This window comes from Cupressus sempervirens, chromosome 10 (genome assembly GCF_028749045.1).
Source record: "Cupressus sempervirens isolate cs-2001-9-10 chromosome 10, ASM2874904v1, whole genome shotgun sequence".
Classification (NCBI taxonomy): domain Eukaryota; kingdom Viridiplantae; phylum Streptophyta; class Pinopsida; order Cupressales; family Cupressaceae; genus Cupressus; species Cupressus sempervirens.
In genome coordinates this window covers 690,232,264-690,376,442 of record NC_143127.1, presented here as the reverse complement: position 1 = coordinate 690,376,442, position 144,179 = coordinate 690,232,264, and the positions used below count along the sequence as shown (strand labels likewise).

The following is a 144,179-nucleotide window of genomic DNA, read 5'->3' as shown; positions in this document are numbered from 1 at the left end:
TGTACCAATCATCATCTTCCAATGCATCTTTTACTATCTTAGGTTCCTTCATGCTTAGTAAACATGATTCACCTCTCAATCTATTTCTTGTCATTGATCTTGCATCTTTGTCTCCAATGATTTTATTTGCAGGATGGTGTCTTTTAACATATTTGGACAATCTAAGCTCAGTTCTTATGGTTGCATTCTGTCTCTTAGTTTTGTTATCACTATGTGCATCTCTATTAGGTATTTCAACATCTCTTCCATCTGTGCTAATCTTAGAGTCAAATTGTGCATTCTCCTCATTCTGCAACTCAGCATCTGAATGTAACTCAACATTCATATGATGTGATTCGACAATTGTTGAATCTTGCTGTTGATTTGCTACATGATTTGTGACATCTTATTTAGTAGGCATTCCTTCATAGTAGTATGCAAATTTGTCTTTTAATCTTCTAGTTCTTTGGTAGATTCATCTTCATGTGCTTCTATAAACTCATCAAAATTCAAATTTTCACTTTCCACAATTTTGCTAGTGTTAGTAATTAAACACTTGTAAGCTTTACTTCTTGTGGAGTAACCAAGGAATACACCTTCTTCACTTTTTGCATCAAACTTTCCACTCCTAACATCTTTGAGAATATAGCATTTGCTTCCAAATACCTTAAAATATTTTACTTTAGGAGGATGACCATACCATAGTTCAAAAGGTGTTGAGTGAGTACCTTTATTTACTTGCACATGGTTCAAAGTGTTTACTATAGTACTTATAGCTTCTCTCCAATATTTTAGGGCAAAATTTTTCTCCATCATTAGTGTTCTGGTATAGTCCATTACAGATCTATTTCTTCTTTCACCAATTCCATTTTGTGGGGGAGTCCTTGGTGTTGATGTCTATCTTTTAATTCCTCTGTCATTGTAGAACACTTCAAATTCATGTTGTGAGGCCTCACCTTGACCCATCATAGCATAGATATTGATTTCCATTTTGTTACCTAGGACTGGATATCTCGACATATACTCTGATACATGATGGATAGTAAATTTTGCTACATAATCGATGATATTTACCTTGTGATTTTCCATTATGATATGTATTATGACATAATTGGCATAGTCAATGAATTAATGGATATTTATTCAATACTTCATTATTATCTTAGAAATGGGTTTTAATGTGATTCTAATGCTAAATGTAATCTTGTTAAGGAAGTTAGTAATGTATAGTTTTTGAAGGCTAATGATTAAATGTTATATGTAAATATAGAAATAGGAAGTTAATTATAAAAACGTGTTATACACAAATTGTATGGTAATGAAAATTTCATGTATCTTTATTTCATTATGTGAGACACACACACACACACACACACACACACACACACACACACACACACACACACACACGACTTTTCATTGGACTACTGATGCTTGAGTTTAGTGTGTAGGAAAGGAACCATGGAAACATTATGGGGAAACAAGGTACAACCACATGTTAAAATGATACTGCCAAGGTGAATCTTTATAGGATTCGTAAACCTCATCATGATGCCTTTATTTTGTAAACGTGAGATGTATGTGTGTAGTATGTATTTCATGTGTAGATTCTAAACATGTCATGTGTGATGTATAGTGAATTTTGTGTGTGTCACTTGACACTTGTACTCATTATGTGAAAATGACATGTTCTTTGATGATGGATCATTTGGCCACCTTATCCTAAGTTAAATACCTTAATTGAGAAATTTGACTTATTGCCTTAAATTTGTAAAGAGAACAAGGTTACCATCATAGGAAATTTGAAATTTGAACTTACCTAGCATTGTGAGGGCCATAAAGTAGCTCTAAGGTAAATTTGTGATGAAAATAAAGCCTACCCATGTTAATACTTTAAGTTGGGGGGCCAGTAATGACCACTAGGGTGCCTAGAAGACCTGGGAGACCCCAAAAAGAATGTATTTTACATTCAGTCCGAAAATGAGAGTGATATATAGAGGCATGACCAAATTAGAAACTCACTTGGCCACTCTCTATCTTTAGAGACAACTAAGCTTTGGAGGAAGAGGATAAGGAGCTCTACTACAACTTTTCATTGCCATTGTTTGGAGTGAGGTTGGTACCCATGATCCATGGTGTTCTTCATTTGCATGTAGAGTTGATATAGTGTTCTTCATCTCGTGGTAAATTTGGTGTATTGTAGATGTGGTTGTGAAAAAGGATCTTTTGTTTGAGTGTTTCATGTGAGAATTTTATGTGATTTCATTCCTAAATCTTGTTTTGTTTCATGTTGTGTGTTTGTGAAATGGGTGTAAAGCATCACTCACCCTTGGGAGGGAAGATATGCTTGGGTGAAAGGGTTAGTTGGGCTTACTCATGTAGTTGAGGAACTCTCCCATGTGTGGAGATGATTTTTATGTGTTCAATGGAATGTGGACTTCTTGTTACTTGCATTTTGGGAGGTATAAGGAGGTGCGTGCAGAGGGAAGTCATTGTAAGCCTCGAAAGGGCATGTTGATAATGAGAATATGTGCATATTTGTGAATCATAGTTTAGAAATCCTCCTCATGGAGAGAGCCCACCTTCACCCTATAATTTGATTCAATTGTTGAATCTTTGTGCAAGCCTTGGGTTGGGTTGTCTTGTAATGTATTGTGTAGTGTTTTTTTATATGGCTGTGATCATATTTGTTATGCAGATGTGAAGATGTGAAACCAGTTGTGCCTTATTTTTCCAAGCTCGGTGGGTGGCCTCCTTGAGGCCTAGGTTGGGAGGTGAGCCTCCATGGTTCTACATATTGTCTCTTATTTGCAAGTTTTTTCTTGAGGTCTTGGACATTTGGGAATTGTGAAGTTTCACCTTTGTTTAAGAAGAGAGAACACTATTGTTTGAGTGGAGAATGGAGAAACAAGCTCCATCTTGTTAAGTGAATCATTATGCATTGTAAGGATGATGTTATTGTTTATTTGTTAGTATAAATATTGTGAATCATCTGCGTGTTGTAGAATGTCTCTCCATTTGCATATCTTGATATGGAGATCTCACCACCCTATGTGAGTATACTTGATAAATGGTTGAATGTAAGCTTGAGAAGAGCTTGATGGAAAGTTTCATTGTATTGATGTCATTGATATGTAATCTTGGATATGAATGCATTGAACAAAGGATTGAGTGTCATGGTAAACATTAGAAAATTAATTAAAAGATTATCATTTTATTATTCCTATTTCCTCAAGTTTCATATGAATAATTTAGATGTGTTGTTGTTCATTCTTGTTTCATACATAAATGTAGAATATGCAATTGATAGTTAATGGATTCATAGATAGTTTTATTGATGAAATGGAAATCATGTTAGAATTAAAATACTTGATGTTTCATGGGTTTACTAGAAAGTAAAGATGTCATTTGTGTTCATATTGGAATATCTTATGATTTAGATTGATAGAATTATGTTAGTTACTTTGTGTAATACATTAGATTGCAACATTTGGTAGGTCATATAATGCATTATACAATGTTTAGACTTATCAACCCAAGTATAAATGAATTTAGGGGATGTATGAAGAAACTTGTCAAAACTTTTAACTTCATAAGTAACCTATAGGTGCATATTTGTTTGCTGGAAAATGTATGAAAAACAAACTAAATCACTTTCAAAAAAATTATAGTCATTAAAATAATGATATTTGAATAAAATATTCATATTTATCTATTAGAAATATAAAAATATATAAGTCAAATGACATATTAAGAAAGCTACCCATGAAGTGTGCGAAATAATAATAAATAATAGTTATGTGGTAGTACCCTGTTAGCTAACAATAATAAAATAACTAAAATATTAAATTAAATAAAATTAGAAATTTGCACCCCATCCTTAAGAGGCAACTTGGTCACTACCAATGTCAATATGGTCTCAAAGAAAATTTAAAAAAGAATGCATATGGGGAAGAAAGGACACACCTCTGCCCCCAAAATCTTGGCAGCCTTACCTTCAAAAAGGGGCATTAAATATGAGTTAAAGCACCTAAGGAAGCACACATACCACTCCCTTCTCTCATACAATGTGGGAAGAGAGAGGGAAGGGGGGGCGGTTGCAAGTTGGGAGGGGAGTAGGTTTAGGGGGTAGGGGTAGGTAGGATATGTTTGAAGTTTTAATTTTTTTAAAATTTATTCATAAAGTAAAAGGGTAGTATGTTAGGTAGGGTCTTAGGATATTTGTTAAAAGGGTTAAGTTAGTATTATAATAAGTATAATTAAAAGATGTTTAGTATTATATTAAGCATAATTAAAGATGTTAAGTTAGTATTATAATAAGTATAAATAAAGGTGTTTAGTATTATATTAAGCATAATTAAAGGATGTTAAGTTTAGTATTAAATTAAGTATATTTAAAGGATGATTAAGTTTTAGAGAGTTAAAAAAATTATTACGAAAGAGTTAAATTAAAAAAAAAAAGGTTAAATGTTATTCTACGGGAATGAGAGTTTTAGTTTCATAGTAATAATAGATGGGTGAGACTTAGAAATAGTTAGTAATGTAAATTTTTCTTTCAACAAACATATATATTGGTATTATTAATTTGTGTTGATACTTCAAGTATGGGTAGATGGGGTAGGATGAAATGGTTATATATATATATATATATATATATATATATATATATATATATATAGGGATTTTTATATTTTGATTTTAGTTATTTTGATTATATTTTGATTTTAGGGATTTGTGTAATTATAATTATAGTTTATTTTGATTATATTTTGCTTATAGTTAATTAGATGATTTAAAGGGTAATAGATGTATCTTAATTTAAAGATATTTTTATTATAGTATATTTGATTATAGATATTTTGGGAGTGTAATAGTTATGTATACTATATTGAAAAGGTAGTATAGAATTTGGATGGTAGTTTTATCCTATAATCGATTGAATATTATTAACAATTATAGCAATTTTAACTTAATATTAAATAATAATGTTAGTAAATAGAGTAAAAGATGTATAATAAAAATGGTAGGCACAGGTGATTATTAAGTAATAATAATAAGAACAATTAAATAATCACATTAATATATTAATAATAATATATTATGTAAGATGGGACATGCAAGAGATTGTTTTAATATGTATATTATACGATGAAATTTTAAGTACATGCAAAACAAATTTATCAGGGTTATCCGAGAGTAACACTTAATAATAACTTGAGACATAAATATTTTTCGATAGAATGAAAGGCCTAGTCAGAGACATCAAATTGGTTGAGGATAATTATAATAATCTTAATATTAGTAGAAATAAAATGATTACTTAATAAACCATCTCCGTGTTGCAATCCTAGAGCTTTTACCACTACATTAACATGAATTTGAATCTCACTTGCAAATCTGAGCGTCTCAATTTGGGTGCAAAAGATTAAGGGCTTATAACCATAACACCTCAACATAGTTTTACATTTAGTATCTAGTAATCTGGTGACCATCTCAGAGGGAACTTGAAAATCCAAAATTCTGAGTGAAACAATTTTGTCCATCATCATACTTCATCACCTTCAAGTTTAAGTATAGGTTATATATCTTAACTTTAGTTTTCTCTCTTAAAAAAAAATTAGTTGTGTTTTAGCCTTGTAGAATTTTGGGCATGACCCATGTGAAGTGAATTCACCTCCTCTATCTAATCTCAAGCATTTGAAGCTCTTACCTATTTCTTTCTCAACTCTTGCCAAGTACCATTTAAGTATTTGAAAAGCATCTGATTTTTATCTTAGAAACATGATAGTCATCATTCTAGAGTAATCATCAACAAGTAGCATTATATACCTATCTCCTTTGTAGCTTTGCACTTCAATAGGTCCGCACAAGTCAGTATGAACAATTTCAAGTATTTCCTTAGAGGTATTTGCTTTACTTTTAAAGCTTGACTTTTTCATCTTGCCTAGCTGACATTGTTTGCACATTATATTTTTTGGTTTCTTCAACTTAGGCAAACCTCTAACTCTTTTCATGTTACTTATATCTCTTGTGCCAAAGCCATACATCATCAAATTTTGCAATAAGACAAGTAACATCCTCTATATCCAAATAGAACATATTACTCCTAGTTTGATCATGGTTTCCAATTAGATTTCCATTTGTATCATATATCTTGGCTAATTTGTTTTCAAATTCAACTTTGCACCCCAAATTGTTCACTTAATAAATTATAATTCAATCCTTCAACATAATAAGCATTGTTACATGAAATCTTATCTATAAGTTTAATAGACCCCTTTCCTTTGATTGAACATGGTGCATCATTACCAAATCTTATAGTATTTCCATCATAACTAGTTAAGGTAATGAACTTACTTTTGTCTCTAGTCATGTGATGTGAGCATCCGTTGTTAATGATCCATGTGTCATTCTTGTTCATACAAGTCATAAGTGAAATAGTCTCATCCTCATCTAATTCATCCTTCATTGCAACATATACCACTTCATCATCATTTTCATCAGAGTTGTTTTCATCAACAATATAGCATGACTTCTTGCTTTTATCTCTGTAGTCTCTTCCATCATCTTCTCTTCTGTTTCTCTACTTGTTCCCTTCTTTGGAGTTCTTCTTCTATGTTAATCCTTCTACAATATGACCAACTTCATTGCAATTAAAAAAAATGATAGGCAACTTACCTTTGAATTTACCTTTTCCTTTATGAAATCTTCTTGCCAAAAATGCTTCCAATTGTTCAACATCTTCCTCATCTACACTATTGTCATTGGATGCATCCTTTATCTTTATTTCTTCTTCTTGGGCTTTACTTCCTTAGAATCCTTCAGTAACATTTGGCTTTGAAAGCTAATTCAATACTCTTTGGTCTATAGTTGTTAAAATTAGATAGATCAAATGTAGTGAGTCTACCTACTATAACTTCAAGGGTTAGATCATTTCCTGGCATACATCTTAACTCTTGAATTGCAGACACTCTAATGGCATATATAGGCAACAATGTTCTCAAGACTTTACTCATCACAATATCATCATCTATTTTACTAGTTGCACTTTTTATAGCACTAAAAACTTCTTTTATTCTTTATTATAGCAACATATTGAGCAATATTTTCACCTTCTTCCATTCTCATGTCATTAAACTTACCTTTGAGGCCCTCTGACTTGGCTCTTTGAACATTTTTGTCTCTTCCATAGATGGTGCTCATGGAATCCCACATCCACTTTGCACTTTCGAGATCTTTGATATCATCAAACTCAACATAGCTTAGGGTAGAGGCAATCTCCAACATTGCTTGATTGTGCTCTTTCTTTTTCTTCAAATATTTAGTAGTTAGAGCTCCTACTAGATCAACATGTTTTTCTATAATGCAAGTTTGTGCATAGTCTCCAAGTCGTCCAAGGTGAAGCTTCATAAAACTTTTCCATGCAAGAAAGTTATCTCTATTTAGCTTGGGTGCCTCTCTCTTTGACATCTTGATGTTTATGCTTCTAGTACCTTGAAACTAATCATTTTTAGCAATTGCACTCTAATAACAATTGTTGGAATTCTTTAGAATAACTAAGAGGGGGGAGGGATGGGGGGGAGGGGGGGGGGCTGAATCAGTTACTCAAGGTCTAGATTTCCAAATAAAACTTTTATAATTTAGTGAACCCATAGAACTTTCTTAACCATGCATGCAATCATTTTGAGTTAACCAAAACTGATATGTTACTATTAAACTATCATGTAGAAATGTAAAGCATGACACATTTATTAGTACACATGACACAATGATTTAACAAGGAAACCCAATTTGGGAAAAACCACCAATAACATGCTACTCCTTTCTCACTCTTTTGAAGTGATGCCCTGTTAAAGGTTACAACACACATTATTAATGTGATCTGATTAAGGGATTTCAATCACCCTATTAAAAGTGAGCCTTGTTAGAGGAATTTAGGTCATTCACTTGGAATGCCACCCTATTAATGGATTTTCCAATGACTATTAAGTTAACCCTTCACCAAAGGATTTACCCTAATTTGATACAATTTTTAGAGAGTAACAATAGAGTTTGATTTGATACAACTTACAACCTTACTTACAGATTATAGATCACTATTCATTCCTCAACTCTACTTGGCTTCCAATCTTTGCAATTTTGACAGCTTGTTCACCCTTCAAGCATTTATCTTCATTAAGCTTTCTTGCTTAGTTTTCCATTGCAGACTTCTTCACTTAGATCACTTGATGAAGCAAACCCTTCTTCCTTCTCCTTGTTAGATTTTTCACATCCAAAAACTTTCTGACCTCTCTCTCAAAACTGTGCTTCATGACTAGGCATCCCTAGATATAGGGAATTAGAACTCTTTTTCCCACTCATTATCCTTCTTCACAATTAGGGTTTTTAGTGGATTAGGTAGGATACAATGTATCTGCCCCATATCTTGTCTTTTCTAGAAATTTCTCCTAGAATACATTTGAATTCTCCTAAAAATGGTTTACATAAGATTCTGTGCCTCGAGCTCATTAATCTTATCTTGCTCCTGATTCACAAGTTCCAAGAAAATAAACTTATTGACTTTTATTTAATGAATCTTTGATCTTTTTTGTAATCCAACAACTCAACATTATCAATTTACTGATGCTTGGCACATACTGTATTACTTGACATCTATTGTAAAATCACTCGGCATTAACTAGATTTTACTGGTGCTTGACACATACTTAAAATTACTTGGCACCTGTTAGTTTGCTCGACATCCACTAGAAAATCTTTCACTCAGCTCCAACTAACTTTTTTCTCAGCTTGCACTATCTTTACTCAGCACCTTCTATCAACTTGGTCAATCTTAGCAAATGAACTTTGTTCAACCTTTTTCATCTAAACTTTCTAAGTGTAGCCAAACATTTTGTAACCCCAAGTAGACCATCAATACATTTTGTTATAATTGTCTTAACTGATTCTTGCACTTCAATACATAATCATAACTCAACCTTTCCGATAGGTAATTTTGTTACATTTTGTTGATCAAATCCTCTTCATCAATCAACTAAGTGATTGTGCTTGAAACATATAAGCATTTTTCTTACTAACATATAGTAGGTTTGACATCAGTGACAAAACAATGATTGAAAACACTACTTACAACAATGTTTTGACTGAAATGATCTTTTCAATAATATATCAACATAACACATTCATGAAATAAGCCTAAAATAATTTTTCAATTAGAACAAAAAAGAAAACTACCAGAGGGCAGTACATGTCATCAGGCTCTGATATAGATTATGTAAAGGAAAGACACCAACTAGAGATTCATGTGTTGGTGTTTCAAAAACTATAGGTTCTAACAACCAATACCAAGATGCAAAAGATAAATAATAGCATAAGGATTAGCTAGTTCCCATATTCAATAGAAATTATTTTAAATCTGGACCAACTTCAACAAAGAACACAAGGGCTTTCTACTCTTTAGGCTCTACAAGGCAAAGGCGGGTGCACCTAGGGATTTATTGGCTTCTTCTTTGATTTTCTTCTACAATAGTTATTCACTAATATTATTCTTCTCAAATTTATATCTTATAGCATAAAAATGGTCAAAAGACCTCTTGAAATGTAATCAAATTGTTGATTTATATCAGCTTACTATAAATTCAAAGAAAGTTATCCTTATAAGAGAATGACTAACAATTCAGTTCTTTATTACAGAAATGGAAAAATGTTTTAGATTTAGAAATGTATTGTTCAACCACATGACTATATCAACTTGCATCTGAATTAATGACTAGTGCCTTATCCATTGTATACAAAGTCAAAGCAATAACCCTAGACCTTATTTAATTGACTTGCAATTAAATGTATAAGTTGTTAACCTTGAATTTCAGTCTTATGATATCACTCCCAAATACCTAGAAAACCTATCAATTCAAGTAAGCATTTATTTAGTTCCTTGAATTAAAAGAAATAATGAAATGATATACGACTCATCCAAGTTGCATTAAATGGAAAGATCTTTTCTCATTTCAATCTCAAACTAACATATACATGAAAATGGAGACAGAACTCATAGACACAAATATGTAAAACTCTCTTTTTGTATTAATTTTCTTTGAAAGTAATACAATACTGGTATACAACTCAAGATATAACTCAAAACATGGGAAACTTAGTCATTCAATGTTTACTATATTCTCATATTTGCAAATATAAAACAACATACAATTTGACACAAAACTTTGGACTGACTTTAATTAGCATAAATAATAAAAATCTATAGGACTCGAACCCTCACTCCACATCTTGGAAATCATTTTATGGATAAGGATTGCAACAAGCTTTAGATGGGAGGACACATGCTGAAAAATAATTTGGAATCAAAATAGAAAGATATTTCTACATGTTACTTTTACAAAAAATTCTCTACATTAGTTCAAAATTTGGGAAAGCAATTGCAAAATTGGTAGGTGGCACTTTCTTTAGATGTCTTCAGCTTGAATCTATTTATACTTTAACTATCTATAGCTTTCCTTTCCTTTTCTCTCTATTTTGTCTCTTCTACCTCTAACTATGACTTTAACCACTCAATTACTATCCCTTGACGGTATAGCCTTTATTCCTAGTATAATCTCCCAAATGGCTATGTTAGTGTCCACATCTAGTTAGGTGGCATTTTAAGACCATTCAGTTCCTCAAGGCATTTGTTCCATTTAGAATTAGTTATAGCTTTAACCTCTGTAGTTATCTTTCCCATTTCCAACTCTAGTTTATATAATGTATCTATTAAATCATACAATACTACAATGTCAACTTCACCATTATAGTATGCCAAAATTCTAGAGTAATTCAGGATGTTATCAAAGGGGGATGACCATTCTAGCCATTCCTTGACTCCTCCATCATTATCCAAAATGGTGGGTACAAAATTAGGTGTTCCTGTGACAATTGTTTTTATCTTATTTTGAATTAACTACAAATTTCCTACTAAGAAACCATTTAACTCTTTTACCTTGTGAATTAATTTTCTAATAGTAACAACTTGCCCCTTTGGTAAGTCCCTTTTGGGAAGCATGGGCACAATGCTCTCAAAGAATTGGGTGAATGGACCCCATGTGGTGAATAAAGGATATAACAAGGCAATTGCCTTCGAACATTTATATTCTGCCCCTTGCAAAACAAGGTAAGCACTATGCACATTTTGAGAAACTGATTCCAATGCATTTACCTTGTGAGTTAGAAAGTTCTTGATGGTTTTGATTTCAATATCCTTGCTGGACTCCAACTCCTCTTCATCCACTGCCATGGATTGACCTATCATATCCTCTGTTTGAGGTGCATGGCCCTCTACCCCTATGCCCTTGTATTCAATTTTAGTGGTGGACCTTGTTGTATTTTTCAATAGCACTATCTCATACTCTAATTTGAGATTTCTCTATTCTAGCACATAGGTCTTCTTCATTTCTTCTTCATAATGGCTCCTAGTTTTAATGTACTGCTCATTGGCTCCTTCCAACTGTTCTTCCAAGACATCTATCTTATTTTTTCCTAACAATGATGCAATATTCAACAATCCAAAAATTTAACTACTAGAGATAGAGTGCACATTCCAAAATATTACATTTCCCATAAGGGACTCTTTAATCTCCATGAGAGTGGGCTTTTGGTGTTTTGGAGCAAAAATTCATATTGCTATTGTTTGGGCATCAATGTTATACCCAAATCTTCTTACTTGCCCTAGCTGATCCTCATCTTTGAATGAGAGAGTATTTTCCTACCTTCTCATTTGATCTAGAAAAAATGAGGAACATTGTCCCAACTTGCAAATACAATCATACCACTCCTTTGTATTAGCTCCCTGGCCTCTTTTACAATGAGGGTTTCACTTGTGGGGTCATACTCTTGTAGTTTTTTAACCATTTCAACAACTACTTCATCTGAGTCCCCTTACTTAATTTGTAGTGACAACTCACTCTACTTTATCTTAAACAAGAAACTCTTGAATTCCTCTATTTTAATGAAGTTTTCATTAATCATTAACTATTTCTTGAATTAATTTGCAAGGCTTTTTCCATAGCATTATGTGGAATTTCCACCATTTTTTGCTTCTTGCTCCTTTGTTAAGCCCATTCTAAACTTTTTTCTTGGTCTTCATCATCATCATCATCATTGACCTCTACAACAATATCATACTCAAAAGACTCAAAATCCACCTTCTTTCTTATCTCTTTTGGCACTTGAGATGATATCTCATCACAGTTCTTAATGGATATACTTTTTTCTTCTCCCATCCGAAACTCAGAACATCTCTAAATTTTATCATCCTTTCTCCATTATCATCTAAAAATAAGCAATGACATCCTCCTCCCATTAACACTTTGTTGGAGGAAAATTATATCCCCTCATTTGCTTTAATGCATTTCTAACTGCATTGTAGGGGTCATAGGTTCTAGCAGGGGCAATTGGAAAGTTGTAATTTCTTAGGAAAGCATTAGTCTCCTCAATTGCATTCTTCCATGTATCGAAATCACCTATTTTTGTATATCTACACAAAAATGTTCCCTTCTTGATAGTTTGGCCTAAATATTCTCTATTTAATGAGATTAGCAACCAAAAAACCTCTATAAATCATAATCTTTTAGTAACATACTTTAGTAGGAGGTGAGATGGCCAACGACATCCATAAACCCTTATGAAAATGTAATCTTCAAAAAGAAACACACTTCCCCAATCATGCCTTAACTATTTCTTGCATCAAAAATAAAGTTAGGCTTAACCTCCTTTCTAACATTCCTAGGTATTTTTTCATTAACAACTTCTATCATATTTAGAATAGGGTGCACAAAGTCATTATAAAAATAAATAGCATTAGAATATGTCTAGAATCTTTGCCATACCCTTGTCCATCTTTTTATAGGTAGTCTCTCTCCCCATTCCTCTATACACTCAATGAATTGCACATTTCTGAATATAATCAGATGCATGATCAAGGAGTAATGATGGAACTTGAAATTCTCCATTCTTCACTCATGTGCAACAACAATTTCATCTGGATCTTGGTGATTATGTATGTGAAAAAATCATACACCACATTTTGTGTGGGTCTTGGATATTCAATGCCATGATGTAATGCCCACCAAGAGCATTCATTGTTCCATATGAATCTGGGCCTTTGTTTAGACCAAAGACAATGTTCTACATATACCTCTAAAAAAATTCAAGAGGCACGAGGTCTTCCACCTCATTCTTCTTTGGTATTTATCCTTTTTCTTTCCTTTATATTGAGATGTACCTTGTCATTGTTTAACCCATGTAGAAGCTCTTCTGATTTTTAAATTTTTTATTCAATTTGTCCATGTCAATTGGTAATGACATTGGAACTTCCAAATCAAAGGCTTCTATGAATGTATCCTTATCCAATGCCAAGAATATGCTTCTCTCTTTCCCATGGAAGGACTTGCTAACTAGATTGTAAGACTTTATTAATGCCTCAACTAGGTCAACATCCACAAAGACCTTAGACATGATTCCTTTTCCCAAGCTTCTAGTTCAATGGTTTGAAATTGGAACCTTCTCTATTCTATTCTTGTAGAAAAACCATAATAATTCACTTTCATTCCTATCCAGAATCTTTGCATTTCTGCAATATACGTAGGGATCTCTAAATACACGATCATTTGTAGATTGGAGATTAGAAGAACTAGATAGAATTTGCATCCATTCATCTATGAATAGACTAGGGATTTTTGTTTTTGAAGTATACTCTTCAATCTGTGCTTGTGTAATTAGTTCTCCTTCCTTCTATGTCATTGCTTTCAAATTATCTCAATAACCTTGAACTGTGTTATGTTGGAAATTTTCTTTGCAACTTTGAAATCTTTCTAACACTTCAAGATCCATGTAACTAGTAATAAAAATATCTATTCTTAGAATTTATCTTTTTATAATGCAAAATGGAGCATGGCATTAATGCCATTAAAATTGGAATGCTTGAAATCCTCTTTTTTCTTGAAAAGATGGTGATATCTTCACATTTTCACTATTCATACTTCCAGCACACATTTATTTTTTTAAATTAGACATGGCCATTTTAAATCTATTTTATGCTTTTAAAACTGAAAGTCATAAAATTGTGATTTCCTTCTATCTCTACTTCGTACTGGTTTACCATTCTTCTTTAGTTCTAGCTGCAACCATGTGAAATGGGCTATCTTCAATGTTTCATGGCTTTGTTATCCTTTTTTCTAACTGCCAGATCAACATTGTGATGTTGCGATTCATACCAATCACTACATTGCAACCCTATTTTCTTAGTCACTACGTGGGCTTGTGAAACAATGATCTCTTTATTTAAACCTCTATCACAACCTTGCAATATTGAGACAAAATTCCTATAGACACCATGAACAGTAGAAAAAACATGTTTCTTAACTGTCTCGTGACCTCACAATGACTTAACCTTTTTCTTTATTAATTGCAATGACCAAGAAAAAATTGCACACTAATCATGATCACGTCTTCACAATGTTGAAACAAACTATCTATCAATGCCTTGTGAAATGGTGAAAAGCATTGAACTTGACCATCTCATAGCTTCATGACCTTTTATCCTTTTATTTATTTACCATATCAAACTAGCAAAACAACTATTAGACATCTTATCAAAACATCGATTAATCACATTCTTAACTGTCACTTCAAACCTATGAAACAATGAAACCTTGGTTTTTGACTGCATCACCACTTCACAACTATTTATGACTTAACATTTTTATCTCTTGCAAGGATCTAATGATTAAAACTTTGATCTTTATCACTTCTTTGAAATTGTTAATCATATAACACTCTTAAGCCATGTGATATTGTGATAGCTATTTCAATGCTAACTATCACCCTACTTTGTGGCTTTGCAACTTAGAACTTTAACTCATGATTAAACCTCATGATGGTGTAATGACCATATATTTCTACTTCACCACCTTAACCATGTATCATTCTTAATTTCAAGCAATAAAGTGATAACCTTGAACTTAACTGCTACTATTGCCCTTTGTACCTTCACAACTAAGATATCACTATCTATCTTGCTACCCACGATGTCACAATCACCTTTTTGGACTTAATTGTTGTTATCTTTTGTGGTTTTGCAACTACAAATTTTAACTTGCCTCTTAAACCTAGAAAACTATGATCACAAGCTTTTGCTACTTTGTAATTGTAATCTAAGGTTACTCTTAACTACCCATGAAGTTGTGATGACTTTCAAACTTGACCACCATGGTTATCTCCTACAAAATCACAACTTAAAATCCTTTAAGCCAAAAGTAGGCCATAATCATGTGATCTTTGGTGAATCACTCCTTCATAAACCATCCTTGAAGGTTAGCACTAACACCTGCAATGTTGTGATGAACTTTATCCTGACTACTTTGCATCTTCCAAAATATTTAGTGATCATAGCATAGAGATGGGGAGATCAAAACAATATTATGACATCGCAACTTAAAGAATTTTTAGGGACATGTCTTACAATATATAAAAATTATCAATAGACTTAGGGATATAAAATTAGTGTATAACCTAAGCTTTTCATGTATTCCTATTTTATATTTGCATGTCAATTTATGACTAATTTATGAAAACATAAGACACAATTATTTTCTAGAGTTTTTTCATGAGGAAGATGACATTTTTAGAAACCCTAAGTAGCTAAACAAAAATTCTTCTTGATTTTCACAAGGATATCACAAAATTTTGCAAGGTGAAAATTTAGGCCATCACCATATAAGAAGATATAAACCTGAATGCATTACCCATTTTACCTTAAAAATAAGAATGTGTTTCATTATAACATTAGTGACCTATGTCATTAAAGTTGTAATGTAATATTTAATTAGGAATCAAACATTATGTTTGCAGGAAAATGGGAAGATTAAAAGGTAAAAGAGAAATCACAAATCTTTTAAAAATTCAGCTGTTAAAATTGAAAAATTCTCATGGAGGGAGAGGAGATAAATATTTAAAACAAAGAAGAGTTAGGGGTTCTAGATTTCACCTTTTTGGTTGGAGACTTTGTGCTGCAGGGAGGAAAGATTTATTTCTATTTTTTTGCAATGCATAGATAGAGGGCATGTTTAGCGTTCATGCAAATTGTTATGGAAGGCTTGAGCCTATGAGATCACTTTATTTGATATTGAATTAAAAAAAGAGGTATTTTTTGGATTATATTGAATTATGTCTTGAATATAATTACTCCCAATGCCACCAGTAATATAAGTTTGGTTAATTTATCTCTTAGTTGTAATTTATGAATGTGAGAGAATGATATGTATTTCAGTTTCTTGCATTTATTTATCTTTGTATTTAGGTATTTCACATCTATTTTGTTTTTAAAATAGATGTCTATCTGCCTTTATTGCTTTTGGGTTAAAAGAATTCATGCTTGTAATTTAGTAAATTCATTGGAAATATCACATGGGGAGCTGTACCTAGGAAAATTTATAGGGAAGATAATTATTCCATATATTACCCAACTATTAGTTCCAAATTGTGTCCTCTTGATTATGCATTCAAGAGTTAGTTTGTAAAGTTTTTGTTAAAAGACAAATCTATTCACTAACACTCTCATGTGTTTCTCTTGTTAGATGTGGTATGTACATACAAGATTCATGGATGATTTATGTCCTCAATGACTTGGTTTAATGGTACGAATTCTAATTTGAATTATTTTGACTATTCCTTGATATAATAACTTCATCACCATTAAGCACAATAATGAGTCTACTTCTACCCACTTTGTAAAGTGATAGTCATGAGTATCTTGCTTTATGCTTCCTTTGTTGACTCAAAAAAATCATCCTATATGGTCACTAATAGATCTAACTTCCTTTCCTAGTTGACATCCTTTTGTATATTCTCTCTTCACTTATCACAATTCCATATAAGTGGATATCCCCTATTATAAACAATATTTTGGACTTGTACTTCATATTTCTGTATTCATCTTTATGAATTTGAGTCATACATACAAGATTAATGGGCCTTGCCAGTGATTTCTCCCTATCGGTCTTGGTTCCATCTTGTGACTTGACACCAATGATAAAATTATTATAAATGAGTCTACTAGTCACTTTAACAATTAATCTTCAAGCTTTGGGATAGTTATATGAACAATCACCCCCTTTTGCATTGATGGCAACACTTCAACACTTTTTAGCATTCCGCTACCTTTCTTTTTTCTTCTCCCTTCAACATCTTTCCTTGGGATGATGCATCAAAATTATTTGACCATTATTATTCTTTTATGGATTTATTTAGATTTGACTCCTTTTGGTGTTCATCTTTTACTCTTCTCATCATTTCTTTGGTCTTTCTTTTCTCATCTCAACTTTTCCCTTTCTTGTCAACTTCTCTTGTCTGCCCCCCCCTGCTCCCCCACTTTTTATTTTCTTGTTATCATCTCAACTTCTTCCGCTTTGCAAAAAATTTCAAAGGATCTCACCTTTTACTTCTATGATTACTACATATTTGGATTAGTCCCTTTTTTTCATCAATACAACATTTGATTTCTCCACTTTGAGATCATGGATTCATGATTGATAGGGCCAAGACCCCTAACTTGTCTATCACATACTCAAATGTATCATTTTCAAAAGGATTTGTGAAGATATCAACCATTTTATCATTGGTTGGTATATATTCCATGCTTACCTCCTTTATCTACACTTTTTCTCTTAGAAAATGGTACTTGAGTGATATGTGCTTTATCTTTGAGAGCATTACCAAGTTTTTGGATATGTTGATTGTACTAGTGTTATCGCAATTGATAACCATTGGTTCCTCCATTTTCTCTTGAATTCCTATGTAGGAGCATCTTGCATCACAAAATAACAGGGGATGTTAAAGAAACTATTTAAAAAAAAATTGGAGGAGAGAGAAAGTGATGAAAATTAGAGGAAAAATAATAAAATTTTTTAAAAAGAAAGAAAAAGAGAAAAAGAGGAATTTCTATTTTCAAGGTGCATAGGTGGCATAAATAGAAAAATAAATAAAAATGGTTGTCATTCCATTTATCAATTTGTGTAGGTGGAAATCTAAAAGTTTGTGCAAATTTCCTTATATCATGCATTTAATATTCGTTGGGCTACATAGTGGTGCTTAGTTGTATTTGGGTGGGAATTAAATATTTTTTGTAAGGTATTTGTATTTACCTTTTATCCCACATTAGTTATGTTTGTAAAATCTTGGGTGGTAAGTACCTATTTAAGAAAGGCATATGAGCATTTGTAATCAAGCTTCAAGGTGTGATCTCTTCTTGGTAGAAGCTTGGAGAGAAGGAGATAGCACAAGAGAAACTTTTTCTAGAGTGTGTGGATAGAGCGAGAAGTGCAAGATATTTTACACTTGGATCTTGGATAAAGTTTGAGAAGAGCTAGTGGATATGGTTCAAAAACAAGGAGATTGCTTTGTGGGCTTATGAGCACAAGTTTAGATCTTCCTTGGAGGTTTCTACCAAAGTGTGGATCTAGACTAGCTAGTGTTTTAGTTGGATCTTGAGGTATCTTGTAGAACTATTATTGTAATTGTGATTGTATTTGGCCATAATGAGGAAGGCCTTATAGTTTGACACATTGTATGTACATAGTTATTTTATGAATAAATAGTTACATTTGGTATGAGATTGTGTATCTTGTGTTGTGTGGTTATTTGCTGGGGGCTAGGACATCTTCTTTTGGGATTCTCCTACCTTGCACAATGTTAAGTGGTATAAGAGTGAAGGTTGTTCATGAGCATGTAGATAGATTATTGAAGTTGAGGTAGTTTTCCATAGGACCTTGGGAGGACATGTAGATGGATCTATGGTTGCGGAGATGGAAAGTTGATCTTGTTTGGGAAGATTGATCTATTGGTGATTTATTGTAGAGGGTTTGCAAATATCTTTGAAGATGGCTTTGAGAGGATTGGACCCTAAGGTGATTGTGAATCTTCATAACATGGTGGAAAATAGGTTTTTAGAGATGTCTACTTAATTTAAAGCTAGTTTGGTTGATCAAGTTAAGGAAGGGCTGGTTGAATTTCATAGAGATTTTTGGAGCTAGAGTCTATTGATCTAGAAGAGATCTCTTTGGTTGGTTTAAAGACTTTTTTGAGAGAGAACATGGCATAACAAGGTTGAGGTGGAAGAGGTTGGTTTTGTTGATTAGTTTGTGGAGTTTGATACAAAACTTGTAGAGAAATTAGAGGTTGTTGATGATGATATTCCTAACCTTGTTGATACTAGGATGAAGATTGGATTTCATGATCGATTGGCTAAGTATGACATGGAGATTGTAGAATCAGTCATGGATGATCTAGTTGTTGTTGGTGGTGACTTGTACATTGTAGTGAGACCATTGGTGTTGAGAGTTTGGCATATGTTGATGAAGAACTATGTATTGTTGGTGATGTGGAGTTATTGTTGGTGTGGATTCACTAGTTGCTATTGTGGGTGTGGATTTACTGATAAAGAATTATTTTGAGTTTGTTCTTGGGAGTGAGCATGCTGATTGTATAGTTGAGATTATAGTGTTTGATAGAGTACTAATGCAGATGTGGATGATTTGCATGTTGGTTTTCTTGTCCCTATTGGAGTAGAAGCCTTTGTTGAAGATGAAGATGGTTGTAGATCTTTCAATTGGCATTAAAGTGTGGGACAAACTTTTCTATTGACTTGGGGAGTCTAATGTAGGAGCATCTTGCATCATGAAATAAAATGGGGTGTTAAAAAAAATTGGAGAAGAGAGAAATTGACAAAAATTAGAGGAATTTTTTTTTTCTTTTCAGGAAAAAAGTAGAAAAACACGAATTTCTATTTTCAAGGTGCATAGGTGGAATAAATAGAAAATAAATAAAAATGGTTGTCATTCCATTTATCGAGGTGTGTAGGTAGAATTCTAGAAGTTTATACAAATTTACTTGAATCATGCATTTAATATTTGTTGGGCCACATGGTGGTGCTTAGTTGTATTTGGGTGAGAATTAAATATTTGTTGTAGGGTATTTGTATTTACCTTTTCTCTCACATTTTTTGTATTTGTAACATCTTGGATGGTAAGTTCCTTTTTAGGCAAGGCATATTAGCATTTGTAATCAAGTTTCAAGGTGTGATATCTTCTTCTTAGAATCTTGGAGAGAAAGAGGAAGTAGTGAAGCAAAGTGTTTTTTAGAGTGTGTGGATAGATTGCCGAATGTGAGGTAGTTTACACTTGGATCTTTAAAATAAAGTTTGAGAAGAGCTAGTGGCTATGGTTTAGAAGTAAGGAGATTGCTTGGTGGGTTGCAAGTACAAGTTTAGATCTTCCTTGGAAGTTTCTACCAGAGTGTGGATTTGGACTAGCTAGTGTTTGGGTTGGATCTTAAGGGATCTTGTAGAACTTTTATTGTAATTGCTATTATATTTGGTTGTAATTGGGAAGGCCTTATAGTCTAACACATTGCATGTGAACAATTATTGTATGAATAAAGAGTTGCATTTGGTATTAGATTGTGTACCTTGTGTTGTGTTTCCACTGTGTGGTTATTTGTTGGGGGCTAGGACATCTCCTTTTGGGATTCTCCTACCTTGCACTGCCTCAATTCCAATCTTACCTCATTTACTTACACTTCTTTGAAAAAATGGTACTTGATTGATATGCACTTTGTCTTTGAGTGCATTGCCAAGTTTTTTGGATATGTTGGTTGCACTAGTGTTATCACAGTTAATAACCATTAGTTCTTCAATTTTATTTCATGTATTATATTTATTCAATTCTTATTGTTATGTTTAGGTTTTTTTTTGTCTCTCAAACTTACTTTCTTAGCTAGTAGCCTTTCTTTTTTTGTCTTGTTAATCTGTGTGCAATTGATTTCTCCTTTTCTCTTGTTATTTTTCTATTTTAAGCTCAAAATTTTCTCGATCTATGTGCACCTCTTCCCTTTGCTTCATGCTTTCATTTTTCTTGGTCTAGAATCTTACCATTTTTTTCTTCTTTATCTCTCTCATCCCAATGATGGATCACATAGAGTGATCTAAAACATAGATGCAAAAATAGGAACATAATCGATCCAAAAAACACCAAAAATAATTTTAATGGATTGTGGAAAACTACTATCTTCAATTCCTTAAAGTATTTATTTTATCTAAACAACTTGAGTGCACTTTATTGCTTTAGCAACATACTTTGGTTCAATTATTGACTATGATATGCAGGTTTTCTCCTTGGTTGCCCATGCAACTAGTCTGCCTCCAAGAAAGAGTACACTACCTATCATGCTCTTTTTGTCATCTATGTTCCTTGCGCAAGTAGAATCAGTAAAGGTATAGAGCTTAAATTTTCCTTGTGAGGATACCATAGGCCATACTCTTCGGTAACCTTTAAATATCTAAGTATTCTATTCCAAACTACCATGTGTGACTCCTTTAAGTTGGTAGAGAATTTAGATATTATTCCAACCACATTTATTATGTCTAATATGTTATGCACAAGAAACTACATTTTATGAATGATTGATAAATTTTATCATTCACTTCAAATGTTTCATCTTCCTTTGATATATTGTATTTAGTCACCATTGGGGTGCCCACTGGTTTTGTTTTCTTCACACTAAAGGTCCTGTTGTGGTTTCACAATGCACACCCCATTTTTCTTAGAAATGAGGACCCCCTACTTTATTTTTTAGCTTTCTAGATCCCTATTCTAGGGTTTGAGTCTTTTTAGGGTTTTGCGTCAGGGTCTCTACCTAGAAACCTAGATTCCTGGAAACCATGTTCTGAAGGAGAAAAGTCATTATTTTTGCATATAAAGATGCAGACTAGTGTACCTAATGCACCTCACTAGGTGTGTTATGTGCTAGGTTACCTAAGGCCCAAAGGGAAAGCACTTCCTTCTTAGAAGAGGGCAGCTACGCACCTATGCACCTCCAAGAAGTGCACTAAGCCCTAGGCCTATAAAGCCCATAACCCCCACCTCTTTTCTCATCACTTTTTCCTCTCACTCTAGTCTTCCACATCTGTGCATCTCCTGGGGTGCACCACTATGCCACACCACCTCCATCACCTACACACACACACAACACAAATGCAACAAATTAACCTAGTAAAAGGTATGCACCATGCGCACCCTCAAGGTGTGCAAAGTGTGCACCTTTTCTTAGCAGTAAAATCCTTAATAAAAATATAGTAAAAAAGATCACACAAGGTAGAGGTGCATAGGTAAACTTGTCTAAGGTGCACCACTGCATATGTTTACTATTACTTAGCCTTTCCCCCAAGTGTATTTGTGCACCCCATAAGGTGTGCTAAGTGCACACCCTTCCTTTCACACTAAGCATACTTTGGCACCATAAGGGTGAACATCTAGTGCACATTAGAGGTGCACAAGGTGATGTATTTATTTTTTTTGTCTTTCAAGGTTAGAAAATAAGTTTTTAGATATTTTTAACAGTTTTTGAGAGTCAAGGTTTTTGGGTTGTATTTTGGTCATTATTAGAGTTTATGTCAATTTATTTTTCTTCACTTCTAGACTAACAGATCTTGATTTTGTGTAGATTCAATGGCTTCTTCATCATCTTCCCTCAATGCAAAGATGGTCCTAAAACCAAAAGTTTTCAAGTTTCAAGGTGTTCTAGCAAAGTTATGCTTCTAAGATGAGTATTCAGAGATCTGAGACACTGAATGCTACCATATCAATTGGAACACATTCCTAGCTCTATGAATCAAACCTACCAAGAGGTCCCTAATGATATCTACTCTTATTAGATTAGGGTTAGTCAATGTAGCATCTCACCTGATATCAGTACAATCATTACAATTCATCAAGGCACTAGTAGATAACTATGTCTTAGAATAAAGGGTTATAAAAAGTATAACTAGAGAGATCATATTAGATCTAAGACCTAAAAATATAGGGAAGGTATTCCATCTTCTAAGAGTGTACTAGTAAATCAGATTGGCATATCATCAACCATAAAGGTTGTATAGAGAACATGAAGGGGAAGCATCTAAAACCATTCAATCCTCGTACCTTATTGAGAAGACTCCTCTTGGACTCAAAGTAGGAAAAGTAGATATGATAAGAGACTATATGAAAGATGATATTGGATATTCCATAATAATTTTTAGTAGAGTCACGGGGTTACTAGCATTAGGACACTTGAATATATGGATGGTACACTTCATTGAGACAACCAAAATAGCAAAGATGCTAATTGATTGGGCTTCAATTCTCAATGATAATTTGGATGAGCTACTAGTGGTAGTCAAGGGAAACCATAAGTTCTATATGATATCTTATTTTGTGTACCCATTAGTTGCAAGAGTGATGGACTATTTGGAACTATTAAAAAGGGTAGCATGCAAGATGCAAATGCATGACCCTATGTGGTTTACCCCTAGCTAGTGAAGAAATATTTTTTAGAGCATATAAAAGAATACAAAATAGTGAATGATGCTTTCATTTTTGCAATCACTCGAAGGGATTATGTGAAAAAGATGTCAGATGAGGCAGTGGCAAAGACTATAGAAATTGGCACCTACTACATCCAATATAAGACATTCATTTATTTGAGGGTAGTGGGTACGACTATCAATCCCAAGAAGTTCCCTAGTTATCCATGTGATAGACTCATATTGATGAAGAATGCATGAAAACTCTTGTCTGCATATGACAGAGTAAGGAAGAAATGCAAGAAAACCTAGGTATGGCCGATAATTAGAGGTCCATTTAGTGCTTTCCAAAAACATGATATTTTGATTTTTGAGTTTGGGTGGGATTAGTATCCCTTGGAGGAATATAAACCTCCTTGTCCCTATTTTGATAACATCAGAAGAGTGTAGTACTTAGTGGGGAAATAGTTCCAACATGAAGATGTCATAGATGCCCATTGGATGAATGCACTAGATGACTATGAAATTCGTATAAGTGATTATTGTAGGACAACTCTTTGTCTAGTAGATAGTGCCTTAAAGATAAAGGTTCCTTTAAAGATAGCACAAAAAAATATTGAAAAGGTCCTGGATCCATTTTACAATAGAGATAATCTTTTTGATTGACCTATTATGAATGTAGAGATTGATAAGGAGGAAAATTTAAATATTAATCATGAGGGTAGGCACATCATTTAATTGACTAAAGATTGGATCAAAAGACCTTTCAAGTTGGATCTGATTCCTCAAGTGATAGTTTTCCAAGCTATAAGCCACCCAAAAAAAAGTAGAGGAGCAAAGGTAATAGTGCCCACTTTCATAGCTCAGTCCCTAGAGAGGCCAAAAATAGTGCACCAACTTGACAGAGAAGTTGGATACTATGTGCTTAGAAGGGTAAGAGTAAGGGGAAAAGAAATTTTCCCCAACATGCTAAGCTGGAAGAAGGAAAAATTCAAGCACCACCACAACAAGGGGCAGAGAATCTATAAGGGTCAGAGAATGTAGACGTCACACAAACTTGAGATAATCCTCAAGTGCCACTACCATAACTAGGGCAAGGAGTTGAAAAAAAAATATAAGAATTGTCTCCACCTCAACAAGAATTACAGACCTCCCCATCATCTCCTAAGAGAAGAAAGATAAAAATTCTAGTGAAGAGGAGACAAAAGGTGATTAGAAAAGTCATTCCTTTTCCATCAGTACTAGAGGTCATTCTAGAAGAGGATGATGAAGACAAAAAAGATAACCTCCCTTTGAGTTAGAGAACTCGTCTTGCTAAAGTGACAGAGTTAGAATGGATAAGAAGCTCCACCATTACACTACTATCCAATCTTACATAGCCTCTTCAGTCTACAACTTTAGAAGATGAGTTGCAACAATGGATTGATGAGTAGGAGGATGAAGGAGCTGATGTCTTTTGGATGCTAGATTTTGATTTCATGCTAGTAGTTAGTAAGTTGGTAGGCAATAAAATAAGGGATACTCCAACAAATCAACCTTCAGAAGAGAATTGGATTCAATTTCCACCTTAGCCACAGGACTTTTAAGTGCTCCACCATCATCAAGTCAAGATTTATCTTGTGTGGATAAAGCTTTAGCTACTCCTCTCCCTCTAGATAATGAAGAACATGTGCAAGATAAATAGGACGAAGAGCCACAAAAAGTACACACCAATGAAGTGTCAGAGGAAGGAAAAATATTTGAGACAGAGAGGTGAGGATCATGGACTCAATAGATTCAAAGATGCCCAATATGTATCTCTCACAAAAGGAGAAGACTCCAAAGAGGAGTGATAAAGGAAAAAGCCTAGTAGAAAAAACTCCTTCTTTTAAAGGTAAATCTCTGATGGTAAATACTCTAAGATGGTTGAGGAAAGAAGTGATGGTTAGAAACCAAAGGCTATTCTACTGAGGAAGAGGGAATGAAATAATTAATTGAAACTCTTAAGAAGCCCAAGTCACCTATAGATGATGCACATACACTAGCCTTTCTAATGAGTGAATAGAATAAGGAGTTGTTTGCCCATGTTGTTATCCCTCCTTGGCATCTAGATATTAAGGACTTAACTCCAAAATATTATCAAATTAGGGAGGTTGTGCTTGGAAAACCAATGATGGACACTACCAAATTAATGGTGACGATGAGAACTAAAGAAGTGTTTAGGCACTTAGAATTGGATAAGACTAAATTGCTATCTCTTTGGAAGTAGAATGAGATCATGAAGGGATACATACATGAAGTACTTGGTCCATTAGATCCTAAAAATCCCAAGGAGACTTTGAATACAACACTTGAGAAGAGGGTTAATGAGAATGTGTAGCCAGATCCATTTTTGAAGTCTTATTGGCAATGGTGAGAAAGTTTTGAATAGAAAGATGTGCATATTATACAAGGAAATCTTAAACTACTACACCATATGAAGAATAATGTGGATAAGCTAGTTGCTATCTTAAACTAAGATTTTGGGTTATTGGACAAAGTCCATACCTAGGGCAAAGACCTGCAAGCATTACACTCAATCAAGGGTCAAAGGTATTAAATGTGAACAGATGTATATAACAGATGAGTTAGAGAAAATAGATGATTTGATAGAGAAGATTGAGAATGGAAATAAAGTAATAGAAACATTACATGCAAATATTCATAAGCTCAAGGATCAAACCCAAGAGAAAATTTTGGAGGCAGAGAAACATTACAATGATGCTTGCTTAGACATTTTTGAAGATGATTCACGAGATAAAATGATGACTATAGAAGCAATTGTTGAATAGTTTTGGAAGATTTTTGAAGAAGCTACCACTAATGAGGATATCAGATAAGCATTTAAGACAAAAGAGGCATTGTTAGATTTGGATGTGAAACTAGGAGATTTTATATAAACTAGCATTGAGGTAGGCAACTATAGGCAAAAAGTAAAGGAAAAATATGAAGCTTTAGATTTTCCAGATGTAGCTCAGGTCACTAATATTATAGTAAAATTAAAGATCAAATACCAAGAAATAGCTTTGGTATGAAGTGGAAGAAAAATAAGAAGATAGAATTTCAACTTTGACACTTGGTAAAATTTTGCATTTTTTGGACTTGTTTCTAAGGTGTACTAGCTTCCAAGGTGTGTAGGTGCACCAGGTGTGCTAGGTACACTACTTTTGAGGTGCACTTATTTCAAGGCACACTAGAATTTTTTTGAAGAAGTTAGAGGTGTGTTGAAAAATTAACTAAAATTTCACAATTTATAGCTTCCCATGCATCCAAAATGCATTCTAATGGTAGTTTAACTCCTACAAACATCTAGTGAATGTGGAGCTTCTTTTTTTGGCACTTCCATAAATTTCTACATCATCTAATTTCTTTCTTCTTCTTATTTTCTCATACTTTCTTTGTTTTAAGACATATAAATGCTCATGCATCCATTTAATGATATAAATATGGATGGAGTCCTACTAAGCTCTAGTTAGAGAGTTTGTATATAAATAGATTTTTTTTTATTAGTTTAGAAGCATATGTTTGCATAAAGATATCTCTCACTTTCAACAAAAATTGAGGAGAAGATTTCTTATAAATTTAGGAATGTAATATGCATTCCAAGCCATTATTTTGATGCAATAATATATGTTGTTGGTGGTCGCATTTAGAGCATAGTGATTCTTTCCTAAGTGTGTTATATTTTATGAATGTATGTTCATGAAGTGTAATGGAGCCAATAGTTTTATTTTGCTATTTTGATTGAGAAATATTTTAATTTTGGTTTTTGATATGGGTTTACAAATTTTGTTGATGTACCTAGTTCAAGAAGAGATCACCTCATTGTTCCCACATATCTTTTTGTCTCATATGAGCAACTTTCTATGGCCTTACGATCTGATGAAAAGTTAAACATCTTATGGTTATTGAATTCTCATTGATGATTGCATCAGTTGAATCAAGGAAGCACTACTCCTATTTTCATTGGTTATCTACTAATCTTTGCAAAGGCTTAATTTGCAGACATGTTGTTTTTGTAGCTTATGTCTATTAAGGATTTACTTTCCAAGTCATATGCTTAAACTTCTTGTTACCCTATCTTCATTATTTTATTTTACAAACACTTGGTTAATTTAGGAATTTATATACTTGCATTGTTTGATTGCATTCATTAAAAAATAGAAAAATAGAAAAATATATTTCTTTTTGTGTGATTATTCTTTTGAGATAGCAAGTAGATTCAAAATCTTATCCAAAATAGGCCAAAACTAGCAAAAGCCTCCCTATGAACAAATACATTTATCTTCAACTAAGCAGATTCTAGTAGGTCGCAAGATCACCTAGAACCTTGGAGTTAATCCCATATCAGCTTTTCAAGAGAGGAGTTTGAAAGGATTCTTGTCAGTAACATCAAGAAAAAGGAGAGCTCAACATATCTTTAGGATCCCCTATATCTATTTTATTTTCCTTATTAATATTCTTCCTTTCACTAGTAAATTTGAACTCAATTTTTGATGAATATTGGTTAAAATTTTGAAATAGGTTGGTCAAAATTTTGACCAAGCAGTTCATGGTAATTTTTCTCATTGAATTTTTCACCAACCAATGTTTGGTCAAAATTTTGACCAATACATTTGTCGAAATTTTTTAATTTTTGCTAGCTTTGATTTTTCAGTGTAGGTAAAAATTTCCATCAATGTTTGCTTGAATTTTTTTTTGAATTGGTAGAAATTTCGACCAATTCTTGGTGAAAAACTACCAAGAATTGGTCAAAATTTTGACCAATGTTTGGTCAATTTTTTTTAATAATTGGTGGAAATTTTGACCAAGTCTTGGTAGAAAAATTTCAAGAATTGGTCAAATTTCCACCAATGTTTGGTCAATTTTTTTTATAATTGGTGGAAATTTCAACCAAGTCTTGGTAGAAAACTATCAAGAATTGGTCAAAATTTCCACCAATGTTTGGTCAATTATTTAAAAAAAAATGCTATATCAAGAAATTGTTTCTTATCCAAGCCATTTAATTTGTAACCTTTTAATTCTATGCAAAGATAAAGTTGAAGCAGGGGAGAATTTTTCTTCTCAAAGGTATCCTCTAATTGTAAAATGTCCATTCCATTATCTATTGAACTAGATATGTCTTGTTTGTTGAATAGATAATGGAGTGGACACTTTACAATCAGAGGACACCTTTGAGAAGAAAAATTCTGTTGCTCCAACTTTATCTTTACATAGATTTAAAAGGTTGCAAATTAAATAGCTTGGATAAGAAACAATTCCTTGATACAACATGGAACAAATGGACATTTATGCATAGGGCACCATCAATTATGTGAGTGATGCAAATGTAGCCAATTTTTTTGGGGTCAAAGCCAATAATTAATATAAGGTTTCTAATCTCCACGATGTCAACATTGTAGTTGTAAGGGCTATGCAGAGGCCACCATAGTTGTGGTTATCATGAATTTTATCATGAATAGGGAACTTCTCTTCACATTTCAATGCCTGGAAAAATCTTGGGGTCTTCAATCCTATTGTATCCCATAATAGCTATGTAGCTATACTTAATTATCCAAAGGCCAAGAATCAGATTAAGTTCAGATTGAAAGAAATTCTAAAAGCACCATGTTGCTAAGCACATCAAAGGTACATGAACAAATTCACTTTACCACATCATCTATATGTGGAATTTATAATACCACCCTTCAAAAGGTTTGCCTTTGAAATCACCCCATATGTAACATCAACTATTTTAAAACCTTATGTTTGAAGTTAGCTCGTGCATTAAGGTATGGCCCAAGGAGACATGTCAAAACCTCTCTATCTCTATTCACTTCATTATTCATGTTTCTTCATGTTATTTTCTCATTTAATTATTTATTCAAGGATTTTGGAGTACTTGTAGATGTCCCCTTTCTCAGTTTTCTCTTAAACAACTCCACATAAAAGGGGTGTAACTTTCTTCTTTATTATGGGCTTTGTTTGAGCATCAGGAGACTATATCAAATGGTTCATCGTTGTGTTGTTTATGATTGTAGAGATTGCCTTGTTCTCCCTGACATGCAATAAGGTTCAATGAGAAGCACATCCAAAGCTCAATTTTTTTGAGCTCTATCATCAAAAAGGGCTGCTTGGGTGGTATCTCAAAAAGAAGATGGCTTCTTGTGGTTAACTATTCCTTTGAGAAAGATAAAATGAAGAATGACAGATGGGCTGGACTTGCGTCTAACATTTCTAATGATCAATAGGACATCACCAAAGGAAAATGAATGGTTGATTCTATCTTTCAGGGGGTTGTGGGAATGGGAACCCAAATAGTTTTCATGAGTAGCTATGTTTACATCAGTTTTGCTTAGCACATGTATGTGTGTTTGCTTCTATTTAGTTTTCCTTAGACCATATTTCATTTATGAATCTATTGAATTAGGCCATCTTTGTTTTTTCACTCAATCCTATTGATTATGACTAGGTATTCTTATGATAACACTACATCATATGGTTTTTACATAGCTCCCACCTTCATGGATAAGCTAGTCCTCCACATAGCTAAGAATTTCATGGGATTCCCTAAAATTAAGGTATGCAATAGTCTATTTTCTCTTTCAAAGGTTTATTCATATTGGTAGAAGACGTAAAGAAAGCATGGAAATATTATTGGTCTATCCATTTTTAGTCAATGCTCAATTGGGTAATGCAAGTAGTGTGAGGTAATGCAAACCATGTAATGCACTTAGGTATTGTTCATAAGGATAGGATAATTCCTTCTCTGATTTAATAGAATACCCAGGGTTGTCTAGATGATCTAAAATCTAGCCATTGTGAGACACCCCTCTATTAGGCAATTTTTCTACAACCTACCTGTGAATGCAGATGTCATGAGTTTAACCAACTTGGGTTTGTTTGAGAACCTAAGATTAATAGCTTAAACTAGTACAACTAACCCCATTCCACATAAATGAATTTTATGAGCTATGCATTTGATTGTTCATGTTATGATGATAACAAAGGGTTCATTTAAATGTTGTTATGCAATTCATTGTTTATGTTAAGTTGATAACAAAGGGTTGTTTTACATGTTCCTAGGCATTGGACTAACCATTAGGTATTCTAACCCAAGAGAAACTCTAAGGGATGTACATTTTTCTAATAATGTTTGAGAAGACCATGTAATTTTCTCATCGTATAGGTTTAGGGGAGGGTGGCTAATTTAGGTGGTTTTGCAATGTTCAAACAAAACTAATCTAATGTTTGGAGAAATTGATCAATGAACCAATTGAAATATCAAAAAAGTTGAAAACAATAGAACAGATGGTAAAATAGTAAATACATACAATAAAGCTTTCTTTCTATGCTGTGAAAATTTGGAATTGGATTGTGAGCTATTGATCACCATTTGACTGATGATGTTATTGGGCATGCCAACTCTCCTCTTGTTTGGAAAATCCAAGTATAGATCCTAATTTTTTTTGACATGTTGTCTAGAATTAAACATACTAATGTTCTTGGTTAAACCTCTTGGTTATAATTCACTAATCTATAACTACAAGAATAAGTGTTTCTACTACAAAAGCAATTTTATTGTTTACTTGCTTATAAATAACAGAAGTTATCAGTTATTCTTGTGACTTATTTCAATCATTTTGGCTTTCCTTGAATAATAGGTGCCTCTTATTTTTGGGGTTTGGGGTCAAAGGACAAGGAAAATAATTTTAGTGTGAGCTTGTTTTTGCAAAGCTAGGGATCAATTAAGTGAGACATTCTTTTGAAGACAAAGACTTTCCTCAAAGCAAGTCATTCTGAATTGAGTATCTTTGTTAGTCAAATGCTATTGCCCACTCAGAACATATTCAATTGCAAAACTAAAGTTGAATTGATTTTCTTTATTTGAATTGATTTTCTTTATTAGATCTTTTTATTGTAAATGCAATCCTTAGTTCAATTTCTCTAATTCTAGCAAGGATGCTAGGCAGAGGTGATGAATGCAATTAATTAATTTCTTTTTGAAAATATGCATTCCACCATTACTAGTCTTGTAGAGAGTACAACATTACCATGAAAATGTCACTCTCTGAACTAGAATCCTTCAAATGGACTAGACCTAATTGGAAAGAAATACCACATGCACAAATGTACTCTACAATTAGGGCCACAAGTTTTGAAAATTATTTAGTAGAAGGGCATTATTAGGGTTGAATAATTTCAAAACTAGCATCTAATGAGGGCCACAAGTTCTAAAAAATATTCGATAGGAGGGCATTATTGGGGTTGAATTCAATTTCAAAACTTTTCTTATCTAAAAAAGACTTATTTTTTTGTTCAATACAGTCCCATTATGATGAGTGTAGGAGAATTGGAGAGTGGAAATGTAGGTGAACTTGCCAAACTTATCTGGTAGAGATACAAGGAGGCTTTTGATATAATAAAGAAAGGAAAGATGTGTGCCCTCTTTATAAACGATCTTGATGTAGGTGCTAGTAGAATGGGTGGAACTACATAGTACATGGTCAACAATCAAATGGTGAATGCAACTCTCATGAACATTGTAGAAAATCCTACAAATGTTCAACTATCATACCAATATAAAAAAGTTGAAAATCCTCAAGTACTAATTATTGTTACAAGAAATTACTTTTCTACTTTATATGCACCTTTGATTAGAGATGGATGGATGGAAAAGTTCTATTGGGCACCTACTTGAGACAAACTCATTGGCATTTGTAGAGGAATTTTTAGTGTAGATAACGTGCAACTTAATGTGATAGCTAATTTAGTAGATATGTTCCTTGGTCAGCCAATAGGTAAGAACCACCTAAAAATCTTACTATTTGTAATAATTTTAAGCTTGTCTCACCTTTCGTCTTTTGGTTAGGGATCTGTATTTACAAGAATGAAGTTAAGACATTGGTTCTAGCCTAATTAGCAAAAAATTACTAGTATAACTAGCAAAAATAATTTATCTAGTTGGGCAATTACATCCACAAGAAGTGAAATCTCCTACATTTTTAAAGAAGCACACAAAGAGAAGAAAATTGAGACACATATTTAAAGTATGTTTTTTGTTAGGTTAGTGCCATGAGGCTCTTTCGGGCATATTTTGAAAATAACTGCATTGAGGTTGGTAAATAGAAAAGAAAATAGAACTAGAATTAACAAACATACCTATGGGGCAGCTTCATAAATAAAATTGGTCACATTCAACAAAAAGCATTGTTCCTCATCTAAAAGCTCTTTGAACTTTAGATCTAAACACTTTACATTCTGCACAACTTTTGTTAAATCACTGCTTAGATTAACATTTTCTATTTTCATCCACGGGATGTTAGTTTCACCATTTTCTTTATCATCCTTGATAGATTGTGTACTAAAAAGTAATGGTCTCATTGTTTTAAGGATGTTAACTTCAAAGTATTCTACATCTACTGTTCAGATAACCAATCCACTTGCACCTGCTTTTCTCAACCTAGAAATTAAGCCAACCACAATGCTCAACTTAATTGAGTTAAGCATGAAAAATACTTGTATGGTAATGACTTGACAAACACTATCAACCATTGTATTTTCATCCTCTTTGTTCTCAATGACAAGCACTATGAAATCAACACCATCAATTGAACTTGCACTTTGAGCAAAATTAACACTTCTTGTAGTTCTAGCCACCAATGGAAGAAATGTAGAATCTAATCCAACACTCTAGATCATTTTGTTTGCAATGATAGCAGACATCCCTAAAGTGAAGAATATGGGATAAGTTATAGAATCTAGAAGAGATATTCTCATTTCACATTAAAACTAAAGAGGTTTTAAATAATTTAGGAGTTGTCACTTGCCAATCATTGAAGCTCTTCCAATATTTCATTTGAATGAGATATAGTCATGTAGACACCCAACAATTAGGAAACATTAATAAGAGATTTTCTGGATTTGATTATGTCTATATTTTTTTAGCATCAACATTTTAGATCACACATAATGATCCATCATTAGGATGAAGAGCAAGAGAATAAAAAATAAGTGTGTGTGATCCTGATGATGGATCACTCTATGTGATCCGAAACATTGATGCTAAAAAAATATAGACACAATCAAATCCAGAAAATCTTTGATTATTGTTAATGGATTGTGGAAATCAAATGTCACTAATTAGGAAACATATTCAACTTCACCTATTTGATAAAATACACTATATAAAGCTAGTATTGACTCAAGTTAAATTTGACACATTTGAAAGTAGATAAATATAAAATTTGCAATAAAGAAATGTCATTTGAAGAGCCACCAATTTATTATAATTCATATATGTACTATAATGTTAAAAAAAGATTCCTAAAGTTTAGTAGTTTGAGGAAGAACTAAACTAGTAGGGTGAAATTTTTCTACCAATTATTTCCTTTAGCATAAATCTTGAGCCTCCAAGAACATAACAATTTAAGAAAGCTATTAGCAACACTAGCAAGTGGAAACCACCTACCTAGATGTTGGTATTGATCCACCATGGGAGAAAGTGAAATCCTCAAAAGTCCGTCAAGATTTCTACAATTTGCATTTCTCACCAACACAATTCTTGTCCACTCTTTACTTTTATGCAATACGAAATGTATTTGTAAACTTGTTAATGTTCTCTATACCTAACAACTAGTTGAAATTGTTGTGATTGGTCACAAGAAGTGACATGAACCACAAAGGATGTGTTCAAAGAAATTCTTGTAGATTTTATACTAAAATAATTCTGAATTCTAAATTCAAATTCTCTCAAAAAACAAAAAATAATAAATATGAGAACTCTAATAAAGTAGAATGGAAAACTAATGAAATAAAACACTATCCAATTCTACCAGTGTTTCAAGGGAGCACATTTCCTGGATTAGAATGATGTCCCAAACATCTTGGGTCTTGTAAGGACTTAAAGAGGTTGTTTCCTGTATGGGTCTATCCTATTTTGTCCCACCTTATTTGAAGTTTTTACAGTTGTATAGATGTATGTATGTATATATGTATATGATGCTCTCAGCAACAATATTAAGATTTAACTTATATTTCAGTACTGAAAGATGATGCAAATACAACATATCTATGAATGCTCAATCAATAATACATCCATGGTGAAAATTAATGGCCTCAAACAATGATAAAAATGAGTTGCCTATCAATATTGCTGCCTAGATCTTAGGCTCAGAACTATTTTAGCTCCTAATAGATGCATATAGCACATGTTGGATACCTATGATCTAGTACATCACCCATACTTGAGAACCTACAAGAATTTTTATAGGAGCCACCTATATTCAACCAAAAAGAGCATGCCCATAATTCAAGATGGCATTGCTAGCAAGACACTGAATTATCAATAAGATTTTCTATTATTTGCATAACCTTACATGAATTTGGTTACATACTTTTCTACATTGAGTTTATAAGAGATATTGCTACAAAGCCTTAAAGATATTTGATGCCAAAAATATAAACTCAGTCAAATGAATATTATTATGTAGGTACAATTATCACTTCTTAGAGTTTAAAAATATTCCTTTCCCAAGTACGCAACATCATACATATTTTCCAAGAGAAGCTCCTATTTTTTTTGATGATGAAGGTTATGCTATTGCAGTAGTTGGCAAAGGATGCATCATTGAATGTGGTGGCATTGGTAGAGATGGAAACACTTGAGCTATTTTCTATTTCTTCCATGATGCTAAAATAGTTGGACTGGGGGATGGATCATGGATCTACAATAGCTTAAGGCACTATGACAAGTACATAAGTGGAAAATTAGAAATAAGAGGGGAAATCAAATCTATTGCACATAAAACTCAATTTAATGAATGGCCCAACACCACCTCACTTACAATACTATTCTAACAAGCTAGGTAGATTTGGTTAGCTTAAAAAATTGATCCTAACTATAATGCTAACTAATGATAAATGAAATAACTCAATGACACAAGATGGTAAAGATATTTAGGGTATATAAATGGAAAGAGAAAACAACTAAGACTAACTAGTAGGCTAAGTGAGCTCTTTATCCAAGACACCTGCATGACTCAAAGGACTAAAATGTAGATTTAGGTTGCCAATTCAGCACATGTCCATCTTGTATGGATAGGCTATAGATGGTTGTATGAGAAGGTACAATAAGGTCATCTAAGATAGTTGTAAGAGCCATTCAAATATATTTAGTTAAATAAGACAGTGCTTGCAGGCCGAATGTGCAGGATCATTTAGAAATTAGAAAGTACAAGGATATGAATCAGGCATTGGGAATTAGATTAATGTGAAGGGTCTATCATGAAAAATATAAATTTTGAAGTCAAGTAATATAGACTAAATATTTGATGAACAATGTTGACAATTTGTTCACTTGTAAGTTGCCTAGAGGTTCAAGTATTTAAAATTTTCTACAAAACTATTGGAATTTCTTGAGTTTGGATATGAAATGGAGATGGGGAAGAGGTGACAAGACTAAATTTTAGAGGCCCAATGGATAGAAGATAGGGCTTCCAATGAGAAAAAATGTTTTTTCCTCCTGATGACACATTTTGAGGAAGTTGAGGGGACTCGGGTTGAGGAGTCCATTGTAAGGCTCCCTCCAAACATGTATTGGAAAAGGTTGAAAGTAGCTATTGCTAAGTTACAATTTGCATGTGATGAGATTCATGAGAGATTGGCCAAGTGGCCTTTGGTGGGGGAGGTGAATGAGGATAGTGGTATGGAGATGATCAAGGACACTTTATCAAATATTTCTCTAATGCTGGCTCCAAAGGAAATCTAATGATCTGGAAAAAGTTCTGCAAAACCAATATAATTTTTTTTTTTATGGATGGCTTGGAAAAGAAGAGCCCTAAATTGGGATAGACTTTAGGTATTGGGCAAGACAAGCCCTTCTAGATGTATTGTGTAAATTTTAAGAGGAAAAAAGTGATCACCTTTTCCTTCATTGCAAGGTCACATGGAAAATTTGGAGCCATTTTTGGGCTAAATGGGCATTTAAGTGGGGTGATTCATAAAAATGTGGCAAGAATTTTGGAGTTTTGGGGTACCAATTCTACTAGTTTGGGCCTAAAAATAATGTAGAATGTGGCTGCAGCAATCATTGTGGGGAATCTTTGGCTTGAAAGGAACTCAATTAAGGCAAAAAAAGTGAATTTTGGTAGGATATGGGATAGGGTGGTTAACACCATTAAAGAATTTTGAGAGATTCATAAGAAAGATGATTATAATGTAGAGGAAGGAGAATTGGGCTAGGAAGACTCGTGGACCAATTTTATGGGCTTCACGATGGCTCCCTCTTTGACCAAAGGTAGCAATAAGACATATAAGCAGGAAAAGTTGGAGCACAGGTGGGTGAAGCTAAAATTCAATGGAGCTACTAAAGGGAATCCTAGAAAAGTTGGAGGTGGTTGAGTTTTAAAGATGCATGGGGGAAGCCACTAGTACTATATGCTTAGGAATTTAGAATAGACACTAAGAACTTGGTTGAGGCTAGGGCCCTAGCTGCTGTGGGGATTAATGATACTAGATAAAATAGGTGGAGAAAGATTTGGATTAATTGGAATTCCAAATTAGTCATTGGGGCCTTAAAAGGGGGTGCAATTAAAAAATGGATATTGTAAATGATCTTAGATGGTTGTACAAGAAGGTACATAATCATTCATAAAATTACCTTCTCATTCAATGATCTCACTCAAACCAATACATGACATCGAGAATGCATAGTTTCCCTTTTAACCATCTACCTTAGGGTGTTAAAATGTAATCTCCTTGATCTCCTCTACATTGCTAGTGTTATAACGTCCTATAATACACCATTCCAGACCCATTCCACAAGCTAGAATAGTTGTCACATAAAGTAGAATGTTTCATATCCACATGACAACCTTCAAACTGTGAAGAAACTATCAGATATAACAATCTACAAGAATAGTTAAGGTGAACTAAACATAATGGTTTTAATAAACTTCAAACCATACTAAATGAATGTTAGAACAATATTCTACTATGTCCAATATGATTTCAATCAGAAAGAAGATTTGCAACCACCACTTTGCAGAGAAAATCTTGCATTATTAGATTTGTTTTCTTATAACCCAAATCCTTCCACACCATCTTTTTGGGCATGTACATGAGTGTTTAAATACATTCTAAGATTTCCCAATTGCTCTCAAACAAAATTTAGCTAAAATTACCCATTGGTGAAAATTTGTCAAAAAAAGTTACTAAGTAACTTGACAACTTTTGAGTAACTTTTTGCATTTTACTCTTTCAACCATTCTATTAATCCATAATGGTTACATTTTTTTTTAAACTTCAAATGTGACTTAGAAACATGAATTTTCCCTTGATAACATGCATTTTCTCAATTTGACAAATGGGGATCCAATTGCTGGGGTAATGCCACCTAGTAAAAATTGTATTAGAATCCCTAATGAAACTAGAAGCAACAAGTACATCTCTAACATATAGTAGATTAGGCAAGTATTCCTCTAAACAACAAATACCATCCATTCTTAGAGATTCAATATTAAACTTTTCAATGGCAAAAAATATACTCTACATGAGACATGCTCTAGATTTCATTGGGAAAAAAATCAAGCCAATGAAAAAATATCACATACCATGAAGATTTGAACTTATTTATCTTAACTAATTTGGGCTAGAAAAATATTCTTGGAAAGGAAAATCAAGAACAAACACTAGACTTGGATGTTCACCTTTATCAATATTGATTTCTGGGACATGGTTCTCAAATACAAGAAATTTCTCTATTGGACTATAAAGGTGAACGAAATTCAAGTTGCACTACTGATGAATTGCCTAGAGTCACATTAAACCAATTCCAATGGCTAATATTAGAAACCATAGAAAATGAACATGAATTATGTTTGAGTAAGACCATTCTATTGATTTCTATAAACATATATGAAAACCTAGAAGGGTATTATTGTGTAATGTCGTCATATGAACATGAAACTACTTTTATTGTGTAATGTTCTCTTATGGACTAAAGTGTCCAAGGTTCAATAATGTTTCAAGAAGTATAGAAGGGGCATGGGATAGGTCTAGCTATTAGACAAAAGGTTAAGTATCAAAATAAAGCCATTTTCGTTATTTAAAATTTTAATATTTAAAAAATGTAATGACTAGTTTAGGGATTGAGAAGTTTCGGGTTGTATGCTTAACATTCAACTCAAAAAATATAAGTTAGTTGAGTCAATTTCTTAAGTAGTTATAAGGGGGTCTTTTATATGAGAGAATAAGTCTCTATTGCGACAGGGGGAGAAGAAGGATCATGTTATGTATTGGTGAACAAAAAACAACAAATGCAAAATATTTCTATTTTCTGAAAATCAACTCCATTTTGGATCCCAATTTGATTGGATCTCCATATGTTTTGATTGAGTCACTTCATCATTTGCTATGTTTTGCTGTTCAATTTCATATTATAGTAAGTTACTATCACACTAGTTATAATTCAATCAGTTGCTTTTTATTAAAACTTGTTGTTACTATAATGGCTTAGGGAGAATGAAGGTCATTCCATGAATGTAGAGGCCTAACATTCATGGAATGACGTTACTTAACATGATTCATAAAACTCTAACTATGCATATGTAGATTCATGTTTGATAGAAATGATCGCAGTTATGAAATAGTGTGAAGATATAATTGAATGTTGTGTGTGGTAGTGAATGAGCTTCTCGAGAAGGATGGATTTTATGCTTGGGAACATTTCAACAGAGTAAAGTGAAGGTGAATCCATCACCAATTGGATGTAGGATTAGGTGGAGACTGAACATTGAGGAAGCCCTAGCAAAATTGGGTTTGGAGTCAAGAATTAGGGATCAGAAGTTGCAGAACTCTTGGGACTAATTCCTTTTGGAATTGACCATTTGATGGTATAAGAAATTTTTTTCCAATAGTAGGAAGTATCAAGTGGATTTTTTCATGTAGTTCCTTTGTTAACATGTCAACATTTATGCATAAAAATAGGGCACTAGTCAAGGTTAATTGTGTTAGTCCAAAACAAACATAAGGAAGTCTATGATGTGTTTTAGTACACCAAATAGGGCATGAGTAAGCATCATTAAATTATCAATTTTCTTGAAAAGGTAGAATTATTTACATTCTAAGTATGCAACAGGACTAATAGGCATAGTATTGGGCTTTTAGGTTCAATTTGAGGAGACTTTGTGAAGTGGGGTATGGAATTGTAATAGAGTATTAGTTTTGAGTCTATGAAACCAAATCCACCATTGTGTGATATTTTGAAAGCCTTGACAATTCAACATTAGAGCTTGTTGATAGGCTAGAGTACCTAAACCTCTAAAATTACAAACTCTTATTTTGTTTTTTAATACGACTACCCTATCCTACTGAATATTTTTCCATTTTAATATCTTGATGTGGTCATTTCCACATTCCCATACTTTGTAATAGTTCAGAGAGTCAAAAAGGAATATTTGTGACCTCTACGTTCTCTTGAGTCTTGCTAAAGGCATGTTGGAAGTTTCTTCAAGGGAGTTTAATAAATGAAGAATTTAACCTTAGTGAGATAATACACATAAGTAGGGTTTTCATTATCTACTAAATCTCAATGTTTTTAATATCATGGCAGTTGGTACTTGTGCATAGTTAATGGGAGATTGTATTGGAAGGAAAATCAGACCCAAATAGGATAAGACTTTTTTCCTTTTGTTTCAAGGATCTTTGAACAAGGAAATGCATTTACTTTGAAATGTATGGAATTGAAAATAATTTTATAGAGGTTATCCTTCTCTAGCAATACAAGACCATGCAAATATGACTTCAAACTATATGAAGATTGTCAAAACTTATGCTATTTCATGGAGCTGCTAAACACTAGATAACATGTAGGGTATCAAGAACTCATACACTTAGCATATTTTCTATATCATTTCTATCCTCAGCAAGGACTAAACAATAAGTCTTCCTTATTTTTTTTCTTGAAGTCCATAGTAGCATTTTCTTTTGGTGAAACAAAGTTGCTCTTCATGATATTGTGCCTAGATGGATAACCTTCACTAGGTATCTTTGAACTATGCTTTATTCACACCCAATGACAGTGTTATTGAACCCAACCAAACTTTGTCTACGCTAATGTGTTTCATGCAGATGGATCCCCCTTTCTTTGAAAATGTGGTAATGTTTAGGTGACAATCCTTCTTGGAAAGAAAATATGTCAGTATTGTATCGATGAAAAGTTTTGGATGGTTTCAATATCAAGTATAATACTATAAAGTTAAGAAACAACATTCTTATCAAAATAAATGTGGTATAGGTTTTAAAGTCATAAATCATGGAATGAGTTTCTAATAGATGTTAATGCACAATGAGTAGAAATAGATCTTGGAGACCTTAGAAGGTAAAATACAAAACAATTAAAGGCTGTGAGACTATTACAATGAGGAATAATATAATGAGGTAAAATATAAAATATCAATGACACCTCTCCTTTTTTATCTTCAGCCTACATGGGAATAATAATCTATGATAATGGGTAATATTGTAATGTATAATGGACTGCCTTAGCTATGTGCATAAAAGAAATGATCAAGAATTTAAGCAATAGTCTTGTGAATTCTATAAGGTATCAAAATATTTTAGTATAAAACACAATTGGATGGGATCATTTATTTTGGTAAAATCTAGCTATAGCTATGAACATTTCTAAGTATTTGTTAGAAGATGGTATTCATGGAATGAACCCTGTCAAGGAATACACTATTTTAGTATCATTATAGGTTCTAAACCCTTCTAAGTGGTTTGAAAACCCTATTTATACATTCCATCCTTCTAGTTTTTTTTGAGGGTCTTTGGGGTCTCTATAATCTTCAACTTTGGCTTTGTTGTGTGTGGTGCTCCTACACCAACAAGGTAATTGGAAACTTTAGAAACTACTAAAATAGGTTTTTTGCTATTATTATGGATAAATCTTATTTCTTATTTAAGTCCTTGAAATGATAATATGAACAAGGAGAAACTCCAAGATTTTGGTTCCCATATTTGCACCAACAATCATAGCACAAGGTATCTTACCTTGTCTAGAATTAGCGGTCTCAACACCAAAACCACTAGATTTACCTTGACTAGAGTCTACACCAACAACACTAGATTTAACACCTTGACCAAAAATAATAGTCTTAACCTCCTTCTGAATGAGAATAGAGCTTGTAGACTTAACAAGAGACATAATATTTGAGGAAGAGAATATTAATACATTCGTCAAAGGAAACCATACTGACTGTCAAATTGTAGCTACTAAGATGATCACACTAAGGACTAAATTAGGAGGGTTGAAGGCCAAGATTATCAACCTCAAAAGGAAGACAAGGAGCTTCTTGATATTCAACCTCTATATGATAGATATTTCAACAACTTCCACGTGTCTCATGCAACAAAAAGTACTAGGAAAGGATGTTGAGAATGAATGAAATATAATGAACTGTTCAAGTTGTTTATGGATGAATGGAGCCATGTGCTCCCTCCGCATCCATCACCGCTTTTCTAGCCCATATTTCCCACAAGGTAACGGCCAGGCAGAGGCAACTAACAAAACCCTCCTCAAAATTATAAAGAAAGTTGTCAATGATTCTGGCCGTGATTGGCACCTACAAATAAATCTAGCCCTATGGGCCTATCGAACTTCCTTCCTTACATCCACAGGCACAACTCCATACTCCCTAGTCTATGGTGCCAAAGCAGTACTACCTATAGAGGTTGAACTTCCCTCCTTGCGCATATCTTTGCAAGGGCAAATATCAGATGAAGAATATAGAGTAGCTCGGCTCACCCAGCTAGATCTCTTAGACGAGAAGCGACAACAAGCCTTTGATCATCTCACAGTCTATCAAACTCATCTCAAAAGGAATTTCAACAAGAAGGTGCTTCCACGACACTTTCAGCCAGGTGACATGGTCCTTAAAGAAAACATGAAAGTCCAAGCAGATCGAGAAAAGAAAGGCAAGTTTGAACCTACATGGCTTGGTCCTTATGTTGTCACTGCTTCCTTTGGCTCTAGAGCTTATCAACTATCTACACCAGAAGGAGAACTCTTGAATGATCCTACTAACATCATTCATCTCAAGAAGTTCTATGCTTGAAGATCCTTGGTATACCAAGCTTTTGAAAAATACAAAAATAAAAAAAATAGTAAAGAGAAACAAGCGTCCAATGGTGAAAACTTGGCAATTCAAGCACCTTGGATAGGTACCTTGGTGAAAACCTGGTAATTCAGGCACCTTGTGTACTAAAGACTAATCCATTATCTATCACTATCCTATCCCTCATCCATTTACCCACCATCCCATAAGACACACTTGCTTGTTCCCTTGGTGTTCCAACCAAATATCCAAAATTTGATGAAGCTTGTAAATACCTCCTGTACAGCTTGTAAATCTTGTACCAAAGCTTGTATTATACCTTGTAAATCTTGTACCATACCTTGTATATCCAAATCTTGTCCAAAGCTTGTACCATACTCCAAATTGTAGATAATCTTGTATCCTAGCTTGTATCCTATCACATGCACCCAAAGAATTCCATTTTCCTTAAGCTTTTCGCAAACCATCTACCTATCCACCTATCACCTATTATAGACATCCCATCCTTCACAAACATTTCCATCTCACAAAAACCAAAACATGAACAAACTTGTACATTTGTAGCATATCTTGGTCCATCAGCTTGTACATCCTCTTTAACTTAGTACCATTGTATCTATCCAGCGTTCATGTCAGTTCATCCTTGATCAGCATCTTGCACCCATCACACATCTTGGTTAGCTATTCCAACGCATCCTTTAGCTAGATTTCCTGTCACCAAAGTGTTATCTTTCTTAGTTCAGCTTGCCAGATGCATCACTCATCCAAATCCACCAGCTTCGGTGCTCTCCAATAGGTCTTTGCAGGATATAGCTTTCCTCATGTCTGATCTTGGTCCGTTAGTGCCTTGTCCTACCCATCTCGTTGGCAAACGGCTCTCTTTTGGATTTTCACTTTCTTTTGCTTTGGGATCTTCCCTTTTGGGTCTTGAAGTATCTTTTCCAAGCAATCTCCTTGTTCCCTCCTCAAGGTTGCCACGATCTTCCATATCATGGTATGCTGCGAATGGGGCAATTAGAGCGTAAGGTCTTGATCAGGTCTTTCATTTTTTTTTCTTTTCTGCTTGTGGGTTCTCCAGTGTCGTTTCCACGCTGCTTCCTCTAGGATTCATGTGTGATGCTGGGGCAATCCTTGTGTGTTTGTTTTGAGTTAGTTTGTCAGTCCTTTGGATGGTTGGTGAAAAGGCCTTGATGTTCTTGGTAACCTTGGCAATTAACCAATAGTCCTATAGCAAATCTAGTGCTCAACTACATGGTGGTACTTCTCTTTGAAGTATCCCCCCGCTCAAAAAGCTTCAATGGTTTTCCTTCATCTCCATTATCCCCCATCCATATCCAGCATCCATCTCTCCTACCCCAGCTGATGCATCAGTATCTCTTTGAAACACTCATCACTCTTAGCTTTATTGATCCACAATCCTAGTCTTAGGGATCCACCAATCCAAATCAACCCACCAAGCCTCATCTTTCGAGATCCACAATCCTAGTCCTAGGGATCTCCGAAACCCATCTTCCGCCAATCTAACTCTTTGAAATCCTGTTGCATCATCCTTATAATCCCCTCATCCATCTCCCTATCCTACATTCTTTTTTATAGCGCTCCGCTCCTTCATCCTCTGCAATCCCTGAGATCTTAAGCTTGCTTCCTCTTGTGCCTCTGATTCTCCCTTTATCATTCTCCCATAGTAAGAGTTTGAGCTAACTAAACCTCTTCTCTTAATCCAATTTGAGTCTCCTTGCTCATCCCAGATTCTTGTATTTTTCAAGAAGCCACCAAGCCTCGCTTTCTCTCCCCGCTGCCTTCTTGAGGGGGCATCTCATAGTCCATTCTCTCCTCTTCTGCTCTAGCCTTGGGCATCTTATTTTCTTATCTTTGATGTCATGCCACTTGCGGCATCACATCAAAGAGGGGCAAAATGTAGACACCTAAAAATCCTTTAGAAAGTAAAGTATTTTTATTTTCTGAAAAATTCCTGATGACATCATCATTTATTAATTAATTAATTATTTAATTAATTAATTATTTAATTAATTAATTAATTAATTTTTATGCCATTAAATCCTTTTATCTTAATTAAAAATATTTAATTAAGGAATCCCTCCCAAAAATGTTTAAATCTTATTTAAACATTATTTCCTTATTTATTAATTATTTAATTAATAAATTGACCAAAAATCCTAAAATAAATAAAAAATTTATTTTTTTCCCAAAAGTTGGCCAATTTCCTTATGACCAATAACCTCTTCCAAAATCTTCTAATCCTTCTTTAATTTTGATTAAAGGCTAATCCCATCATTTCCTACCCCTAATCCCAACTCAAAATATTTAATTAAAATTAAATATTAATCTTCATGTTTAATAAAAAAGTTTTAATAAATATCTCCTCAACCCAAACCCTTGAAATAAATAAAACTTTATTTATTTCCTAAAAATCTAATTTATCCTCATCCTAAGAAGTTCTAGACTCTTCTAGAAAGTCTTCATCCTCATCCTAGGAAATTCTAGACTATTCTAGAAAGTCTTTATCCTCATCCAAAGTCTAGACTCTTCTAGAAGATGTCTTTAAACCTAATCCTAATCCCCTCCTAACCTTGTCACATTCCCTAAACATGGGTTAAGACTTACTAACCCAAGCCAAAGTTAACAAATATCTCCTCCTTCACCCACCCTCATTAAATGCCATCCACTTGCCTATCCCTAAGCTAATCCTAAACCATCCTAATCCATCCTCTAATCATTTGCACAAGCCTAAGCAATCTTAAAACCTTCCTAATCAAGTCCAAGTCGAATTTTCTCTCATCGCCCTCAAAATATCTCAACCATAAAACTTTATGAAGTCCACTAGGTCATAAATGACTCTTACAAGCCCTTTTATTGCTCTTACAAGTCATTATGAGGGTCTTTATGAAGATTTTATCTCTTGAGCCTCCTTTTTTGACTCATCCTTGCCCTTTCCTCCATCCTCTCACCATGTGACATGTGTCACTCCTTGATTGGCTATAAGGAAGCACAATCCATGTGCTCTCCTCTCATGCAATCTGAGCCTTCCATAAGCTTTTTCCCATCCTTGCATCTTAGCCCTCAATCCCTCAAGCCTCTTGCCTATAAATTGGATCCTTCCCCTTTACAAAATAACACAATCCATGAAGTAAAGTCATAATGCCATTTTGAGAAGCCATTTTACATCAAAACCATACACTCACACCCAAATTCCAACTCCATTTGAAGCCCTTTTTGAAGCATAAGTTTGAGCATACATCCTATCTATTTAGACAAAAGCCACTCAACAAGAGAGCTTCTCATTGAGAGAGTCCATTAATGGCTCATATTCTCAATTGAGAGTTCATCTTAGTCTATCTTGAAGTTTATGAATTTTGTTTAGTTTGTAGAAGCTTTATTTAAATTTGGTTTCTATTAGCATACTAACATTGCTCATATACATTTTGGCACGCCCGGTGGGACCCCACATGGGTCATCTTCATTAGCTTTTTTAGTCAAGTTTTGTATGTCATTTGCTGATTTTGGCTAATTTTTCTTGTTTTTGTGATTGGTAGGATTGTATAAATTGGTTTTGTAGGTCCACATGAGCATGAAGAAGACAAAGGAACTCATAATCTATCTCATAGTGTTTGCAGATTTTTCAAGCTTATAGGTGGACAAAGAACTTGAAATTCTTCTTCTTCTTCTTGTCTATATTCTTCTTATTCCATCTACTTCTTCTTCTTCTTCTTGTGGGAGATCTTGGCCATTTTTTTTTAAGAAAGCAAAATCATACACACTTCTTTTTAGTGCTTAAAATGAACCCCCAAATCATACTTAAATCCATTGAAAAATTAAAAATTTGCAAAAAAGAAAAAATCTTTTAACAAGTGAAACTAAACCAATCTAATCATTTGCATCCTTGCAACATCAAGGTTTTAGATACATTCATGCAAAATTAGGAACACTTCATTTTTGGGAATTTAAAAAGAACTTCAAGTTTCCATTTCAAAAGGTTCAAAATCAACACTAAGTGCACACTAAAGTTCTTTTAAAAAATCTCATAAAAACTAAGAGTCCTAAATGGTTGCCAAAAATTGTCCTAAAAGCTTTGTTATTTGTTCCAAAAAAATGTCTTATTGCAAAATCTTGAATGTTTCTTAGGATTTTCATGCATCAAAACAATCTAGGAATATCATTTTTGGGCTTAAAATATGCAAACTAGAACACAAAATATTGAATGAAAACCAAAGTCCAAAGAGTCATTTTCACTTTTGAGTCCAAAACAATCTTGAATGATCTAAGGTTAAAACAAAGCACTTCAAAGTTCTTAAAACAACACACAAAATCTCAATCTTGAATGCTCAAAAGAAAACACTTGAATGTTTAACCACTTTTCTTTGAATGCATGTTGCTAAAATCACTCTTGAATGCCATGGATTAAAATAAAATTTTCCTTGAATGCATGGTTAAAACAACAAATCCAATCTTGAATTCTAAGGATCAATTAACTATTGCAATATCAAACACTTCATTTGGAGCTTCTAAAAATTGAACAAAACAAATCTCTTTTCCACATGCAATCTAGGTAAAGTTTGATTTTTGGACATTTAAGAAACCTTGTTAAGTTAAAATACAAATTTGCAAAAATCAATTTGAGTAGTTCCTTGGACTCACCTCTTTTCTAATCACCCGTCAAATATTAACCATTGGTTGCAATCTCAGCGCCATTTATGGGGATGGGTCTACTTGAAAAAGGTGTTAAATGTTCCACAATCTAACTCACTCACTTGGTCTTTGAATTTTTGCTTTAACTTTATCAAAATTCTTAAATGATCAAAACTCTAGATTAAATCGATCACACTTCAAGTTTGGGCACTAAAATTGAACAACAACTGACGTGGAGAGCCTCCGGGCGCGCGCTTGAAATCGAATCTCACACACTTTTGTTTTGGGCTTAAAACAAACTCACACTCAATCTTGAATGCCTTAAAGAAAATTAATCGATACTTGACGTGGAGGGCCTCTGGGCGCGCGAGTTTGCTTTTGTTGACCCTAACTCTTCTTATTGTTTTCATTCTTCGATCGATTTACTTTTGTTGGCGCTTCAAGTTGGAATAAACATTGTATCTTAAACATGAGTGCTTGCAAAGTCTAGATCAGAAAACTTAAGCGTCAGTTGGTAAAAGAACAAATGTGTTTTTTAGCCCAAGGTCATCCAAGTCTTCTCTCCCCTTGTTGTCTTTCGAGGCCATCTTGGGTGCATAAGATTAGGATCCAAAACCTTGTTTCTTTTTAGGAGGCCTGCTTGGGGATTTCATCACCCCTTGGACGACCTCAACTCCAGCATTCTGGCGGAGTATAAGAATCGGAAGGTGAATCGAAAGACACCTCTCTTGGGATCAAGATTTTGTCACTCAGGCTAAGCCTCAAGGAACTTTATACCCTTGAGAAGTGAAAGAGGAGAAGTGGGTTACCGCTCCTCTCGGCTGTGTGACATCTTTTTGGTCTCATCTACGGATTTGGGCCTCACGTACCTTGGGTATATCGAGGACTCCTTAGCTAAACCAACTGTCAGCCTTGTAGACAACCATCTAGGATGTTAATGTGTTTGAGGTGACTGATCGAAACATTTGTAGAACATACACACTCCTTGGCGCAAGTATCACTTTCTGAGAATCAAAAACTTCTATTTGGTTGTTTCTATCTATTGCTTGATCTTTTATTTGTTGAATGAATGTTTGCCAAAATTGGTCAATCCTAGCTTAGGGCATACTTAGCGTAGTCATTGCCTATTCTAGAAGTTGAATGAGTTGAAGCAAAACAACCAAGATCTCTCAAAGCCAAGCAAATTCAGAAATTGATGTCAGAGCAACCCAAACCCAAACAGAAGTTCCACAAAGTTAAACTCAAACCATCTCTAGCATACCAAGAACTTTCAGCCAAGAGAAAAGAAATAACACCAAGCCCACGAATTGCCAAACTCCACAAAGTAGAGGCAAAAGCTACCGACGAAGCACTTCAAGAGGCCTGGTTAGAGCGCACCATCAAATTTAGCCAACATCCAGGAGTTAATCCTGCTTATGCCTTACCAACTAGGCATGATTTCTATGATTAGACACCCTTGTTTCTCCACATCTTCTTGGATAAGCTTCACTTTAGAGTCATTTTTGTAGAAAAGCCAACCATCTTAGGTTATCCCCTTAAGCATTATTAGCTCATCCATCTCATTTAGAATCAAACCATCTAGCCAGCAATCATAACCTCACATCCAAGCCTTCACAATTGTTGTCACTTTTGTCAAAAGTTTGCCACTCCTAAAATCTTCCAAATCCATCAATCTCACCAAGGTTATCCCTTTGACAGAGCTTTGTCTAGGGTGATCCAGCTTTGTCTACTATTATCCCTCATCACCTTGAGCTAAAGGTTGGGATCCACAAGTGGTCAATCTCATGTTCTTCCTAAAGGATCATCAGTCTATCCTTAAGTTGACACAATCACCACCAAGCTTACACATAGGAAAGCAGACCTTTCGTGCTTTGGCAACATATCTTTGAAGTTAGAATCTCCAACCCAATCCTCCTTAGGTTTTGTCGTATAGCTTTGCCTTAACCTAGGAAATCATTTGCATAGAGAAGCCTTCCCCCTTTTGCATCCATCAGCATTATTGCATCTCATCCCTAAGAGCATTTTTCATGCCACCCGTCACTCGCTTAGCCAAGAAGAAAGAAACAATGGAGCCCTATCATTTGGATCGAACAGCCTCACCCCCCTTGAGCACTCAGCCATCCTTCAGCGCAGAGAAAGCTATGCCATCACATACTGACATTGAAGCTTTCATGAACCAACCAGGAAATGCAGTATTGGTAAATGCCATTATAGACAATAACAAAGAGACAATCATGGCTAATTTTTGAAGGGAAAATGTAGGAACCTTTGAGTTTGGAAGACCCCCTCCATTATCAGATCCATCTCACCCATTGTTTGGGTAGCTACCACCACCCATAGGCTCTTATGATCCAAATTATCCTCAATATATGCCAAAAGAAGAGCCTCCAGCCAATCCATATGATCCAACAGACCCAAACATACCATCATCCACTCAAGTTGAAATCTCCATGCCGCAAGCCAACCCAACCACCACCACTCCATCCTTGGTTCATACCTCTCCGCTCTAAACCCCCTTTACCCAAAACAGCTCACCGTTCACCCCCTTCACTATTGCTGCTGCTGCTCCCCAACCCAGCCTTCCAAATCCACCCATCTCCCAAATCAGTGATAGCATCTTTGGCCAACCTCAACAATATACAACATGGATGCCACCCATGGGGCCAAGTAATCAACCTTTCATCACCCCCAGCTTGTTCACTGCAACCCAACACACAATCCCATCATTTCCATTAGGTCTTGGGAGCTCAATACCATTAGACACAAATCTACAAGCTACTACCCTCACTCCACAAAGTTATCAAATCCCACAAGCTACTACCAATTTTCTACCAAGCTCCCAAGTGACCCCAGCCCCTGCCACCACTCTACCAAGCTTCCAAATCCAACCACAAAGCTATCAAACCCCATCAGTTCCATTCCCAAGCTTTCAATTCCCACCACCTCCACCACCAACTAATCCATTACCTCCAATTACCAACTAATTTTCAATGCCACTTCTAGGAGGTAATCCACCACCCCAGCCAACCACCAATTATTTGCAGATACCATCCCAAATTGGGGCAAAATCCACATATATTGGTCAAACCCCACAAGCCCCTCGATCCTTTCCCCAAGCCTCTCAACCATCTTATACCTTACCTCCACGAAGCAATCCATTTATCCCACAGCCAGCTTATGTTCCTCAATCCCAACCTCAAATCCCATATCAACAGCAAGCCTCGCAGCACATGCAGCAATATGCACCACCTCTCCCTCAGCAACCTGTCATCCACCATGCAGCTGCCCAAACAATGTACAATCCCTATCAGCAAATCCCTCATAGCCATCCATATTTAGTGGCCCCATCCAGTACATACCTACCTCAAGGAACTCCTACATTGGGGGCACCCCAGCCATCACCTATCAATTCAGAATGGGAGAAAATGAAGATAGCTCTGAAAGCCATCCAAGAAGGGAATGATCCGAAGACATTCAAGTTTGAGAATGTGTGTCCTTACCCATTTGACAGAGCCATTACCATGACACGATTTCCCAAACACTTTGAGGTACCCAAATTTGACAAATTCAGAGGAAAAGGAGACTCTGTCACACATATCAAATAATTTTACATACACTGCCAGGATGTAGCATACAATGATGTCTTCCTCTTGCGCCTTTTTCCCAAAAGCTTAGCTGGACCAGCTCTTGAATGGTTTTATAGAATCCCCTATGGTACAATTAAAAACTTTGCTGAATTATCTGAGGCATTTGTAGCCCAATATGCCCATCTTGTTGAAACAGAGCTATCAATAGTTGATCTTGTCCACACCAAGCAAAAAGGTGGAGAAAGCCTTGCCGAATACCTGCAAAGATGGCAAACCCTTACCACCCGCATATCCTACACCTTGCTAGAACGCCATGCTGTGAAAATGTTTATTGATAATGCCCATCCTAGCTTGGCTCACCACATGACCATGAACTGTTTGAAAACCTACAAAGATATCAAAGAGAAAGGAATGATCCTTGAGCAAGGACTCATTAAAGATGGTGTGGTCAAGCTTTACAAGGAAGCCAACCAAAATCAATCACATTCCAATGACAAGTCTAGGTATTGGAACAAAAACAAGCACGTTGCAACAGATGGCGTCACTGACACTAGACATGTGAATATTGTTGGTCCTTCTCACAACCAGTCCAACCCACCATATCAACCAAAAAATCAACAAGCTATCAACTACCAACAACAGAATAACCAAAGCTATCAAAACCACACTCCAAGACCCAACTTTCAAGGGTCTAGCAATCAAGCTAATGCCATCAATGTAGCTGCAGGACAAAAGCCTAGATTCCAACCTACACCTAGAAACTATACACCCCTTGGTGAGCCATTGGATGTCATTTTTGAGAAATTAGTCAAAGAAAACCTCATCAAATTTCCTCCTACCCAGCAAATTGACCCAAGCCAATCCAAAGCTGCATGGTACAAAGATAATGAGTACTGCAAATTTCATAGGGTAAAAGGTCACACTACCCTCAGATGCATGAAACTGAAAGACTATGTGCAAGACCTCATTGATCGGAAGGAAATCACTGTTGGTGCCCAAACCTCTCCCAATGCAGGCTTACAGATCTATCAAAATGCTTTTCCTCCACACCACAACCAAAATCCTGGAAAAGCACCTATCCAAACCAACAACAACAACACCAACAACCGTCAGCCAAACCAATAGCATGGGAAGAACAATGACCACACTTCATCCTATATAGACTATGGTAGCCTTATAGGTTGTATATCCGAGAAAGAGACTTCCGTCAATGTTATCAATATCCAAGGACCAAACAATGAGTGTGCAGTCACCACTCGAAGAGCGCGATTTAACATCGCAGGCCCACCTGTTACACCAACACCATCAGCTCCATCAAAAAGCCAGTACAATATCTTGGAACACCTTGGGAACATACCAGCCCAAATCTCCATTTTAGACCTTCTTCGCACTAGTCCTGTGTACAAGAACATCCTTGACAGTGCTCTCATAGAATCTCGTGTCCCTTCTGATATCAATGCTACTGATTTTTGTAATCTTGTTGGACACCTCTCATCCTCATGTGCCCTATCGTTCAAATCCATCGACATACCTATGGTCGACCCAGATCACACCCTTCCGCTTCGCATAGCCATCATGGTATCCAACTTTGCTGTAAAAAGAGTAATGATAGATAATGGATCAGCCTTGAATATTTGCACCCTAAAATTCATAAAACAAGCTGGGTATACTGAGGCAGATATCATCAGTGAGGTTATCACCATCAAAGCTTATGAGAACTTGGAAAGAACCACAGAAGGAACTATTTTGCTACCAATCAAGGTTGTGCCAGTCATCCAAGAGACACTCTGCCATGTTATTGATCTAAACCTACCATTTAACATCCTCCTCGGTCGCCCATGGATTCATGCCATGAAAGCCGTTCCATCCACTTACCATCAGTGCATCAAATTTCCGCATCAAGGCACTGAGGTAACCATCCATGCCGATCCAGAACCCTTTGCTTACTGCAATGCGGTTGAAGCTTCATATACAAACCATTGCCCTGGAATTGATATCGGCACATCCATCGCCAGCTCATCCCACACTTATAATGACCCTAAAACCATCCTTGCCTCTACCCTGTCTACCGTGAAGATCAATAACAAAGGTTGTGGAGAGTATAGTCTGTCAGATGCATTTGCTGTCGGGGCACTCCCACTTGATCCACATGCCCATGGATGACCGACATATCACAAAGCTAAGGAAATTCCACCTCCTCGATACAAACAGTTTGGCCCAACAACCTTTGTATCCTTGAAAATCCCTCTTCATGAGGAGCTCACTCCAGATATCAACAAATGGTTACATAAGGATGCACCTCAAAGAAATCAAGCACGCCTTGATCACTTCAGCCAAAAGTATCCCCAAGAACATAAGCTCATCACTGAAAAATGGAACTATCAAGGTGGTGGTCTAGGACCAGAAGAAAGAGGCATGCAGTGCCCCATCGACGCACACAAGTGGGAATCGAAGTCAGGTCTTGGCTTTGGCATACCCACAACTGGGGGCACCAATGAGAACGGTCACGCTTTTTCAAACATTCACCGCGACCTTGTTGAAATTGAAGACATTCCTGAGGAAGTTGAAAAGAGAGCCTAGGACGATATCCTAGACCAAATCTCCCTCGGAGACTCTGTTCTCCAAGAACTATCCATCCACCTCATTGACCTACCACTCACCCATCCACAACTCATAGATTGGGACCAACCAAGTGTCATACACATCGATGAGTTCACATCAGAGGAGGCACTTCTAAGATTCATGGGAGCTGAAACTCCTCACAAGAAAACAAAGCCAGATTCTGCCTATATCTACAAGCTAGATCCCAAGGGGTATTTTGGAGAAAATCCCCAACCTAGTTCCGATACACCCAAAACTGGAACTAAGGTGAATTTGAGACTAGCTAAGGCAACGAAGAGAACCCCTCAGCAAGAAAATCCAGAGCCACAAGAAGAACATGAGGATTTAGCATTGCCTCCTCAAGATAATCAACCAGAGGTGTCTTCTATTCTAATTGAGGATACTCGAGAAGTCAACATTGGTTCTTCAAAGATCCCTAGACTTGTTCACATTGCTGCATCCCTATCACAAGACCAAGATGACCTCCTCTTTGAGGTCTTAAGAGAGAATATTGGCCGATTTGCATGGTCATATCAGGACATGCCAGGACTTGATCCAAAGCTTGTAGTTCATCATCTTGCAGTTGATCCAATGATCAAGCCCGTCAGACAAAAGCTTAGAAAAATGCACCCCAAGGTGGCATTATTGGTCAAAGCTGAATTAGAAAGAATGTTAGCTGCTAAGGTTATCCGACCTATCGACTACTCAGAGTGGATCTCCAACATGGTCCCTGTCACTAAACCTTCCGGTCACATCAGAATCTGCACTGATTTTAGAGATCTTAACAAAGCTTGTCCAAAAGATGATTTTCCCTTGCCCAACATAGATATGATTGTAGATCTTACAGCTGGACATGAAATTTTGTCCCTCATGGATGGATTTTCTGGGTATAATCAAATCAAGATTGCAGAAGAGGATCAACATAAGACAGCATTCACTACCCCTTGGGGAACCTTTTGCTACAACATGATGCCTTTTGGCCTAAAGAATGCTGGGGCTACCTATCAAAGAGCTATGACAACCATTTTTCATGATCTCATCCATAGCATTTTGGAGGATTATGTGGATGATATCTTGGTCAAGTCTCATACCTTCATGGATCATCTTGCTAACTTGGAGAAAGTCTTTGATAGGTTAGCCAAATATCATCTCATGCTGAATCCCAAGAAATGTGTCTTTGGGGTCACATCTGGCAAGCTTCTAGGCTTCATAGTTTCTAAACGAGGTATAGAGATTGACACCAAGAAGGTCAAGGCTATCTTAGACATGCCTCCTCCCTAGACACTGCGACAACTTCTCTCTCTTCAAGGAAAGCTCCAATCTGTTCGGCGCTTCATCTCCCAGCTTGCAGATAAGTGTACACCATTTTCACATTTACTAAAGAAGGATGAGAACTTCAAGTGGGATCCTTTATGTCAGCGCAGCTTCGACCATCTCAAGCAGTATCTCATCAATCCCCCTATCTTGGTTCCACCAATTCCTGGTCGTCCCCTAATTTTGTACATATCAACAACACCTACTGCTCTAGGGGCACTTCTAGCACAGCTTGATGACTACAAAAGAGAAAGAGCCATCTACTACATCAGTAGAACCCTAGTTGGTTATGAACTCAATTATACTCCTATGGAAAAAGCTTGTTTGGCAGTTGTCTTCTCAACTCAAAAGCTTCGCCATTACATGCTAAGTCATACCATCCAACTAGTCTCCAAGATTGACCCTCTCAAGTATATGCTCTCTAGAACAACACTTACAAGCCGTTTGGCCAAATGGGTTATGCTCCTTTGTGAATTTGACATCCAGTATGTGGATAGAAAGGCAATCAAAGGGCAAGCTATAGCAGATCACCTAGCTGATGCACCTCTAATAGATGCTTATCCGTTGATCACAGAATTTCTAGATGAGCATATCTGTCTAATTGAAGAACAACCCCCATGGAAACTTTATTTTGATGGCTCATACACATCTCATGGATCAAGGGCAGGAATATTGTTGGTCACACCTCAAGGAGATTACATTCCAAAAGCCTTCAAGCTACAATTCCCTAGCACCAACAATATAGCTGAATATGAGGCCCTCATAGCAGGATTAAAGATAGCTGTAGAATGGAACATTGTTGAGCTACAAATCTTTGGAGATTCTCAGCTCATCATCAAGCAAGCCCTAAATGAATATCAAACCAAAGATGAAAAGCTATTACCCTACAAAGAGCTAGTTGATCAGCTAACCCAACATTTTACAAAGCTTCAGTTTACACAAGTGCCTCGAATACAGAACAAAGCAGCAGATGCTATGGCTACTATAGGCTAGCTCTTGGAAATTCCCCAAGCAGCTACACAGTATGAGTTTTTAGTGGAGCAGCTCCTCACACCCGCCTATGCGAATGAGGATTCAAACCGTGTTTGTATCTTGGTTGGTTCCCAATCCCCTTGGTACCATGAGATTCACGCTTACCTTAACGATGGTATCATATCCCCTCACCTCACACGTACCCAACGCCAGAACCTCATCCGAAAATCATCCCGCTATGTTATCATAGCCAATACCCTATATCGTCGGGGTTATCACGATACTCTCTCTCGATGTTTAGACCAAAATGAGGCCGCGGTGGTGTTAAAGGAAGTACACTCTAGACTTTGCGGTGCCCACACGAGTGGTATTGTCCTAGCGTGACAAATCCTTAGAGCAGGCTACTATTGGCCTACCATTGAAGAAGACTCCTGTGACTTTGTCAGAAAGTGTCTCCCATGTCAGCAACATGCAAATCTTGTGCACGCTCCAGCACAGGATCTACAACCTATTGCACCACCTTGGCCTTTCGCTTGTTGGGGCCTTGATCTAGTTGGAACTATCACACCCCTCTCATCTGATGGACATAAATGGATAATAATAGCTACAGACTATTTCACTAAATGGGTGGAAGCAGTCCCCCTAGTCTCAGCTACAGGAGTTCAGGTCTCCAAGTTCATCTTGTACCACATTGTTTGCCGCTTCGGCATCCCATCCACCATCTTCACTGACCACGGAGGTAACTTTGAAAATCTCAACATGGAAGAATTATGCACTTCCCTCTGCATCCATCACCGCTTTTCTAGCCCATATTTCCCACAAGGTAACGGCCAGGCAGAGACAACTAACAAAACCCTCCTCAAAATTCTAAAGAAAGTTGTCAATGATTCTGGCCGTGATTGGCACCTACAAATAAATCCAGCCCTATGGGCCTATCGAACTTCCTTCCGTACATCCACAGGCACAACTCCATACTCCCTAGTCTATGGTGCCGAAGCAGTACTACCTATAGAGGTTGAACTTCCCTCCTTGCGCATATCTTTGCAAGGGCAAATATCAGATGAAGAATATAGAGTAGCTCGGCTCACCCAGCTAGATCTCTTAGACGAGAAGCGACAACAAGCCTTTGATCATCTCACAGTCTATCAAACTCATCTCAAAAGGAATTTCAACAAGAAGGTGCTTCCACGACACTTTCAGCCAGGTGACATGGTCCTTAAAGAAAACATGAAAGTCCAAGCAGATCAAGAAAAGAAAGGCAAGTTTGAACCTACATGGCTTGGTCCTTATGTTGTCACTGCTTCCTTTGGCTCTGGAGCTTATCAGCTATCTACACCAGAAGGAGAACTCTTGAATGATCCTACTAACATCATTCATCTCAAGAAGTTCTATGCTTGAAGATCCTTGGTATACCAGGCTTTTGAAAAATACAAAAAGAAAAAAAATAGTAAAGAGAAACAAGCGTCCAATGGTGAAAACTTGGCAATTCAAGCACCTTGGATAGGTACCTTGGTGAAAACCTGGTAATTCAGGCGCCTTGTGTACTAAAGACTAATCCATTATCTATCACTATCCTATCCCTCATCCATTTACCCACCATCCCATAAGACACACTTGCTTGTTCCCTTGGTGTTCCAACCAAATATCCAAAATCTGATGAAGCTTGTAAATACCTCCTGTACAGCTTGTAAATCTTGTACCAAAGCTTGTATTATACCTTGTAAATCTTGTACCATACCTTGTATATCCAAATCTTGTCCAAAGCTTGTACCATACTCCAAATTGTAGATAATCTTGTATCCTAGCTTGTATCCTATCACATGCACCCAAAGAATTCCATTTTCCTTAAGCTTTTCGCAAACCATCTACCTATCCACCTATCACCTATTATAGACATCCCATCCTTCACAAACATTTCCATCTCACAAAAACCAAAACATGAACAAACTTGTACATTTGTAGCATATCTTGGTCCATCAGCTTGTACATCCTCTTTAACTTAGTACCATTGTATCTATCCAACGTTCATGTCAGTTCATCCTTGATCAGCATCTTGCACCCATCACACATCTTGGTTAGCTATTCCAACGCATCCTTTAGCTAGATTTCCTATCACCAAAGTGTTATCTTTCTTAGTTCAGCTTGCCAGATGCATCACTCATCCAAATCCACCAGCTTCGGTGCTCTCTAATAGGTCCTTGCAGGATATAGCTTTCCTCATGTCTGATCTTGGTCCGTTAGTGCCTTGTCCTACCCATCTCGTTGGCAAACGACTCTCTTTTGGATTTTCACTTTCTTTTGATTTGGGATCTTCCCTTTTGGGTCTTGAAGTATCTTTTCCAAGCAATCTCCTTGTTCCCTCCTCAAGGTTGCCACGATCTTCCATATCATGGTATGCTGCGAATGGGGCAATTAGAGCGTAAGGTCTTGATCAGGTCTTTCATTTGTTTTTCTTTTCTGCTTGTGGGTTCTCCAGTGTCGTTTCCACGCTGCTTCCTCTAGGATTCATGTGTGATGCTGGGGCAATCCTTGTGTGTTTGTTTTGAGTTAGTTTGTCAGTCCTTTGGACAGTTGGTGAAAAGGCCTTGATGTTCTTGGTAACCTTGGCAATTAACCAATAGTCCTATAGCAAATCTAGTGCTCAACTACATGGTGGTACTTCTCTTTGAAGTATCCCCCCGCTCAAAAAGCTTCAATGGTTTTCCTTCATCTCCATTATCCCCCATCCATATCCAGCATCCATCTCTCCTACCCCAGCTGATGCATCAGTATCTCTTTGAAACACTCATCACTCTTAGCTTTATTGATCCACAATCCTAGTCTTAGGGATCCACCAATCCAAATCAACCCACCAAGCCTCATCTTTCGAGATCCACAATCCTAGTCCTAGGGATCTCCGAAACCCATCTTCCACCAATCTAACTCTTTGAAATCCTGTTGCATCATCCTTATAATCCCCTCATCCATCTCCCTATCCTGGATTCTTTTTTATAGCGCTCCGCTCCTTCATCCTCTGCAATCCCTGAGATCTTAAGCTTGCTTCCTCTTGTGCCTCTGATTCTCCCTTTATCATTCTCCCATAGTAAGAGTTTGAGCTAACTAAACCTCTTCTCTTAATCCAATTTGAGTCTCCTTGCTCATCCCAGATTCTTGTATTTTTCAAGAAGCCACCAAGCCTCGCTTTCTCTCCCCGCTGCCTTCTTGAGGGGGCATCTCATAGTCCATTCTCTCCTCTTCTGCTCTAGCCTTGGGCATCTTATTTTCTTATCTTTGATGTCATGCCACTTGCGGCATCACATCAAAGAGGGGCAAAATGTAGACACCTAAAAATCCTTTAGAAAGTAAAGTATTTTTATTTTCTGAAAAATTCCTGATGACATCATCATTTATTAATTAATTAATTATTTAATTAATTAATTAATTAATTTTTATGCCATTAAATCCTTTTATCTTAATTAAAAATATTTAATTAAGGAATCCCTCCCAAAAATGTTTAAATCTTATTTAAACATTATTTCCTTATTTATTAATTATTTAATTAATAAATTGACCAAAAATCCTAAAATAAATAAAAAATTTATTTTTTTCCCAAAAGTTGGCCAATTTCCTTATGACCAATAACCTCTTCCAAAATCTTCTAATCCTTCTTTAATTTTGATTAAAGGCTAATCCCATCATTTCCTACCCCTAATCCCAACTCAAAATATTTAATTAAAATTAAATATTAATCTTCATGTTTATTAAAAAAGTTTTAATAAATATCTCCTCAACCCAAACCCTTGAAATAAATAAAACTTTATTTATTTCCTAAAAATCTAATTTATCCTCATCCTAAGAAGTTCTAGACTCTTCTAGAAAGTCTTCATCCTCATCCTAGGAAATTCTAGACTATTCTAGAAAGTCTTTATCCTCATCCAAAGTCTAGACTCTTCTAGAAGATGTCTTTAAACCTAATCCTAATCCCCTCCTAACCTTGTCACATTCCCTAAACATGGGTTAAGACTTACTAACCCAAGCCAAAGTTAACAAATATCTCCTCCTTCACCCACCCTCATTAAATGCCATCCACTTGCCTATCCCTAAGCTAATCCTAAACCATCCTAATCCATCCTCTAATCATTTGCACAAGCCTAAGCAAGCTTAAAACTTTCCTAATCAAGTCCAAGTCGAATTTTCTCTCATCACCCTCAAAATATCTCAACCATAAAACTTTATGAAGTCCACTAGGTCATAAATGACTCTTACAAGCCCTTTTATTGCTCTTACAAGTCATTATGAGGGTCTTTATGAAGATTTTATCTCTTGAGCCTCCTTTTTTGACTCATCCTTGCCCTTTCCTCCATCCTCTCACCATGTGACATGTGTCACTCCTTGATTGGCTATAAGGAAGCACAATCCATGTGCTCTCCTCTCATGCAATCTGAGCCTTCCATAAGCTTTTTCCCATCCTTGCATCTTAGCCCTCAATCCCTCAAGCCTCTTGCCTATAAATTGGATCCTTCCCCTTTACAAAATAACACAATCCATGAAGTAAAGTCATAATGCCATTTTTAGAAGACATTTTACATCAAAACCATACACTCACACCCAAATTCCAACTCCATTTGAAGCCCTTTTTGAAGCATAAGTTTGAGCATACATCCTATCTATTTAGACAAAGCCACTCAACAAGAGAGCTTCTCATTGAGAGAGTCCATTAATGGCTCATATTCTCAATTGAGAGTTCATCTTAGTCTATCTTGAAGTTTATGAATTTTGTTTAGTTTGTAGAAGCTTTATTTAAATTTGGTTTCTATTAGCATACTAACATTGCTCATATACAGATTTTATGTAGGTGGGGAAAGTGGATGAAAACTAGGTATGAACAAAAAACTTATGATCCTATAGTAGATCAGTGCCTCATCCATTGGGCAATTCATGAATCTCCCTCATGCACATTGGATATCTAGAACACAATTCTCATGCCAAGATTCCAGATCTATCCATTTACCTTATAAATTGGATATGAATGTTCAATCTAAATCTCATTCTTACATGGTATCCTGCTCAATAAACCTACAACCTTTTGAATCTCTAAAGAATTTACATAATTCATTTAATTACAAGCAACAATGAAGCAACATATAGCCTTAAGGGACTACAACTATGATCTAGGCTTTCTGTCAAAGACCATAAAACATCACAGCTCAATCGAGAAAGGAGACAAGATTTAAACTGAAACTAAACACTTGCTGTTCCATGTATTGATTTGCTTGATATTAATACATAAAAATGTATGAAACTTACTCATAAAGAACCTAATAAACCAAACTATTCAATGAACAAATGCTGTTATACAAGAGAGAAAATGATAGGAATGAGAAGATGATGGGATAGGAAGGGGGTATCACAGCCAAAGCAAAGCTTCATGGTCTGGAACAAGGACATCCTAGGTCTTCCATTCAGAGTTCATCAATTCCAAGGCTAGTTCTACTAAATTTTTTCATTCCAGAGACTTTCCAATATTTTCCAACCCTTGCAAAAGAAAAGAAGAAATTATAAATAGAAAGGAATCATTTCTTGGATTGAATCTGCAACTGACATGTGTACCCTCAAAATTCCTTCCCAAGAAGGTGAAAATACTCTCTCTACCTTCTTGCTGTAACTGAATATCAAATCCCCATGATTATGGCTCTTAAAGGCATAAAGAATCTCAGATATTTGATTCACCATCATAACTGATCTCTGATGTCAAAGTAATTTCATGATAAAAGTAAAAATCAATTGAAAAGTGATTTAAAGAAGCCAATGTAACCTTTTCAAGATTTTTTTCTCCACATTCAGGCTTCAAAAGGTCTTCAAATCCACCCTCTAACAAACTCTGATCCTCAATGATCAAATCAGCTTGTTCTACTGCCAATGCCCTAGAAAACACAAAACTACTTATAGACTGAACTGGTGAAGACCTGTGCAAAATCTAATCCAAAATCCAAAAAATTTAGCTTCTTCTAGTTTCAACAGTATATTATAAGGCCTATTTTGGACAAAAATTGCCCCCCTGGTAGCAGTTCGAAAAACAAACTCCTAGACTATATTAGAGCTTTTTTAAAAATGAAAAATTTCAAAAATTATATATTCTGAACTAAATAAAACTTTTAAATATATTTGAATTTTTATTTTGTGCATTGATCTTCTCTTAATTCTCATTTTAAACTCATTTTTACTCTTGCCTTTATACTCTACCTCCAATATACCATCGACATATGTCCATCTTTCATTGGGCCGTCGATTTGAAATATTAATTAATTTTTTATTGATTAATTCCCAATTTATTGTAGCACCAGAGGCATTTGAAATTTCCTTTTTATTCTCTCGCACAATGATTTTATTAATATTTTATTAATATTCCATAAATCTTGTAGCCCTGGGACCCATTGACATCTTCATTTATGCTCATACGATTTCAATCTCCTTTTGCGTTCATACAGGGCCTTCAATTTGCGTATGGTTAGAATGCCTTTCACTTTACCTTTATGTGCCTACGATCTTGAACATATCCCTGGAGCTTTTAAAAATTTGGTTTACACTCTTATGCAAGTGAATTCCCTTTACGCCTTCATGAGTTTCAAATAACATTGCAAGCATTTTGAACTTGCTCTCCGCTCATATGATAAGCGTAACACTGGAGGACCTTTGAAAGGTAGTTTATGCTCATACACTTGGGTGAGCTTTCAGTGGGTCAAAATATGACTTTGGACCCCTGATCATGATAGGTGAGCCCCTCCAACACACCTTGGCTTTAAAAGTCATGTGTCTTTCAAGACACAATGCAATTTGAGTCAATTTGCATTTAAATTGTTTAAACCACTCACATATGGGCAATGTTGGACTAATGCATTTCACTCAGCTTACCCTTTACTTAATGTGAGAACTTCCCTTTAGAAATTGTGGATGGCTACTTAATTTGCCTTTCCTTAATGCCCCCTGTTGCCTTTTAATCTGCTCATGATGCCTGTGGGTTTTCTTTTCTTCCTGCCATGTCTTTCTGCATCTTAATGACATACTTTCATAGCAATCCTATGCTCTTCTTACCTCTGCCTCTGTCCTCATAGAGGGCGGCTTCTTTCTTGAGTTGGCAGACTCTTCTTTGTTTTCTCATCCTTTGGATTAGTGTAATCTCTATTTGCAGTGGGCATCTTTTTCTTCATAAACAAGAAGTGACTCCTTCCTCGCCCATCATGTGAATAGTTTCTTATGCATTCCTTTGATCATTCTTATGCTGCAGGTATTGATTCTTGCCTTGGTCAAGTAGAAACTAAATCTCAAGTAAGATTTGGTGATTGACATCACAAATTGGTAATAAAAGATGGAATTAACAAAACCAGCCTCCTCAAGTATTCAAGGTCTTGCATGTTTAACAGGAGCCACTTATCGCTTTTTAAAAGCTTCTAATCAACATGAGCTTCTATCTTTCTAGCAACAGATGCTAAGACTCCTAAGGTGTTTACATTTCTTTAGTGTGATAGGTTTCTAGATCCTTTTAAAGGTGTGGACTATCTTTTTGAAAGGTGTGGGTTTCTTTGACTGGCTGAGTGCTTCACTCGATGTCGCCTGGACTGAGACTTTCCCTTTTTACGATCAAAGAAGTCTTTATACAATATTTGTTTTGAACTCTTATGGTGCTGACCATGCTTCCCATTATCACCATTTATCTCTTCTCTAAATTATAATACTCTAATTAAATACCCTTATTATAATTCACTTTAGTCCCCTTGGAAAACACCATAATGCCCTATTATTTAAGAGAAGATTAGTCGGGCCCCAAAGAGGGTTGGACTAAATTTTTTTTCGTTCCCAAGCAACTAAAATGGAAAACTCATCCATCAACCCTCTTGAACTGATTGAAATCAACTTTGATTACAAGTTTGCCACTGAAACTCATTTTAAAACAATTTTGCACCATTGTGAAATCTGTGTCAGGAGGCTTGTTGCTTGGCTTTAAAAACTAATCCAAATCTCTAACCAGGCTCTGAAATCTGACTCACTGAACCTCTATTATGTACTCTTGAACCCTGTCGAATCTTGTCTCGTGATGAATTCAGGGCAAAAAGATATTCGCCATCAAAGTTAACCTCTCAGAACACCTGCAGATAAACATGTCAAAAAACAATAAATTGGGTTCAGATTTAGCTTTTAAAATTGGAAAAATGGACACTTGGGAAGATGAAAATTGGGGTGTTGGTTCACTATCATGAGGTGAATGTAAATCTATGATTTGGGCTCACGATGAATAATTGGGTGCAAATGGCAACTGGTCAAAGTGGGCTACTTGGATTTTGCAAATTAGAAATACTGACAGAAAGTGATTTTTGGAAATGGAATCGACTTGAAAAAGTGTGCAAATGGATTCTTCAAAACCTAAAAACTCTAAAACTTGGACTATTTTTAGTGTAAAACATGATGGTACAAGCCATTTGATCTCACCTATCACAGATCCAAATATGTAACATCACGAACAGGGGTACCGATCAATCTGCAAATGCTGACACTAGTAAAAAGATAGAAATTCCATTTGGAATTGCATTTGAAAATTGATCAAACGGATTTTTCATAAGCTAAAACTTGAAACATAATAGGCTTTTGACATCTAAAATGTAACACAAAAAGAATTTTCACATTTGGGTCAAATGATCAAAAGTTATAATACGTCAAACAGGGCTTTCCAGAAATGTGAACTACACAAATGCACAGAACAATAAACTACCAACTTTGAGGGATTCAAAACCTAGTCAAACGAGTTTGAAATGACTCAAAATCTAAAAAATAGGCTCTTTGGTATGGAAACTAGATATTCCCAAAGTGGAAAATCATACAACATTTTTGGGTGCAAGATATTTAGATGCAAACAAGGCCTCCTGTCACTATTTGACACTTGCGGTAAAAATGTAGAATTGACATTTGCTCAAAACAGGACTTCGCCAAATGACTCGAAATGATAGTTTATCATTACAAAACATATGGATAAGCTGGATAAAGGGTGTTAGAAACATAAAACACCACTTAGGCCTTAGACTGACAACTGGGTACAATCTCATTTATGGGCATTTAAAAGGGCTCGAATTCATTCAAAATTTCAAATAGACGCTCAAAATGAGAACACAATTTTTAGCACCAACACAAACCACCTTGCAAGAGTTAACATAATGGAAGAAAATACAAGGAACAACAACCAAAGGAGGAAGAAGAGAGAAATACTTTTATTGATTCATCAAAATATCTTCATACATGCCCAACTCTAAGGCCTTCTAGTATACGACCAATTACAAATACATTTACATTCAAAGATCCAGCGCAAATTTGCACTTTTAGTTATGTTCTCAAAATTCTTCTTCTCAATAACTTGCCTAACACTAAGGTTAAACACTCTATATATACCTTCCAAAATGGCTCATAGATCATTCTAGGACATTACATAAGAGGAAGGCCGACCCAACAATTGTTTGGGCACATCCTAAGAAAAGATCTTAACATAAATGTTGCAATCAAAATAAATCCTGCAAGTCGACTCACAAAACTCACATCCAAATGTTGACACTTTGCATTCACTGGGTAACTTGGCATATGAAGAGTCACTTGGCATACACCAGGTAACTTGGCACATGAAGGATTTTCTAGGCACATAAAGGAATTGCTACAGTAACTTGGCACATGAAGGAGTTGCTAGGCATATGAAGGAATTGCTAGGCACATGAAGGAATTGCTATAGTAACCTGACACATGAAGGAATTTCTAGGCACATGAAGGAATTGCTAGGCACATGAAGGAGTTGCTAGGCACATGATGGAGTTGCTAGGAACATGAAGGAATTTCTATAGTAACTATGCACATGAAGGAATTGCTAGGCACATGAAGGAATTTCTAGGCACATGAAGGATTTTCTGGGCATATGAAGGAATTGCTAGGCACATGAAGGAATTTCTAGGCACATGAAGAAATTGTTAGGAACATGAAGGATTTTCTAGGTACATGAAGGAATTTCTAGGCACATGAAGCAATTGCTAGGCACCAACTTGTAGAGTGAACAAAAATGAACAAGATAACAAGCCAACCTAGGATGCTCCTACATCAAACAACTGGGGTTCAAAGAAATGATTCTCCTTAATCATTGAGATGTCACAACTTGAGCTAAGTCCAACTCAAATTGAGGAATCCATGAAGCATCTTCAATAGGTCTATTCTTCCACTTCACCAAATATTCATAGTAATCTTTTCCTCTTGTGCTCTTGCCAATTGTCTGATCCAATATCTATTCAACTTCTTCAATCTACTTCTTGGGAAAATCATCTAATATAATAACTTTATCCTTTGACTCATGATACTTATACAAATCAGCAATATTGAATATAGGATATATATCCATGCCATCAGGTAACTCAACTTCTTAAGCATTACCATTGTCAAACTTTTTCAAGATCTTACAAGGTCCAAATTTCTTCATCTTTAGCTTACTATATGCTTGAACTAGGAATCTTCCTTTCTTTAGATGAACCATCACCTCATCACCAACTTAAAAATCATGGTGTCTTCTAGACTAATCAGCATTCTCCTTATACTTCTGATTACTTTGTTCCTAACCTCAACTTCACTTTCTTATGCAAAGACTTCATCAAATCAGCAAATTCTTCTCCTACAGTGCTTTCTTTTCTTCACCAGCAACATCTCTCAAATCTAATATACCTCTAGGATGCATTTTAGTAACAATCTCAAAAGATGTCTTCCATGTACTCCTATTCATAGAATTGTTATATGCAAATTCAACTTGTGCCAATACCATCTCCAAATTACTTTGCTTATTCCCAACTAAACATCTCAGCAAATTAACCAAGCTTCTATTCACAACCTCTATCTATGATCTTCCTATGGATGGAATGTAGAACTAAACTTTAGCATAGTACCCATCTTCTTCCACAAAGTCTTCCAAAAATAACCAACAAACTTACTATCTCAGACATAAATAATGCTTCTTAGTAATCCATGCAATCTCAAAATCTCTTTAAAGAAAAGTTTAGCAACATGTTCAAAATTTGACATCTTCTTACATGGTATAAAATGAGCCATCTTAGAAAATCTATCCACTACAAAAAATATGGAATCATACCCTTTCACTGTCTTAGGTAATCAAAGAACAAAATCCATACTGATGTCACTCCAAGCTTTCTCAAGAAAAATAATAGGTGTACACAAACCAATATTTTGGCTCACCCTTTATGCAATTTGACAAACTCCACAACTCTTTACAAATTTCTAAACATTCTTAAAAATTTGTGGTCAATAATACTTCTCTTTCAGCAAACTCAATGCCTTTTTAATTCCAAAATGTCTAGCCAATCCACCACTGTGCTTTTTCTTAATTAGATCCAACCTCATAGAACTTCTAGGAATACACAACTAAATACCTTTGAACAAAATACCTTCTTCAATGAAATACTCATCGTAGTTACTTATGTGATCTGTCAAATTTGGTGCTCTGCACTCTCTCCATGCCTAAAAAAAATTAGGATCAGCATCATACAACTCTTTCATTTCATCAAAACCAAGAACTTCAACCTTCATTTTAGTCAAAAAAGAACATCTTCTACTCAATGCATTAGAAACTTTGTTAGTAACTCCACTCTTATGCTTGATCAAAAATGTAAAACTCTGCAAGTACTCAACCCACTTCATATGTCTTTGATTCAATTTATGTTGACTTTCCAAGTATTGTGAAGCTTTATGATCAATATATATCACAAAATCCTTAGAAATCAAATAATGTGTCCACTTCTTCAATGCTTGAACAATAGCATAAAACTCTTGATCATACACAGAATAATTTCTTTTAGCATCATTCAACTTTTCACTAAAGAAAGCAATGAGATTATCTTCTTGACTTAATAAAGCTCCTATTGCATTACCACTTGCATCACATTCAACTTGAAATACTTTGTTGAAATCAACCAAAGCTAATACAGGTAATTTAGAAAACCTTTGTTTCAAAGTCTCAAAACCCTTATCACCTCCATGTGTCCACTTGAATTCCTTTTTATCTACCCTCATCGTTTCAATCATAGCATTACAAACAACACTAAAATTCTTTATAAACTTTCTAAGAAAACTAGCCAAACCATGAAATGAACTTACCTCACCCACATTCTTAGGATCCATCTTCAATCCATCAGCTAAAATCACAAATCCCAAATACACAATCTCCTCTTGCATAAAAGAACACTTTTTCAAATTAATTGGCAACATTTCCTCTTTCAATCTCTGTAATACTTGTCTAATATGCTCACAATGTTCTTCATTAGTCTTATTGAATATCATAATATCATCCAAATAAACAATCAAAAACTTACCCAAAAACCTTTTCATAACTTCATTCATCAACCTCATGAAATTACTAAGTGCATAAGTCAAACGAAAAGGCATAACCAACCATTCATACAAACCATCTTTTTTCTTGAAAGTAGTCTTCCATTCATCAGATTCTTTAATTCTAATTTTTTGATAGCCACTCTTCAAATCAATTTTGGTAAAATACTTTTCTCCACTCAAAGAAATTATTATGTCATCCATCCTCAACATAGGAAACCTATATTTCACTATGATCTTATTAATAGCTCTGGAATTAGTATACATTCTCCATTCTCCATTCTTTTTTGGTGCTAATGCAGTAGGTACAACACATGGAATCAAGCTTTCTCTGATCAAACCTTTTTGCAACAACTCATGCACTTGTCTATTAAGTTCTTCATTCTTTGTAGGTGTCAGTCTGCATGGTTCTTTTTTTGGAAAACTAGCTCAAGGAATTGGATCCATACAATGACTTATACTTCTTATTGGAGGTAAACCATCAAGAATATCATTAGTAATAATGTCTTTATACTAATTCAACAATTCTGTAATTTCTACTAGTACTTGGCTATCACTATCTACTGTCGCTTGGTCATTACTAACTTCTGCTACTTAGTCATTACTACCAACACTTGGTCCTCTAGGAACTATAGTGAAACAATCTTGATTCTTCTTTACTTTTCAAATTTCTTTCCATTAACCATGCAAACTTTTATCCCAATACAATTGACCCCATCTGGACTTTCAATCAAAGGTAATAATGTTTTTTTCTTCCCATTCACCCAAAGAGTATATTGATTCAATCTTCCATCATGTATAACATATCTATCATATTGTGAAGGTCTACCAAAAAAAATATGACAATAATCCATTGGCATAATATCACACAAAACTTCATCAAAGTAATGTCAAATTTTGAACTTCACGAGGCATTGCTCACTTACCAATATCTTATGCTCATATTTGATCCATGAAGCATGACAAGGTTTGGGATGTTTCATCCTCTACAACTACAACTTGGCAACTAGCTCTTCTGATGCCAGAATTGTAGAACTTCCACAGTTAATGATCACTTTGCAACATTTTCTAGCCATCTTACATCTTGTCTTGAAAAGACTTCTCCTTAAAATAGTTTCCTCATCACTTCCCTTATTACATAAGGTTCTTCTCACCATCAAATCTTCTCCAGCCTTAGGTCCACTTGGTGAACCCTCATCATTTCCTTGAATCATAGAATTTTTGTTACCTTGTCCACTTTCAGAGGATATACATTCAAAAGATCTATGTCCCTCTTTGCCACATCTAAAACAATTACTATGAAATTGAGCTCTAGAATAAGAATTACCTCTTCCTCAGTAAGAATTAGTGCCTCCTTGGTAAAAATTACCACTTTTCCATTTGGTCTTGCCTTTGTCATCATTCTTCCAATTATATTTTCCTTTATCCTATATAAAATTGTCAGATTTTCCACCTTCACCATAAGATCTACCTCTTTGTCTTTGTTCATGCTTCTTTGCTAAGATCTCCTCAGCTTTCAAGGCATATTGGTATGCTTCTTCTACACTTTCCAACTTCACAAAATATATTTCATCTTGTATTCTAGATCTCAATACTTTAATGTACCTTGTAATTTTCTCAGCATCATCATCCACATGTCCAAATCTAATGTCCAATGTATGGAATTCCTTAGTATATTCTTTCAAGTCATGTCCTTTTGTTTCAAATTTTGCATCTTTCTCAACAAGCTAACTTGGTAATCAACAGGGATGAATTTTTTCTTTACCTTGTTCACCATCTTTGGTCAAGTTTTGATCTTCTCCTTTCCTCTCCTTTGTCTATCCATTTGCAAGTGCTTCCACCATAGTGACTCATGACCTTTCAACCTAGTGATTGAAATCTTCACCTTTCTATTATCAACAGTGTTTTTATACTCAAAGAACTTCTCCATATCAGAGGTGCACTCCAACATAGCATTGGTATCCAATTTTTCATCATAAAGAACAACTTCTACAAAAATCTTTGAATTTTCTCTAGACAATACTCAAAAAAATCATTCCTCATCTTGATCCTCTTTAGGTTTTGGATTATGGTTTGGTACTGCTACTTCATCATCACTTACATCATCAAGATGTGCTCCTCTCCTCTGGCCTGTCTCCATAGCATCTAATCTGGCTACAATTTGTCTCAACTAATCCAATATAGCATCATCGACATTTCTTCTACCACAAACCATCTTTACAAATTAGGTTCCTGCAAGATTGTAACCCTCTACAAGTTATAGGTCAAATCCATAGATTTGTCACCCTACAACCAAATCCAAATTAGGGTTCTACATGATCTAATCTCCATAAGGATAAACCTCAATCTTTGATACCAATTAACATAGGCAAAGGATGAACAACTAGGGTCAAAGGCTCACCCAACTATCCAAAACACCCTGCAAGATTTAACACAATAGAAGAAAACACAAGGAACAACAACCAAAGGAGGAAGAAGAGAGAAATTCTTTTATTAATTCATCAAAACATATTCATACATTCCTAGCTATAAGGCCTTCTAGGTTATGACCAATTATAAATACATTCACATTCAAAGATCTAACTACAAATTCACACTTTCAATTCTACTCTCATAATTCCTCTTCTCAAAATAAATCCCGCTGGTCAGCTCGTAAAAATCATGTCCAAATGCTAACACTCAACATTCACTAGGTAATTTAGCACATAAAAAGTCACTCGGCATACACTGGGTAGCTCGACACATGAAGGAATTACTACAGTAACTTAGCACATGAAGGAATTGCTAGGCACATGAAGGCATTACTAGGCACATGAAGGAATTGCTATAGTAACTTGACACATGAAGGAGTTGCTAGGCACATGAAGGAATTGCTAGGCACATGAAGGAATTGCCACAGTAACTAGGCATGTGAAGGAATTGCTAGGCACATGAAGGAATTGCTAGGCACATGAAGGATTTGCTAGGTACATGAAGGAATTGCAAGGCACATGAAGCAATTTCTAGGCACCAACATGCAAACTGAACAAAAATGAGTAGGATAATAAGGCAACCCAGGATGCTCCTGCATTAATTATTCATCCCACCAACCCTATCCTACAAAACTAAGAAAACTTGTTTCCCAAACCCTATCCCACAAAATCATTAAGGGGATACAAATTCTATGCTAGTTGCTTGAACAAAAGTAGTAGTAGTAATAGAGGCATAAAATTTAACATGCGAGTTGGTGAATCACTTCCAGCTTTGTCCTCTTGATTTGAGTAGTTTTGGTGCCCAAACCATATCTCATGAAATCACTCACCAAAGACTCACCAAAGTTTAGCAAAAATGTGCACTAAATGTATTTCTCATCTTAAGCATTTGACTTTATCTAAATTTTGTTAGTCCAAATTGTATTATGACCCAAGTTCATCAAAATTTCAACCAACTTGGGAATAATTTGGATATTTTCAACTTGGGTAAATGATGTTGGTCAAAATTTTGACCAAATCAAATTTTTTTTTTTTTTTGTGACCAATTGAGAATGAAAACAAAAAATAAGGAGGATTCATATCTTTGGTCAAAAATTTTGGTAGAAAAATGGGTGCAAATGCACTAGTGTTTTAATGGGTACTTGAAGTCCGATGAAGAATTTGATCTCATCAATCATAGACATTTAAAAATCTCTCTTTATGGATTCAATTAACTCAACACTTAGCTTATCATCTCCCCCAAAGATGACATCAACGACAAATATCTCTACAATCAATAGACTTTCTTCTATTTTTGATATAGAAATCTATTTAGAAATGCAAAATTTACATCCATATGATACACTCTAAAGTTTGTAATTTTAAAATGCTAGGAGTATCTTTACTCCTTCTAGTCTAGCCATTGGTGGAAAGGTTTCTCCATAATTTACACCTTTCACTTATGCATACCCTTTTGTTAAAGTTTGGCCTTGTTTTTTACAACCTCTCCATTCTTATCTTCTGGTTGGGTTACCAAGTTCCATGTATCATTTTTTATTATTTGACCAATCTACTCCTCCATGAATTTTCTTAGGTAAGTGCACCAAGATGGTGCACAAAAAGGGGGTATATGTCGACACCTTTTTTTTGAAATCAAGTAAGCCTAAACTTGGATGAGACATTTGAGGGTCATCCACAAAAAATGACAACATGCGTAAAACATATAAATTGTATTACTCTAAATCTACTTTATAAAATGCTAGAGTTATTACAAAATGGATAAGATTAGGTGGGTCAACTCTTGCACACACAAAAAATAGTTCTTGGTTTTTCTAGAAAACATAACATAGCTATTTTTGTGTGCATAATAAAAGATAGTTATATTTAGTATTTTACATATCCCTTTGGTAGGATGATAGTTAAGAGTCATATATATAATTTTGATATTTTTTTGTAGTTTTATGATGAGTATATATATATTATAAATTATTTAGTAGACTAATCCTGAAATTTTGGTATGTGTTCATGTGGTGAGCGTAACATGCATCAAAATCATTGAAAATGGAATTAAATAAAAATAAAAATGTGTAGACATATGTTTGTGATAAATGTGAAGGAACTGGTAAAAGTAATTAAAGTTTACAATGTTAATGTTTTCCAAAAAAAGAAAAAATTAGATGGCTAGAAAGCTAAGGAGACGTGTAAGATTGTGGTGGTGATTTTAGAGACACCCACTTCACCATTAATGTACTTGATGAAGAATAAGATAAGAATTCATCTTAAAAGATGAAAAAAATCTCTAAAGGAAAAAATGGGGGGAAAATAGTCTCATAAGCCTTTGGGTCATTTTCCTAGGCTATCACTAAGCCATAACCCAATTAGGTTTTTTGGATTCAAATAACCCCATCTGGTTATGAAAATAAAGAATGCATTTAGAATACAATTAGGTTTTGTATTACTACTAAAAAAATTTAGGTTGAGGAAGGTAGTAAGGGAGAGAGAGAGAGAGAGAGAGAGAGAGAGAGAGAGAGAGAGAGAGAGAGAGAGAGAGAGAGAGAGAGAGAGAGAGATCTAGTTATATATTATACTAAACAAGTGTCTATTACATTCCCCAATCCTTGTCTTGATCTCATCCTCTCTCCCTGTCACTCTCCATCACTCCCTCTCTCTCATTTTCCCTATTTATCCTATCTACCTCTCTCTTTTTCCTATCCCCTTCTCTCTCTCACTCTTTATATCATATATGGTAATCTCTCTCTCTCTCTCTCTCTCACACACACACACACACACTCTCTCTCTCTATCATATCCACTAATCCTTTCTCCATCCCATTATCTCTCTCTCTCTCTCTCTAATTCTTTCTCTATCATATCTCATAATCTCTCTCTCTCTCTCTCTCTCTCTCTCTCATATCCCCCCCATCTCTCTCATTCTCCTATCCCCTTCTCTCTCACTCATTCTCTCTATCCAGATCTCACTCTTTCTATAACATCCTGTCATCTCTCTCTCTCTCTCTCTCTCTCTCCTTTCCCATAATCTCTATCTCCTCCATCTCCCTCTTCATATCTCTCTCTATCTCTCTCCCCTTCTCTCTTATTCTCTCTCTTTATCCTATCCCCATCTCTCTCTCTCTCTCTCTCTCTCTCTCTCTCTCTCTCTCACACACACACACACACACACACACACACACACACACACTCCATCAAATCCTTTCCCTCTCCCTCTTCATATCCTCTTCTCTCTCTTTATCCTATCCCCACCCTCTCTCTCTGTTATTCTCTCCATCACTCCCTTCCTCCTTCAATCTATCTTTGTGTAGTAGTAATGCAAAACCAGATCAAGTAATTGAAAATTATAAATAACACAACATGTCAATGGTTATTATGCTATTTTAGTATGGTCTACCAGAGTCTACTACTATTTCACATGTATTTCTATACTAGGTATGCATGTGTAAGGTTTCTTGTGCTTGGAAATGCAAAATTTTATATATCCATATTCCAACATCTTATTTTATGTTAGTATCTGATGATTGAGCATAAAATAATCATGAAAATTTGTTTAATTTTTTATTTTATTATTTATTTTGTTCATGTTATTATTTGTAGGATAATTTGCATCTACAATCATGGGAAGGAATAAGTGAGGAACAATTGAAAAATGAGAGGTAGCAAAGGAAAAAACAAGGGAGCATATGAGGAAATTATGTGAAGAAGCATCATCAAGTGCCTCCATTGTAAGTGATGAAAATCTACCTATTGATATCAATGTCATAAATGCACCTAATTTGATGAATATAAATGTTCAACATACCCCAATTGAAATGATTATGACAAATACACTCATGTCATCTGATACACCTAATACAACATCTCAAGTTGAAATGATGAATGCACATGATGTAAGTAATGAAAATATAGAGCATGCATATACATCAACATCTCCTAGAATAATTGTTAGAAAACTAGAGTTTCTAATTGACATTAATGAAAATATTTTGAAGCCAATGCATGACAAAATGTAAGAATGAAATTGTAGGAGAATTGTTCAAAAGATTTGGAATAACTATTTTGAAAATTTAAATCAAAGTGGAAGATTCCAACTTCTTGTTGAAATTGTTAAAAATCTGAAATTTAGAGAGCAATGAGAATTTTGGGGTAAAGAAAATCTGAAAATAGTAGTGAAAGAAGCATTGTTAGAAATCCCTTTGATGCATACCAATCCATTGGTTCAAAAGCATGTACTAAAGATGCTAATACAAGTTGATAGGTCCTCACATCAACCATAATGGGAAAGGAAATGGAAAAAAACTTGTAAGGTAAGAAAAACAAGTAAATTATTAATATTAAGTATAACAACATTAATCAAAGCCATAGTGACATTAGAGAAAATTGAGAATTCTAATGAGACTTCCTTTTGGTCATTCTAAGGTAGGCTCCCACATGAGGATAAAGTTATTATTGATGTACTAAGACCATTAATAGAAAACTTTTGGCATGACAACACAAAGGCTTCACCAAGCTAAAAGGATGTTGTCAAAAGACAAATTGGAGAAACAAACCGTGAGCCACATGCAAAACATTTTTGGGATATGACCCAAACACAACTTTATGAAATGTTTCTTTAAAGATTTGCTCAAATTAAAATCAGCCAAAGATTTTTTGTGATGAAAAAACCATTCTATATTAAGAAAAAACATACACACACTGCATGTTGTTGTAGGGTTCATGTTGCATTTTCTATGCATTATGATGTTTATCGCTATATATGTTGTACTTTGTATACTAACAAAATGTTACAGGAATTTGGTCTACAATTACTTCCTAAGTCACCAAGGGAATTTATTACAAGTGTACCATGTAAACAAGATGATGGGTACATTTATTATAAGAGCACATGTTTGAAAGGTTTTTTCCCTAAATGTGGTGGTTTGCAAAAGTTGCATAGATGTTGACATCTAGATAGCACACATGAATTTGGTAAGACACTAGTTTCTCTTGGAAATTACAAGTCAAATATATATGGTGTTAAAGATAGAAAAGAATTAAAGAGTTGTGAATTAGTGAAAAGTGACGTGTGTAGCTAATTTTATGAAATTTTTTCAAGAGATAATAGTTTATGACCACGTAGTTCATACACATAAGTTTATGACCACGTAGATGAGCAGTTAAAGTTGTGTAAATACACTTTTCCCTTGGGTATGATTGTGTCAATTGTTGACTTCACTGAAAAATATACACTAAAACCTCAAAATGAAGTGCAACTAATGTATTACAACTCTATACAAGTGTCAAATTTTGTACACGTAGTATTTATTCATGCATATGATAGAACATAGGATGACATAGAAGTATTAAGAGAGTATCACTTCTATATTAATGATGATTCAACTCATTCATTAGAGTTTGTGGGAGGATGTTTTAGAGTTTTCTATAAACAATTGAGGGAAAGAGATGAAAGATACAATCAACACATTATATGGTTAGATAATTGCACCACATAATTCAAGAATACAAGGATGTTCTATTAGTTGAGTAGGATGCATGTGACAAGTGGAGTACAAATTTTTTGGAATTTCGTTGAGGTAGGAAATGGAAAGGAGAGCATGATGGTGTAGGAGCATGTGTAAAGAGGGTCCTTAGTAGAGAGGAATTAAAGTGCGAAGGTGGCACAATATTAGAAAAAGATGAAATAATTTTCCAATGGTTCCATTCTATGATGGGAGTAGGTAACACAGGTAAGTCTCTAGTTTCTAGATATTTTTTGTTGATACATGAATCTAACATTGAAAATTTGCAAGATTTTTGTTTACTTACAGGATCAAGTGAGATACATTCATTTTGAAGTTCAAATGCAACGTCACTAGCTATTCATACTAGAAATCTTGCATGCTTTTACTCTTTGTGTATGTATCTTTTATGGGATGAATGTGAATCAAAAGAGTGGGTTGACCAATTATCTTGTAGACCTTTGCATCCAATTGATTCATATCAACTTCTTACAACACTACAACTCAACCATGTTGAAGCCTCAATAAATTTTGAGCATGTACTTGACCTAGTTGAACCATGTACTAAGTTATCAATTTAATACTTGGTTACAATAGTTTACTTTCATTTTTTCCATTAAATTATCCTTCTATAAAATGTAGGTCATGTATATGTAGTTAGTGCATATTACAATAATGATGGAGGAACATATTACTTTCTATGTTGATGCATTGAGCCCAAAAAGAAACTAATAGCTACAATGATTGATGGTGAGGATATTGAGTACCCAATAAGATCCATCATTGTGACAAGCACACAACTTAGAAGGTAGTATATTTTTGTTCCCTACTATGAAGATCTCTTTAAGTTAAATTTTCATGTATAATGTATCAATTTTGACTTTAAATTGCCTTTAAAATTAAATGTAGGCACCCTATCAAGAATTCTACAATGTGGTTAATTGAGGATTTTGAGACACAAAGACATATCTTCATTACTTTAACCTTATTGTTGTAACATATATTCAATTGATACCGTATCACAGTAGGTTTCTTAACAAGTAGTTGTTGAAAGTATGTGAATTTGATCACAAAGCAATACTTGACACAATAAGGGTTAGAGTTGATCCAGAAGGTTCCCTTGATTGATTGTGTGCTATATAGCTAAATTATTCTAGATATGGTAGAATACTTTTGGAAATTTTGTATTTATGTTATGCAAAATGTTGCAACTTCACAACAATGTGTATATGTAGATGTTAAATTTTGTCTATAAAAAAGAGAAGATCTATGTAACATGTGCCTAGTTATATACCATATTTTGTATAAGAATTTGATAAGAGATGTCACAAGGGCATATTTAGATGCCAAATTTTGTATACAAAAAAGAGAAGACATGTAATATGTGCATGTTTATATGCCATATTTTGTATAAAAAATTAATAAGAAATGTCACATGCACATATTTAGATGCTAGATTTTGTATATAAAACTGATAAGAGATGTAAGTATTGTACATTATTATTATTAATTTTTTATAAATTTTTCTCTTGAACTCAATTTTTTGGGTTTGATAATATTCTTAAAAAAAAAATCAATTATCTTCAACTTATATAGATTTAGATGACTGTTCTCTTGCATTTTTCTCCCAAATTTCCTAAAACATTAGAATTTTTTTTTATAGATTTGGATAGTCATTTGGCTTTTCTAAAACATATTAAAATCTTGGATATGGTTGTTTTGGACCATGTCCTTACTATCACACTATATGGCACCCCTTTTTAGGCTTAAAATAACCCTCTAATTGGCACAAGGCAATGTCATCATGAGGTCAATAGGGTCTGTGAAAAGTTAAGGTGAGCTTTCTACCATAGGTAAGGTTTGTAGTTAAGTTTGAGATGATAGGAAGGTCATTTGACCAAATTGGTGAAAAGTTCCAAAAAAATGTAAAAGTTGCATTGTGCAAGTTTGCAACTTTAAAAAGTTGCTTGAGAACCTTTTGGAAAGAAAGTTGCAAAGCATTGAGGAGGAGTCTTAAAGGGTGAATAACCACCCAACCACCCTATCTAAATAATGAGAAGAGTGTTGATAGGTTGGTGAACTCATTTGGAGACTAAAAGATCACCTAGTATTTGTTTGTCTAGTTTGTTCTATGTTGGTCAACCATAGTAAACATTTGGTCAAAGATAGACTCAAAGTTGGATTTGATAATTTTTTCATGTTTAGTCTTTAGACATTATTTGGGATCATTTCATACCTAGTTGAGTCAAATTTCATAATAGTGCAAAAAGTTGTTAAAAAGTTGCAAAGTGCAAATTTTGGAAAAGTACAATTTTTGTAAAAGTTGTCAAGAATGTATAACCAAGTGAAAAATTTGGTTGAGCAATGACCAAATGAACTGGAGGAGTGTATATTTGTTGGCCAATTTTTTGGGTTGGAATCAAGAAGACAAGTTTTGGAGCAATTTTTTGTGCCTTGTAGAGTGTTGATCCACACTTTTCCAAGATTTTTTTTCGTTTTGTGTGATAAGCTAATTGAATCCAATTCTTGGATTTCTTTCAAATGTTAAAGGCATTGGTTTGAATCAGTACAATAGATTAGAACAATAGGTTGTATTCATTTTCCTTCATTTTGTGCTTTCTTAACAACTAGGGTTTTGAAGCTTCTAATGCATTCTTAGCAATCCACAACTACTCTACTAGCTTTGGATGGTTAGGTCTAGGCTAGGACCAACCATTTTTCAGCCACAACTTCCCTCTGATGGTATCAACCATACTAAATGGAAGTGTCCCTAAGGGTCTCTAAGAACCATTGGGCTGTGATTTTTGATCGGGCATTTTTGTGAGCTTGTGCAAGGTATTGACTAACTATCAAGTACTACCTGATCACATTATCTAGGCCTACAAAAAACTATCTCAATTTTTAGAGATTATACTTTTTTTGGATTTGGCATCTGTATCTCACCTATTGCCAAAAGTTGCAATGTTGCTTAGTTTAGATGAGCAAGGTTGTTTATATTTCAAACTGTTGGTCCTAAGATCCAATCGTCTACTCTGTTAGCTCTAGTTGGTCTAGTTTAGGCAATGACCAATCATTTTTTAGCCACAATGTCCTTCCGACGGTATTGACCACACTAAAAAAGAGTCCCTAAGGTTCTCTAAGCACCATTGGGCTACAATCTTTGATTAGGTATTTCTCTGAGCTCATATGAGGTACTAAAAAACTATAAAGTGCTATAGGATCATGTTATCTGAGTCCACAACAACCTATTTTAGGTTTTAAAGATTTGACTTTGGTTGGATTTGGTATCCATATCTCACCCATTGCCAAAAATTGCAATGTTGCTTAGTTCAAATGAGCATGGTTGTGTATATTTGAAACCATTAGTCCTAGGATTGAAAGGTCTACTTTGTTAGCTCTGGTTGGTTAGGTTTAGGCTAGGAAAAACCTTGTTTCATCCACAACATCCCTCCTATGGTATTGACCATACTAAATGGAAGTGTCCCTAAGAGACTCTAAGCACTATCGGGCTATGATCTTTGACACAAATACAAAAATGATGGCATATTTTTACTTTTCATCTCTTATTACATCAAAATAAGTGACATATGAGTTTGATTACATATTATAATGAGTTTGATAAACATGTTACATTTTCTTTATAAAATAATGAACATTCATGTGTTTGATTAATTGCAAGAAAGTAAGATGAACTACAAGTTTGTATGCACACATTGAACAAGTTGGATGGAAATCTAAATTTAATGTACATCAAAATAAATAATATATTATTGCATATCAATCATATAGTTATAAAAAGATATTATGTCTCACTAGTACTATACAAAATTTGAATACCTAACAAATGTTGAATGTGTACAATAGAAATGTCAAATGTGAATAGTACAAATCTTGAATATATATAATACAAAAGTCAAATACTTGACAAATGTCAAATGTGTACACTAGAAATATTGAATGTGCACAATAAAAATATCAAATATATACAATAAAAAAGTCAAATATATGTCAATTCCATGTTATAACCACAACTACATATGTATATCACTATCAAAATCTATGATTATGTAGGATCATCAAAATTAAGCCTCTTGATGTAGTTTGTGGCTTGCCAGGTGTTTGCAGAAGAACAATTGAAATACACTATCAAATATCTTATCTATAAGTAATATGAAAATAACTAGAAATTGGGTTCTAAATTGTGGATAGTTGATTTATTCATTACCTCATCCCTTTGTCCCATAATTGGACTAAATGATACTGGTAATGGGCTCCTTTGTTGATGGGTGGGACTCATAACAAAATGATGAGGTAGAGTAACAATGAGAGACACAACTACCAATGAATCAATCCTTATAAGAGGCACGACCAAAAATGAATTAGTGCTGGTATGAGGCACAACCTATATGGTAAGCTATAAAGTATTAGAATTATAGAGTGGCATTAGGGATTCCAAATAAAGTAAACAAATATATATTGCAGCCTGAGCTAGATCTCCTATGCTAGTAGGAGGGTATAATCACTAATGAATCAGTACTGAAATGAGGTACAACTTGTATGGTAAGCAATAAAATGTTAGCATTATAGAGTGGTATTAAGGATTCCAAATAGAGTAAATAAATAAAATGTATTGCAACTTGAGCTAGATATCCCATGCTAGCATGAGGTATAACCACTAATAAAAAATTGCTGATATGAAGCACAACCTGTATGGTAAGCGATATGTAAGAATTTGGTATAGCTATGATACCATTAAGAATTTTTCTTAGGGCAAAAGAACACCAAGATCAAGAAGCACAAGAATAGCACAATATGGCCAATTGATGTATGATCATAACAATATGAGAATGAATAATTGATTATATTTGGATATCAAATTATTCAATAATACATAATTGATGAATGTACAAGTACACTAGAAGTGCACGTATATAAAGGCCTCTAGAATGACTAGGAGTTAGCAGTGTGATAAGCCTCACAACTAAGCACATGTCCACCAAGAGTGGATTATTCTCCATTGAGCATAGAGGTTAGTGAAATGATGAGAGGATAAGATTACATAGGTGTGTCATCTAAAATTATGTTGTAGACACCATGTGCAAAATTAGAGTGCAAACAATTATGTTGTCTACATGACAACTCAGTTGATTATGCAAACTCCAATGTTGTAGACACCATGTTCTAAAATAGAGTTGCTAACTCTTGTGTTGTCAACATGAAAAATCATATGAGCATGCATACTCCTAGGTGTCTAACCTAATAAATAATAAAATAATGCATTTAACCTAAGAAAAATTAAGTAAAGTGTAAATAATAATTGTTTACACTAACACCCCCCCTTAAGTACAACTTAAGGGAATGCACTTAAGCTCACAAAAGTTATGATGAAAATGCATGATGGGTCCTAACTACTAGGCCATGTTAGGTACCCAAGTACAAATGCAATGCTGTACACATAATGTAATATAATGAAATGCAATGAAATCTCTCTAAAAATGGAGAAAGATAGAAAACCTTGTGGGAAAAACCCTCCCCAAAAAAAAGAGATAAGTACACTAAAGAAAGATGCATGTATGGATGGAATAATCAGGACCCCCCCATTATATATAATAGATAATACCTCCATGAAATCCCCCTTTAGTGAAAGATGTCGTAATAATAAGTGCTTGAAGACAAAATAGAATCCAATGCCTACAACCAATGTTTCTCCCTTTAGGAAGAAGATACACCATGTATAGGTGCAAATATACTTCCCATTGTGGATAGGAAGATGGAAGAGGGATCTAGATGTAGTATGGTGTGGATACTACCTTTGAAGTCTACTCATATGTCAACAATTCCTTGATGAATGTAGATTCCATGAACCAATCTAGTGGATGCCCAAAAGAAGGTGGTAAACAAGGTAACATGTCCATGTATGAAGCTGAATCAACCTCTAAAGATAATGAAGCATCCTGGTAGGAAGATGTAGGAAGAGAAGCAATGTCGCTTCCCCTCAATAATTAATGCACACCCATGAAAGAAGCTCCTTAATGACTGAAGAAGCTAGACCATGAATGTTGAATGAAGTTCCTCCTTGTAGGAAGAAATGGTGTCATAGGTGTAATAAAGAATTCTCCCTAACTAATAGGATGAATCCATAGAAGATATGATGTTTGAGAAACTAGAATACAATCTCCAAAGATTGACATGTCTCCTCTAAACTAAAAGATTCCTCCTCCAATTGGTGTAAAGAAATGTCCACAATCATGTTAGTTTCAAAAGAAAGCTCAAGTGGTTGAGGGTTAGAGTGTTCCCTTGCAACAAGTGAAGAAGTCTCCTCAACAAAGAGAAGATGGATGTCATCAATGATGTCTCCCACATCTCCAATGTAAGAATCCAAAAATAGCCCTACAATGTTTAGAAGGAAGTCATCCCATGAAGCTGAAGTAGGAAGACATGATATTTCTTGCTACACTAAATTAGGAGCATCTATGGCTAGAACTAGATTACTAGAAGCAACAAGAACATTAGGAGGTATGATCTCATCTAGAGTTGTAGGTACCATTATTGGAGTGTCTAAAGATAGAATGTCTTCTAGAAATGGAGGAACTATAGGATATCCATATGCTTTCCAAAGAGCCATCCAAACATCATAAGGTTCACTTGCCTTTCCAATAACATCAAGGCAATAAGCATTAATACTAAAAAAAATGACATCTGAAATTATTTTAACAGGTGTTGGATCATTAGAGGGAAGTTCCTTGGAACATAGATAAAGAAATACTTCCTTATGCTCTCTTCTTAGATGATCAATTATCAAGGCACTTCATTTTTGATAGTTCCTCTTTGTCAACCTTGGTCTTACACCAAACTGACATATGAAACAAAACTCCATGAGATCAATAAATGTATGCACCCCTCAAAATGCACAAAAAGTCAATCAACCTCCCTAATGTATGATTTTAGCACTTTATACTTAGTGCATTTACAATAGCCACTTGCCAATTTTGGCCTTAGTGGTCTTCTAATTTTTCTATTTACAACAAAAAATATGAAGCTATATTAAACTAAACATGATAAGACACAAGACCTCTCAAGGATCTAATTAATTACAAATGCCAATAGGCCAAAATGAGACCAAATTCTAAAAGTACTATGTCTACTCAAAATTACTCCAAACTAATACCAGATCTGGAAAGTAGACAAAAAATCATGCACTCTCAAAAAAAATAACACATGACTATGTGTCTAGATGAACCAAAACTAAGCCTTTGAAGTTGCAAAAATTGGGATTTGCAAGTTGTAGAAAAATTCAGGAGCAAATATCTCAAAAAACTCGCACTATTGTGGAGGTCACAAAATTCTACCCCAAAACAAAAAGAAATTGCTCAAAAAAAGGAGTCTGTATGAGGGAGATATCATTATTTGAAAATCACCTTTGTATTTTTTTTTTGAATTGCCACCATTGCACCTCCGAAAATCAATTAACTCTAGATTTCACCTTAGATGTCTGATTTTGATGAAATAATAGTCAATTTAGGGGTTTTCTGACCTTATGAATATGATATGAATATTTGATTGTAGATCTGAAAATCAATTGCACAAATTTGAAAAGATTATACCAATTTTGCAAATCGGGCCTTCGGGTTCTAGTTTGTAAAAAATAATTTGCCTCAAATTTGACTATGGCCTAGGGTAGGCAAAATTATAGTCAAAATTCACTAATTTGATACTCTAGACACAATGGTGAGGTCTAGTTTGGCTCTAGATGCTCCTAATAACTGCAGATTCATTAGATCTAAATCGATGGCCCTCTAAGAGGTAAACCAAGAATGGTCTCCAATGACTATGCAATGATGCTTCTATGGCTCTAATACCATGTAAGAACTTGGTATAGCTCTGATACCATGTAAGAATTTTGTATAGCTATAATACCATGAAGAATTTTCCTTAGGGCAAAATAACACCAAAATCAAGAAGCACAAGACTAGCACAATATTGACCAAATAATGTATGATCATAACAATATGAGAATGAAAAATCGATTATCTTTAGGTATCAAATTATTTAATAATAGATAATTGATGAATGTACAAGTAAACTAGAAGTGCCTATTTGTTAAGGCCTCTAGAATGACTACTAGTTAGCAATGTGATAAGCCTCACAACTAAGAACATGTCCACCAAGAGTGGATTATCCTCCATTGGGAACAAAAGTTAGTGTGATGATGAGAGCATAAGCTTACATAGGTGTGTCATGTAAAATTATGTTCTAGACACCATGTGCTTAATTAGAGTGTGAACAACTATGTTTTCTACATGACAACTTAGTTTATTATGCAAACTCTAGAGTTGTAGACACCATGTGCTAAAATAGAGTTGCTAACTCTTGTGTTCTCAACATGACACCTCATATGAGTATGCAACTACAAGATGTCTAACCTAATAAATAATAAAATAATGCATTTAACCTAAGTAAACTTAAGTAAAGTGTAAATAATAATTATTTACACTAACACGATAAAATGTTAGCATTATAGAGTGGCATTAGGGATTCCAAATAGAATAAAAAAAAATGTACTATAGCTTGAGCTATATCTCCCATGCTAGGAAGAGGTACAAAAATTGATGTATCAGTGCTAGTATGAGGCACAATTTATATGGTAAGCGATAAAATGTTAGCATTATAGAGTGACATTAGGGATTCCAAATAGAGTAAAAAAAAAATACACACTACAGCCAGAGCTGGATCTCTCGTTATAGCAGGAGGCATAACCATTGATGAATCAATGGTGGGATAAGGCACATGCTATATGGTAAGTGATAAAATGTTAGAATTGTAGAGTAGGCATAAGATATTTCTATCACACACACACACACACACACAAGAAATCCAAATTGAGACCATAAGAGGGATTCAACTAAGAATCTACATACATAACTCTAGCCACTATTATGTTTGACCCTATCTTTGACATTCAAGACTCCTAACAAAATCAAATGGGAAAGGATTTACATAAAGTCTCAAAGAGTGTTGTAATAGGTAAAAGATAAATAACACATGTTAATAAGAGAAATTGTTGATAATTACTATAAAACTATATAAAAAAAAATGTACTCATTTGTAAATGAAATTGTTTAACATGTAGAAATGCATACTATAACCTAAAATTTATGCAAAGGAAAATATGAAATTTTACCTCTTCCATTGTCTCAACATCGACAGTCTTAAGTGCATTCATCAACTCTACAAAACTTGATTGTCTCTACATATATTAGAAAACAAGTCAACACATATTGATCAATATCAAGTACATGTATATGCATTAATTCATAATAAATTTCAAAATATAAAATTGAATTTTATTTAATACCTTTTTTGTTTTGGTGTTCTTGCTAATTTCCTTCCCTTTCCTTCGAACCTTGAGCTATGTAGAGTACCCTAAAGAAAAAATAAATATAACATAAGAGGAATCAATAGGACACAACATGAGTTCAAATCAAATCATAAACTTTATAGGTCTACAAGCTATGATATTGCATATCTCTCAAGGCCAAAGTTAATGGCAGAAAGTGTGGAATGATTAATTTGAGAAATTTTGGCCCTTGACAAGCCCTATAAAATAGTAGAGAGTATTGTTATAAATATGATAGAATGTTGTAAATGGAAAGAAGGCACAATAATAATAAGGAGATCATAGAAGGGAAAGAAGAAACAAGAAGGACATTATTGGAATGATAGTTGAAAGATAGAAAAAATTAGTGCTCAAAAAGACTACAAGGCCTAATTTGAAAACAAAGAGACTGAGAAGGAAAAGAGAGATGTGAATGAACTTTTGGAACCTTTTCAAGAAACAAAAGTGGAGATTCATGATCTCCAAACTCTTGCAAGACACCCTATGTGATATGGAGGCTCTTCAACATGGATGGATACATGAATGATTGATGTAGGAGCATCCTAGGCTTTTTTACAATCTTGCATGTTTAAGTCGAGTGCTACTAGTTTCCATTTTTTTTTGCTATTGAGTTACTCAATATAGGCCAAGTTATTGTTGCTCCTAGTGGATGCCAAGTACTATAGCTCCTAGTGGGTGTTGAGTTATTGTATCTCTAATCAATGCCAAGTTACTATAGCTCTAGTGGATGCTAAGTTACTATAGCTGTAGTGGATGCTAAGTTACTATAGCTCTATTAGATGTTGAGTTACTATAGCTCCTAGTGTATGCTGAGCTACTATAGCTTCTAGTGGATGTTGAGCTACTATAGGTCCTAGTGGATGCCAAGTCAACTTGTTAGTGCTTAGTGTTCCTATTGGTCCCAAGTGTTACTATATGTGTTGAGTGCTAGTATTGGTTTTGGTTTTGTTTATGCTAATTTGTTCTTGAGACAACTTTTGGCATTTAATTTATGTATGGGTATTAAATTTAGTGTTGTATCCAACTTGTGGCTTTACCTATATTTAATGTAAGGGATTTAATTTAGTTTCTAATAAGCTAGGTAGGCTTGTGGCTTAGGTGGGTATAAGTAAAGGGTTTTTTTGAGTCTTTAGGAGTGGTGATCATTCCAACTTAGAGAACAAGATGAAGTATGGATACAAATTTTGAAGAGCTAGGGTTTCTTCTTAGGAACAAGAGGATTGCTTGGTGGACCTGAGGGTACAAGTGTAGATTCTTCTTGGTGTTATTATCTAGCTGTGTATCTACAATAGTCAGGATTGGGTTTGTAATTTGGATCTTGTTAGGTCTTGAAGAACTGATTTTGCAATTACTATTTGTATTTGGCCCTAACCCAAAAGGCCTTACAACCAGGCATATTGCATATAATCAGTTACATCTATGAATAAAGAGTTGTGATTTGGTATTAGATCTTGCATTATTTTTGCTTGTTGTTGTGTTTCCATTGTGTGGTTATTTTCTAGGGTTGGACATCTCTTGCCTTTTAATATGTCAGATGATATTAGAGTCAAGTTTGTTCCTAGGTGTGTTGATAGATCACTAAAGTTGAGGCAATTTACACCAAGACTTGTAGAAAAGGTTGATCTTATGGTTGATTGATCTTCTAGATTGGTGGATCTATTGCTTGGGGTTTGCTAAAATTTTGGAACATGCCTCCAATAAGATTGGGACATGGGAAAATTGATGATCTTAGTGATGCTATGGAAGAAAGGATCTTAGAAAAGATTAGACTAGAGTTCAAATTTGAGATTGCATTGATGAAGAGTGACATGATTAGTCAAATTGTTAGTGCTTTAGGTGGCATACCTAGGCATGTGGGTATTGAAGGTAGTTATGAGGAAGTTGTTGAAGACTTTTAAGTTGCTAAATCTAATGGTGAGGATAGAACTAATCATGTAGAGAGACTTATTAGAACTAGGGTTGGTTAGTTTGCTAGACCTGTATCGTAGTTGAAACTGAAGCATAAGATGGAGGTTGCTAATTTCTTAGATACTTTGACTCCTGAAGAATTGATTGATTGGATTGGTGAGTTGGAAGACTACTTTGAGCTTGAGGATATTGAGGATCCACTTAGAGTGAGGTTGGCACAAACTAAGTTGAAAGGACATGATGCTCTTTGGTGAAAATAATTATGAAGAGATAGAGAAGAGGAAGGTGAAATGAAGATCGCTAGATGGAGATTGATGGTGACTAAGTTGAAGGCTAAGTTCATTCCTATTGATTATGAACTTGAGTTGCTTAAAAGATTGCAAAATCTGAAATAGAAAGATAAGATTGTGAAGGATTATGCTGAGGAATTCTAAAAGTTGACTATTTAGTTTGGTCATAGAGAATTGTCAAATGAAAAGGTAGCTTGTTACATTAATGGTTTGAGATTTAATATTCAGGATAAGGTTGGTATGTTAAATATTTCTTTAGTTAAGTGGTTATCAGTATGGCCTAAACGAAAATGATAAGTTGAAAATGAAAGGCTAAGGTAATGCTAGAGGGAAGGAGAAGCAGGATAGCTTGGCACAAGCTAAATTGAGTGTTGAAAGTGAACCAAAACTTGCTAATTAGAAAAGGAGAATAGGTGGAGGTGGGTTCAGAGGTAATTGTTTTAGATGTGGGAAAGAAGAGCATAGATCTTTTGAATGTAAAATTGGTAAGACAATTGCTATTGTAAATGAGGTTGTAGCTCAAGATAGTTGGCCTGACCAAGGAGAAAGTTTGTTGGCTTGATGAGTACTAGTTGGTGAGAGGAAAATGGATCCTTGTTAGAGGAATAATTTGTTTAGTACTTTTTGTAAGTCTAGGGGTAAAGTTTGTAAGGTGATTGTGGATGGTGGTAGTACTTATAACCTTGTTACTTAGGAGATGGTTCAAAAACTTGGTTTGAAGAGAGTGTGACACCCTTCTCCTTATAGAATTGGCTAGTTACAAGGTGAAAATGCTTTGGGCAGTATAAGGATCAAGTGTTGTGTGATATTATGGGCACGAATAGTTTTCATGTGTTTCTTGGTAGAACTTGGTAGTATGATTTCCTAGCTATGCATGATTGTGTCAATAATGTGTTAATTATTGAGAAAGGTTGTAGGAAGTTTTTCCTGATTCCTTTGTAGAATGAAGAGCTCAGCAGGAGGAACTTGAGTATTAGTAGTTGAGTTGACTTGGAAGATTTTGAGAAGGTTGGAGATCAGTGTGAAAAGAAGACCTATAGCACACCTAAGATGGATGCGAAGAAGTAGAAGAAGAATAAGGGAAATAGTGTACAAGTTGAATATTGTGGTGATATGTATGTGAAGAACAAGTTTTGGATTTATGCACTAAATCCTAGAAGATGTTCTTCTAGTTACTAGAACATCTTTTTGAACTTGGGGTGTCTAATGCAAGAGCATCTTACACTTTCTTGCAATCTTGCATGTTGGATCTGAGTGCTAGTGGTTTCCAATTTTTTGTTGCTGTCGAGTTGTTCAACAAAGGTTGAGTTACTATATCTCCTTGCTGATACCAAGTTAATGTAGCTCCTAGTAGGTGCTGAGGCCTTTTGTAGCTCTAGTGGATGCTAAGTTACTATAGCTGTAAGGAAACTCAGGTGCAGAAACTTCTTCCTACACTAATATCTTAAGAGAAGTATGGTGCAAATCCTATTAAAACCGTTTACACTTACAGATTCAATATCATGTAAACAAAAATGTTTCAGCCAAGCAAGCATAAAGAAAATGAACAGAGAAAGAAATACATAATACAAAGATTTGTCAGTGGGGAAAAACCTTTCGGTAAAATAGCCCCACCCCTCCAAAACTTGCACAATGTATTATCTTCAACACAAGGTTACAATACACTTGTAATGCAAGTTCAACAGCGACAACATAAGACTCCAGTAGCAACTCACAGTACAACAATACACTTTTTTGCATCCCTCCTCTTTGCAACCCTAAAAATGCTTATAACATCTACTTCACTTTTAGGGCTACTCCCAAAGGTAACTGTATTAGGGTTTTACCATTCTATGAGAAAATAGGAACCCCAAAATTTTTTTCAGGGTGATGCGCTGAACCCCACTATTGGGGTAGAGTGTACAATACTCAAAATTATTAGTTGCCACATGTCTTGACCTATCATTGAATCTTCCTAACATAGCTCTTATGTGTCATAGGAATCCATCATAACTGTTTTAGTGATGATCTCCTTATACACAATTCAAGACGCTGACACATCAACATTATTTGCAAGAAATACATTTTACAAAACAAATAATAAGAATAGGAGTTATCCAAGGTTGAGACACCTTATTCCTAACATTTTCCCACTTGTCAAACACCTTGTAAGAGAAACAAGAACATAACAGGAACTAACCGCTATAGGCCAAAAGGCCCATAGACTCCGAACACCATTTGAACTTCTCAGTGCCCACTGGTTTCATTAATGCATCTGCAACATTCTTCATAGTATCTATCTTCTCCAAATTTAGCTTTCCATCTTCTGACATATCTCTCACAAAGTGAAATTGCACATCAATGTGCTTCGTTCTGGCATGGAAAGTTGGATTCTTCGCAAGGCAAATAACACTCTGACTGTCACACCAAATAGTAATCTGTTCTGCATTAATACCAACATCAGAACACAATCTCTTAAGCCAAATGGCTTCCTTACAAGCATGAGTAATAGCCATGTACTCAACGTCTGCAATGGACAAAGAAACCACAGGTTGTTGCTTGCTCATCCAACTGATGGCACCACCAAACATAGTGAACACAAGCACTGGTGGATCTCCTCCGATCAATATCACCTGCCCAATCTAAATCCACAAACCCATGAATACAAACTAAATGCAAAAATCCAGAAGAGTTACCATGATAACATATGAAGTAATTTGATGTACCCCTCAAATATTTGAATACTCTCTTAACTACATCCCAATGTACCTGTCCAGGATTAGCCATAAATTGACTCAGGACTCCTATTGCTTGGGCAATGTCTGGTCTAGTATAGACCATAGCATACATAAGACTACCAACTACACTAGCATAAGGTACTCTACTCATGTCCTCCATCTCATTAGGAGATTTTGGACAATCATCTATAGATAACTTTGTTCCCATAGGAATAGGAACACATAGTGGTCTACAATATGCCATGCTCAACCTGTCCAACAAAGACTTCACATACTTACTATGACTCAAGCAAAGTTTTTTGTTAGACCTGTCTCTATTGATTTCCATACCCAAGATGTACCTAGCTGCCCCAAGATCTTTCATCTCAAACTGTGCTGACAACTAAGATTTAAAATCACAAATCATACCCTCACCCTTCCCAAATAGAAACATATCATCAACATATAATGCAACAATAAGAAGGTGATCATTTTCAACTCTGAAATAAACACAATGATCTGATTTCAATCCTACAAATCTAATTGACAACACAAAGGCATCAAACTTAATGTACCACATCCTAGGAGATTGATTCAAACCATATAGAGATTTCTTTAACCTATAAACTAAGGATTCTTTACCTTTAACAATGTAGTGCTCAGGCTGTGACATATAAATCTCTTCCTCCAAATCACCATGAAGGAAAGCTATCTTCACATCCATCTATTCTATCTCTAAATCATATGATGCAACAAGAGATAAAAAAAATCTAATAGATGTCAACTTTACAATAGGAGAGAATATTTCACCATAATCTATTCCCTCTACTTGTGAATACCTCTTTGCAACCAATCTAGCTTTGTACCTTTCAACACTGCCATCTACACATAATTTCTTCTTGAACACCCATTTACAACCAATGGATTTTCTCCCTTTAGGAAAAGGTACAAGGTCCTAAGTTTTTTTTTTCTCTAATGAAGCCATCTCATCATCCATAGTGTCAATCTAGGAACTTGCATCTTCCATGCCCAAAGCCTCTTTCACAAATCTAGGCTCATCAGTGTTAGTAATCAAAGCAAAAGCACAACGAGAATCTAACATAGAATAACCAAACCTTTCTGGTTTCTTTCTTTCTCTCATGGGTCCCCTCAAGGGTTGCGGTTGAGGTTGTTCTTCCTCTTCTTCTGAACTATCAGAGCTATTAGAGCTCTCCTCATCATTAGACCCAACATGGTCTCTTTGTTCAGTCTTCTCAGGGGTAGGAGGCAACTAAACAACATCTTTTTTCTTTTCTTTTTCATCTAGTTGTAGAACAATAGGAGAAGATGTTAGCTCTCTAAAAATAACATTTCTACTATACAACACCTTACTAGTCACAGCATCCCAAAGCTTGTATCCTTTCACACCAGTACTATACCCACTGAAAATACATTTAACAACTTTGTTTTCCAACTTAGATCTTTTCTCCTTTGGAACATGTGCATAAGCTTCACAACCAAAAACATGAAGATGTCTAATTGAAGGCTTCTTACCAGACTACACCTCTATGGGTGTCTTACCAACAAGGGCTGATGTAGGAGATCTATTAACCAGATAGCAAGGAGTGGCCACAGCTTTGTCCCAAAACCTTTGTTCTAAACCAACTCCACTAAGCATACTCCTAGCCTTCTCTATCAGTGTCCTGTTCATTCTCTCTGCAACTCCATTTTGCTATGAGGTATAAGGAGTTGTCTTATGCCTCTCGATACCTTGTTCTTTATAGAATTGTTCAAACTCTACTAAGAAAAACTCACCACCATTGTCAGTTCTCACACACTTAATCTTCTTACTAGTTTGATTCTCTATAAGGGCTTTAAATTCCTTGAATTGACTAAAAACTTGTGTGTTACTTTTAAAGAAATAAATCTATGTCCTTCTACTGTAATCATCTATGAAAGATACAAAAAATAGAGACTTGGAGATTGAAGGAGTTTTTACAAAACCAAATACATCATAATGAATAAGATCTAAAACATCAGAAGATTTGTGAGAAATAGAGTAAAACTAAACATGAATTTGTTTACCGTAGACACAGTGTTCACAGAAGTCAAACTCAAGATTGCAATCATTTAACCCCTCAACGAGATTTTTTATTTTTCAGGGTTTTGAGACCCTTTTCACCAATGTGACCAAATTTGATATGCCACAACATTGTCTTTTCTGAAAGAAGCTTTCCTTCTGAAGTGCTTGCATTTCTATTAGAACCAATAACTACAAAATTCTTCACTACTTATTCAGATGGTGAGGATGAAGAACTATTACATAGAGGAATACATGCATCTAGCTAAAATAAGGTACCTCTCCTAGTACCCCTTGAAAGCACTATCGATCCTCTCATCATCTTGTATCCTTCTTTCGAAAAAACAATTTGCACACCTACATCATTCAACATACTTACAAATAATAGGTTTTGTGCCAAACCTAGAATGTGAATAACTCCATTGATTCCCTTTACTCGTCCATCAGGAAATTTGATAGTGACCCTTCCGTGTCCAACTATCTTTAGGTGAGAATCATCACACAAGTACATCTTTCCACCATCAAACTCTTAATATTTTGAGAACCATTTTTCGATGAGAGGTCATGTGAAAAGATGCACCTGAGTCAACCAACCACACATCATCAGAAGCATGGGCTTCCAAAGCTACGATGAATGCATCACCATCTTCTTGAGATCTTTCTAAAGCTGAATTTGAACCTTTCTTCTTCTTCTTCAGCTCTTTGCAATCTTTACGAAAGTGCCCAAGTTTATCACAGTTCCAACATTTTGCCTTGGACTTATTGGAAGTCTTTGACTTCCCATGGGATTTGGATCTACCCTTATTGTTAGACTTATTGTCATTTTTCTTCCCTCTTTCTGTGGATCTCCCACGAACAGAAAGGGCTCCTTTTTTTGAAACGAAAGCCTTTCTTTGAATCTACTTTGATAGCAGTGAAGACACCACATCATCCATTTTGAAGATGACTAATGTGCTTCCGAGAGCCATCACAAGATGGTCCCATGAATCTAGTAAAGAACACAAAAGTGTGTAGCAATGATCCTCCTCCTCTAACTTGACACCAACTGATGTCAAATGTGTAGCTCGCAGATTAAATGCATTTAAATGATTTGTTACAGATCCACCTTCCTCCATTCACAAAGAGTACAAATTCTTCCTCAAGAACAACTTGTTCACCAAAGATTTGGCCTGATACATGGCCCCAAGTCTTCCCACAAACTATATGCGGTTTTCTCATCTAGAACATTCAGAAGGACTGCATCGATTAAACAGAGTCTTATGAGACCCTTAGCTTTACGATTTTTGATATCCTAATCTGCTTGAGCTACAGTTGCTAGTCTCATAGAATTTGAAGTCACTTCCCATAGGTCACGATCTTCCAACATGACTTCCATCTTGAGTTTTCACAACTCAAAATTAGTGCCATTAAATTTCTCCACCTCCATTCTTCCATATGATGAGCTCGCCATCTCAATCTATAAATAAGATTCAGGATGCTTTGCACAAGACTCCCACTCAACTTGAGATTAGCTCAAAAAACCCTACTCAACAACAAGGATCAAAATTTGATCAGGCTTTGATACCAGTTGTAAGGAAACTCAAGTGCGAAAACAACTTCATACACTAATCTCTTAAGAGAAGTATGGTGCAAATCCTATTAAAACCTTTTACACTTACAGATTCAATATCATGTAAACAACAATGTTTCAGCCAAGAAAGCATAAAGAAAATAGAAAGAGAAAGAAACACATAATACAAAGATTTGTCAGTGGGGAAAAACCTTTTGGTAAAACAACCCCACCCCTCAAGAACCTGCACAATGTATTATCCTCAACACAAGGTTATAATACACTTGCAATGCAAGTTCAACAGCGACAATAGAAGACTCTAGTAGCAACTCATAGTACCAACAATACACTTTTTCACATCCCTCCTCTTCATAACCCTAAAAATGCTTATAACATGTGCTTCACTTTTAGAGCTACTCCCAAAGGTAATCGTATTAGGGTTTTACCATTCTCTGAGAAAATAGGAACCCCAAAAAATTACTATTGGAGTAGATTCTATAGTACTCAAAATTATCAGTTGCCTCATGTCTTGACCTATCATTGAATCTTCCTAACATAGCTCTTACGTGTCATAGGAATCCATCATAACCATTTTAGTGATGATCTCCTTATACACAATTCAACATGCCGACACATCAACATTATTTGCAAGAAATACATTTTACAAAACAAATAATAAGAATAGGAATTATCCAAGGTTGAGACACCTTATTCCTAACAATAGCTCTAGTAGATGTTGAGTTACTATAGCTCTAGTGGATGTCAAGTTACTATAGCTCTAATGGATTCCAAGTTATTGTAGCTTTATTGGATGCTAAGTTACTATAGCTCCATGTGTATGTTGAGTTACTATAGCTCCTATTGGATGCCAAGTTACTAAATCCCTTAGTGGATGCTGAGTGAACCTATTGGTGCTGAGTGTTCTTGTATGTGTTGAATGCTAGTATTGGTTTTGAATCTATTTGTGCTAAGTTATCTACGAGCCAACTTTTGGAATTTAATTTATGTATGAGTATTTAATTTAGTGTTGTAGTTGACTTGTGGGTCAACCTATTTTTAATGTAAGAGATTTAATTTAGTTTGCAATGAGATGGGCAGACTTGTGGCTTAGTTGGGTGTAAGTAAAGGGTTTTGTGGATTCTTTAGGAGTGGTGATAATTCTAACTCGGAGAAGGGGATGAAGTGTAGATGTCAATTTTGAAGAGCTAGGGCTATAGGTTAAGAACTAGAGGATTTCTTGGTGGACCTGATGGTATAAGTGTGGATTCCTCTTAGTGCTCTTATCTAGTTGTGCATCTAGACTAGTTGGGATTGGATTTGTAAGTTGGATCTTATTGGATCTTGTAGAATTAATTTTGTAATTCTTTCTTTGTATTTGGCTATAACCTGGAAGGGCTTACACTTAGGGATATTGTATATAATTAATTACATATATGAATAAATAGTTTTAATTTGTTATCAGGTCTTGCATTATTGTTTCTTATTGTTGTGTTTCCAGTATGTGGATATTTATTGGGGGTTTGGACATCTCCTTTGGGGATTCTCCTACCTTGTACTACGTTAAGGATGAAATCATGAGGTTCATTAGATGGAACTTGGGTATGCTAAGAGCGAGATATGTGCATGGGAATTGGATGAATTGGATGAATTTGGAAGGGTTTTAATGATGGTAGGAGATGAAAAGGTATTTTTTTACTTTTAAGAATACCATTTAAGAAACAATATTAAATCCAAGTTAATATTATACTTTTAACAATATTTAAAAACCTTTACCTCAGGTATTGTTGCTCCTAGCTTTGAACCTCTAGTAGAATGAGTACTATGTGGTGTTCTCATACTGCTTGTTTCACCCTACATTGCATTTTTTTTTAACATTTCAATTTAAAGTGGTCGATAACATAAATAAAAATATTTACTTTATGATAATTAGGTGATTAAATAATATCATGTAAAACTCATGAGGTTCATTATATGGGGTTTGGGTAATGTTAGGAGTAAGAGATGTGGACAAGAATTGGATGGATTTGATTTCAATGATGGTAGGAGATGGAAAAGGATTTATAAGAGGTTTTTAAATGATGGTAGGAGATGAAAGAGGATCTATATGTGGATTGGATGAAAGAGGGATGATAGTTATGGGACATGGAAGAGGAATGATCAGTGCGTGAGATGGAAAGGTTTCAGTGTGTTAGCAACTTCACATGATGTAATTAGATGAGACATCCTTGTCAACTTAACTTGGACATGGATATTCTTTTGACTTCCTTGTAAGACTTCTTAGAGACTAGGTGTTCATTGTAAAATGATTAAGAAACAACATTTAGGGAACTTTGTGTTGTTAGTGTCATAAGAATTAAGAAATAATATTTAAAAGCCAATGTATTATTGTACTTTTAAGAACATTTTAAAAACTTTACCATGAGTGTTCTTTCTCCTAGCCTCACACCTCTAGTAGAATGAGTACTATGTGGTGTTCTCATACTAATTGCTACACCTTGCATTGCATATTATTCACATGTCAATCTATAGTGATCTACAAAATAATAATATTATTTACTTATACGATATTTAGGTGATTAAATAATAACATGTCAAAAAAAAACTTGTGTCTCTTGTCCACCAAAGACTATCACCATAAAATCATCTATGAGTGTGAAATACCCACTTCCATATGAATAACTAGTATGCCCAAAATGTACACATGGATGAGATGACACTCCATCATGAGACGCCTCCATATCCATCCCATTACACATGCAGTGACAACTAATTTTTTTTTTTTTGATTGGGAGTCAAGGACTATAATGATGTATGTGATGATGATGCAGGTGGCACAAGCAAGGATGAAGCTAGTGGTGCAGGTGACAGAAGAGGAGATGACACTAGTGGTGTAGGTGACACAAGCAGAGATGACACTGGTGGTGTAGGTGATGCTAATGGAGCTTTTATAGGTTGTGATGACCAAGATGCCATAGTTTATGATGATCGAGCTATCACATGCTATGATGACCCTAAAGGCACATTTGATGGTGGTCGAGGTACCATAGGTGAAGGAAAACCACCTAACTATGAGAAATTCTTAATGATAACATTTGTTAATGATGCAACTACATAAAGAGTCTATAAATAAATAGAATCCTTTACAATTGATGGGAATGCAACATGAGGCATGGTTTTTTGTGTTGTACGTCTCCTCTCATGTTGTGGTACTACCCTATGAGCCCTAGATCTATCCTATGCAAAACCTCTCCCTCTACCCTAGAACTCACGAATGTCAAAGTAATTTGGCTTCTCACTAAGGATAACCTCAAAATATAGCTTTCTCAAAAAATATAGAGGCATCTCATAATTATTACATGGTAGTAGGTCAAATACCATATACCACATATACCAAAAATGTTATCTCATACTAGTAGGAGTGAAATAATGAATAGGAAAAGTTTTGGTTTTGTGTAATAGGGAGTTGCCAAACATAGGATCGATGAAAAGAGAACATATAACACCTTTCTTTATATCTTTATCTTTCTCTTGTTGATATGATAAACCATCAACATAAAGTTAATGACACCTATCCCTCCATATAGCCCATTTTGTAACCTCCTTATACACCTCATTTGCAATTTTGGCAATTTGTTCAAGTGCATTTGCTGGGGTTGAGTGGTGAGAAAGTGTAGATGACTGCAACCTATTGGCCATTTAGGTAATGTTAGCACTATTTTGTGTAAATCAGTTGATGAGGTATTCTTGTGTAGTAGTTAAATGATGTAATTATATGCACAAAGGGTTTATAGGAGGCGACAATTGTTGAACAGGAACATTGAGTGGAGGGTTTTGTGGTTGTATCACTATAGGTGGAGGGTTTTGTGGCTATGTCACAATGAGTGGAGTGTTTTGTGCTTTTGTCATGATAGGTGGAGGGTTTAATTGTGTAGGAAGTGGTCTTTCACCTCTCCCTCATTTTTTTAGATTCTTTGATGCATCTATATTAATTTTTATTTAATATACAAAGCCTATAAATTACAAAACCAAATTACAAAATTTGATGGAAAATAACATAAACAATGAATAGAATGAAGATCTACCTTGTTTGTGGTGTGCCACGGATGAAAATATAATATAAATTCCATTTTTCTCCCAAACCCAATTAGGTTTTGACCTTCTCCTTTGCACTCCATGGTACTTCTACCATTTGAGGGTATAAAAATGCCCTCAAACATAGGTATTAGGAACAAATATATAGTTTTTAACACCTAATCATGTTTTAAGAAACTTGATTAGGTTATTAAATAAGATAAATTTTATAACCCAATTAGGGTTTTTGAATTATCTTATTTAATAACTTATTAAATTTTTACAAACCTAATTGGGTTTTTCAAATTATAATGGCCAAGCTTGGATACCAAGCCTAGCCCATATTTCACTTTTAAATAAGTTGATCAAGTTATTATAAACCCGATTGAGTCATTGAGATTTTCGCTCTTTTATTTTCTATGTTGAGTTTTTTGTATATCAACTTGGTGCACTCACCCCCTCTAGTCTTCATCTTTGAGAGCTTCCCTTGTAGCATTAGGCTCCATCTATGAGAGAAAATATATTATCTCTCTAACATTTCTCTTGGTCATCACTTTAGCCAAGGTATTTTTTAGTGGCTAATATTTGCAAATTGGCTAATTTTAGAGTTTTTTGGCTAATAATTTAAGATTTTTTACAACCTAAATAGCCATAGTTTTATAAAATTTAGTTCTAGAATATTTAATATCACTGAATAATTTATTTTATTAAAAAATTTAAACTCAAATATTCACCACAATATTCATTACATCATTAGATTTGAGTCACCTAAATATAATATATTATTAGAGAAATTAAATTGAACTGATCAATCACTATCATAATAATTAGTTACTTTAGGGATATATCACCAATATTTAATTTTCACTATTGATTTAAAGTATATGTAATGATCCTCATTTGTAATATTCTATGGTGATTAATGAACTTCCTATTATTGAGATTCATCAATATTTTAAACAACAAAAGTATGATTAAAAAAAATCACCAATATTAATCATATTTAGAATAAAAAATTGAGAGATCCGCCAATAGAAATAATTTTCTTTATTCAAATTAATGAAAGATTCACCAATATTTTATACCTTTTTTTGGAAGGGGCTTTCTTAAAGTTTACCCTGACTTTAGCATCTTTATTTCTAATGATATGATCAGTTGAATGGTGTCTTGTCACATACTTTTCTAGCACTAATTCCCCTTAAGGTGCCTTTTGTCTTTGTTCTTAAGGCTAATTAACCTCTTGTTGAGTTTTTATAGTGTCTTGTACAACTTATACTTTCATGAGTATTGTCTCCACTACATTATTTAGTGGGATATATTCAAACTATTTGTAGTCCTTCGATTCTTTCTTTCTTTCTTCTTCATTCTTTTCAAAGAACTCATCTACCTTAAAACTAGAAGATTCAATAATCTTATTTGTTCAAAGGTTCAAACACTAGTATGCTTTTCTTTTGATAGAGTACCCCATAAAGATGCCCTCATGAATTATAGGCTTAGGCTTTCCTTCACATTCATCTCTCTTTATGTAGTAGTTTCTTCTAAATTCCTTGAAGTAACTCATAGAAGCTGAGTGGCCAAACTATAATTCATAGGAATTATTCTTCATTCTCTTATTCATTGTTATACTATTCAATGTATACAAAGATGTTCTCGTATCTTTTCTCTACTATATTTTTACAAAATTGTTCTGAATCATCAATATTCTAGCACAATCTATGATTGTTCTTTTTCTTCTTTCAACAACACCATTGTGATAAGGTGTCTTCGGATATGACATTTATCTTTTGATTTTGTGCTCCTTGTAGTAACTTTAATATTCTTGTAAACTGAACTGATCTCCCCAGTCTAATCTAAAGAATTTGAATGCTCTACCAATCTCCTTTTCTAGCATTTCCTTATAGACCTTTAACATGTGGAAGTCTTCTAACTTTTCTTTCAAATATATAGTCCACATCATTCTAGAAAAATCATGAATAAGAGTAAAAGTACAAAGTTGTGTCACCATTTAGGCTGACTTATTAGAACAACTAAATTTGAGTATTTCTATGTGTGTGTGTGTGTGTGTGTGTGTGTGTGTGTGTGTGTGTGTGTGTGTGTGTGTGTGTGTGTGTGTGTGTGTGTATGTATATGTATATATATATATCTATATGTAGCTATATATATATATATGTATATATATGTAGCTATATATATGTATATATATATGTATGTATATATATATGTATCTATATATATATATATATGTATATATATATGTATATGTATATATGTATATATATATGTATATATATATATTCATTTTAGCTATGTTATATATATGGTCTCACACTTTTCCAATTGGAAATGTCTATTAAATGCATGTTTTGTACTAGTTTGTAACCAATTACTAAAGAAATAAAATTATTTCAGAAAAGTGTGTTTCAATAACTCTTACTATCTTTTATGATATATTTTTAATAATAAGTAAACACCATTTTATAGAGCTCAGAGTCAAGAATATTCTTGTATAGAGTTTATAGTGTTTTACTTACATATAGTATATTGTAATTAATATTTTCTACAACTACACATTTTAACATTGAAAAAGATATAAATTTTGAGAAAGAAAAAATATTAGATCATATCAAAAAAATATAAAAATTATATGATGTTCTAAAGGAGAAAGTCCTCTTCTAGAATGTATAATTTTTCTCCTAGTTAGAATAGATTTGTCTTGAAAAATGTGGTGGGAGATGAAAACTATTGATTTCAAGTGAGTTGAGATTTCAATCCTTATAAAAGAGAAAATATAGGTTTAAAGACGATTTTTATTTTTGATTGTTTTATGTATATATGTTATGTATACCATAGTCTTAGATTAAAGGGAGATAAGTTAATTTCCATATAGTTTTGTGGTGAGAAATAGACCCCTAATTTGCAGCATTTTTCAACACCTAAAAAATCAACTATGAAAATTAGGTTCAAATATATCAATTCTTATTCAAAATAATTATTAAAAGTTATAATCCTAAACTTTATCCATTTCTATACACTTGATTAGTTTACTTCATTTCAAAATTCAAAATAATAATTCCAATTTTATGTCAATGAAGGTGAATGGTTATACTTTTGTTAGCCTATTCCTTTACAAAAGGGTGACATAGGTTTGTGCTTTTACCCATAAATAACATAAAGTATATATCACCAAATAAACTCTTTGTCCTAATGGGGCAACACAAGTTAGTATGACCTAGATATAGAACTTTTCTATAAGTAACTCATTAGATATACTAGAGCTTTCCAACTAACTTAGTTGACAATATTTACAAAAAACATTGTCTAGTTTGGTAATAGTTACTAGACCCCTTACACAATTTCTCATTCCTATATAAAAAATTATTTCAGAGTTTACATGACATAAGCTAATGCAATGAAAAGGAGGAGAATCACCAAAGGAGATGTCATAGCCCTCAAAAAATAACCACACAATGGAAAATAAATAGAAACACAAGATCTAATACCAATTCACAACTCTTTATTCATAGAACAACTGATTACAGTCAATGTGCCAAGCTATAAGGCCTTCCTAATTATGGAAAAATACAAAGAAATTACAATAGTTCTTTAAGATCCCTCAAGCTCCAAATATAATCCTAACTATCCTAGATATATAGCACAACAACAATCTGGTAGAAACCTTCAAGATCTCAACTTGTTGTCGCAAGCCACCAAGAAACCTCCTTGTTTCTAAACCACAACTATTATCTCTTCTCCAAATTCATTATATTAGCTACTCTTGTAATAATGATATTGAATCCTCCAAATAATAATCAATAATAATCCATAATTATTTCCATATTAACACAAGCTTCTTATATAGCCAACTAAGCCACAAGTCGACAAGTCAAGCATTTAATTACAACATAGGTCCACCTTGGAAGAATAAACAAAAACTATAATAAATAGGAAAAAAACTTAATAAAAAATTATATTTAGGTCCACAAATGACCCAATAACATTTCCCTATCATAACAAGATCCCATTTCCTTATACAAAATTGTGCAAGATGAAAACTCCACACATTTCTACAAAAAATTCTTGAAAATTGATACATGAGGGAAAGAATGATATATCCTTACTCCTATTGAATCAAGATGTGTTCCTTTGATTAATGATATTAATCTAGTTCATCTTCAATCCTTGAAATTCTCAACTTCTCAATCATTAAGGATTATTAGTTACACCCCCCACAAGTAGCCTACGAAAACTAGAAAATATAGCTCCAACTGCAAGGTTTTTAAAACAACTCTAACTTGAACACGATTCATCCAATCCCCATGTGCTCCTAAGATAGGGTTACCCAATATGCCTTGAAAAAATCCTCAAATAAAAAAATCATAACTCCATGAATCAAATCATTAATCCCCTTCGTACATGATTTCTAACTTCCCTATGATGCTCCTACATCAAACACCCCAAGTGAAAAGAAAAGATGTTCTTAAAAGCTAGAAGAACATCTTTTAGGGTTCAACACATAAAGCCTAAATTTTTTCTTCACATACATGTTCACCATGACATCAAGTTGTACACTCTTTCCTTTATTCTTCTTCTACAACTTCATTTCTTTAATTGTCATCTTCACATCTATCTTTGGTGTACAATAGGATTTTTTTCCATGCTGATCTCTAACCATTTTAAAATCCTTTAATTCAACTTAGATACCAATACTCAGGTTCCTATTGAGCTCTCCATTCTACAAAGGAATCAATGAATGCTTCTTGCCACCCTTCTCAACCATAAACACATTTTTGATGCAATCATGCACAAATTTGCAATCATACTACTAAGGTCTACCAAGTAATATGTGACAACTATCCATGTCCATAGTATCACACAACACTTGATCATGATACTACCCAATCTATAAATCAACATGACATTGCTCTGTCACTTCCAAAGCATGTTCATCTTCTAACTAGCCAATCCTATGATGACAAGGATGCCTTATCCTCTTCAAAGAAAGTTTCTGAACCATCTCTTCAGCAACCAAGTTATTAGTACTACCACCATCTAAAATCACATTATAGTTCTTACCACTTACAACAAGTCTTGAAAAAATTCCTTCTTTCACAAGTTTCTAGTGTGCCCTTTCCAAGAAACACTCTTTAAATAAGCAAGTTACCCCCATCCTTCTCATGTTCATTTACTAAATATTCACTTTCTTGTAGCACAAATATTCCTCTATCACCATCCTTAGGACATTCATAAGATCTATATCCTTCTTCATGGCATCTATAGAAAGTAACCTCAAATGCACCTTTTTCTATTCTTTTAGTTTATTATTCAACATGTTTCAGTTCATTTGCAACAATTTGTTTGTTCTTCACTAAGTGATCCCATTTCTCCTTTCCTCAAGGGTTACCTTGATGTCTCCTCTCCAGCTTCTCTTCAGCTCTCAAATCATACTGATAAGCATCCTCTAATGAAGAAACATTCAACATACCAACCTCATCCTAAATATTAAATCTCAAACCATTAATATATCTAGCCACCTTATCCTTAGACAATTATTTATGTTTAGACTGAATAGTCAACTTGTAGAACTCCTCTATATAATCTTTCACAATCATTTCTTTCTGCTTTAGATTCTACAATTTCTTAAACAACTCAAGTTCATAATCAATAGGAATGAACTTAGCCTTCAACTTAGTTACCACTAATCTCCATGTGGTGATTTTCAATTCACCTTCTTCTTCTTGATCTATCTAAAATTCTTTTCACCAAAGATTAGCATGTCCTTTCAAATTAGTTTGTTCTAACCTCACTTTGAGTGGATCCTTAGTATCCTCAAGCTTAAATTAGTCTCCTATTCACCAATCCAATCAATCAAGTCATCATAATTCAAAGTACCTGAGAAATTAGAAACTTCCATCTTATGCTTCAACTTCAACTGAGATCCACACCTAGTAAACCGATTAACCCTATTTCCCATAGGTTTCTTGACATGATCAGTTCTATCCTCACCACTAGATCCAATAATTTCCAAGTATTCAACAACATTCTTATAGGTTCTTTTAGTACCCACATGTGTAGGTACACCACATAAGGCACTCACAATTTTAGCAATCATATCACTCTTCATCAATGCCATCTGAGAACTAAAAGTACCCTTAACTACCTCCATTTTAGATTTGTAATATTATTTAACTTTCTTTCATATCCTTTCTTCTACAACATCACTAAGATCATAAATTTTCCTAGGGTCTAATCTTCTCAGAGGCATTTTCAAAGATATTCTCAAATCCTTTGCAATAATCAACCAAATCCAACCTTCACTCTAATAAGTTCAACTAACCAGATCAATCCTTGCTTTGATAGCACTTGATGTAGTACAAAGTAGGAGAATCCCCAAAGGGGATGTCCTAGCCCCTATAAAATAAACACATAGCAAAAAATAAACAATAACACAAGATTTGATACCAATCCATAACTCTTTATTCATAAAAAAATTGATTATAGTCAATGTGTTAGGATGTAAGGACTTCCTAGTTATGGAAAAATACAAATAAATTACAATAATTGTTCAAGACCCCTCAAGATACAACTCAAATATTATCTTTCCTATATTGGTAACACAACAACAATCTAGTAGAAACCTCCAAGATCTCAACTTGTGCTTGCAAGCCACAAAGAAATCTCCTATGTGTAAATCGTAGCCACCAACTCTTCTCCAAATTCATTATCATAGCTACTTCTCTACTGGTCATATAGAATTCTCCAAATAATGATATAAAATAATCCTCCAATGATCCACACTAACCTATAATTATTTCTACATCAACACAAGATTCTTATATAGCTAGCTAAACCACAAGTAAGCTAGTCAAGCATTTAATTACAATATAGGTCCACTTTGTGAAAAGAAACTTAAAAAAAAATTATATTTAGGTCTACACATGATCCCATAACATGACTCTATCTTAACAATATCCCATTTCCTCATATGAAATTGTGCAAGATGAAAACTCCACATGTTTCTGTGAAAACTTCTCAAAAATATATACCTAAGGAAAACAATGATATCTCCTCACTCTGATTGAATAAAGACATGTGCCTTTGAATAATGATATCAATCTATGCCCTCTTGAATCTCTAAAATTATAAACCTCTCAATAATGAAGGATAATTTTTTATATCACCCACAAGTAGCCTGTAGAAAGTAGAAAATACAACTCTAGCCACAAGGTAAAATAACTCTAACTTCAACACGTTTCATCCATTCCCCATGTACTCCTAAGGTAAGGTTCCCCAATATTCCTTGAACCAATCCTCAAATAAAAAAATCATAACTCCATGAATCCAATCATAAATGCCATTCACACAAAATTGCTCATTTCCCTAGGATGCTCCTGCATCATAAACTTATATGCCACAGCCAACTATTGTCATTCTTATCAACTAGAAATTTATTATTAGAAGATAGAGAATTTACTCATTATTTTTCCTCTCATAGCTAAAATTTATCTATCTTATTAAGTATTTTGCAAGACCCATTTCTAAATTCAAACCTATAATATTTTTGCATCAGTGGGTCACACTGATCAAGTTATATTACAATCATTCCACTAAATATACACATGCACAATTATTGGATTTATTTAGGGCCACATCATCCTTACCTATCACTATAAATGGTGAGTTATTTCCAAAATTTACCATTCCTCCATTAGAGCCTTTTAGCACATGGAACTTGCTCCTATCACTAGATATGTGGTGCAAGAAACCCCTATCTATTATCCATTTCTTATGAATATTAGTACTAGTTATCAGGGATCTTTCCACCATTTTTTAGTGATACCAACAAAGGATACTTCATACTCATGTTCATAATCATCATTTGTTGACTCTTTATTAGTCACACCTTCTTTATAAATGTAGCCTCATTTCTTCTCTTTCCCTTTGGAGTTTTGCCATCCTTTTTTGGTCTCTTTCTTCATATTCTCTAGACATATAAAAACATAGTGTGTTACGTTTTTGTAGTTAAAGAATTTGAATGGAAGATTACCTTTGTACTTTCCTTTCCCTCTAATCCTTATTTTTACAAATAGAGGTTCCATTTCTTCTTTTTCTACTTCTTTAGCATAGATATTCTCTAGTTCTCTTCTGTATCTAGATATGACTGCCACCTTCCATCCTTTTTGTGTTTCTTTTGGTTTAATTGAGATCTTGAATGCAGTTTCAAACTTAGGTTATTGACTATTGTAAAAGTTTCTTAGTTCAAATATATTGATCTTTCCTACTAGTGCATCAAGAGATAACTCCATTTGGTCTATTATTCTTATCTCTTGAATGGATGGCACTCTTATGGAATATTTGGGTAGCAAGATTCTTAGTATCTTTGTCACAAAATCATCTTCTTATAGTATGCCTCCATACAATCTGATTGCTAACATCACTTCTTTCACTCATTTAACATAGGTATCATTGTCCTCTCCTTCTTGCATGCTCATGTCATCAAAATTTCCCATAAGGATTTCTTCTTTAATCTACATGACATACTTGTTAGCACCATAAATAATTTTGAGCTTCTCCCACATCTTGTATGTTGTTTCCAAATCTTCAACCTCTTTGTACTCAAAGTAGGATAGGCTGTTGGCTAGAACATCCATTTTGGTTGTGTATACTTATTCTCCCTTTAACTAGTCTAGAATGAGTTGACCAAAAACATCAACATATTTCACATCTATGTGGGTCCAATAAGCATCACTAAGAGTTCTCAGATGTAAACATATGTTTTAGAACTATGACCTATAATTATCTTAGGAAAGTTTTGTGCTTTTCTCTTAAAATATTCATCTTTTCCTTAAGGAATTCAAATCTTATCTCAAAGGACCTAGTTAGTGATACCAATTATTAGTACATTCACAGGATAGTACAGTGAAGGGGGAGAGGTGGTGGGGTGGTGAAGAACACTAAATGAGTACAAAATACTAGTTTCAACTTTTCTTCATCTATCACACTTCACACCAATCTAAAGGTTTGTGCTAGCTACAACTTAACTAGTCAAGATTAAGAAAAAATAAAGAACATGAACATATAAAAATATAACACAATATTTATCTTGTGGAAACTTGACTAGGATAAAAACCACAAAGTGTGAGTTAATCATTATCTTGCACTATCTTGAAGAATACTAATAAAGATCTTATCTTTGTTAAAAGGTTACAATGATACTCTTAATTGGCACCTGGTTAAGGGATTTTGATGAGACCTATTAGAGTCTTTCCCTATTAGGAGAAACCTAGTTAAAGGACTTCAAAATAGAGTTGAATGTGTAACCCTGTTAGGGTAGTTGATACAAATAACCTATTAAGTTCTATGCTCAATGAGATTTATTATTGTATATATTAGTAAAAGGCATGGAATGATCTAGTAAAATATCTTCTATACTTATCATGTATATAGATCCCTTTACAAATATTCTAACCCATCTTGAACTAATCTCCACCTTCTCTTGGATCTAAAATGTCATACACAATAACTTGTGTGGTTGGAAGTGCTCCTTCTTGCACATGATCACACTTGGGTTGTTCTAGTTGACTTTCTTCACTTTAACACATAGACTAACTCCTTAGTTGTTAATTTACTTTATCACTCTCTTCACACTTTTAGATTACACTTAGCTCAAATCTCTTGGATCTCTGGCTAATAACTCCACAATATGACATCCTTTTCTCTTTTGACTTTATTTTATTTTAGTCTTTTCTTGTTTCACTTTGAAACCCTGATTTATGAGTTCAAATTTTGAATTCTCAAGCCCACTTCTAGCTTGAATTTAGGTTTCTATTGTGTATCACTCTAATCAAAGATAACATGTTCATACAAGATCTATATATTTCTTGGGTCCTCGATGACATGGTTTCTCTCTAAGAATTAAAATTTGAGTTCTTTTGACCATTTCTTGATATGTAATCTCCATCACCATTAAGAGCAATGAGTGCACTTCTACAGACTTTGTGACATAGAAGTCATAGGTATCCTACTTCATACTTCCTTTTCTAACTTGGCCAAATAATCCTATATGGTCACCAATTGATCTAATAACCTTTTTTACATTCTCTCTTTACTTAGCATAATTATATCTAAGTGGATATCTTATATTGTCACCTTCACTAGGCTTATAATTTATCTTTCACTAATTACCTATGTGAACTAGAGTCAGACATATAAGATCAATGCGTCTTTCTACTCATTTTTTTCTATTAGTGTTGGTTCCTTATTGTGGCTTGACATCAATGACAACATCATCATAATTGATTCAACTAGTAATTCTATCAATTAGTCATTGAGCCTTGAGATAGTTAGGCCGACACTCATCATATCCAAAATCATAATAAGAGAGATAGTGCTAAAAAATGGGTGTAGTTACTATCTAATAATGTTTTTATTCCTTATTGTGAACCACACACACAAAGAAAAAAAGGGTTTCCTACTATAGGATATCATGTTGAATGGTCTAGAAAGTGTATGTGGCATGCTAGTCAACCTATCAAAGATGAATTGAATAGTCTAAAAAGTGTGTGTGGAATACTAGTCAATCCATCATGGGAACCATCTTCAAGGGAGCTCCATGTCCCAAAAGAAAGAATAAAAAAAAGTTACCCAAGAATATGGATATTTATGTCCTTAAGGGATTGAAACTAGATTAGGTTTCCAAAACTATCAATAGTTTTAAGAAGGATCAAAAGCAAGGACCATTCATCCCAAAATATCAATAATTTAGAGAGAGATACAAAGGGAACAACTAAAAACCAAGAAAAAATAATTTACACCATGAGAGACCCCCAAGAGAGGGGATATATCAAGGGAAATAAACACATGACAAATAAACGGAGCACAAAGGGATCTACCAACTTTGGGGTTAGTATGATCATATATAATATTATATAAAGTATGAAATATTATCATTTACCAAAGGAAGTAGAACCACAATACAATGGAGGAAAATACACATGAAAGGTACAAGGAAGTGTCTTTTTAGACCAATAAAACATAGCAAAAAAAGAATTACTGCTACCATATCATAAGCAACCAAGAAGAATATATAAGGGCATAAGTAAAACAAAATAGAATGTGTACAATATAACATGCAATAACATATAGGAGAAGAGAGATACTAATAGAATAATGTAGATGATAGGTTCAATTAATTTATCCTCTTGCACTAATGGATCAACAAGGATTGTCTAAAAAAAACATATAATGAAGAGCATAACAAAGGGGAAATACAACACAAAGAAATAAAGACTACCATGCCAAATTAAGTCCATGTCAAGAATTTCATGTCCCCCCCACCCCATATTAGTCATGAATATTAGGGTATGGATGATAGTTCATGAGAGGAACAACATCTAACACAACTAGATTAAAGGTAGGCCTTGGGTAGGATTCACTATGCTCATTACTAGAAATAATTGTAAGCAAATGTAGAAAGCATGTTAGGAAAATTACAATCTATATCAATATATGTATCATAAATACAAAGATATTTTTCATCAAGAGTATATTCTACATCATGATGAATCAAATCTAAAATAAAAACAAAATCATCATGTTTATCCATTTTCATACCGTGGCCTTAGTAAAATTATTCAAAATTCTCAAGTAAAATCTGATCAAAAGGTCTAGATTGAGACGAGAATATAGAACAAGAAGTAAGAGTATAGACCTTAGCCTTAACTTGATGATTCTTATGATAGAAATAACTATGTTGGTTACAAATGGTTTTGTGAGATAAACTAAAATAATTAGAATTAAATACTATAGGTTTCAAAGAGGGAATAATTATGATTCTAGGAATAGTAGTTGAAGGAATAGATGAAGAAGGTAAATAAAGTTTAGAAATAATTTTTTTTAAGGAGAGATCGGGTAGGTAAGATCTGTATCTAGGTGGATCATGCTTAGGAACGATAATCTTAAGAATCCTGTAAACCTTTTATCATTGATAAGAGCAATAAAGATGACTAGGGGAACTAGGTGGTTTTTAGGGGAGATATAGATAATAAAAATAAATTTCAATTCTATCTTGAGGATGAAAGGGTTTATAAATGGAGTGATAATGATGCAAGGGCATCCTAAGTTTCCTTGTAATCCTACACTTTTGTTCATTCTATTAGTTGCTGCCTAGTTCTTAAGTCGATGGCAAGTCTTTGGTTGTTGAGTGATCCTTTGGGTGTCAAGCAATTCCTTTGGTTGCCAAGTGAATTCTTTGGATGCTAAGTTCAGAGTTGCTACCGAGTGATTCCTTTGGATGCCAAGTTTAGAGTTGCTACTGGGTTCTTTCTTTGGATGCTGAGTACCCATTTTGGAAAAGATTTCATTTTTTTGAGTAATTTGTGTTTGGTTCCAATTGGGCCACCTTTGCTCACATTTAATTTTGGTATAATTGTTGAGGGCTGACTTGTGGCCTCTCTATGTTCTAGAAGGTTCTATAAGCCATTTTGGTAAGTATAAATAGAGTGTCTTAGGCTTGAATAAGTAGGGGTAGAAGTACGAAGTAAGAAGGAAGGTATGAATTTGCAGCTAGATCATGGATCTGAATGTAATTATCTGTCTATAACCCAGAAGGCCTTATAGCTAGGCATGTATATTGTTCACTTGATGAATCAATAAAATATTTTGTTCTATCTCCTTGGTGTTGTATTTGTGTGGTGTTTTCCACTATGTTGACTCTTGCAATTTGAACTGGATAGCTAGGTGTACCCTAGGCCTTGGTTGTCCCCTTTTCTCTTTGTGTTAGGTGGTACTAGAGCATGTAGTTTATCCTTGTGGAGATTGGATCATGTAGAACCCTATTTTAGATTTGGTTATAGGGTGGTAGATCTATGGATTTGACATAGAACTTGTACAAGGTTATGATCTTGCAAGAACCTGGTTTCTAAAGATGGTTATAGGTGGAGGAAATGCTGATAATGCAATATTGGATACATTGAGACAAATTGCAGCAAGATTAGATATTGTGGAGACAACCTAGAGGAGAGGAGCACAAATTGATGATGTGAGTGATTATAAATAAGTAGCACCAATCCCTAATCTAGAACTTGAAGTAGATCAAGATGAAGTGAGGTTATTGAGAGTGTTGTGTAGAGAAAATTCAAATCCTTCTATAGAAGTTGTTCCTTAGGATGGAAGATTAGATACCAATTCTATTTTGGATTGGTTCTCAAATATGGAGAAGTTCTTTGAGTATGAAAACACTCCTAATAATGGAAAGGTGAAGATTGTAGTTATTAGGTTGAAAGGTCATGCCTCACTATGGGTGGAAGCATTTACAAACTGATAGGAAAAGGAGAAGAAAGGAGAAGAGTGGAACTTGACCAAAGATGGTGAATAAGGTAAAGAAAAAATTCCTTCATGTTGATTACCAAGTTAGCTTGTTGAGAAAAAATGAAAAATTTGAGACAAAAGGACATGAGTGTGAAGGAGTATACTAAGGAATTCTATAGATTAGACATCAGATCTAGACATGTGGATGATGATATTGAGAAAATTACAAGGTACTTAAATGGATTGAGACCTAGAATCCAAGATGAAATAAGTTCTGTGAAGATGGAAAGTGTGGAAGAAGCATATCAATATGCCTTGAAAGTTGAGGAGATCTTGACAAAGAAGCATGAACAAAGATAAAGAGGTAGAGGTGGTAGATTCTAGAGAGGCAGAGGAAAATCTTATGGTGAAGGTGGTAGATTTGACAGTTTTGTGCAAGATAAAGAAAAATTTGAATGGAAGACTGATGACAAAGACAAGTCTAAGTGGAAAGATAATAGTTCATACTAAGGAGGTACTAAATCTTACCAAGGAAGAGGTAATTCCTACCCTAAAGGTGGTTTCTGTGGTAATTGTTTTAGATGTGGAAAGGAAGGGCATAGATCCTTTGAATGTAGATCTTCTAAAAGTGGGCGGAATAATAGAAATGCTATGATTCAAGAAGACATTGAAAGTTAACCAAGTGGACCTAAAGTTGGAGAAAATTTGATGGTGAGAACAACCTTATGTAATAAGGGAAGTGATTAAGAACTTTTCTTAAGAAAAAGTCTTTTCAAGATAAGATGCAAGATGGCTAGAAAATGGTGCAAGGTGATCATTGATAGTGGAAGTTCAACAAATTTGGCATCAAAAGAGTTTGTTAATAAGATGTAGTTACAGAGGCTAAAATATCCCAAACCTTATCATGTTTCATGGATCAAAGGTGAGCATTAGAGATTGGTAAGTGAGCAATGCATTGTGAAGTTCAAAATTGTACATTACTTCAATGAAGTTTTCTATGATATTATGCCCATGGATTGTTGTCATATTTTGTTGGGTAGACCTTGGTAGTATGATAGATACTTCGTACATAATGGAAGATTGAATCAATATACTCTTTGGGTAAATGGGAATAAGAAAATATTGCTGCCTTTGATTGAAAATCCAAATGAGGTCAATTGTATTGCAATAAAAGTTTGTATGGTTAATGGAAAGCAATTTGAAAAGGAAGTAAAGAAGAATCAAGTTTGTTTTAGTCTAATTCATTGAAGACTGAGTGTTGGTAATAATAACTGAGTAGTAGAAGCTGGTAATGACTAAGTAACAATAGGTAGTGGTAGCCAAGTACTAGGAGAAATTGTAGAATAGCTAAATGATTATAAAGAGATCATTGCAGAGGATATACCTGGTGGTTTACCTCCAATAAGAGGTATAAGTTACTGTATGGATTTGATTCCTAGAGCTAGTTTGCCAAACAAAGTACCATATAGATTGGCATCTACAAAGAATGAGGAGCTTAATACACAAGTGTATACATTATTGTAGAAAGGTTTGATCAGAGAAAGTTTGAGTCCATGTGCTGTACCTACTAAATTAGTAGCAAAAAAGAATGGAGAATGGAGAATGTGTAGTGATTCCAATGCTATTAACAAGATCACAATGAAATATAGGTTTCCTATGCTAAGGATGGATGACATAATGGATTTTTTGAGTGGAGCAAAGTATTTTACCAAGATTTATTTGAAGAGTGGCTATCATCACATCATAATTAGAGAAGGTGATGAATGGAAGACTACTTCCAAGACAAAAGATGGTTTGTATGAATGGTTGCTTATGCTCTTCAGTTTGACTAATGCACCTAGTACTTTCACGAGGTTGATGAATGAAGTTCTGAAAAGATTCTTGGGTAAGTTTGTGATTGTTTATTTGGATGACACTCTAATATTCAATAAGACTAAGGAAGAACATCTTGAGCACATTAGACAAGTATTGCATAGGTTGAAAGAGGAAAAGTTACCGATTAGTCTAAAAAAGTATTCTTTCATGCAAGAGGAGATTGTTTATTTGGGATTTGTGATCTTGATTGATGATTTGAAGATGGATTTTGAGAAGGCTATAGCAATTTTCAAATGGCCTAAACCTAAGAATGTGGGTGAGGTAAGATTATTTCATTGTTTGGATAGTTTTTACAAAATGTTTATAAAGAATTTGAGCATTGTTTGTAATGCTATGACTGAGATAATGAGGGGAGATAAAAGGGAATTCAAGTGGACACATGGAGCTAATAAGAGTTTTGAGACTTTGAAACAAAAGTTTTTTGAATTACCTATATTGGCTTTACTTGATTTTAACAAAGTATTTCATGTTGAATGTGATGTGAGTGGTAATGCAATAGGAGCTATATTAAGTCAAGAAGGTAAGCTTGTTACTTTCTTTAGTGAAAAGTTGAATGATGCTAAAAGGAAGTATTCTATGTATGATCAAGAATTTTATTCCATTGTTCAAGCATTGAATAAGTGGAGACATTATTTTATTCCTAAGGAGTTTGTGTTGCCTACTAATCATAAAGCTTTACAATACTTGGGAAATCAACATAAATTGAATCAAAGACATATGAAGTGGGTTGAGTACTTACAAAATTTTAAATTTGTGATCAAACATAAGAGTGGAGTTACTATTAAAGTTGCTAATGCATCGAGTAGAAGATGTTCTTTTTGGATTGAAATAAAGGTTAAAGTTCTTGGTTTTGAATAAATGAAAGAGTTGTTTGATATTGACTCTGATTTTTTCGAGGCATGGAGAGAGTGCAGAGCACCAAATCTAATAGATCACATAAGTAAGTATGATGAGTATTTCATTCAAGAAGATATGTTATTCAAAGGTATTTAGTTGTGTATTCTTAGAAGTTCTATGAGATTGAATCTAATTAAGGAAAAACATAGTGGTGGATTGGCTAGACATTTTGGAATTAATAAGACATTGAGTTTGTTGAAAGAGAAGTATTATTGGCCATAAATGTATAAGATGTTCAAAAATTTGTGAAGAGTTGTGGAGTTTGTCAAGTTAAAAAAGGAGTGAGTCAAAATACTAGTTTGTATACACCTATTACTATTCTTGAGAAACCTTGAAGTGACATTAGTATAGATTTTTTTATTGGGTTACCTAAGATAGCGAAGGGGTATGATTCCATATTTTTTGTAGTGGACATATTTTCTAAGATGTCTCATTTGATACCATGCAAGAAGACATCAGATGCTAAGCATATTGATGAACTTTTCTTCAAAGAGATTGTGAGATTGCATGGATTACCAAGAAGTATTATTTCTGATAGAAACAGTAAGTTTGTTGGTTATTTTTGGAAGAATTTGTGGAAGAAGATGGGTATTGAGTTGAAGTTTAGTTCTACATTCCATCCATAGATAGAAGGATAGACAAAGGTTGTGAATAGAAGCTTGAGTAACCTACTAAGATGTTTAGTTGGGAAAAAGCCAAGTAATTGGGAAATGGTATTATCACAAGCTGAATTTGCATATAATAACTCTATGAATAGGAGTATAGGGAAGACATTTTTTTAGATTATTACTAGAATGAATCCTAGAGGAGTATCAAATTTGAGAGATATTAGTAGTGAAGATAAGAGAAGTGCTGTAGGAGAAGAATTCACTAATTTTTGGAAGTCTTTGCATAAGGAAGTGAAGTTGAGGTTAGAAAAAAGTAACTAGAAGTATAACGAGAATGTTAATCAGTCTCATGAGTTTCAAGTTGGTGATGAGGTGATGGTTTATTTGAAGAAAGGAATATTTTCTATTGAAACATATAGTAAGTTAAAAATGAAGAAGTTCGGACCTTGTAAAATCTTGAGAAAGTTTTACAGTGGTAATGCTTATGAAATAGAGTTATTTGATGACATGGACATATCTCCTATATTCAATTTTGTGGATTTGTATAAGTACAATGAGTTAGATGATGAATTTTTTGTATCAGAGGATTATCCTAAGAAGCAGATGGAAGAAGTTGAACAGATATTGGATCTGAGAGATGAAAGAGTACAAGAGGAAAATATTACTATGAATATTTGGTGAAGTGGAAGAATAGACCTATGGAAGATGCTTCATGGATTTCTCAATCTAATTTGGATTCAACTCAGGTTGTGACATCTCAATGATTTAGGATAATCATTTTCTCCAACCGTGGTTGTCTGATGTAGGAGCATCCCAGGTTTCCTTGTAATCCTACACTTTAATTCATTATGTTAGTTTCTACCAAGTTCTTAAGTTGATACCAAGTCTTTGGTTGCTAAGTGATCCTTTGGATGTTGAGCGATTCCTTTAGTTACTGAGTGAATTCTTTAGATGCTAAGTTTAGAGTTGCTACCAAGTGATTCCTTTGGATGTCAAATAAAGAGTTGCAGCCGAGTGCTTTCTTTGGATGCCAAGTTCATATGGATGTTTAGTGCCAGTTTTTGAAAAGATTTCATTTTGATAAGTAATCTATGTCTAGTTCCAATTTGGGCCTACTTTTCTCACATTTAATTTTGGTATAATTGTTGAGAGCCGACTTCTAGCTTCTCTCTATTCTAGATGGTTCTGTAAGCTATTTTGACAAGTATAAATAGAGTGTCTTAGGTTTGAATAAGTAGTGGTAGAAGTACAAAGTAAGAAGTACAAAGTAAGAATGAAGGTGTGAATTTGCAGCTAGATTATGGATCTAAATGTAATTATCAAGTCATAACCCATAAGGCCTTACAACTGGGCACGCATACTATTCACTTGATGAATCAATAAAATATTTTGTTCTCTCTCCTTGGTGCTGTGTTTGTGTTGTGTTTTTTTCTATGTTAACTCTTGCAAGTTAAACTAGATAGCTGGGTATGCCCTAGGCCTTGGTTGTTCCCTTTCCTCCTTGTGTTAGATTAATGGTGACATCTCCTCCATTACAGGGAAATTTAATGAAATTATAAATGAGAAAAGTTACAACTTGCATGGAAGACAACCATGAAATATATAACTTAACTTGAAATTGATCATAAGTAGGAATGAAAAAGAAGGTAGTATAGACAACTCTACTAACAAGAGTGATAGGAAGAATGATAAAACACATTCATATAGGAAGAAGGATCAATAAAATACCATGAGAGGAAATATGAGAGACCCTAGCTATAATTTAAAGAGAGCGATTAGGTGCCCTAAACATATTATATTGACTTAAGGTGTCAGGAAGTGATTTTTTAGGTTTAACTAAAGTTGAAATTGGAGGTCAAAGTTGTTAAAAATTATAGTGTGTTGATATAAATGGGAGGAGGAAGGGAGTGAATCCATTATACACTTAAAAAAACTTTCTACCCAATTATAGATATCATATATGAATCTTAAGGTTGCATATATCAGTAAACTATAAAGTAAAACCATGTATAATATAAAGAAAAAAATACCAAATTTTGTTCCTAGCCAAGGGAAAACCTTGATGGACACGGTATCTAAAAAATGATTCACTAATCAAAAGTATCTTGTGAAAGATATTGACCTTGTTGGGAGTCTATTACATCCATATAGTGTATCAAACCTTGTTATAAGCCTCAAATATATTAGGAATTGTAATTACAATACAAAATATTAGCTGAGTGCAATGCAAAAACATGCATATACAAGTATACATGTTATATATAGAGATAGATAAAAAAAAAGCTTTGACTATGCTCATATCTTCTATATCTATCTAGTCCTTGTAGTTTCTCTTCACAAAAAAAGTTATACAGTGGTCTTCTCTATTATGGAAAAAATGTTCATCTATAAAACATTTACATTTCTTTCACATATCAATCATGTCATTAAAACATCATTGGAAAGTTTTCTTAAAAAAGAAATAACATTTATAACCAAAACATTGATATGCTGGCCTTATGCTATTTTGCATGTTACCAAATCTTCAAATTAGCTTTTTCCATATGAGGGTTAATATATAGGGTGAAATCTCTACCTTTTTTGGAAATTATTTTTTCAAGCCTAAATAATTCCTTAACCAAAACTTGATACTCTTCCATTTTTCCAATTTTGCATTGTTATACCTATCTCTAGAAATGCTTCCAAAACTTATGCAAATCATAACATAATCTTTAGAAGCCTTTCACTTATCACATACAATGTCTACACTATCTCCATTTAATCCCACAATACCTAATATTATGTTTGTGAAGCTCATTGAACAAAACTATCTTCCTATTCTTTTTTTACTAGTATTATACGTAGACAGTTTTCTAAGTATACTTACTCCAAGATTAACTATGACTTCTACAATCTCAAAATAAGTGTTAATTTTAATAAATGAAAAACCTAACAACTATCCATAGCTAAATTTATAATAGAGGTTGAGGCTCAACATGATTAGCCATACAATTAGCTTCTTCTACCTCATCATTATAGCTAATATTAATGTAAGAAGAATAAGGTTGATTAATGACATTTGTTGAATATGAAGACAAAGGATTAGTGTGTGTTTAAATTTTTTGATTAGGATGTACAAAAAATTTATTCATATTATTAATCTCATCACTAATAGATCTTGTTGTTTGCATTAATTCTGATGATATTCCTTTGGGGGAGTATCCTAAGCATTAGAGAGTATTGACACGTTGCATTGATGAATGAATTTTTCATTGATGTCAACATAACATGGTTCATGTGAAGAATAGAAAAGTCAAGGACAAATAATAAGATAAATTGATTTTTAGCAATTTGACCTAAGTCCATAATTTATTTAAAGAACATGTCCCCCTTTAAATCAAATAAAAGACCCCATTCTTATAACCCACTTAGTGTGCACACACAAAGACTTTTTTCTATTTAAAAATTAAAAGAAAAGAATTTTTTCTCACATGAAAAGTCAATTCCTTTTCATTGGTTTACTTTCTCTTACACATAGATAATGCCAAAAGTCAACCCTCACCCTTGATCATCCACTTCTTGATCTTGATCTCAACTATCTATCACCTTTAAAAGGGAGAGATCTCTCCTCATCTAGGGATCCCCTTTTTGAGTATTGTTATGCTATAGGTTTCTTAGAGCTTTTTGGAGAACTTCTTACCTTTGGTCTAATTTTCTCAACATCTTCTTCATATTGGATTAGATTCATTTGTAAGTAATTTAGCTTCCTTTTACAATAGCTTAAATCACCTATCTAATCAGTATGAATTGTTAATACTATCATATTATTAGCATAGTTGCATTGTGCAGCTCATTTTATCATAGATTCATCCTTGCATTGCATGCTCAAAGAGTTATTTTGACACTAGCACTCTTTCTCTTGTCTCAAGAATCTTCCATTTCATGGTTTACTAGCAATGGATGCATCTATAAGGCTCATTTGAGAGCTAATTCCAAACTTTTTTACCCACCTTGTGTTGACATATCAGTCAAGTTTGTTATTAGTGACATACACTTATTCAGATTGTAAGTATCTACCAAGCTTATTGTATAGTTAATAGTGTTTTCCAAGCTTTTCAGTTGCTACTAATTTCTATAGTTGTTACCAAGTCCTTTAGACAAATTCTAGTGTTTATCAAGCATTTACAATTAGTGTGAAGATCAATAGTATAAACTGAGCATCTCAATGAATGTCAAGTTTACTAGTTTTTACCGAGTTGTGCAGTGATTACTGAGTTCGCAATTAATGTGATGTGAGTCTAGTGTTAACCGAGCTACTAAATGCTAACCAAGTGACTCAGTTTATACTGAGCTCAAGGTGATAGTGTTTACCAAGCTATGCAAGGTAAACAAGTGATTCGGTTTATATGACGAGTTTCATAGATTCTATCAAGTCACTAGTACAGATCGAGTTCAAGAATACTTGGAAGTGATCAATACGAACCAAGCTTCTATGTCTACCAAGTGCATGATGATGCCAAGTAGTGACAGTGGATGTTGAGTATCAAAACCTGACCAAGTTAGCCTTCAAAACCTGAGTGTCTACATTTGAGCTAACTTTGTAATATTTGTGTAATTTTGTATTGTGGACGACTTTGTAATTTGTATAATTGGATCAGTATATATTTAATGTATTGTATTACATCCAATTTAATCAGTAGAATATGAATGTATGAGTGAATATATGCATGGAATCAATGTGACCATTAGAAAAGAGTAGAAAATACAAATTACAAAGGCTACAATAGTACAAAGAGTAACAAAGATTCATCTATCACAACAAGGTGATTTATACACTTAAAGGAATCTCATTTAGCAAACCAAATTTCATATCAAAGATCAGTTATTGCTTCATCCTAATAGGTGGATCAGTCAAATCCTTTAACAAGGTAGACCTAATATTATTGTGCAAATCTCTTTACTAAGTGCATACTTCATTGTATGTTTGTAAATCCTTTAACAAGGTGGAACTACTAATCCTTATTGCTCCTAATAGGGTAGACCATCATAAGTGATCAATGTAAACCTTAACAAGACAACTTTATACTATAGTACTAAAGCTTGAGGGCATCATCCCCACCCAGTTTTACTTTCTATTTGGAAGGTTTCTAGGTCAACAAATCTTTGTGTCAAAGTGTTATGAATGATTTCATTTTTCAATTTCTCATGCATACAATGAGATCTAGAATATTCATATTGGATTATGTGCTAATTGGGTTAAACTTTTAAAAGTTTTAGACGTTAATAATTCACTCCTCCCCTCTCAATAACTTAGAATTGATAAGAACATTTCCAAAAATTGGTATAAGAGCTTTGTGGTTCTTAGGAGAAAATTTTATCAACTTGAGCAAAGATCAAAGACCATGGAGATATTCAAACTTGATTGAAGCTATTGACAATGAGAAGCTAGATTTGGAAATGGCTATTAGCCAACTCAAGAAAGCAAAGGAGAAACTCTCTTAATCCCTAAAAAGAAGAAAAGAGTTTGTAATTCAAATGAATGATCATCTCTACATTGAAGAAAGAATTGAAGACCTTCATTTAGGAAGCATCTTAGATGAAACAAATGAAGCAAATGAAGCAATCAAAGAATTCCTAGAAAAGAATGGTTCCCTACAAGAAGAAGTAAGAAAACTAAGAAGAGATCAAGAAATTTGGTTAGTAAGATTATGTGAATTCATGGAAGAGAAAAAAAAGGTAAGAGAAGATATAGAAGGAGAGAAAAATGAAATCCAACACCAATCCCTTCAACAAGAAGACTTATGTCGCGACTCAAAATTGAAGCCCAAATTTTGAGTACCATTGAAAAATTGAGCCCTATAAACACTTTTAAATGTGTGTACCCGACCATTCATTTGAATCATAAGAGGTGTTTAATGCTTCTAACACCTTGCATTCAATATTCCTATGTGTTCCATGAAGATAAATTGACATTCTAAGCTATTCCATGAAAGTCTTGTTTTGAGCAATTTACAATTTTGCATTTTCACCTAAGTGTCAAATAATGACAGGAGGCCTTGTTTGTAATTGAATATCTCACACCCAGTAATGTTTCATGAATTGCCACTTTGGGAGTGTCAAGTCTCCATATCTGAGAGCCTATGTTTCAGATTTCAAGTCATTCCAAATCCATTTGACTAGGTTTTGAATCCCTCAAAGTCGATTGTTTATTGTTGTCATCATGATGTAAAATGTTCAAAATTTTGGAAGGCCCTGTTTGACCTGTTATAATTTTGACCCAGTTGACCAAAATGATAAAATTCCTTTTGTGTTACATTTTAGAGCTCAGAGAATTTTTAATTTTTAATTTTGAGCTTATGAAAAATCCGTTTGATCAGTTCTCAAATGTGATTCCAAATGGAACTTGTAACTTTTTGCTGGTGTCTATAAGTGCAGAGTTGCCAGTACCCCTATTTGTGATATCATAACTTGAAATCTATGATAAATGAGATTAAATGGATTGTACCATTGTGTTTTAATCTATAAATACTTCAAGTGTGCCAATTTTCAAAACTTGGTGAATCCATCTGCATGCTTTCTAAGGTCAATTCCATTTGCAAAAATCATTTTCTAACATTATTTCCAATCTGCAAATTCTGAGTAGCTCACTTTGACCCCTCGCCAAATTTTTCTTGTTATTCATAATGAGCCCTAATCATAGGTTTATACTCTCTTCTTGATAGTGAAATAATGCCTCTGTTATTGTACCTCCAAGTGTTAGTTTGCCCTATTTTTAGATCCAATTCTAAACGCGATTTATTATTTTCTGACATGTTTTCTTGCAGGCAATTCTAAAAGGGTAACTTTGACAGTCAATATCTTTCGACTGAGAATTCATCATGAGATGAAATTTGATAGGGTAAGAGTATGTGAAACAAAGAATCAATATGCTAGATTTTAGAGCGCTATCAATTATTTTGGTCAATTTTAAAGGCCAGTCAAAGAACCTCCTGATGCAAAATTGACAGTTTACAAAAAGATGTAAAATGAGTATCAAATTCATTTTTAGTGGTTGAATTTGCTTCAAATCAGTGCCAAAGGGTGAATGAATTAGTTTTGCAATTCAGTCGTTTGAAAACAATTTTTTTTTAGACTGACCCTATTTGGGGATCAACTGTTTCCACCAGACCAATATGATTCCATGGATGGCGAGGTTACTTTTAAGGTTTTAGTGATTGAATTAATTGAGGATGTTAATATTCTTATACCTTCATTTAAGATCAAAAGAACATACAAATCATACAAAATGAACAATAAAGAAGTGGTAGGGGCCACATTAGAATTTTTTGGCAAAATAAGCATCATTTTGGATGAACACGTGTGAACATTTTCTATTTTTTTTGGAAGTGTTTTGTTACCATAGAAGTATAGAAGATCAATGTGGTTATGGAAACAAATTTTCACATATCCTTAGGCCATTGTTATAAATGGGTATTCCACACATTATCCTCCATGGTTCAATTTCAAAACTTCTTTGCTTTGATCAAAGTGAAAATCGAAGGCATAGGGAAAGTCTTGCTGAATCCATGCCAATATTGGAGAAAGACACACAAGAAAAGATAAAGTTGGTCAAATTACTTGTAGTCTGCTACTAAAACTGAAATAGGGTTATATACTACAAATTAATATTTGTTCCAGCCAAAGTTATTTGAGATACATGTATTTTCAACTATGATTCTAACCTTCACCCTCTATTCTTTTCAGCCTTATATCCACCTCACATGATTTCTAGGGTAGACACACAATGCAACATAGTTAGATGCCAGGGAATATATTAAAAAAAAATTAAGTGTTTGGTCAACAATAGATAGTTCATGGGCAAAGCCTTTACTAAGCATTGAATGTTCTTAATGAAAGGGGTCTTCCAGAAACATGTATGCATTTCCTTTGCAATTTTCATTAATGTGCATAGTTTCATATCATATCCCTAAGCACAATCCACCTGAACCCAAAGATACAAAAATTTGTAGGCTTTGTCATGGTTAACCTGAGTTTTTCAGAGATGAACCTATAGCGTCATGCATGCTACTTGACAGATTATGTTGGTGTGTTGAGTGTGCTAACTCACCCCTAGATACAATTGCATATCCTATGGATCTAGAGTATGATGGAGCAGCAACAGAGGATAGAAAGTAGGGGAGCCACAAGTTCACAACCAAAACATATGCATTAAATGAGGAGGTGGCAGTATTGAAGAGGTCCGCATGAGAATAAGATACACCAACAATAGAAGCCATGGTAAGAGAACAGAGTGTCTTCACCTTGCAGAGCTCCCAGTAGTAGAGGAAGTTGTAGTAACACATATAAGGAGCTTGACATTGAGAATAGGACAAAGCAGCATGGACAAGAGGTTCCATGTTAAGAAGTGGTAGCTGTAGCTTTTTGAAGGAAACCCACTACCAGAAAAGATATAAAACAACATGAAGAAGCCAATTAAAATACTAGGAAAAGATAATGCCTAAAGAGGCCATGACAGTTAAGGAAAGTTCACATGCGAAAAAGAGTAGTAGGAGGCACATTGAGACATGGAAGCCAAAATGTTCAAAAAGGATATGGCATTTCAGAAGGTATCCAATGGTGTGAAACAAGGTGGCATTAAAGGGAATGAAACAAGAAAGGGAGTCTACTATAGAAGTACACTTATTGGCTATTGAAATAGCAGAACACCAGCGATAGGAGAGGTGTCTTTTTCTAGTTGTAGATAGGCACCAAAAGTTTGAGAAGCCACCATGTAAGAGGACAGCTCATCTTGGAGAAGAAGAAGCATAAAGGTGGAAGCCATAGTCTCCAAAGTATCTCTATTGCATACAGAGAAAGCTATGCCATTGAAGGAAATGCACAGGATGTGGAAAACCTTCAAAGGTTTTTATCCCATATTTGTTATGTGGTGAAGGTTTTATGTCTTCAAATACTCCATTACACCAAACATAAGTGTCTTTAAGATAGTGCATTTTATAAAGACAAGGCTCATGTGTGTGGGGCCCATAGATAAATAGCTAGAGGCAACTGGGAAGAGTTTTTTGAACAAGTACAAAAAATAGAGTAAATGGGAAAGGTTTTAGAAAGAAGCAAGAATTGTCAGCAAAAAAATTGAGGTTTTTGGTGGTCACCATGTTGCTGCTAGAAAATGGGAGGATCTCGCTAATAGTGACATGGCAACCTCTCGAAAAGTTTAAATTTTGGCAAGCGACCTATTAAAAAACTTGAAACTTAGTGAAGGCAAGTTGTGGGTGATTTGGTGATGATGTGGTGAAGTCAACAAGTAATAGAAGGACAAGTGGAAACTTGAGAATAAACCAGATGATTACACTTGGTGACTTGGTGTGATGTGGAAGATCAAGATCTCATGAGCACAAGATGGCAACACATGGTGCATCTAATGGTGGTTTCCATGTCAACAATACAAAGTTGTAGGGAAGTTAACATAATGACATGGCGATCAAATAAAAAGATGACATGTGGTAGTGAGCTGGCAGTGAGGTGGCACTGATGTGTCATGCAGAGGTGTACTAGAGATGTGGTGGGTGCATCCAAGGTGATGACATAGTATTTTAGTGGTAGTCAATGAACCAATGAGATGCTGACATGTGGTGCCCATTTGGAGGGTTTCGATGACTGTGTAGGCTAGAGCCAGTCAGAGATCAACACATAGCACCTTAATCAAACAAGGTTGACCCAAAATGGGAGTTGAGGGAAAATAAAAATAAAAACTTAAATGACATTTTTAAATATTCTTTCCAAAAAGATCACATTCATATTTTTTAAATCAAATAGGGGTTATTTCTAAAGTATGAACTTTGGAAATTTTAAACTTTTGAAGAATTTAAAAAGTTGTAGGCCATAGTCCATGCTAAGGGTAGATTTTTTGAAACAACTTTTAGGGGGATATTTTTACCAAAATAAAGACTTCAATATACCATTGGAACCAGGAGGAAATGAACTTTCTGAATATGGAGTTATTTTTTGCATAGCTATTCACCGATTCGAGTTATAAGAAGATTTGTAATTTTTGGGGCATTCTTAGTAGAACGGGTAGATTTCATCATGGAGCATCAAAATTGGCTAAGAGGAAAATATAAAAGCTTGTTGAAGCTTGAATATGGAATTTTTTTTTTGAAAAGATTATATGGCATTCTAGAGGCCATTTAACTTATTTTTACCCTTGCCTTGATTTGAGATCTGGCAACAAAAGTAGTTATTTTTCCATCAAGTTTTTGAGTCACTTCAGGCTTTTGGGAGGTAAAATGATCAAAAATTTGATATGTAATTGCAGAGAGAGAGTAGAGAGATTCTTTTCACTTCTTGAGAAGGACTTTCAAGTGGACACATGTCAGATGTAGAACAAACCTAGGAATTCCTTCCTTTATATCATTCTCTTTCTTTCTCATTGTAATGGTTCCAGTTTTGGGAAGAAAAAGATTCATTGTTGTGATACCATTGGGCATTCCAATTTTGCACAGTGAGACCATTGGCTCCAATTTTTGATATGTTTTCTTGACTATGATACCAACATTTTGTAGCATTTTCTCTTGGATGAACAATAGTAGTAAAGAGAATGGATAAAGTTTAGATCTATTAGGTGTTTTCATGTTTTGATTTCATGCATTTGAATGTATCATTTCAAAGAAATGAATACAAATGATCAAGAATTTCATTAGTTTCATTATGATTCTCATCTCCTATCTCAGTAATCTATAGTCTTATGTGGTCTAGGAACAAAGAGCTGAGATCCATTTGCATCCCTTTAAGGTTGTATGTCATATATGTTTTGCTGTTGGAACAAAGAGCCAAGTAAATGCTTGATGTGTTTGATAGGGTTGCTGATTATTTAAGAAGGGTATTTCATGAGAATGAGGTTTGGATGAACACTGATGTCTGATTCAAAAAGTGATAGGATAGATCTGATGTCTTGGTGTATGAAATATGTCATTGATAAGATAGATGCATGCATTAGATTCATGGAATTTCTTAATAGATAAGGCACTGATCAACTACAAGATTGATTTTTTTATACTACTGCATATTTGAGGTTGTGTTGATATTCAACATCATTAATCAATTGTATTTACCTTTCATGTTGAAGAGCTAAAAAGAATGCCCTCACTCAACTTATGAATTTCATTATCTTGCATTTAACTACTATAGATCTGTCATAGCATGAGTTAATAGGAGAAATAAGGGCTAAATCTACTTATTATATTCAATAATATGTTTTGCACTGGTACCATATAACTAAATCTGAGGTCCACCCACCTAGGTTTTGCAGAGCCTAAAGTAGAAGAAGGGTCTAGCCTTATAGTTGGCCCATAGTCTAAAAGGACATGTTAAGGATGGGAGTTAGCTACCCCTATATGTGTCTTGTTCTTATCAAGGTAATTTGAAACCTGTAGAATTTCAAAACATCAACAAAATGGCAACTCTACTAGGGAGATAAGATGGCAATACATTGTGCTACAAGGACCAGAATCTTTGGTGTGAATTGAATATTTCAATCCTTAAAAAATAATGTAAGAAATGATAATGTTGAGCAAGGAACAAGAAACAATCCAAGTAAGTTAAGTGTGAAACAATGTTACCATAAGATAAGAAAATCCAAGAGCATACACCAAGATGGTTCAACAATGGAGACAAGGATTTATAAGGGGAAAGCAACGAAAACCCCTTGTGAGTATTATGAATGAAGGCAAATGCCTAGAGAAGAGAGAGAGAGAGTGTTGGAGAAAAAGTAGCTCAATACAATAACATCAAGTGCTTAGAGTGGTGTTGTAGTTGTGAAGAAAGAAGGAGGAGCATCTCTTATATAGAGATGAGAGAGGAGTTTCATTTCTAACTCCCATTTCTATGAATGCCACATTCATAATAGGTGTGTGCAAAGTGTCACAATCCTCTTAAGGAGGATAAACTAAATAAAGAAATAAACAAGAGTTGTCCTTACATGTGGAATAAAGGACAAACAATGACATGTCCTCCACATGTGTACAAGTGGACAAACTACATGTAGGGACCCTTGGAATATCCCAATTAAAATATATCCAAGGAAAGATTAACCTTTCTAACACCCCCCCTTAATCTTTACTTGGGGAGTTTACTTCAATGGGTTGTAAACCCAAATTTTTACAATGGAACTGAAATCTCTCTTTAGAAAGTGGTTTGGTTAAAATATCAGCCACTTGATCTTCTCCTTTACAATAAAGAAGAATAATTTGATTGTCTTCAACTTGTTCTCGAATGAAGTGATGTTGAAGTGAAATATGTTTGGTGCGGGCATGATACACTGGATTCTTTGCCAAGGCAATAGCACTTTGATTGTCACAATGTATAGGTGTAGGTAATTGTTGAGGTAGACCCAAATCATCAAGAAGTCTTCGAATCCACAAAGCTTCCTTAGCTACATTGGTACAACCTTTGTATTCAGCTTCAGTTGAGCATAGGGAAATAGAGTGTTCTTTTTTGCTTTTCCAAGAAATTGGACCTGAACCAACAAAGAAAAAATAACCACAAGTGGATTTCCCATCATTGGGATCTCCACCTAGATCGGAATCAGTATAGCCATGTAAAATAAATTCAGAGTTTGGATCATAAAATAAGCCTATATTAATAGTTCCTTTAATATACCTTAAGATGCGTTTAGCAACTTTAAAATGAGTTTGTTGAGGTTTAGACATAAAGCGAGACACTAAACCAACACTATAAGCAATATCAGTTCTAATAGGAGTTAAATAATTTAAACTTCCTACTAACTGTCTATACAAAGTTTCATCAACAAAAGGAGTATTCATATCATTCATTAATTTAGTTCCTAATTCACATGGAATTGAAACATGGTTAGATTCATTCATCTTAAATTTTTCTAAAAGATCATAAGCATACTTGCTTTGAGAAAAAAAGATACCTTTAGGAGTTTGAAAAATTTGCATACCTAAGAAATAATGTAAGATACCTAAGTCTATCATTTGAAATTTTTGTTTAAGTTGGAATTTAAGATTAGAAATCAAAATGTCTGAACTAGAAGTGAGAATTAAATCATCTACATAAACAATAACAATGATAATATCATCGTTAGTATGTTTAATATACAAATTAGGATCATTTTTGCTTCTAGTAAAACCTTGAGAAATGAAGAAAGAATTAATTTTAGAATACCATTCTCTAGGTGATTGTTTAAGACCATAAATAGATTTGTTCAATTTGCAAACTAGATTTTCACTACCTTTCTTAACAAATCCAGGAGGTTGAGCCATATAGATTTCTTCATGTAACTCACCATTTAAGAAGGCACTTTTAACATCCATTTGATGAATGGGCCAATTCATTTTAGATGCTAAAGCAAGAACTAATTTGATAGTAGGCATTTTAGCAACAGGTGCAAAAGTTTCATTATAGTCTAAACCTTCAATTTGGGAAAAACCTCTAGCAACTAGTCTAGCTTTAAATTTACTAATTTCATTATTAGTATTCAATTTTGTTTTATATAACCATTTACATGAAACTAGATTTTTGCCAGGAGGTAATGTGACTAAGTCCCAAGTGTGATTAGCAAGTAACGAATCATATTCCTCTTGCATGGCTTTCTGCCAATGAGGTTGAGAGTTAGCTTGATCAAAAGACTTAGGATCATTAGAATTCATAATAGTAGTCATCAAAGCATAATTACAATAATTAATCCTTCTATGTCTAAGTCCATCAGATTTAGAAATATAATCATCAGCTTCATTGATGAGGTTTTGAGCCCATTTAGGTTTACGTTTAGTTGTAATGGAATTATCTCTAGAGGAAGAATGACGAGTAAGAAAAGTATCATTAGTATCTATTTGAGTATCATGAGATGTAGGAGCAGAAATAATCGGTGGTACTTGATTAAGAGAAAGAGTAGGATTAAGAGAAGGAGGTTGGTCCTCCACCAGCACAATTTTAGTGCTATTGAATTCTTCATCCGTTGTAGTAGAGAAATCATGAACGCCATTTTCTGCAATACAAACATCTCTAGCAACTTGAACTTTGTTAGTAGTGGAATCATAAACACGATAACCCTTAGTGTTTTCATCATAGCCAACAAACATATAAGGAGATGACTTAGCATCTAATTTATTCCTTTTCTGTTTAGGCATATGAACATAAGCAATAGAACCAAATATCCGTAAATGATGTAAATTCGGTTTCCTACCAGACCAAGCCTCTTCTAGAGTGATAGCCTTGAGAGCTTTGGTAGGAGTTCGATTAAGAATATAAGTTGCACAAAACATGGCTTCAGCCCAAACTTTATAATGCAAATTCTTAGCATGCAACATGCTTCTAGCCATTTCAACAATGGTTCGATGCTTTCTTTCCACTACACCATTTTTTTGTGGTGTATAAGGAATAGTAAGCTCGTGCTTAATTCCACATGATTTCAAATAAGAATGAAAAGCATTATTCACATATTCCTTCCCATTATCAGTTCTAAGAATTTTAAGTTTATACCCAGATTGCCTTTCAACATATAACTGAAATTCAATAAATATATCAAGAACTTGATCCTTGCTATGCAAAAAATAGATCCAAGTTCGTCTAGAAAAGTCATCAACAAAGGTAAGTGCATACCGAGAACCTTGGATGGAGGTATTCTCCATAGGGCCCAAAAGATCACTATGGACAAGATGCAACTTATAAGTTGCTCGCCATGATTTTCCACTTGGAAAGGGCTCCCTATGCATCTTACCACTCATACAACCTGTACAGGCAATCTTGGAAGGAATAATGTGAGGCAAGCCATCAACCATATTATGCTTTTGCATGAAAGTAATATAATCAGAATTTAAATGACCAAGTCTTTCATGCCATATATTGAAATCAATAGAAGTATGTAAAGAATATCGTGAACTAGAAAATTCATGGAATTTAAACAAATTGTCATTATCCATTTTAGCATGAGCAATCACTTTGAGAGTTTGAGGATCTATGATATAACATGTATCTTTGTAGAATTCTACTTTATAGTTCTTACATAACTGTGAAATAGAAAGTAGATTAGTTTTCAAGTCAGGTACAAATAAAACATCATGCAATTTACCATTAGGAATAGTAACATCACCTAGTCCTTCAACTTTACAAGTCTGATTATTAGCTAACTGAATAGGAATGTTAGCAATATCAGGTTGTAAAGAATCAAAAATTTCTTTATGAGAAGTGACATGTTGTGATGCACCACTATCAACAATCCATTCTAAAGGTCTACAAAGATTAAAGCTACAAGTAAAAGAATGACGAGGATTAGAACTAGTCGAATTACCTTTTTTATGGTTTGAGGTTTGATGATTGCTACTATGATTCATAGGTTTTTTATCATTTTGTTTTTTAAAACAGTTATTGACAAGGTGACCATCTTTGCCACAATAAGAACAATGAGGTTTGGAATTGGAATGGTTCCTTTGATTATTAGTATTACGAGTATTATTAGGATGATTGGTATTATTATTATATTTGGGATGAAATTTATTGTTTGTGTTATTTGAATTAGAATTAGATTGTTTGTAATTATTATTATTGGAACAAAAATTATTAGTTGAATTTCTAGACACAAATGCATGTTCAGTTGATTTGAGAGTACCAAACTGAATTAGCTTAGCTTCTTCCTATCTTAATAAAGTTTGAAAAATAACATAAGTTAACTGAGAAGTTAAAGTAGGAATAGCAAGCTGTGCATGAATATTAGTTATAAACTGTTGAAACTGTCTAGGAAGACATTTTTTAAGAATAAGATGAATTAACCGAATGTCCTCTAATTGAACACCTAAAGCCATAATTTGACTTTTAAGAGAATCAAATTTTAAGAGCAATTCATCCATACCTTTAAAATCTGCATACCTGAGATCTTCGAGTTGATCTTGCAATTGTATTTTGCGGTATTCATCGCCACTATCATACTTGGTTTTCAAGATGGACCATGCATCATGAGCTTTAGAACAGTGAGCAATTAAGACATATAAGTCTAGAATAATAGAAATACCAATTAACCCTAAAGCTTCTTCATTTTTAGCTTTCCAAGTATCTTTCTCGTCTTGATTAGCCGCTGAACTGGGCTCAAAAGAAGGGTCAGTGGCTATTTTGAAGAGATGTTTAAAACGAAAAATAAATGAGATATGAGTTTTCCAAGAATGATAATTAGAATAATTAAGTTTGATTTCTGGAAATAATGTTGACATGATTAAGGAAAAAAAATTCTTCGCTTTTTTTGAAAAAAAAATTCCCTTAATTTGAAAATGAGATTAATTGAAAAAAAATGATGTTAAGTGAGAGAAAAAAAATTTGAATTTTATTAATTGAAAAAAATTTGGTTTTTTTTTTGTTTTTAAGATTAAGAATATTTTTTATTTTAATTTCAACTATTTGTGTGAGAGAAAATTAAAAAATTGATTTGTTAAAAAAATAAAAAATATTAATATAAAACAGGTTTTATTAGTTTGATTTAAAACAAAATTTGAAAAATATAAAAGGTGGAAAATTAGCAAAGAGGGGGAATATTTTTAAAAAAATTTAAAAGGGGAGCAGAGCTCGTCGGTGGCTGCCGCGTGGCCAAAGGAGTGGCCGTGGTCGGTGGTTAAAAAAAAATTTTAAAAAAAACTCTGTGCGGATGAGGATGCGGGCACTGTAGGCGGTGGTTGCCACGTGTCTGGGATGCGGGCCGCGAAAAGGTTTGCGCGCGGAGTTATGGGGGCGGCGGAAGCGGTGGTTAGGGATTATATTGCGAGCAGAGTTGCAGAGGTGGGGCAGAGATGCAGAGGGCGGCGGTGCGCAGCGGCGCAACTGGTTCGCAGCGGCGCAACCGGTTTGCAGCGACGGTAGGGTGTCGCACGGCGGTTGCGTGCGGTGGCATTGGATCTATACCGTCGGCGGTGTTTGTGGCGGTGCAAGGTCTGTACCGTTGGCGGCGTTTGCGGCAGCGCGGGGGTGGCGCGGCCGCCCAACAAAATTCAAAAATTATATATATTTTTATTTTTATTTTTATTTTTATAAAATGAAGCTTTACACTGTTTTTATAAAAACACAATATAGTGAAATATATATATTTTTTTAAAGAGTAAAATTTTTTTTTTTATAAATGAAGTAAGAAAAAGTAGAGAGTTATAAAGCTTTACTAATGTAATATTTTTTGTTTTGGCGGCATGCCGTCCAAAACAAAACAAAAAAAAATTGAAATTTACTAAGAAAACCCTTTGGCGGCAAGCCTTCCAAAGAGGGTTAGTAAAAAAAAATGAAGCTTTACAAGAAAACCCTTTGGCGGCAAGCCTTCCAAAGAGGGTTAGTAAAAAATATGAAGCTTTTACAAGAAAACCCTTTGGCGGCAAGCCTTCCAAAGAGGGTTAGTAAAAAATATGAAGCTTTTACAAGAAAACCCTTTGGCGGCAAGCCTTCCAAAGAGGGTTAGTAAAAAATATGAAATTTGCATGCACAAGATTAGTTAAAAAAAGCTAAAATCACAACACAAACTTCTTCTCTCAATAACGTCTCCAAATAAGGTGTGCTCCAATGAATGGCAACCTTCACCACAAAACTTAAAACAAGGATTAGATAACCAAGCTCTGATACCATGTAAGAAATGATAATGTTGAGCAAGGAACGAGAAACAATCCAAGTAAGTTAAGTGTGAAACAATGTTACCATAAGATAAGCAACTCCAAGAGCATACACCAAGATGGTTCAACAATGGAGACAAGGATTTATAAGGGGAAAGCAAAGAAAACCCCTTGTGAGTATTATGAATGAAGGCAAATGCCTAGAGAAGAGAGAGAGAGAGTGTTGGAGCAAAAGTAGCTCAATACAATAACATCAAGTGCTTAGAGTGGTGTTGTAGTTGTGAAGAAAGAAGGAGGAGCATCTCTTATATAGAGATGAGAGAGGAGTTGCATTTGTAACTCCCATTTCTATGAATGCCACATTCATAATAGGTGTGTGCAAAGTGTCACAATCCTCTTAAGGAGGATAAACTAAATAAAGAAATAAACAAGAGTTGTCCTTACATGTGGAATAAAGGACAAACAATGACATGTGCTCCACATGTGTACAAGTGGACAAACTACATGTAGGGACCCTTGGAATATCACAATTAAAATATATGCAAGGAAAGATTAACCTTTCTAACAAATAAATAGCATTTTCTGATTTTGTGTGATAAACAAACCTTGAGAATTTAAAAAGTGTTCAATGTAGTAGAAAGAATTTGCTACAACAGTAGGGTTATGAGGTGCTTTCCATTTCTCTATTGAAGTTTCATGTCTCCTAGTTATCCTTACTCATTGATAGCAGTAGTTTGATTGAGTTGAATAAATTGTAGTATCAAAGTCACTTGGCATTTTGATAAGTTGTTTTCATGTTGTAGAATCAATGTTAAGTTCTTTCACTTTGTCAAGAGTGTCAAATTCCCACGTTGTTGAATAATGTTTTTGAATACTTGTTCTAAATTTGGCCTAGCTTGTTATGGTTTGTAAGTTTGGAAAATCTTTTCTCACGAAGTAAGAGGTGACTCAAAGTCATATCTCTGTACCAATGCATTGTGTATGTGAAGGTACTATGATGGAAATAATAATTGGAATATAGATTTGAATAATTCATCTCAAGTTCTTGACAATGGGTGAAAGAATTAGGTGAGATGTAATGCAAATGTTACTAAATCTAGATAAGATCTAAATCTGTTGTTATTTGCAACATTGAAGTAGTTGTAGACATTAGTAATGAAAGGCATTTTTCATTTTCATGTGATTTCATTTTCATGAAAGTAAGCTTTACAAAATAATCTCCATCAAATGGTTTTCAACATTAAATAGGAGAATGGTTTAATGCATTTCAACATACTTTGTGAGAGATAGATTCAGCAAAAGTGTTTATACATTTTGAAATATGTTTGAATATCTGAATTGGTAGAAAGAACTCTAGATCTACCACAATGAATGAATATTGAAAGTAATCTTGGCGATTGAGTTTTATGTTTGTGAAAAATGTCAAATTTCCCTTCACTTGATATGCAATCCATGGATAAGAATTCTATATCAGTTTATACTAGGAGTTATATGCCATTATATTTTTGTGGCATTCATGGTTTCCCAAACCCTGTGCCAGATAACCTCAGAAAGTATTTGCCTAAGTTTAGTGGGAACAATGAAATTTCAGCCAGTCATCATGTTCAGTTGTTCAATGACTTGGTTGGTGATTTTGAAATTTCTCATGAAGATATTTAGATGAAGTTGTTTGTTCAGAATTTAGGTGATGCTAGGGATTGGTTTTCCTTTTTTCTTGCATGTTCAATATCATCTTGGGAAAAATTACTTTCAGCCTTCATGAAGTAGTTTGGGGAAAGAATAAACATATCTAATTATTTTGATAAGCTCTTGAAAATCCAAATCAAGAATAGTGAGTTAGTTCCCTAATTCAATATCAGATTTACAAAAGTTTTGAACAAAATTCCTAAAAGTTATAAGCCAAATCATCAAGTGTGTCTAGTTGTTTATCTTGATGCATTTGATAAAAAGATGAGTTACCTATTAAGAGATAAAGAGCCTAAGACTTTGCATCAAACATTCATGATGGCAATAGAGATTGAGAATAACATAAAGTATGGCTTAACTCAGAGTCACTTCTCTAGGAATGTTTGCCAACAAGATGAGGTTCAAAGGAAGAATCAATGTCATAAAGAGTATTTGATTTCAAATTAGCAAATAAGTACCCTTGCTGTTGTAAAAAATCTTGTTGAAATTTCAGAATTAAAAACATGTGTAGATGAAGAATCTTTGTTGCTAAGAGAAGCTGATTCTTTCCTTACTGAGGATAGTGCACATGTTTTTAATATCACAATAGTAGATGGAAAAGTTATTTCACTTGATCAGTTAAATATGCAAGAAATAAATTCAGTTTTTTCTTCTCCTATTGATAATATTCCTCTTGTTGAGAATGTTGTAAACTTTTAAGTTGAAGGATATTCATCTCAATATGAAGAAGAAGAAGTTGGAAGTGATCTTTCAAGTGATGAAGGTGAAGTTATTGATCCAATGTATTATGAAGAAGCATCGTGTGACAACACTTATGAGAGTGTTTGCTCGAGTCAAGAAGAGGATAGTGATAGTACATATTCATCTTCACATGAATCTGATGCAACTTGGGAAGAAGAGAGCAATGATGGGAGTTTAGTTTCTCATGAAGGTGAAGGTATGATTTCTTGTTCTAAGTTTAAAAATAATAATGCATCTCAATTTTTATGTTATAAAAATTAGTTTGGATATGAAGAGTTTGAGAGGATTTGTCCTCAAAGCTTGAAGATAAAGAAATGGTTGGTCAAATTGATGCTAATGGGTTTGAACATGAATTTTTGAGTGAAATATTATTAAAAGGTTTTATGTTAGACAATGAGGTTGTAGCATATGGTAATCATCTTAATGATGAGTCATGCTCTATCCGTAGAGGTCACCCTAAACACGATAATGAAGAAGATGTAATCATTGATATTATATGTGTGGTACATGAAGAAGAAAGCAAGTCTTCATATAATTCTAATTTTTCATCACATGCTGCAAGTTTTTGTGATAATACAATGGGTAGTGAATTTAAAGTGTATGATAATGCTGTATATGATGAAGATCTTGATGATGATCAGCTTATATTTTGTCAAGATATTCAAAAAGGGTCACTACATGGAGTTATCAACCCGTTGTTTGAAGAAGACATGGAATTTTTAGATTTGATCGAGGATGAGTTTAAAGATGATACATTATCCTACTATTGTGAGAGATAAAATTGTTCTTCTTATGAGTGTGATAGTGATTGTGATGATGTTGCATCTTATAATGTGGATTAAAAGGTATTTGATGAAGTTATTAGTGAAAATCAACATGCACCTTTTGCTAAGTTTTATGATGAATACTCTAATGTGATGGCTAATCCATTTTTTGATTTTAAAGAACCATTTGAAGATCCTAAATTAGTTTTAGATTTTGACATTGATGACATGTGTGAGTACACCTCTAATTTCTTGTTTGAGTACCATCTGATTATGCACAAGGATATACAATTTGATGGTATGTGTGATCCTTTTCCCCAAGTTAAGTATGAAGCTTTCATATTCAAAACTGATAGCATGCATGATTCATTTGTTGAAGGAGATTATTAGTTTTAGTTTGATATTTTTGAACATGCTGATAAGAACTTTCATAATGAGAAAGTTGTTGAGATTGGATCTAGTTTTTATGTGTTATGAAAGTCAAGATGTATACTCAATTTTTCCAAGTGAGTTGATTCAGGATGCTAATATGATTGGTGAGAGTGATCTAAATAATATTTCTAGCTTAAATCATGCACATTTAGATGAAAATCAGATCTGTGATAGAGGTAAAAAGTTTTGTTGAAGTTTGGTGGCTCGGAGCCATCATTTGTACATAGTAGGAGTAGTTGTTTCCTTGCTTTCAATAAAGTTATTTGAGAGAATTTTTTGTGAATGGTCTACTGCTTCTAGAGATCTAAATTCTTGCCATGACTACAAGGGACATGCATCCTCAGATAGAGCCACTATTGGGACTCAAAAATGAAGCCCAAATCTTGAGTACCATTGAAAAATTGATCCCTATAAATGCTTTTAAATGCATGTGTACCCGACCATCCATTTGAAGCATAAGAGGTGTTTAATACTTCTAGCACCTTGTATTCAATATGCCTATGTGTTCCATGAAGATAAATTGACATTCTAAGCTATTCCCTGAAGTTGTGTTTTGAGCAATTTGCAATTTTGCATTTTCACCTAAGTGTCAAACAACAATAGGAGGCCTTGTTTGCAATTGAATATCTCACATCCAGTAATGTTTCATGACTTGGCTCTTTGTTAGTGTCTAGTGTCCATACTAGAGAGCCTATGCTTTAGACTTTGAGTCATTTTGAATCCGTTTGACTAGGTTTTGAATCCCTCAAATTTGGTTGTTTATTGTTGTCATGTTGATGCAAAATGTTCAAAATTTTGGAAGGCCCTATTTCACCTATTATAATTTTGACCCAATTGACCAAAATGATGAAATTCATTTTTCGTTGCATTTTGGAGGTTAGAGATTTGTTATGTTTTAATTTTGAGCTTATGATGAATCCGTTTGATCAATTTTCAAATGCAATTCCAAATGCAACTTGCAACCTTTTATTGGTGTTAGTAAGTGCATAGTTGTCGGTACCCCTGTTCGTGATATCATAACTTGAAATCCATGATAGATGAGATCAAATGGATTATACAACTATGTTGTACTCTAAAATTAATTCAAGTGCACAAATTTTCAAATCTTGATGGATTCATCTACACACTTTCCCAAGTCAATTCCATTTGCAAAAATCATTTTCTAACATTGTTTTGCAATCTAAAATTTTTGAGTAGCTCACTTTGACCACTTGCCAAAATTTTCCTATTATTTTTCATGAGCCCTAATCATAGGTTTATACTATCCTTGTGACAGTGAACAAATGCCCCAGTTTTCATACCTCCAAGTGTCAGTTTACCCTATTTTTAGATCCAATTCTAAAAATGATTTATTGTTTTTTGACATGTTTTCTTGTAGGCAATTTTGAAAGGGTAACTTTGATAGTCAATATATTTTGATTGAGAATTCATCATGAGATGAAATTTGATAGGGTAAGAGTAAATGAAATAAAGAATCAATGTGTCAAATTTTAGAGCCTGGTCAGTTTTTAAGGCCAGTCAAAGTGCCTCCTAACGCAAAATTGACAGTTTGCAAAAAGATGTAAAATGAGTTTCAAATTCATTTTCAGTGGTCAATTTTTTTTCAAATCAATGTCAGAGGGTGAATGAATTAGTTTTGCAGTTCAATCATTTGAAAAAAATTTTATTTTTAGCCAGACCTAATTTGGGGCTCGACTATTTCCACTAGACCAATATGATTCCATGAATGGCAAGGTTAATTTTAAGGTTTTAGTGATAGGGGCCACATTACAAATTTTTGGCAAAATAAGGGTAATTTTGGATGAATACATATGAGCATTGTCTATTATCTTTCTAAGAGTGTTTTGTTGCCATATAATTATAGAAGATTAGTGTGGTTATGGAAACGAATTTTTACATATCCTCAGGCCATTGTTATAAATGGGTATTCCACACGTTATCTTCCATGCTTCAATTTCAAAATTTCTTTGCTTTGATCAAAGTGAAAATCAAATGCATAGAGAAAGTCAGTCTAAATTCACACCAAGATTGGAGAAAGACACACAAGAAAAGATAAAGTTGGTCCATTTACTTGTAGTCTACTACTAAAATTGATATAGAGTTATATACTACAAATTAATATTTGTTCTAGGCAAAGTATTTTGAGATGTGTGTATTTTCAACTATGATTTAGACCTTCACCCTTTGTTCTTTTGATCCTTGTATCCACCTCGAATGATTTTTGGAGTAGACACACAACATAATATAGTGATACACCAAGGAATATATTACACAAATTTTAAGTGTTTGGTCGACAACAGATAGTTCATGGGTAAAGCCTTTACTAAGCATTGAATATTCTTAATGAAAGGGGTCTTCCACAAACATGTATGCATTTCCTTTGCAATTTTCATTGATGTGCGTAGTTTTGTATCATACCACTAAGCATGATCCACCTAAACCCAAAGATACAAAAATTTTTGGGCTTTATCATTGTTAACCTAAGTCTTTTCCAATTGTAGATAGGCACCAGAAGTTTGAGAAGCCACCATATAAGAGGAGAGCTTGTCATGGAGAAGAAGAAGCGTCAAGGTGGAACCTATAGTCTCCAAAGTATCTCCAACACATATAGAGAAAGCCATGGCATTGAAGGAAAAGCGCAGGATGTGGAAAACCTTCAAAGGCTTTTATCCCACATTTGTTATGCGGTGAAGTTTTTATGTCTTCAAATACTCCAATACACCAAACATAAGTGTCTTTAAGAGAGTGCCTTTTATAAAGCCAAGGCTCATGTGTGTGGGGCCTATGGATGGATAGTTGGAGGTGACTGGGATGTAAATTTTGAATGAGCACACAAAACAAAGAAAACAAGAAAGGTTTCCAAGCTAGAATCATTGATGAAAAAGTTAAGGTTTCTGGTGGTTGCTATGTTGCCACTAGAAAATGGTAGGATCTTGCCATTAGTGACATGGTGACCTCCCAAAAAGTTAAAATTATGGCAAGTGACCCACTAGAAAACTTGAAACCCAATGAAGACAAGTTGTGGGTGATTTGGAGACGTCAACAAGTAATAGAAGGACAAGTGGCAGATTAAGAATAGACTAGATGATAACACTTGGTGACTTGGTGTGATGTGCCAGATTGAGATCTCATGAGCATAGGATGGTGACATGTAGTGCATCCAATGTTGGTTTCCATGTCACCAAGTCAAAGTTTTAGGGAAGTTAACATAGTGACATGGCAACCCAATATAAAGTTGACATGTGGTAGTAAGCTAGCAGTGAGGTGGTGCTGACGTGGCATGTTGAGGTGGACTAGTGACATGGTGGGTGCATCCAAGGTGATGACATGGTAGTTTGGTGGTAGTTGAGGAACCAATGAGATGCTAACATGTAGTGCCCAGTTGGAGGGGTTTGATGACTGTGTAGGTCAGAGCCAATCAGAGATCGACATGTGGAAACTTGGTCAAATAGGGTTGACCTAAAAAATTGGAGTTAAGGGAAAAAAAAATATTTTTTTAAATCACATTTTTTAAATATTATTTCCGAAAAGGTGCACATTTAGATTTTTTAAATCAAATAGGGGTTATTTCTAAAGTATGAACTTTGGAAATTTTAAACTTTTGACGAATTTAAAAAGTTGCAGGCCATAGTCCATGCCAAGGGTAGATTTTCCAAAACAACTTTCAGGGTGTCATTTTTATCCAAAATATGGACTTCAATATACCATTGGAATGGGGAGGAAATTAACTATCCAAATATGGAGTTATTTTTTACACACCTATTAACTAGTTTGAGTTATAAATAGATTTGTAATTTTTAGGGCATTCTCAGTAGAATAGGCAGATTTCATCACGGAGCATCAAAATTGGCTAAGAGGAAAATATAAAAGCTTGTTGAAGCCTAAATGTGGAATTTTTTTTTTGAAAAGACTATATTATTCTAGAGGCCATTTAACTGAATTTTTTCCCTTGCCTTGATTTGAGATCTGGCATCAAAAGCGGTTATTTTTCCATCAAGTTTTTGAGTCACTTTAGGCTTTTGGGAGGCAAAATGATCAAGGATTTGATATGTAATTGCAAAGAGAGAGTAGACAGATTCTTTTCACTTCTTGAGGAGGTTTTTTAAGTGGAGACATGTTAGATGCATAACAGATCTAGGAATTCCTTCCTCTATATGATTCTCTTTCTTTCTCATTGTAATGGTTCCAGTTTTGGGAAGAAAAAGGTTCATTGTTGTGATACCATTAGGGCTTCTAGTTTTGCACTATGAGACCATTGGTTCCAATTTTTGATATGTTTTCTTAACTATGATACCAATGTCATTCTTTAGCATTTTCTCTTGTATGAACAACAGTAGTGAAGAGAATAGATAAAGTTCAGATTTGTTAGGTGTTTTCATGTTTTGATTTCATGCATTTGAATGTATCATTTCAAAGAAATGAATACAAATGAGCAAGAATTTCATTAGTTTCATTCTAATTCTCATCTCCTATCTCAGTAATCCATAGTCTTATGTGGTCTAGGAAAAAATAGTTGAGATCCATTTGCATCCCTTTAAGGTTGTATGTCATATATGTTTTGCTATTGGAACTAAGAGCCAAGTAACTACTTGATGTGTTTGACAGGGTTGTTGATTATTTGAGAAGGACATTTCATGAGAATGAGGTGTAGATGAACACTGATGTCTGATTCACAAAGTGATTGGATAGATCTGATGTCTTGATGTATGAAATATGTCATTGATATCATAGGTGCATGCATTAGATTCATGGAATTTCCCAATAGATAATGCACTGATTAGCTATAGGATTACTTGTTTATATTGCTACATATTTGGGGCTGTGCTGATATTCAACATCATTAATCAATTGTATTTCCCTTTCATGTTGAAGAGCTAAAAAGAATGCCCTCACTAAACTTATGAATTTCATTATCCTACATTTAGCTACTATAGATCTATGTCTTTGCATGAGTTAATAGGAGAAATAAGGGCTAAATCTACTTATTAGATTTAGGAATATGTTTTGCACTAGTACCATATAATTGAATCTAAGGTCCACCAACCCCCACCTAGGTTTTGCAGAGCCTAAAGTAGAAGAAAGATCTAGCCTTATAGTTGGCCTGGTGTCTGAAAGGACATATTAAGGATGGGAGTTAGCTACCCCTAGATGTGTCTTGTTCTTATCAAGGTTATTTGAAACCTGTAGCATTTCAAAACACCAAAAAAATGGCGATTCTATTAGGGAGATAAGACAACAATACATTGTGTTACAAGGACCAGAATCTTTGGTGTAAATTGAATATTTCAGTCCTTAAACAATAAATAGCATTTTCTGATTTTGTGTGATAAACAAACCTTGAGAATTTAAAAAGTATTCAATGCAGCAAGAAGAATTTTCTATAGTAGTAGGGTTATGAGGTGCTTTCCATTTCTCTATTGAAGTTTCATGTCTCCATTTATCCTTATTCATTGACAGCAGTAGTTTGACTGAGTTGAATAAATTATAGTATCAAAGTCACTTGGCATTTTGATAAGTTGCTGTCATATTGTGGAATCAATGTCAAATAGCTAAGATCCATTTGCATCCCTCTAAGGTTGTATGTCATATATGTTTTGCTGTTGGAACAAACAACCAAGTAAATGCTTGATGTGTTTGATAGGATTGCTAATTATTTGAGAAGGATAGTTCATGAGAATGAGGTCTAAATGAACACCAATGTCTAATTTAAAAAGTGATAGGATAGATCTAATAGCTTGGTGTATGAAATATGTCATTGATATCATAGATGCATGCATTAGATTCATGGAATTTCCCAATAGATAAGGCACTGATCAGCTATAGGATTACTTGTTTATACTGCTGCATATTTGGGGTTGTGCTAATATTCAACATCATTAATCAATTGTATTTCCCTTTTGAGTTGAAAAGAATTCCTTCACTCAACTTATGAATTTTATTATCCTACATTTAGCTACTACAGATCTATGTTATTGCATAATTTAAAAGGAGAAATAAGGGCTAAATCTACTTGTTATAATTAGAAATATGTTTTTCACTGGTACCATATAATTGAATTTGAGGTCCACCTACCTAGGTTTTGCAGAGCTTGAAGTAGAAGAAGGGTCTAGCCTTATGGTTGGCCCAATTTTTGAAAGGTCATGTTAAGGATGGGAGTTAGCTACCCCTAGATGTGTCTTATTCTCATTGGGGTAATTTGAAACCCATAAAATTTCAAAAAACTAACAACTTCATTCATCAAGTGTCTAATGCAAATGAAGAAATCACGAGTCTAAGATCTAAAAATGAAATATTGTGGAATGACCTAAACTTTGAAAGAAAAATTAATGAAAGAATGATGAAATCCCAAGCAGACATGGATCAATTGACAACCAAAATATCTATAGAAAAAGGAAAAGAAGGAATTGGATATATAGAAGAAGGAAAATCATCCAACTAAGGTGTTGAAAAGAATCAAAGGCCTACTTGCAATCATTGTGGTAAGATAGGTTATGCTCAAAAAAATGTTGGAGCAATGGAAAAGCAAAATTCAATGGAAAATGTTTCAATTGCAATCAGCATGGTCATAAGGAGAACGAATGCAAAGAGAAACCAAGATATGAAGGAAAATATCACAAATGCAAGAAGCATGGGCAGTAATCATCAGAATGAAAAACCAAGATATTAAATCTAGAAGGAAAAATTGTGAAAGCTATATTTGTTTGGGACTACAACACCTGGTGCAGATGTCATTATTATGGAGAATTTGAACATAGTGGAATGAATTGTATAAAGCATCACTTGAGGAAAAGAGATACTACTAAAAGATGTTTCATTTGTATAGAACTTGGTCATCTTGCCAAGAACTACATAAATATTGGTAGAATTGAAGATGAGAAGAAGGAAAAAGCTAACAACATTAAAAAATAGATGAGATAGCGATGGGTTCCAAAGTCTACCAAGAATGCAAGTCCAAACATTGATGAACAAGTCACTCCACAATTTCTACTTAAGTTCTCAAAGGAGAACTAGGACTAGGTTACCAAAGAAGACATTCAAATTAATCCTCGATTGAAAGAAAAAAAAGATCCATATCTCTATTCAAGATACAAAGGATCACCAAGTGATAAGGGTACTATTATTACCAAGTTACTTTCCTTACTAAGTGTGGTTGGGTTACAGACTCCATCAAGCAAAGTTGAGAGTAACTAAAGTTTCATATAGTTACTGAATGATGGAAGACTCTATCATGTAATCAATGCAAAGAAGTGGATGATAGTCTATCAACTTGATCTACCATCTATACAGAGCATTTATGGAAAAATTTGATAAAAGGAATGAAATCAAAGTCATTTTCACCATGAAATTTTGAAAGCTATTATGCAGTGTAGTCTTCAAGAGCTTCCAAAATGATTTGAGTGAATTTTTATGGAAAGATTTCAAATTATCTCAAACCCTACCAAGCGAAGATGGTATCAAGAAGGAGCAAGGCAAAGCAAGGTTCTAACATGCTAGTTTATGGTGAGTGGAAGGCTCCAAATTTCAAACTCATTTGTACCATCACCAAAACCCTAGATCTGAGTGGAGCATAGTCTCAAATCCCTCCAAAGGTACTATTGATTAATGAAATTCATTCTCACTTTAAATGCATGATTCAAGATATTGGAACTTTGGAAATGGATGAAGCCCTAGATCAATTATGTGTTAATGGCATTCTAAAACCTGAGCATCAACACCTAGAGACAAAAGGGTTAAAACATATTCCTCACATGCCCCATGAATTTCAAGTAAAATGGAATAGGTATATCCTTAGTTAGGTGCATAATGGACAGTTATGGTTTGAACAACCAATTTTAATCATGAAGAAGATGATTTATAGAATCACTGGTCTGCCAATGTTGGTCAAGGCTATAACGACCAAATTCCTAGGTCGGGCTAAATTTGAAAAGAAAACCCTAGTAGAATGAGATGGTAGAGGCATGAAGATAAGAAATGTGACTGATATGGAATTAGAGTTTGGTATTCATATTATTGCACATAAGACGTATGGATCTAGCCTATTGAACAATGTGCCTTGTGAAATAGTTGACATTGCTTACAAGGTAATCAAGAATAATCTTTCTGTTGACCTTGCTAAGCTACTGTTGAATAAATTCAAAAAGAATATGGAAAGCATCTAGATGTCATAGAAAAAACTATGTAATTTTGGTTCTCTATTAACTTGTTTATTCTTTTTTGTTTAGAAAATTTTCCCTTCAAAAGGTTTAGTTGTATGGAGAAAAGATGTGCCAGTTCTTTGCCAAATTAATGAGTATATTTTTGAGATGGGAGATAATTACAATAGTATCATAGATAAATATTTTGATGCATTTAGAGAGAAAATAAATAATAGATTCAAGATTCCAAAGAAA

General features: G+C 34.3%; 1 pseudogene; it reads left to right on the top strand.

The window, feature by feature from the left end:
* The first annotated feature begins 29,550 nt into the window (after positions 1 to 29,550).
* Positions 29,551 to 131,435, top strand: LOC149535719 (ribulose bisphosphate carboxylase/oxygenase activase, chloroplastic-like; annotated as a pseudogene).
* Positions 131,436 to 144,179: the final 12,744 nt, after the last annotated feature.